Source organism: Taudactylus pleione, unplaced genomic scaffold, assembly GCF_031769625.1.
Source record: "Taudactylus pleione unplaced genomic scaffold, aTauple2 ptg000967l, whole genome shotgun sequence".
Classification (NCBI taxonomy): Eukaryota; Metazoa; Chordata; class Amphibia; order Anura; family Myobatrachidae; genus Taudactylus; species Taudactylus pleione.
The window spans coordinates 9,386,058-9,530,236 of record NW_028285368.1 but is presented as its reverse complement, the minus strand read 5'-3'; the positions used below and the strand labels follow the sequence as shown (position 1 = coordinate 9,530,236).

The following is a 144,179-nucleotide window of genomic DNA, read 5'->3' as shown; positions in this document are numbered from 1 at the left end:
TACTGGCTACTATATCTAGAGCTCCTGGGAGTGTATCTCGATCACTGATGATTCTTGCTGCATGTAGCATTTGTGAATATGATAATGCCTCTTTTAGTGCTTTCGGATGATCGCTACTTGCATCTAATAGAGAATTACGATCTGTGTTTTTATGGAACATAGATGTACTTAATCATCCTTCTTTCAATTGTATTGTAACATCCAGATAATTAATAATCACTTTGTCGCAATTGTATGTAAATTTGATAGGCATAGGTCACTGATTAATTTCCTCAATCATGGCTACGGATAATTCTCTTTCACCCTTCCAAATCAAAAAGAGATCATCGATGTATCGGATGTACCAAACTATGGGCCTGATTGTGACCCGCTCGCGAGCACTGAGCGCTCACAAGCGGGTCGATGGTGCCCAAGTGCACATGCGCATGACGGAGGCAGCTCCATCGTGCGCATGTGCGAGACCCGAATAACGACGGCCAAGCCGTCATTAAGGGTCTCGCACCAAAGGAGGCGTGCTGTCGATGTTGATTGACAGCACGCCCCCTTTGGTGGGCATGCCGGGGGCGTGGCTGCCCAGACGGAGGCGTTCCCATGGGAACGCCTATCGTCTGGGTCCGGCCCCACTGACATCACTAGTGACATCACCTGGGCTTGCAGCAGCGAGACCCTACCACAGGGTCTCGTCGCAAGCCCGATGGTTGCGATGGTCTTGACCATCGCGACCATTTTTTTGGCCACTTGCATAAGATGTGGGTGGTCACCCACAGCTATGCGAGCGGCCAGGAGGCCGCTCCAATAATAGGTAGGACGGCCCTGATTCAGAGCAAGCGCTCTTGTCAGAGCGTCCGGCTCTGAATCAGGCCCTATATGTTCATTGTACTGATCATTATCAGAAAATATATATATTTTTTCAAACATATAAATGTTTGCGTACGCCGGAGCTACGCTAGAGCCCATGGTGCAGCCGCTCTTCTGCCTGTAGTATTTACCATCATACCAGAAATAATTGTTCGTAAGAATAATCTCAAGTAACTGGAGAAAAAGATTTTCATCCAATTCATAGCTGCATCCCGGAGAGTCAGACGGCGTCTGGTTGCTTAGCAACCACATGACGCACGAAGTCCGGGCCACTGAGTGACATCATCGAGAGGTGCCCCGACGTGTACCAGGACCATGATGATCTCCAGGATGGCGTGCTTTCACAGTGGTGGGGATATAAGGTAAGATCTATCTCAGATTCTTTTTCATATACTTATTGTATTTGACAGCCTGAGGACAGGACCCTGCGCAGTCCAGAAACGCTGCTGCCTGTTGTCTGCATGATTTATATATAATATACCTTTTTTGAAATATACTGCAGTGCTGAGCGTGTTGTGTTTGATTCTAAAACACCTACCAGGACATTTATTTTATATAGCACGAGCACGCAGTAAGTTGCACTAGTTGCAGGAGAGTGCCGGATTATCTTGGAAATATATATATATATACAAACTTCGGAAAGATGGCGGCACACGAATAGATACAGGGAGGGGTGTATCTACCCTTTGGCCAGGATGGCCCCTCCAGGGGTGCCGGCCGAGGGAGGGGTGCCATCCTGTGGTGCCACCCGTGGACAATGGGTAGAATCAGGCAGGGACTGCCAAGACTGGAGTCCCTGCACCCAGGCATGCCCATGGCTTCTACCAGGGCAGATGTTTAGGGCCCTGTAGCCACTGGTGATTGCCGTCGGCTGCCTGGTATGAGCAGATAATTAATAAAGATTTTTTTTACACAAGGCGTGCGTGACGGCATTGCTGCTCTCACTGAGGAGTCAGCTGCAGCCACACCATAGCAGGAAGATACGGTAAGTATCTGTGTGGGATGCGGGGTCTGGATGTGGGGGGAGGAATAGAAAGGGGTGCCTGGGAACACAGAAGGGGTTGGCAGGGGACACAGAAAAGAGATGGCTGGGAACACAGAAAGGGGAAGGCTAATGACTGGGGAGACAGAACAGGGATGGTTGGGGACACTGAAAGGGGATGGCTGGAGAGAGAGAAGGGGGAAAGGCTGTGGAGCATTAAGGGGGATGGCTGTGGAGACAGAAGGGAGATGGCTGGGGAGACAGAATGTAATTATTCAGAAAATATGGAGGGAGGAGGGCGTTTGTCCATTATTTTGCCAGGGGCGCACAGACACCCCTGGATACAGACAATAAGTCAGCAGGCACTGCCCTGATGACGATGTATTAAATAGCATCGAAACATTGGAATTACACCTGCTGACTTATTGTCTATATCTATTCGAGTGCTGCCGTCTTTCCAAAGTTTGTATTGGGACTCTCTGCTGGAGTCACCTACGGAGGGCACTGGTGTTTTGTATTTATTCAACGAGTGTGCAGCCCACCAGGTCATATATATATATATATATATACATATATATATAGTGACACAGTCAGGATAGGGGTCCCTCTCCTGGGGTAGATGGACTCCCTCTTTACACACACAGCAGCCGTAGAAACAGGATACAAGTCAGAGGTTCTCATACAAACTGGTCAGTGCCAGCCTTTATTGTGCCAAATGAATATAAACATAAACAAAACATAAGTCCTAGCCCGGCTGGGCACTAGCTACACAGCAGATTCCCTCTCTATAATAATGGTAGGGCCTATTGCCCTCACCATCAACAAAACACATGCACAATACTTACAAGGATTATCACCAAGTGTCTCTGAACAGGCTAGTCTGCCTGCCCTCCCAGGTGTGAGACACTCAGCCACAAACAAACCATGCTTATATTAGCCATTTCCAGCTGCAAGCCCTAATGAGCCTGTTACCAGGCTGAAAGGCACAAAACCTGGAGTGGTCTGTGAATGGAGCCCTCACTCTCCTCACATCCACATCCCCAGGACCCAAACCGGCTTTTCCAAAAACCGATACCCTGGTCTGCTTACAAAACTGACTTCCCCTGTGGGTTTTTAGAACACATAGGCCAAAAACCTATGACAAATGTACCTGCCTTTGACCACTTTACCAGTGCTTCTATCACATATCCCCTCCTTTGTTTCGACCTGTGGGGCGGAACAACCACAACCCCCAAACATTGGACACGTGACAAAGCATCTGCACTGGCCAGCTGGCTTCCTGGCCTGTGTTCTACCGTAAATGTAAAGGTTTGTAATGCCAAGAACCATCTTGTTATTCTCGCATTACTGTCCTTGTTTTCTGACATACACTTCAGAGGGGCATGGTCAGTGATCAATCTGAACTTTCTTCCCACCAAGTAGTACCTGAGAGTCTCTAACACCCACTTTATGGCCAATGCTTCTTTCTCGACCGTAGCATAGTTTCTTTCATGTACATTTAATTTTCGGCTTAAGAAGCAAATCTGGTGTTTGTACAAAATCAGCGGTCATCAGAACTGGTTGGGTACATAACGCTATTTTTAACTCCTGGAAAGCCTTCTCTGCTTCAGGACCCCATTCCACCATGACTTTCTGTTTGCCTTTGGTAAGGTCAGTCAGAGGGACTGCAATGGTGGCAAAATTGAGTATAAACCTCCTATAATACCCAGTGATTCCTAAGAAGGCACTCATCTGCTTTTTATTCAGGGGTCGTGGCCAGTTTTGGACTGCCTCAATCTTATTGAGCTGTGGCTTTATCAAACCTCTGTCAATGGTGTACCCAAGATATTTTACTTCTTCCATCCCCAGACAACACTTTTTTGGTTTGGCTGTCAAACCTGCCTTATAGATGGAGTCCAGCACTGCTTGTTCTCTGGGCAAGTGAGACTGCCAATCAGGACTATGAATGACCACATCATCCAGATGAGCAGCAGCATACTGTCTATGGGGCCTTAGAATCCTATGAAAGGTAGCAGGTGCCCCATGTAGCCTAAAGGGCAACATTTTGTATTGAAACAACCCCTCTGGTGCAGAAAAAGCTGTCTTTTCTTTGGCGTTCTCAGTTAATGGCACTTGCCAATACCCTTTGGTTAAGTCAAGAGTAGTTAAATATCTAGCTGTCCCCAGCCTTTCAATTAGTTCATCCACCCTAGGCATAGGGTAGGCAACGAACTTTGACACACTGTTCAATTTCCAGAAGTCATTGCAGAATCACACCGTCGAGTTTTGGAATGAGCACAATGGGACTTGACCACTCACTATGCAATTCTTCAATTACTCTAACATTTTTTTAATTTTCTTCGACACTGATTCTCTTTGGGTTTCTGGTAACCTATAGGGCTTTAAGTTAACCTTAACCCATGGATCAGTGATTATGTCATGTTTGATGACTGTAGTTTTCCCTGGTAGGTCAGAAAACAGCACCCTTTTCTGATCAGAAATTCCTTAACTTCCTGCTGTTGACTGGCTGACAGGGTTTTTGCCACTGTCACTTAGGTACCATGGGCCCTGGATTTACTGGAGGGGCTTGGATGGCTGACAGTGCTGCTCTATCCTTCCAGGGTTTTATAAGATTTACATGGTATATCTGTTCTGGCTTTCTTTTCCCCGGCTGGTAAACTTTATAATTGACCTGCCCCACTTTTTCTAAGATTTCAAATGGTCCTTGCCATTTAGCCAAAAGTTTACATTGTACTGTGGGAACCAACACCAACACTCTGGGCCGTATTCAGAGGTGCTCGCAAAAAGCGAGCGATCACTCTGTATCAGGGCGGCCGCATGGTTTTTTTTGTTCGGTCTCCTGGCCGCTCGCATAGCTGTGGGTGACCACCCACAGCTTTAGCGAGCGGCCAGATGATGGTCACGATGGTCTTGACCATCAGGCTTGCGATGAGACCCTTGTGGTAGGGTCTCGTCCGTCGCAAGCCCCACTGAGCCCCACTGTGATGTCAGTGGGGACGCCCCCAAATGGCAGGCGTTCCTCCATTTGGCCAGCCACCCCCCCAGCCCACCCATCAAACGGGACAAGCTGTCGATCAACATCGACAGCCGCCCCTTTTGGATGCGAGCGCCGATGCGAGTGATTTCTTGCATGCTCCGGGGCTCGCACATGCGCGATGCCCGGCCATCAACCCGCTTGCGAGCGCATAGCACTTGCAAGCGGTTCTGAATCAGGCCCTCTGTCCCCAGGAGCAAAGTTGAGTAAACGAGCATTGCGATTGTATATCCTCTGCTGTGCCTGTTCCAAGTGCTCTCTTACTATCGGTACCACAGCAGCAATTCATTCTTGCATTTGAGAAACTTGCTCAATAACTTTTATACGGACTGGACTGCCCCTCCCATGTCATTTCGCAATGTCAAGTAACCCCCTTGGATGTCTCCTGTACAACAAATCAAAAGGGGAAAACCTGTGGAGGATTGGGGAACCTCTCTTATGGCCAACAGTAAATAAGGTAACAAGTAATCCCAATCTCTACCATCTTTGTCCACTGCTTTCCTTAGCATATGTTTTAAAGTTTTATTAAATCTCTCCACTAACCCTCCATCAGTCTGGGGATGATACACAGAGGTTCTTAATTGGTCAATTTTAAACAGGCGGCATAACGCCATCATGATTTTTGCCATAAATGGGGTACCTTGGTCAGTCAGGATCTCCTTAGGTATTCCCAACCTGCTAAAGACATGAACTAATTCTCTAGCAATGGTCTTGGTTGACGTATCACTTCCAGGTACCAGGTAGCGTAATCCATGATCACCAGAATATATTGATGGCCCCAAGCAGATTTCATTAATGGCCCAACCAAATCAGAGCTATCCTTTCAAACGGAACCTCAATAATGGGTAACGGTAACAGGGGACTTTTGAAATGTGGCCTTGGAGCATGATACTGACATTCAGGGCAGGATGCACAATAGTCAGATACCTCTTTATGGACCCCGGGCCAAAAAAACCTCTGCACAATTCAATCAGTAGTTTTCTCTACCCCTAGGTGGCCTGCCGTTATATGACCATGGGCCAGATCTAACACTCTTCTTCTGTATTCTTTGGGAACTATTAATTGCTCCATAATATCTTCCCACTTCTTCGTCACCTGATAGAACAAATCCTGACATACTGCCATGTGAGGATATGACAAAGGACTATCGGGGTCTATGGGTTTACCATTAACCACTGTCGAAGCTGGATAATTGGCTGAGACAGAGGGCCTGATTCAGAGCCGGACGCTATTTGCGAAAAAGTTCCGAAAAAGGGGCCGGCTATTTAAATTGAGCGCTCGCTATTTGCGGTCTCTTGATGCCTCTATGTCTGAGCGAACGAATGAAACATGAGCTCGCTATTTTGTAAAGATGCCCCCTGGCCATTCACATCATACGTCATCTCCGCTATTTATTAGATTAATCGAGTACATCAAAAGGCATCTGAACTGCTCGCAGTGCTTGTGGTAGGTTTTACTTACCGCAATCATGCGAGCAGTTCAGGCTAAAAGACAACCAAGTGACGAGATCGATGAAACTCCCTTACTAATTATGCACTCCCATAAAATGCCCATTTTGACCGTTTGGCACGCCTGCGTTCGGATCTCCACTCCCTGTTTTCAAGCACCTTCCCCTGTTACCACCCACAAACGCCTCATTCTGTCACTCAAATTAGCAGGCCCTCGCTGTTTTGCGAGTGCACAATTTCCGACTGCAATGACTGGTTGGTGCATGCGCATTACGACCCATATGCATGCGCGGATGTGTGAACATTGCTCGGAGCGAACGAGCGGCCACTTACGAGCGGCTCTGAATCAGGCCCAGAATCTGTTAAAATTAAAATCTGCATGATGCCATTTTGCGAATGGCAACAAGACACCATTTTGCGAATGGCCGCTCCATGCCATTTTAGCGAATCTCACACAATATCAGTACATACGGCAATGTTATTATTTAACATCGTGCAATTCCCACGCAATAGAACAATGTTAGAAGTCCTCATTATATAAATATATGCATTTGCTAAAACATATAATATGAACAATCCTGCAAAACACGTACCACGGTGTACTCCACAAACACTTAGATGCACAACGCTAACTATCGTCTTTTCTTAATATCCTTTCACTTACACATTGCACACTTACATAAGAAAGGTTCCCTAGCATTAAGGTCAATATTCAAGGTTTTAGTTATTATTAATTATGTAATGAAGCGACTGTATTTAAGATCTCAGGATTAGTACATGATAAGCAGACCGTGTTTGGTGCTATTCTAAACCACTGCTTATTTGCAGACTTCTGGTTCCATCGGCGAGGAAATCGCAACATGCGTCTGCAAATTATGGATCATAGAGAGATTGAGGCATTGAAATGTACTCTGTAATGTAATGTTTATTAGCCAGTTTAGACTTGTTCTTCGGCGGGAAAATGAACACAAAGAGCTGTTGGAGGCTGAACTATTACAATACAAACTGACCTATGAACTGTATCGTAACAGAAGAATCAGGAAGAAGAACCAATGGGATTATACCAACTTTACCTATTGTACTGCCTATGTCTGTAAGAGTACAGAAGCAGGCTCTCTGAATCTGATAGTTAGTCATCATATTCTTTCTTTTGACGGAGGCTTCACCTTTGATGTCGGAAATCTGGATCCAGAGCGCATGCATATTTATACAACTGTACCTAGTGATTGTATAATTTGTTTGCTCTAAATGTATTTAGATCACAGCATGTAACTGTATGCTTTTTGGTGAATAATATCTCTTTGTGTTTTGGAACCACAATCAAAGTCTGGAAAGCAATTATTTCTTGTGCGACTTATAACGCTAAATAGCGACATTTATGGTGTATAGATCATTACGTATTCATAGTTGGGGACTCGTAGAGTGTTATCACGCTGCCAATTTACATGGTAACACACGGTTATCGATCTCTCAGCAAAGGGTGGAGGCGCCATACGCAGGAAAAGAACGCATTGTGCCTTCGAAAACCTGCTACCACTTGATGCTGAGAGACCGCTATCCATTATTGTGTGAGTTCAAGGAGCGCTGATTAGAATCCAGGGACAAGGAAGGAAAAAATTTGTTTTCCTTCTTTGATAAAGGTTAGTGTTAAAAGGGGAAGTTGCACAATAGCATACGCATATTTCCTGTATTGCTGCCATGTGTTCAATGATCATTGTATGTATAGCGTGACTGCTTGTTAAATCCTCTGAATTATACTGCTCTATTAAGGGAAAAAGGTTTTTATTTTCTGTACAGAAAAGGAGTGTATAATTGAAACGTGTGATTGCAAAGTGGAGGCTACTGTCTGTTAAGCCTCAGTGTAAGTGGAGGTTACTGTCTATTAAACCTCAGTATAAACTCTGTAGGTGCCCGACGGGGCAGCACAAACTACTGGGCCAGTGTACAAAGCAGGTACATTGTGGTTTAGGTTATTGAGAAACTAAGGGGTTTCTTGGTACAGCATGCATTATTCGCAAAGTCCATTGATCAGTTAGGTTTCTAGGACAATGCGATTGGACAGATTGTGATCGTGAAGTGGGAATAAAACTGCTGGCAAGGGTAGGGGTTATTGGAACTTCTAGATGCTACCAGTGGGAGTAGGAAGCTAGTGGTGAAGCATGGGTTAAATTTATCACAAGTAAAATAATTGTCTTCCACACAATACCGACATGAAAAAGTTTATCACTGCTTGTGTATTGGATGGAGATAGTCCCATAACTGTTGCAGGTAAACAGCACAATATAACCCACATTGTTACCCAATTGGCTGTATTTTTCCCATTAATTGTTATCTGGAGTAAAATCTTCACGATTAAGCAGAAAGAAAGTGAGTCTGCAGCAGATTATTTTACCAGAGTGCTGCAGACTATTACCCAAAACACAGGTATAGAGGATATAAAAGACAACACCCATCACAGGAAAATGACAATCACAGTGCTTATGGATGGTCTTAAGGACACTCTAAAGGCCAGGGTTCAGACCTCACTTCCTGGGTGGAGGGGAGTTACAGTAGACACACTCAGGGAATCTACAATTAAACATGATAAAAAATCTTGAGGAAGAGAGAAATGCAAAGCGAGAAACTAATGGCTGTTAGTATTCAAGCTCTGGAAGGAATGCAAATAACACCCCAGCACTCTTATCACACTCAGCCACAATATACACATCCCATACAACCTCCAAACCCTTATCCCTATACACAACCACAATCTTTCCTCATTCCCCAATCTACTCAACAACAAACTTTTACAACATGTCAACTTCGAAGGTGTTATAGATGTAACTAGGAGGGCCACATAAGTAAGTTCTCTAAGGCTAGGAAATGGGAAACGCCAAACCAGGGAACACCGACATACCCACAGAAGGGGCAATCACCACAGAAAGGACAATTCCAGCCATCACCTGCTCATGTCGCAGCAGTGAGTGCTTTGCTGGAAGAAGATAGTCAGCTCTAGGGGTCAGGTCACACCTGTAGTCTACAGTCAGTCAGGTTAACTGGGGATGTTAGAGAAGAACCTGTAATGTTAATCAATGTAGCTGGTACTAAACATTCTTTTCTTGTAGACACAGGGGTGACCAGATCAGTGATAAAATCTCTATCTAATTTACAGGTGACCAGCAAAACAGTACTAGCAATGGGTGTAACGGGTAAAGTGCAACATTATCCTTTAACCAAATTTGCAGATGTTACTATCGGTCCATTGCATACCAGGCACGCCTTTCTCCTGGCAGCAGCGGCCCCTACTAACCTACTGGGAAGGGATGTAAAATGGGATGTGTCATTTATTGTACCACTGATGGTATATTTCTAGATATCCCAGAGAGAGTTGCGCACAAGGTGAGGGATATACTGGACACTCCCCAAAGGTTAATTTTTCACTCTACTGTTTCAGATAAAGATCCATCTCAAGTAGAACAAATGTTATCTCAGATACTGGGGTTCCTCTGGACCAAAGATGGACAGGACACTGGATTGATGGCAAACATACCTCCCGTAATGGTGAATCTAAAAAGCGGTAGGCAAGCTCCAAAACTTCCCCATTGCCCGTTAAAATAGGAGGTAGAGATAGGGGTTTATACCATAATTGAGCGATTATTACAACAGGGAATTTTAGTCTGTACAGCGAGTGTAGCCAACAGTTCCATCTTTCCTGTGAAAAAGAGTGGTGGGTGGGGTTATAGGCTGGTACAAGACCTTAGAGGTGTTTATAAGGTAGTAGAAAGCCAATTCCCCATAGTGCCGAATCCAGCTGTCATCATCATGCAGATCCCACCAAATGCAACCCATTTTACTGTCATTGGCCTCTGTTCTGCTTTCTTCTCTGTCCCACTTCATCCTGACTGTTAGTACCTATTTGCATTTACATACAGGGGGTACAATACACATGGACACGATTGCCCCAGGGCTTCAAAGACAGCCCCAGTATCTTCTCCCAGGCCTTACACGACTGTTTACAATCTTTTCAACCTGCCAATGGATCTGTTCTAATACAATATGTGAACGATTTATTGTTGTGATTCGTTTATGTCATGTTTAAATTATACTAAATTTTTATTGCTTTATCTCTCGCAAACAGGACACAAGGTTGCTAAAGACAAACTACAGCCATGCCAGTCCAGTGTTAAATACTTGGGACATTGCCTAACCCAGGGGTTACGACATCTGATCACTGACAGAATCCAGGCTATACAGACCATGACACTGCCGCAGAACCAACAGCAAATCCGTACCTTCTTTGGAATGTGTGGATACTGCAGAATGTGGATCCCAGGCTTTTCTATTTTGGATTTACCATTACGGGACTTAGTCTCTTTCTCAAAGCCCAATCGTGTCGTACACACAGAGGAAACAGAGCAGGCTTTCCTTAACCTTAAGGATAGTCTGACAAGAGCACCTGCATTGGGAATACCTGATTATGAAAAACCTTTTGATTTGTACTGTACGGAAGCTAATGGTTGTGCAGCAGGTGTTCTCACACAAAAACATGATGATGCCAGTAGGCCCGTAGCATACTACAGTGCACAATTGGACACTGTGGCAAGATCACTCCCAACATGTTTAAGAAGTATAGCAGCAACTGTTCTATTGGTCAGTAAGAGTGAGGATGTAGTGTTGGGCCTTGATATGATTGTCTATACACCCCATGCTGTATCTGCTCTGCTAAATTCTGCCCAAACCAGACATGTCTCCTAAGCTAGGTTCACAAAATGGGAACTAGCCTTAATAGCACCTGCAAACATCACCATTAAGCGGTGCAGTACATTAAATCCAGCAACGTATTTACCATATGTGCCTCAGGATGCACAAAGGGTGGAGAGGTGAGTCGCTGGCAGAAGGTAAGTTCTGCACGTATGTTGATGAACATGATTGTATGGAATATCTGAATCAAACCTTTACTGCAAGACCTGACATACGGGATACACCTTTAGAAAATGTAGATATGAAATTTTACATGGATGGGAGTTGTCATAGACAGACTGAAACTGGAGAGTTATGTACAGGTTATGCTGTTGTAAAGAACTAAGGCCCTCATTCAGAGCCACTCGTTAGCGGCAGTACGCTCGTTCCGAGCGATGTTTGCACATCTGCGCATGCGTACGGTTTTTAGTACGCATGCGCGAACTAGTCAGTGCGGCCGAAAATTGTTTGTACGCTATATTGCGAGTGCCTGCTATTTTGAGTGACAGAATGAGGCGTATGTGGGTGGTAACAGGGGAAGGTGCTTGAAAATGGGGAGTGGAGATCCGAACGCAGGCGTGCTTAAAGGTCAAAACGGGCGTTTTATGGGTGTGTATATTTAAAACAGCAGCGTCATTATCCACGTCACTGGGTTATTTTATAGCCAGAACTGCTCGCAAATTTGTGGTAGCAAACACCAACCACAAGAATAGCGAGCAGTTCATACGCTGGTCGATGTACTCGATTAATCTAATAAATAGCGGACATGACGTATGGTGCGAGCGGCCAGGGGGCGTTTTTAACAAATAAACGAGCGTATGTTTTGCTCGTTCGTTCAGACTTAGAGGTGTGAACAGACTGCAATGTGCGTACGGATCATTTGAATAGCCACCCCTTGTTTTTAAACGAACGACCGCAAATAGCGAACGGCTCTGAATGAGGGCCTAAGACTTCATAGAAGCTAAACCTCTTGGTCCACCTCACTCGGCCCAAGTGGTGGAGCTGGTGGCACTAAGAAGAGCATGTAAATTATCAAAAGGCAAATCTGCTAATATCTACACTGACACTAGGTACGCCTTCGGAGTAGTACATGATTTTGGTGCTCTATGGCGTATGAGAAATTTTATGACAGCAGCAGGCACACCAGTCGCACACTCAAAACATATAAAAGGACTACTGACAGCGATCCAATTGCCTAAGGCAGTGGCCATAATTAAGTGTAAAGCCCATACATGTGATAACGATCCGGTGTCACTGGGCAATAAAAGGGCAGATGAAGCTGCCAAATGGGCAGCAGGGTTAAAAGTGAACATGTCAATTAACCAAATGATGTTTCAAACGATTGATATGCAGAAATTAATTGAGATGCAAAATTTGTGTTCCATTCAGGAATAGGCAGTCTGGAGGTCCAAGGGATGTGGGCAAGAGTCCTCTGGACTCTGGAGAGATGGACAAGGTAAGCCAGTGGCTCCCAAGGCGTACCACCCAAGCCTGGCTGAGGCAACACACGGTCTTACTCATCTGGGAAAGCAAGGTATGTGCAAATTGGTGTGAGCATACTGGTGTGCACTAGGTTTTTCTTCCCAAGTGGAAAAGAGAGCAATGTCCTGTTTGACCTGCTTGAGGAAAAACATTGGGAAAACAATCCCTACCGAGCCATCCCACATTCCTCCGACCGATGGACCTTTTCAGGTAATACAAATTGATTTCATCCAATTATCACCCTGCAGGAATCTCAAGTATTAGTGTGCACTGATGTGTTTTCTAATTGGGTTGAGGCATACCCAGCTGCCACTAATACTGCTACGTTTACTGCAAAGAAAATAGTTCAGGAGTTTGTATGCAGATACGGTATCCCTAGAATTATTGAAAGTGATAGGGGTACTCCTCATTTCACAGGTGATGTCTTCCAAAACATGTGTAAGTTGATGGGTATTAATAGTAGACTTCACACCCCCTACCGACCGCAAACCAGTGCCAAGGTGGAGAGGATGAACGGTACTATTAAAAATAAATTAAGTAAGATCATGGCAGAAACTGGACTGGAGTGGCCAGAAGCACTACCACTTGTCCTCCACAGTATCAGGACAACTCCTAGACCCCCTCTCAATCTGTCCCCCTTTGAAATACTGTTTGGTAGACAACCTTATTTGATTTTAAGTCCACAGGAAGATTTGAAAAGTAACAACGAGGTTACTGTAAGGTATCTTATAACAATGAGTAAAGTTAAAGCAGCAACAGCAGAAACTGAAATTGTTGTCAAATGATATGCCTGAAACAAACTGTCATGACGTTAAACCTGGAGAATTTGTTATGATCAGAAATTTCTTGCATTCAGGTTGTTTGACAGATCGGTGGGAAGGTCCATATCAGGTGTTGCTGACAAGTACAACTTTCTTGAAAGTGGCAGAGAGAGATACCTGGGTCCATTCCACTCCCTGTAAGAAGGTCAACCAACCAGTGGAGAGACAAGGCGGAATCGAGGGAGATAACGTAGACCTGTCAATTGCGAGTCTGTTCTGGGAGGGTTAAAGGTTACAGTGAGATACCAGAGCTAAAGAAATTTGTAGATCATTGTTTTCAGCAATGGAGTGGTCTGCTGTGGTTATCCTTGTGTTTTCTCCCAGAGTACTCATTATCCTGGGTTGTTTTGGGATCTCTGGTTTCTGTGATGGAGGACAGAGGAAGGAGAGGGGAGCTGATGGTGATATCGATGGAGTGGAGTTGGGAGAAGGAGCAATACAATCACAAGGGCGGTATCTGACCAAACCCAGTACAGTAATTGTTAAGAGATCTGTTATGTTGGAAACTCGGAGACAGTGTGAAGGTCTATCGTCTGAGGACTATTATATTTGTGAGTTTTGTGGGTCCCTACTTGATTACCTAAGTATAACCAGTATTGGGGTGGGTATCCTTTAGAGGATTATCATACCATGGTGGGCAAAGTTTTAAACCAGACTGACTGTTGGGTGTGCTCTCATGTGCCTCAGGGACAGCATAATGTAGGGTTAGTGCCATTTCCATAAAATGTCTCTGAGGTTATAGAATTACATTTAGATGCTGGATAAAAAAAGACCAAACCACCTCATTTTAAACTCCACCAGTACCAAGTGGATAAATCACTTTTATGTTTGAACATCACCAACTTCAATAAACCAGGAAGTTGGGAGGTGACTGGGAATAATCAGATGATGACCTTCTCACTAAGAGCTGATTATGAGCCTATAAATTTTGAACTGTTACGCACAATTAGGTCATGTGGGAAACACTTCTGGTATCGGTATACACTAAGTGACATCAAATAAATGGTTGGCAGAGTACAAGAAGGGTACTTTGCCAGGGTTATACAGCCACAAACGTGTATTAACCAAATGGGAGAACTTAAGATAGGATAATTTGTTAGGGAAATGTGTTGGATGATCACGATGCATTCTATTCCTTATGTTTTCCCCGATGATGTATATTTTATATGTGGAAGGAAAGGGTATAAGTGGCTCTCCCCGAGTTCTCCCAGAGGTTATGACCCTTACACAAGGTGAAATGCTTGGTGTCATGATTGGTGCTTGTGAGTTACCTGTCTCAGGTGATGATCTGGATTCTCTGGAGGCCGGCTGGACTGGAACCATGGGTGATGTAGATAGCTCTATTTACAAGACTTGTGTAGCAGTGAAAACTGCCTTTGATGATAAATGACAGGAACTGGAGGGACCGGACTGGGACCGGCAGGAAGACTTGTTGAATTGAACTGATGAGCTTGGAACTTGACTCTGGACTGGAACAACCTGATGAGCTTGGAACTTGACTCTGGACTGGAACAACATGGACTGAACTGATGAGCTTGGAACTTGACCCTGGACTGAAACAACGTGGATAGAACTGATGAGCTTGGAACTTGACTCTGGACTGGAACAACGTGGAGTGAACTGATGAGCTTGGAACTTGACTCTGGACTGGAACAATGTGGACTGAACTGATGAGCTTGGAACTTGACTCTGGACTGGAACAACGTGGATAGAACTGATGAGCTTGGAACTTGACTCTGGACTGGAATAATGTGACAATGGCTGAAGCAAAGTCAGGTAATGCTGAGACGAGGGCTAAACAGGGTAATCTCTGGAATTTCTATGACAAAGGCTGGAACTCAGGTGCAGGCTGGATTGGATAATTGGGAATAACAGGTTTCAGGAAGGAATGGGTAGGTTTGGGAATTTTAGGTTCAGGGAGGGAGTAGGTAGGTAAATGGGGCAGGAGTTGATCCACAGCAGGAAGCAAGGCAGGGTGACACGATGCAGGTTTACAGAGTGCCAGGGACCAACCAGGAGTAGGACTAGCAGCAGAGCACAGGCCAGGTATTGCTGTAACAGGACGTCTGGATGCCAGGTATTACTGTAGCAGGTTTTTGGGATGCACCAGGGGTTGCTGTCAGCAGGCTTACTGGATTGCCAGATTTAGCTGTAACAGGTTTTCTGGATTGCACCAGGGGTTGCTGTAGCAGGTTTCAGGGATACACTTGAATGCAGAAACAGCATGAACCATACACCACGGGAAGATGAGATGTTCAGGCCCAGAATGCTATCAGGGGAGGATATATATACCATGGGTCTGGCAGCAATTGGTGGATACGGACAGGTGGTCTGGTAGTAGCATTCTGAGTGGTGGAAGGCACAACATACAGAGGGAGTATTCATCTCTGCAGCTCTGAGAATCAGAACCACACCTGCGATTCCAATCAGGGCTAGGAGTGCTCACAGACAGAGGAGAGGCCAGGTGCAATAATCACTGTGACAGGAATGCATAGAGAAGTCAGAGCAGATCCCCCAAGAGAACTACACACACAGATCCATGGGGCAGCTGACAGGGGTAAGTCTCATGGCAAAAAGGTGACAACTAGACAGGGTTGTGACAGTACCCCCCTCTTTATGGGTGGACTCCGGACACAAAACAAAACTTTCTTCAAACCTCTTCCCAATTCTCAATTTGTTGGTGTACTTAGAGTGCAAAGTCTACAAAGGAGATAGTTCAAGACTTTCGCTGATTCTTCTTTTTGCTGCGAGAACGTTTTGTGCAAACCAACGGACAAGGAATCTCTGGTAACTCCTGTGGAAATATGTGGCTGGGAAGGACAGGATCACAATTTTCTGAGGAACAGTAGCAGAAAGGGGACAAGGAGGTGTGTGCACAAGTCATGTTCTGGCTACAGATGCAAAAGTGCTGCTCTCTTGGGATGCCTGGAATTCGGCACGCTGGCCCTTGAAAACTTGACCTTATTCGGATTTCAGAGGAGTGGAGGACGACTTCTTGGTAGCACAAACAGAGTGCTTGGACAATATTTTGGAACTGAGAACTTCACTAGAATTTTGGTTTACAGGGTAAGGACCAAATTCTTTGACAACAGCTTCACTGAAGGTCTTTATATTTTGAAGCATTGGATCTTTGGAGTTGTAAATAGGGGCAACCCAGTCCCAAGCTTTACCCTGAAAAGATGAGATAATAAACTCTACCATATTAGTAGACTTGACTCCACATGACAAAGAAGAATTCATCATACCGAAGAATTGTTTCAATAAAGCATAGTATTTAGATAAGTCCCCATCAAAATAAATGCATGGTGGCGTATCCGATGAATCCTGTGTTTTCAAGGATTGTGGAGCACTTTCAGGTGCCTGGCAAGAGGAAACTTGAGGATGCTCCGATTGATGAGGTGTCGAAATAACTGAAGCTGACAGATATTCGGAATTTGGACCAATTGATGGAACTGGAAGGAGTCCTGGGGAGCTAGAGACAGTAGCATCAACAATCAAAGCTGAGAACAGGCTACAGAGATTATCATCTTCTGAATCAATATTTGCAGGAGACGCTGAACAGGAATCATGATCAGGTTTTGTAGTACAAGACACTTCTCCCTGATAACAGGAACTTGAAACCCCCTCCTGAGGCATGAGACTTGAGACCCCCTCCTGGGGCGCGAGACTTGAGACCCCCTCTTGGGGCGCGAGACTTGAGACCCCCTCCTGGAGTGCGAGACTTGAGACCCCCTCCTGGGGCGCAAGACGTGAGACCCCCTCCTGGGGCATGAGACTTGAGACCCCCTCCTGGGGCATGAGACTTGAGATGCCCCCTGGGGTGCGAGACTTGAGACCCCCTCCTGGGGCGCGAGACTTGAGACCCCCTCCTGGAGCACGAGACTTGAGACCCCCTCCTGGGGCGCAAGACTTGAGACCCCCACCTGGGGTACGAGACTTGAGACCCCCTCCTGGGGTATGAGACTTGAAGCCCCTTCCTGGGGTACGAGACTTGAAGCCCCTCCTGGGGCTGTTGACTGGAGTCCCCTGCTGGGACAAGCAGAATCCGGGCTGGGACTGGAACGGGCAGAATCCGGGCTGGGACCAGAACGGGCACTGAGACGTTGACACTTGGAACCACTACTGGAGTTGCAAAGGAAACAGTCTTTAATGAAGTGGTCAGAACTCCCACAATAGAGGCAGAGCTGTAAATCTTTGCGCCGCTGGCGTTCGGCCACAGAGAGCTTGGGGCGTGGGTAACTACAATGTCTGACATTACTTGGTTTGGAAGAATCCTTGTTTCTTAGGGATTCCAAGGCAGTGGTTTTAGTCGAGGCAGAGGCAGCTCTAAGAAATTCAGGAATGATCTGAAAAATTTTGCTGAGTAGAGCCTGAAGCTGTTCCAGCAGTCGATGGAAGGTAGTTAGGGGTTCAGGTAAGGTTTGGGTAACATCTAGCCGGTTATTCAGGATTTTCAAAAGCTGTAGCACTTGATGCTGTACGGCATCCTGTGAATCCAAGTGGGTGACCAGGTTATGGAAAGCATCTAGTCCCTTAATAGGTGCTTGATCCACCACCATCATTGGGCCTGAACATTCTGTCATGATTGGTGCTTGTGAGTTACCTGTCTCAGGTGATGAACTGGATTCTCTGGAGGCAGCTGGACCGGAACCATGGGTGATGTAGATAGCTCTATTTACAAGACTTGTGTAACAGTGAAAACTGCCTTTGATGATAAATGACAGGAACTGGAGGGACCGGACTGGGACCGGCAGGAAGACTTGTTGAATTGAAATGATGAGCTTGGAACTTGACTCTAGACTGGAACAATGTGGACTGAACTGATGAGCTTGGAACTTGACTCTGGACTGGAACAACATGGACTGAAATGATGAGCTTGGAACTTGACCCTGGACTGGAACAACGTGTATAGAACTGATGAGCTTGGAACTTGACTCTGGACTGGAACAACATGGACTGAACTGATGAGCTTGGAACTTGACTCTGGACTGGAACAACGTGGATAGAACTGATGAGCTTGGAACTTGACTCTGGACTGGAATAATGTGACAATGGCTGAAGCAAAGTCAGGTAATGCTGAGACGAGGGCTAAACAGGGTAATCTCTGGAATTTCTATGACAAAGGCTGGAACTCAGGTGCAGGCTGGATTGGATAATTGGGAATAACAGGTTTCAGGAAGGAATGGGTAGGTTTGGGAATTTTAGGTTCAGGGAGGGAGTAGGTAGGTAAATGGGGCAGGAGTTGATCCACAGCAGGAAGCAAGGCAGGGTGACACGATGCAGGTTTACAGAGTGCCAGGGACCAACCAGGAGTAGGACTAGCAGCAGAGCACAGGCCAGGTATTGCTGTAACAGGACGTCTGGATGCCAGGTATTACTGTAGCAGGTTTTTGGGATGCACCAGGGGTTGCTGTCAGCAGGCTTACTGGATTGCCAGATTTAGCTGTAACAGGTTTTCTGGATTGCACCAGGGGTTGCTGTAGCAGGTTTCAGGGATACACTTGAATGCAGAAACAGCATGAACCATACACCACGGGAAGATGAGATGTTCAGGCCCAGAATGCTATCAGGGGAGGATATATATACCATGGGTCTGGCAGCAATTGGTGGATACGCACAGGTGGTCTGGTAGTAGCATTCTGAGTGGTGGAAGGCACAACATACAGAGGGAGTATTCATCTCTGCAGCTCTGAGAATCAGAACCACACCTGCGATTCCAATCAGGGCTAGGAGTGCTCACAGACAGAGGAGAGGCCAGGTGCAATAATCACTGTGACAGGAATGCATAGAGAAGTCAGAGCAGATCCCCCAGGAGAACTACACACACAGATCCATGGAGCAGCTGACAGGGGTAAGTCTCATGGCAAAAAGGTGACAACTAGACAGGGTTGTGACAGTACCCCCCTCTTTATGGGTGGACTCCGAACACAAAACAAAACTTTCTTCAAACCTCTTCCCAATTCTCAATTTGTTGGTGTACTTAGAGTGCAAAGTCTACAAAGGAGATAGTTCAAGACTTTCGCCGATTCTTCTTTTTGCTGCGAGAACGTTTTGTGCAAACCAACGGACAAGGAATCTCTGGTAACTCCTGTGGAAATATGTGGCTGGGAAGGACAGGATCAGAATTTTCTGAGGAACAGTAGCAGAAAGGGGACAAGGAGGTGTGTGCACAAGTCATGTTCTGGTTACAGATGCAAAAGTGCTGCTCTCTTGGGATGCCTGGAATTCGGCACGCTGGCCCTTGAAAACTTGACCTTATTCGGATTTCAGAGGAGTGGAGGACGAATTCTTGGTAGCACAAACAGAGTGCTTGGACAATATTTTGGAACTGAGAACTTCACTAGAATTTTGGTTTACAGGGTAAGGACCAAATTCTTTGACAACAGCTTCACTGAAGGTCTTTATATTTTGAAGCATTGGATCTTTGGAGTTGTAAATAGGGGCAACCCAGTCCCAAGCTTTACCCTGAAAAGATGAGATAATAAACTCTACCATATTAGTAGACTTGACTCCACATGGCAAAGAAGAATTCATCATACCGAAGAATTGTTTCAATAAAGCATAGTATTTAGATAAGTCCCCATCAAAATAAATGCATGGTGGCGTTTCCGACGAATCCTGTGTTTTCAAGGATTGTGGAGCACTTTCAGGTGCCTGGCAAGAGGAAACTTGAGGATGCTCCAATTGATGAGGTGTCGAAATAACTGAAGCTGACAGATATTCGGAATTTGGACCAATTGATGGAACTGGAAGGAGTCCTGGGGAGCTAGAGACAGTAGCATCAACAATCAAAGCTGAGAACAGGCTACAGAGATTATCATCTTCTGAATCGATATTTGCAGGAGACGCTGAACAGGAATCATGATCAGGTTTTGTAGTACAAGACACTTCTCCCTGATAACAGGAACTTGAAACCCCCTCCTGAGGCATGAGACTTGAGACCCCCTCCTGGGGCGCGAGACTTGAGACCCCCTCTTGGGGCGCGAGACTTGAGACCCCCTCCTGGAGCGTGAGACTTGAGACCCCCTCCTGGGGTGCGAGACTTGAGCCCCCCTCCTGGGGCGCGAGACGTGAGACCCCCTCCTGGGGCATGAGACTTGAGACCCCCTCCTGGGGCATGAGACTTGAGATGCCCCCTGGGGTGCGAGACTTGAGACCCCCTCCTGGGGCGCGAGACTTGAGACCCCCTCCTGGAGCACGAGACTTGAGACCCCCTCCTGGGGCGCAAGACTTGAGACCCCCACCTGGGGTACGAGACTTGAGACCCCCTCCTGGGGTATGAGACTTGAAGCCCCTTCCTGGGGTACGAGACTTGAAGCCCCTCCTGGGGCTGTTGACTGGAGTCCCCTGCTGGGACAAGCAGAATCCGGGCTGGGATAACAGGAACTTGAAACCCCCTCCTGAGGCATGAGACTTGAGACCCCCTCCTGGGGCGCGAGACTTGAGACCCCCTCTTGGGGCGCGAGACTTGAGACCCCCTCCTGGAGTGCGAGACTTGAGACCCCTCCTGGAGCGTGAGACTTGAGACCCCCTCCTGGGGTGTGAGACTTGAGCCCCCCTCCTGGGGCGCGAGATGTGAGACCCCCTCCTGGGGCATGAGACTTGAGACCCCCTCCTGGGGCATGAGACTTGAGATGCCCCCTGGGGTGCGAGACTTGAGACCCCCTCCTGGGGCGCGAGACTTGAGACCCCCTCCTGGAGCACGAGACTTGAGACCCCCTCCTGGGGCGCAAGACTTGAGACCCCCTCCTGGGGCATGAGACTTGAGACCCCTTCCTTGGGTACGAGACTTGAGACCCCCTCCTGGGGTATGAGACTTGAAGCCCCTTCCTGGGGTACGAGACTTGAAGCCCCTCCTGGGGCTGTTGACTGGAGTCCCCTGCTGGGACAAGCAGAATCCGGGCTGGGACCGGAACGGGCAAAATCCGGGCTGGGACCAGAACGGGCACTGAGACGTTGACACTTGGAACCACTACTGGAGTTGCAAAGGAAACAGTCTTTAATGAAGTGGTCAGAACTCCCACAATAGAGGCAGAGCTGTAAATCTTTGCGCCGCTGGCGTTCGGCCACAGAGAGCTTGGGGCGTGGGTAACTACAATGTCTGACATTACTTGGTTTGGAAGAATCCTTGTTTCTTAGGGATTCCAAGGCAGTGGTTTTAGTCGAGGCAGAGGCAGCTCTAAGAAATTCAGGAATGATCTGAAAAATTTTGCTGAGTAGAGCCTGAAGCTGTTCCAGCAGTCAATGGAAGGTAGTTAGGGGTTCAGGTAAGGTTTGGGTAACATCTAGCCGGTTATTCAGGATTTTCAAAAGCTGTAGCACTTGATGCTGTACGGCATCCTGTGAATCCAAGTGGGTGACCAGGTTATGGAAAGCATCTAGTCCCTTAATAGGTGCTTGATCCACCACCATCATTGGGCCTGAACATTCTGTCATGATTGGTGCTTGTGAGTTACCTGTCTCAGGTGATGAACTGGATTCTCTGGAGGCAGCTGGACTGGAACCATGGGTGATGTAGATAGCTCTATTTACAAGACTTGTGTAACAGTGAAAACTGCCTTTGATGATAAATGACAGGAACTGGAGGGACCGGACTGGGACCGGCAGGAAGACTTGTTGAATTGAAATGATGAGCTTGGAACTTGACTCTAGACTGGAACAATGTGGACTGAACTGATGAGCTTGGAACTTGACTCTGGACTGGAACAACATGGACTGAAATGATGAGCTTGGAACTTGACCCTGGACTGGAACAACGTGTATAGAACTGATGAGCTTGCAACTTGACTCTGGACTGGAACGTGGACTGAACTGATGAGCTTGGAACTTGACTCTGGACTTGAACAGCGTATATAGAACTGATGAGCTTGGAACTTGACTCTGGACTGGAATAATGTGACAATGGCTGAAGGGAAGTCAGGTAATGCTGAGATGAGGGCTAAACAGGGTAATCTGGAATTTCTATGACAAAGGCTGGAACTCAGGGGCAGGCTGGATTGGATAATTGGGAATAACAGGTTTCAGGAAGGAATGGGTAGGTTTGGGAATTTTAGGTTCAGGGAGGGAGTAGGTAGGTAAAATGGGCAGGAGTTGATCCACAGCAGGAAGCAAGGCAGGGTGACACGATGCAGGTTTACAGAGTGCCAGGGACCAACCAGGAGTAGGACTAGCAGCAGAGCACAGGCCAGGTATTAGCTGTAACAGGTTTTCTGGATTGCACCAGGGGTTGCTGTAGCAGGTTTCAGGGATACACTTGAATGCAGAAACAGCATGAACCATACACCACGGGAAGATGAGATGTTCAGGCCCAGAATGCTATCAGGGGAGGATATATATACCATGGGTCTGGCAGCAATTGGTGGATACGGACAGGTGGTCTGGTAGTAGCATTCTGAGTGGTGGAAGGCACAACATACAGAGGGAGTATTCATCTCTGCAGCTCTGAGAATCAGAACCACACCTGCAATTCCAATCAGGGCTAGGAGTACTCACAGACAGAGAAGAGGCCAGGTGCAATAATCACTGTGACAGGAATTCATAGAGAAGTCAGAGCAGATCCCCCAGGAGAACTACACACACAGATCCATGGGGCAGCTGACAGGGGTAAGTCTCAAGGCAAAAAGGTGGCAACTAGACAGGGTTGTGACAGCTTGGTATTCATAAAAACACACCATCACCATATCTTCACACACAGTATGAACATAGAGACAAAAGAAATATGATACCTGGTGATGTACATAAAGCCACACAGTTAATTAGTAAGACAACTGGCTTTCAAGTTTTAGTCGCATTGGATCCCACTAGGATCGCTCGGGGTACACTAGATTTCAGATATATCCAAGATCTTTCTAAATTAAAAGATAATATCACCGAGATGTATGATGACACGTTTAGGTATACAGGTAAGGAGTTACAGGCCTACAAGAAAGAACTGGTGCAACATAGGCTAATGTTAAATTATTTAACAGCTGTCACTGGAGGGTATTGTGTAACTTTGGCCACCCAATTTGGTGTAAAGTGTTGTAAAGTGGTGGGAATTTCGGAAGAGCCATAAAGCTTCAGTGGCTGAAGTAGAGGAAAAGGTAGAAGAATGGGTTGCTTGGTTGAACCCAGAGAAATGGTTCTCCGGTCTAGGAGAGTGGGTCCAGGAAATAGTTGCTAGCATAGGTAAACTCCTGATTCTCATATTGGTTGTCAACATAGTAATTGGCTTATGTGTCAAATATGTTCCTACTGTGTTGAAATGTGGAAAATGTAAAGATAAGGTAAATCGAAGGAATGAAATTATGATGGTGGTCAGTAGTAACAATATGAATACTGAGGTAAATGAAGGACTGCATTATAACCCTGAACTAGAATGTACCTTCAGATGATGTATAATTTTTAGCCATACATGAAAAGTGTTATTAAATGTTATTTTAAACATCCTAAATAATGTAAGTCCCCATCCCCTCCAAGACTTCCTTTATAGGTTAGATGCATCCCCACATCTCTCTCAAGATCAGCGTTGTGCGTATAAGGGTCGTTTTATGTCCCTCCTAGAGACACATTATTGATGGGATAAGAACCACCTTGTGCCATCCCATAATATAACATTAAATAATATGTCATAGTGTAAGCCTAAATTAATTTTAAAATCAGAGTGTGATAGCGTATTGTTTGCTATCAAAGGGTGGACTGTCAAAGCCGGATAATTGGCTGAGACAGAATCTGTTAAAATTAAAATCTGCACGACGCCATTTTGCAAATGGCAACAAGACGCCATTTTGCAAATGGCCGCTCAACGCCATTTTAGCGAATCTCACACAATATCAGTACATACGGCTATGTTATTATTTAGCGTTGTGCGATTCCCACGCAATAGAACAATGTTAGAAGTCCTCATTATATAAATTCATATATTTACTAAAACATATAATATGAACAATCCTGCAAAACACATACCACGGTGTACTCCACAAACACGTAGACGCACAATGCTAACTAACGTCTTTTCTTAATATCCTTACACTTACACACTTACATAACAAAGGTTCCTTAGCTTTAAGTTTAATATTCAAGGTTTTATTTATTATTAATTATTATTAATAATTCGCAGACATGCGTCTGCCAATTATGGATCATAGAGAGATTGAGGCATTGAAATGTACTCTGTAATGTAATGTTTATTACCCAGTTTAGACTTGTTCTTCGGTGGGAAAATGGAAGCAAAGAGCTGTTGGAGGCTAAACTATTACAATACAAACTGACCTATGAACTGTATCGTAACAAAAGAATCAGGAAGAAGAACCAATAGAATTATGCCAACTTGATCTATTGTATTGCCTATCTCTGTAAGGGTACATAAGCAGGCTCTCTGAATCTGATAGTTAGTCATTATATTCTTTCTTTTGATGGAGGCTTCACCTTTGATGCCGGAAATCTGTATCTAAAGCGCATGCGTATGTATTCGACTATACCTAGTGATTGTATAATTTGTTTGCGCTAATTGTATTTAGATCACAGCGTGTAACCATATGCTTTTTGGTGAATAATATCTTTTTGTGTTTTGGATCCACAATCAAAGTCTGGAAAGCAATTATTTCTTGAGCGACTTATAACGTTAAATAGCGACATTTAGGGTGTATAGATCATTACGTATTCATACCACCTTGACATTCTCCCTGGCTTTTACCAGAGTAGGTTCATTCAACTGCTCCACGGCAAAGGCCTCTCTCCTGACCTCAAGATCCTCAATAACCCTCCCCACCTCAATAACCCTCCCCACTTCAGAGGGAGGCACACCACTTGGCGAGCCACCATCACGCTCCGCATTCTCTAGTTTGCCAATCATACTAGAAAAAGGAAACATCTCTGTCTCTACTACTACGTCAGTAACCCTCTCAAACGAGTCAGGGTGATTTACCAAAATCGGCTTTTCCACAACTTCCAGAAGGGAGCAAAGTCGCTCCCCAATATTGCATCATACATTAAGCCCTGTACCAAACCCACAGAGACTATCGCGGAACCACATGGTGTTTCTATGTTCACTTCTGCAGTAACATAATACCCGGTATCCCCATGTATGCAGGTCACACCAACAGTTTTCACCTTACGTTTCAAGGGGTTCACCAGTTCAGCTTTCATAAGTGTAACCAGGCTACCAGAATCTAACAAAGACTCTACTCAGTTGCCTTCTACAGTGAGTATACACATGTGCTTATCTGTCTCAACCTGCCGGTCAGCAGTACAGGCTGGTTGTGCAAAGAAAGACATCCTGCGGTCGACATGAGCAGTATCACATTGCATAGGTTCAGAGGTAAGTGAACATTTAGCCGCAACATGGCCGAAACCACCACATCTGAAAGATTGAATGACATTAATATCTAGTCTTTTACGGGGTAGGAACCTTCCTGGCCTGGCTGGCCCATCTCCAGGTTCCACACCCTCAGTCTTGAGTACATTCCAGTGCTCAGCACCCTTCTCCCCTGGTATAGTCTTACCAGTGTCAATGGGAGTTTGCCGACGCGCCATCGGGGCTCGGTGGGGCACACTCATCAGCTCCTCAGCCGCCACGTACCTCTCCACCAGTTCGACTAGCTGGTCTACGGACTTAGGGTCTGCATGGCTCACCCAGAGATGCAGGTAGTGATCGCAGATACCGGTCCATCACAACTCTTTCCACAATCTGTGGTCCTGTCAGCATCTCGGGCTGCAGCCATTTTGTGGTTAGATGGACGAGGTTATGCATCTGTAACCATGGAGGTTTTTCTATTTGGAACTCCCAGCGGTGGACTCATTGGGCCCGAACAAATGAGGTGACTCCCAAGCAGATTAGGGGCCTGATTCAGAGCCGGACGCAATTAGCGCTCGCTCGTCCAGAAAATAGGGGTGGCTATTCAAATCAACCGTTCGCTCTTTGCGGTCTGTTCACGCCTCTAGTGAACGAGTGAACAAAACTTACGGTCGTTTTTTGGTAAAAAAACGCCCCCTGGCCGCTCGCATCCTACGTCATGTCCGCTATTTATTAGATTAATCGAGTACATTGACCAGCGTATGAACTGCTCGCTATTCTTGTGGTTGGTTTTTGCTACCACAATCTTGCGAGCAGTTCTGGCTATAAAATAACCCAGTGACGTGGTCAATGACGCTGCTGTTTTAATTATGCACACCCATAAAACGCCCGTTTTGACCTTTAAGCACGCCTGCGTTCTGATCTCCACTCCCCGTTTTCAAGCACTTTCCCCTGTTACCACCCACATACGCCTCATTCTGTCACTCAAATTATCAGGCATTCGCTATTTTGCGAGCACATGAATTTCGACCGCACTGACTGGTTCGCGCATGCGTATAACGATCTGTACGCATGCGCAGTTGGGCAAACATCGCTCGGAGCGAACGAGAGGCCGCTTACGAGCGGCTCTGAATCAGGCCCTAGGATCTCCCGTTTTAACTTTGCATAGTCCTTGGCATCATCCAGGCATAAATCATAGTAGGCCTTTTGTGGTTCTTCAGACAGGAATGGTGCCACAAGACTTGCCCACTGCTCTTTAGGCCACTTCTCTCTTTTGGCAGTTCTTTCAAAGGCCGTAAGGTATGCCTCCACATCATCACTCTGGGTCATCTTTTGCAGAAAGTGACTGGCCCGTATGGTGTGAGTGTTAAGGTGCCCACACACATACCGATGTCCTCACGATACGATTTTATGGCCAATTTCCTCATGAACTTTCACAGGAGCTCCCTTGCCATCGTGATCACAATTTTGTAAAAAAGACACCCAATCTGTCTTATGATCTCACGATCTATTGGATCGTAAGCATCGTGAGATTGGCCATAACAAATCGTGAGTTTAAAAAAAAATAAAACAGGCTCTTAACTATTGGTGGGAAATTTAAATAGCCATAACAATGGGAGGGGCTATCTAGGGAGTATAAAAAGCAGGCACCCTTTAAACTCTGTGTACATTCTGCTCTGCTACTAGATGAGGCTAGGTATATTCCTGCTGAATCCTGTACATTGCTACTGTGCTCTTTGTATTTGGCTTGCCTTTTACAAAGTTTATTCTACCTGCAAGTGTGCGCTACCTACCTGCATTCTATCCTGTTCCTGAATTCTGTACTGATGCGTCCCTATCAGTATAGAGTGTTGGTCGCTGAACCTGGGGTCCGGGAGATTAGGAAGAGGGCCCAGTGAAGGACGAGAGCATGCTGGACCAAAGAGTGGCTGCTACAAAGGGATACCCGCTCTCACATGTCCCTGCTGATGGAGATCAAGTAGAACAACCCGGACGACTATCGGAACGACCTGCGCATGGATGACGCCAGCTTCCAAGAATTGCTGCATCTGGTGAACCCCCACATCCAGAGACAGTACACAAGGTGGCGGAGGCAATCCCTGCTGAAGACAGACTGGTGGCTACCCTAAGGTACCTGGCTACAGGAAGGTCACTGGAAGACCTAAAGTTTGGGACACGCATCTCACCTCAGTCCTTGGGCGTCATCATTCCGGAGACCTGCAAAGCCATCGTAAAAGTGCTACAGTACCACTATTGCAAGGTAAGTAAAAAAAAAACACCACACATTGGTTTCTTGTCCAAAGAAAAATTTTTATTTTTATTTTTTACTCAACATAAAGCAAAAAATTGCCTTCTTTTAGTACAATGTGCACTGACCTGCAGGCAACTGAAATTGTGCACTAAACTGTGTGCAATATCCTTTTTTTATAACAATTTTACAAAAGAACATTATCACCAAATTTTATGAATCCCAATAGGTAGCCGGCTGTATATGATAGGGTGGGTCAGACGCCAGTTTGAACAGGCCAATACACACATGGCACAAGTACACATTGTGGCCCTGGCTTCCAGCAATGTCTACTTGTGCCATGTGCGTAGTGACCTTGTCCAAATGGCGTCATCACCACCCTATCCCATGCAGCAAGCACCTATTAGAATTCATAAAATTTGGTGACATTAAAAGCAAGACAAAAAAACAACCAAATTAAATATCACCAAATTTTATGAATCCCAATAGGTAGCTGGCTGTATGTGATAGGGTGGGTCAAATCATAAAATTTGGTGATATTAAAAGCAAGAAAAAATTTACATCTCTGTATATAGGGTTGACTCATCTGCTGCATCCAGCAGAGCATTATACAAGGTGGTGCTGGTGCTTGGTGGGGGAGTAATATTTAACTGGGCAGGGGGGGGGCGGACATACCTATTTGGGGCAGGGGATAATAGCATTGGATCTGCAATGTATGTAGAATTTAAGATATTTTTGCTCTTACAGTGACTCAACAGGTCATAGTTTAACCTTAAAAAATTTCTTTGGATATCTGTATCCAGATTTCTCAATGTGCTGTTCACATGAGCTGTGAAATCATCTATTGCATCTGGGGGGTTCTGCAGCAGACATTCTGCGTTTTGTAAAAAATGGCCCTCACGTTCAGTAAGATTCTCCTTTCTCCCTTATTTTTTTTTACTTTTTTGGGGTTGTTGAGAAGATGAGAGTCCAGGTGGAAGTTGAGTTTCCACTTGTGTGCTATTCTCCGGATCACTGTCACCACCAAGCAGACTGAGGTCCGGTGTGAATGCTAAATCAGGGTCTTGGGTGGGAGTCTATATAGGGAAAAAAGATATAAAAAATATTAGTCATGTTTTAACCCCTTTTTTACTATTTTTACAGTTTCCTAACACCGTGGAGTAGTGGACCAGCATCGCGGAAGATTTTGAACGTTGGAATTTCCCTAACTGCGGAGGAGCCATCGATGGGAAACACATCCGCATCAACCCACCTGCCAACACCGGATCATACTACTACAACTACAAAGGATTCTTCAGCATCGTTCTCATGGCAGTGGTGAATGCCAACTACGAATTTCTGTTTGTGGATGTCGGCAAGAATGGGCGTGCTTCGGATGGTGGATCCTTCAAAAAGACGGCTTTCTACCAGAGACTCGCCAACAAAAACCTCAACCTGCCCTCACTGGACCAGACGGCCTAAATTACGTTTTCGTTGCAGACGAGGCTTTTGCATTACATGAACATGTGATGAAGCCATTTGCACACAGGGGCCTGACCAGAGAGAAAAGGATATACAACTACCGTCTATCCCGGGCACGGCGGATTGTGGAAAATGCGTTTGGAATAATGAGCAACCGCTTCCGCATTTTCCACACCACCATCAATCTACATGTGGAGAAGATAGACTGGGTCGTGATGGGTCGTGATGGCGTGCTGTGTGCTGCACAACTTTCTGCGAAGAAAATCTACTCAACGAGGACCAGTCCCAGCTAGACCAGAAGATATAGGACTCCTGGAGGACATTGAACATTTGACATCTGTGTCTGCACCACCAACTACAACAACATCCACCGTACGTGCCAAAGAAGTGAGGGAGGAGTACATGACCTATTTCAATGGACCAGGCTTTGTACCATGGCAGGAGGACTGTCTGTGAACTACTGACTAAATTGGACATTTGGGATTTAACAACAAAAACATTATGGATTTTGGTTTAAACTGTGTCACTACTTAACAAGACTTCTGCAACCTCCTCATCTCCCTCACGCTCAGACATCGAGATGATTGAATCCCTTTGAGGCTCTTGTTCACTGATGAATGACATCAATTGGTAATACCACAGCGCAGGAGTATATATTTCATCTGTAGCCGCTCCTGATTTTTTGGAGTCATCCACCATCTTTTTTTCTTTGATGTACACTGTCCTGAGATTTTGAATCTTTTGCCGTACAGTTTTCAGGTCTGCATCAGATATGTATTTTTTCGTATACACCAAAAGTTCCTCTAGTGTGGCCAACTTGTGCGACTTATTGTGGTACTTCCGAGAACTGATCTTCCACAGACAGTCTTTCAGACGTTCAGAATCCATGGACATTATCTATGAATAAGAAACAAAAGGACATTTAAATATTTGTGTATATAGTTTTGTTAAATGTACTGTTGTTATATTCACATTTTTTATGTTTTAATATTTTCTTTTTTTACAGGTTTTTAAAGGTTTGTTATGGTATTCTAATCATGTTTTCTTTTACAGGAATGTTATGTGTTTATTGCTTGGTAATATAATGTTTTTCTTTGTTTGACAGTATGGGTTTTCCACCTTTGGGCCTGTCATTGTGGTAGAACTACAGATCCCAGGATGCCCTAAAAACAGTTTCAAAGGTGGGTGGCAGTTCATACTAGGATCTGTAGTTCCACAACAGCTGGAGACCGAAAAGTAGAAGACCCCTAGCTTTAAATAATGTGTGTTTTTAAATGTAATGTATGCTGATTTTTTTGTAAAATACGTGTTTATTTATTTATTTTTTTGATGTATTACACACATTGGTGGGCAGTGGGGGAGCTTAATGCATGACCCAGCCACCGTCCGCCTCAATACGGCGAGCGGTGGCTGAGTCATGCATTTATTACCCGGAGGCACACATTGGTGGGCAGTGGGAGCTTAATGCATGACCCAGCCACCGCCCGCCTCAATACGGTGAGCGGTGGCTGGGTCATGCATTTATTACCTGGGGGCACACATTGGTGGGCAGTGGGAGCTTAATGCATGACCCAGCCACCGCCGCCTCAAAATTTTTTCCAAAACAAGAATTCAGTGTGCAGGCTCCTCAATGTGCGACTGACTTGCTCCATACACGATGCTGCACAAGATGGCGATGGGGCGTGTCCAGGCTTCTGTCAGTCAAATTCCGCATTGTGTGATGAATCGCACGATTCATCATGAGGAAAAAAACCCTCACGATCGGCTTCCATTGTGTTCATGGTTGGCTAATCTGCCCTACAGCACGGCAGATCAGAAGATGCGATATACGACGAGTGGGGACGCACATCGACATCGTGCTCGTGATTATAAACTCACGATTTGTACTTTTTTTTATCATCACGATTCGTCGAAATCGTCCAAATCATGTAAAATGTCGCTATGAGTGTGGGCACCTTTAGTTAGCAGAGCAGGGGAAGCATCTCCAGACCGGACTACAAGCTGTTGTACCACCTCTTTTATGGCCTGGCGGGTTTCCTTGATGGTGACTTGTCATTGCCTCTGGGCTGCCTCCAAGGCCAATAGTTTCACCTGGGTGGATTCCTGCTGAGCCCTGGTAGCTTCTTGCTGAATTTTGTTCATTTCCTGCTGAGCCCTGGTAGCTTCTTGCTGAGCTGCCGTAGCTTGGAACAAGGCTTTAACAATGTCCTCCATTTTGTCCTGGGGTGTAGGTTTGAAGCAGAATCTGACTCCCTAAGCATCTGCAGATGCCACCTCTATGGACTTCAAAGGACACAACTTTATATCCACACTGACAAACTGGTGTCTGTCCCTTTAAATTTTAAACGAAAATTTTTCCTTGCTGCAATGTCAGTGTGTCATTGCCCGCATTTTCCACCAAATGTGACACAGTCTGGATAGGGGTCCCTCTCTTGAGTAGATGGACTCCCTCTTTACACACACAGCATCCGTAGAAACAGGATACAAGTCAGGGGTTCTTGTACAAACTGGTCGGCGCCAGTCTTTATTGTGCCACATGAATATAAACATAAACAAAACATAAGTCCTAGCCCGGCTAGGCACTAGCTACACAGCAGATTCCCTCTCTATAATAATGGTAGGGCATATTGCCCTCACCATCAACAAAACACGTGCACAGTACTTACAAGGATTATCACCAAGTGTCTCTGAACAGGCTAGTCTGCTTGCCCTCCCAGGTGTGAGACACTCAGCCACAAACAAACCATGCTTATATTAGCCATTTCCAGCTGCAAGCCCTAATGAACCTGTTACCAGACTGAAAGGCACAAAACCTGGAGTGGTCTGTGGATGGAGCCCTCTCTCTCCTCACATCCATACCCCCAGGACCCAAACCGGCTTTTCCAAAAACCGATACTCTGGTCTACTTACAAAACAGACTTCCCCATGGGTTTTTTAGAACACATAGGCCAAAAACCTAGGACAAATGTACGTGCCATTGACAACTTTACCAGTGCTTCTATCACAATATAAATATATATATATATATATATATATATATAAGCACAGACAGGACAGCACTATATACAAAGTATGCATACCTCCCAACATGACTCTTTCCAGGTGGGACACAATAGTCTGGTCCTGGACTTCCCTGGTAATTTATGATTGGTGGTGGCTCCAGAGGTGGGGATGCAGCACAGTCCAAAATTCAAATAGGGGAGTTACACCAACTGATAGTGAGTCCCAGCCAGTGATGTTTGGCAGTGTTTGAAATGACAGTTGGTGTGGCTCCCCCAATTTTGAACTGTGCTGCAGCCCCACCTCTTACCAGGGAAGTCCAGGACCAGAGTATTGTGTCCCTCCTGGAGAGTGTGATGTTGGGAGGTATGAGTATGTATCATGCATCATGGTTTGATTACTGATTGCCACACTACTTGTGTGATACTGATGCAGTTAGAATTGGCAGGCTCAAGCTCTTTTTCTTCTTCTTGGCTGCTGCTGCTTGCTGTTCATCGTTGCAGACAGAGGGGACAGGGGGGCTTTAAACAGGCTGCGCACCCTTGAGTGACTCACAGGCTGGAGGCGGAGCCATCAGTGTTGACTGACAGCTCTACAAAGGCTTATTGGGAGGAGTTGCTGCGGCCATCTTTCTTTTGCTTGAGGAAGCAGAAGCTGTTTGCTGCTGCCTGATCGGTAGCAGCAGACAGCCGGCCCAGCGGCTGACAGAGGGAATAGATTAAGATCATATGTTGATTTTATAAAAAAAATAAGTTTGTTTAATTAGTAGAACAAGCCTCTTTAGTAGCTTCTATAGATCCTATTCTTCCATACTTTTTTATATAAGAAAATTACATAGATGTGGCTGGAAGTGTCTAAATCATGGGATCCTGGAGAGAAAGAAATTGTTTAGGTATCACAAAGCACCTAATGATTACACTACTCAACAAAATGTAAAAACTTTTCTCTGGCATATGTGTTTTGGCCTAATTTAGGGATGCTATAATCAGTGGAAAAATCTGATTTTCTATATCACATCACATTTATTAGATACACCAGTGGTTCCCAAACTTTTTCGAAACACGGGCGCCCTATAGAATCAGCATTTTTTCCACAGCACCCCTGGGGCAAAAGTTTCTTATTGTGAAATTCAGATGACATGACATCACACGCACCGACAGAGGAGCCGGGATGCACCCCTTCCCAAAAAAGAGAAGATAACAAGTGCGTGCTGGCTGCGCGGCGCCTGTGGTCTTCACCAGGGACCCTAGCAAGAAGGTATGGACTTGGCTGTGTCCGACATACAGGTTGCAGCCCTCAGAATAGGTTCCCCTATACAGGTGCTGGTGAAACTCTGGATGGAGTGGAGAAGACTTTCAGCGTAGTCAACAGGGCAGGTCAAGACTAAACAGACAAGACGGTACCAGGGAGCAGACGTATGCAGGTCACAGAGGATAGCCAAGGTCAGAACCAGATTACCAAACAGTACCAGGGATCAGACGAAGATGGGTCAGGAACAGAACAAAGCCAAGGTCAGGAACAGATAGCATATATACACAGGAATGCTGGAGTAAGGTAATGGAGCATATACTCTGGTACCAGTCTGTTGCTAGAGACTCCCTCTTATAGGGAGGAACTCAAATCTCGTGTATGTGCAGTCATTGGGTGTCACAGTGCGCTGAACACCGGCTATTACTTACCGGGTCCGGCAGCACTGGAATATTGTTCACGTTTGGCATGTCTGTCCCTTTAAATTTCTCTGCAGGACGGCGCGCTCACTCCTAGCGAAGCCATGGCCGCCTGCACTTGCAGCCGCACAGCAAGGGGAACCAGGAGCGAATGCATCAGCAGCAGGCGCCGGGGACTCCCCGCCCGCTGATATTCCAGTGCTACTGGATCCGGTAATAGCCGGTGTTCAGCCCACTGTGACATCTGCTGACGTCTCTCCCATAGTTCCGAGGAGTGGCCAGCCGGACTGACGCGGGGCTTAAGGTAGTATTGTGGTTTTTTTTCCTGTAAGCGGCTTCACTACAAGGGGCACTACTACAGGGGCATTACAACTGGGGACATTACTACTGAGGGGCACTACTACAGGGGGACTACTTCTGGGGGCACACTAGAGGGGGCATTACTACTGGAAGCATTACTGCTGGGGCACTACTACAGGGGGAATTACTTCTAGAGGCACTACTACAGGGGTCATCACTATGGGGGCACTACCACAGGGAGCTCTACTACAGGGGGTATGACTACTGGGGACACTACTAATGGGGGAACTGCATAAGGGGAACCACTCCTAGGGGCATTACTACTGTGAGCTCTGCATAAGGGGCACTACCACTGTGGGCACTGCCACTACTAGGGGCACTGCATAAGGGGCACCACTACTGGAAGCACTGCTTAAGGGGCACTACCACTACTGGGAGTACTGCATAAGGGGCACCACTACTGGGGGCACTGCATAAGGGGCACTGCCACTACTGGGGGCACTGCATAAGGGGCACTGCCACTATTGGGGGCATTGCATAAGGGGCACTACTGCTGTAGGCATTGTATAAGAGGCACTAATACTGTGGGCAGTATGTGTATTAGGGGCACTACGAACTGTGGGCATTGTGTATAAGAAGCACTACTGTGGGCATTGTGTAAAAGGGGCACTGCTGTGTGTCATAACATGAATAAGGGACACTACTATGTAGTGTAACGTGAATCAGGGGCAGTATGTACGGTGTAATGTGGAAAGATTGCGCGACTGGTGAGTAATATTTCATGGGTGCCTATATGTGTTGTTTTTCCTTATGGGTGTTTATTGTTTGTTTTTTTCATGTGGAGCCCATGGGCCCCATTTTACAATGAGACATAACCCCTTTAGCACTCACTAATGGTGTTATGTCCTCCTTTCAGTATTTAACAAACAGCGCTAAGCTTAGCTTATCACTTTGGCAATGTACTGCTTACGAGCGATACGTTCCCCATTGCGCATACCCCCATTTTGTCTATCTTTAATAGGGGCCCCCACATTTGTTGCCCAGGGGCCCCCACAGACCGAAATCTGACCTTGGCCAGGAATATTTAATGTAGGTGACTCTTCTCTAAAGCTGATTTAATAAATGACCGCTGAACAGGATTGTAATAGAGGAGATGCAATGTATTACTGACAAGCCAATGATTACGTGTAACCTCAGACAACGCGGCTGCATATAATTGCTGTAGCAGCTACAGTGCAGAGCTGTGTGTGAGGGGTAACAGCAGCCTGTGAGTGACGGCATGTAACCCCGGGGGACCGGGCTGTACAGGCGCATTATCTGGGGGATGGGTAGTCAGGACTAACTTTTCCAGTTCTTGCAAATATAAAACGCTGTTTGTTGTCACGAATTATCATACTCTGTAATGCAATTTAACATTATATATAGTTAATTAGCAGTGATGAAACAGTCCAATCCAATATATGACATGTATCAAGACCCTAATATAAATGTGAATGCATATTTGTAACGCCGGTGACAGCACTAGTGGGGGCAGCCATGTAGTATGTACTACGGATTAGGGGTACTGGAGATTATGATAAGCAAATGAGCCAGCAATGAGACAGGACACACCCGGAGCACCGCTGCTGTTGCCAGGACATTCACGTAAACCAGTACTCAGTCACTTACTGCACACACACCACACTGTGTAGTGCAGACAGTACACCCCGTGCGGCGACGCCACCCCCTGCCACTGATGTAATGGGGCCCGGCTGACAGTTTCATGCAAATCCATCGGGTGCTGCAGCCTCCTCCGCCAGGAGTCCCGCCCACCTGCCTACCACGTTAGGGGCAGGGCTTTGCTGAGGGGCGTGGTAATCGTACAGTCATGGTGGGTGTGTACGCAGCAGAGGCGAGCGCAGGAGTGCTCGGGACGACGGTGCTGGGGCTTACTGAGCGAGCCGGACATGGAGTGGGCGTGGCGTGTGCAGTGGGCGGGGTCACGTGTGTGGCAGAGAAGGGTGGTTGTGCTGGAGCGCTGCTCTCTGTCTCGCGCCGGTGTCAGTTATCTCTCTTCTCGCGCAGAACAGCAGTCGGAGTCCCGAGCAGATACACAGGCCGGTCACTGAGAGCCCCCCCAGCGCTGCCCTCTGTCGTGTCCATGTCGTGCCGGGTGACCGGTTGCTGCTGACACTGGTCACTGGCTGCCCGCACTGCCGCCTCACCGCTACACAGGAGAAGGAGCTATCCGGCGTGTTGTTCCCCTGGCTATGGCTGTCCTGGATCTTGCCCTACAGGGTCTCGCCATCTTCGGTGTCATTCTTTTCTTCGTACTGTGGTTCATGCATTTCCTCTCCATCATCTACACGTAAGTCTGCGGGCACTAGTACTGTGTGTGTGTCTGTGTGTGTGTATATCTGGGGTCACACCTCCTGGTATTCCCTCTCTCTGTCACCCCATCCCCCGGGGGTATCAGCTTGCAGCACTCCCCTCACATGTCATCTCCTCTCCGCATCTCCCTCTCATCATCCCCCCCCGAGTCCCGGGTGTACCTATGTACATACACGTCTATCGTGATTTCACGCCTGCTGGTGTCACACATACACGGCAGGGCTTCTAATATGCTCATGAGCCACAGCAGCCTGGCGTCACTGGGCGATTTCCACCTATACCAGAGACAGGGCCTGGGGCTTCTATGTGAGGAGGTAGGGGGTCTGGGGTGCCTGGGAAAGAAGCCATCCTGACACACACATGTTATATGCACTTCCACACCTTACATCTTCTTTTTGTGTGTATTTTTACATGTGTACATAAGCATAGTCCTGTGATTACTATCTCTACACACCCCACAGTATCTTACAACGATTATGTATTTAGGGGAAACATATATTTTAGTGTATGTGTGTGTATGTGTATATATATATATATATATATATATATATATATATATATATATATATATATATATTGGCATGCTTTTCTTTAGAATGGAATAGGCTGCTCACAGAAAGAGGAAGGAAAACTCTGTGTCGCTGTCATGCTTCTATTGATATATTTAAAGGGTCTTCTCCGTCAATTTTTAGATAGGAGAATCTAGGCCTCTTTCCCCCAGTTCCGTATTTCCATTCATTAGTACTGTAAGTTCTTAAATGCACATTGTTCTTTATGAAATGGTTTGTTACTAAATGGAAAAGTCTATTTGTAGAGTAGATGACCTTACATCCCACTAATTGTTCTATATGTTGTCTGAACACCTAGATGCATGTTCATTTCTCTTCATTTTGTAATTTTGCTGATGCTTTCTTGAGTTAGCATAAAAATCTCACCTTTCAGTCTGTATTTCATATCATGTTTATCCTAGTTGATATGCAAGGGACTCCAATACTGCACCAATTGCAATGTCACTTTGTGTGATCTTACATACTCCCCTTTTCTTTTTTTTTTTTTTTTGTAATTCAAAGTCGCCACTTTAGCTCCTTCAAACATTTCCTCACAATGAAATCATCCTGAGGTGGGTGTTACATTTTTTTTTTCTGGCCATATACATCTGCAACATACTATAGAGAGTTTTTCATTCATATTATTATTATTATTATTATTATTATTATTATTATTATTATTATTATTAAGGGCAATGCACTGTACCAATTTATGTAGATGGTCGCTTTTGTGACTAGTCCTATAAGTATTGGTGTGATGACACTGGTTTGGATGACCCAACCAGGAATATGTTTGTCCACAGGAAACGAAGCATTAGAATGACTGCACATGTGTGGCTTGGGCTAAACAGCTGACTATCCCAGTTTCTGCTAATTATCTCCATCCTTGACAATGTGCACTATTAACTTTTGCTCTTTACACAGCCTGAATAAGTAGTTGCTAGTGCAATAAGATAATTAAACTTTGCTATTTCAACAGATCATGTACTAAGATGTTAGAATTTTTTTTTGTGTGTGGTAGTAGTCTTAGGGGCATATGTATCAAAGCTTGATGTGAGATAAAATTGTGAGATGTAGATCACCAACCAGTCAGCTTCTAACTTACATTTTGCAGGCTGTGTTTAATAAATGATAGTTGGTGATATATATTTCACAATTTTATCTCACATCAAGCTTTGATACATATGCCCCTTAATATGTAGTATGTATTTTTTAAATATTTTGCTCCACCATTTAAAGTGGCCTGTTCTGCGCTGGGTAAAAAAATATAGTATGCTGACAAAATAACAAAGCATTCAATGGGCTCGATTCTATTCTGCGCGATGTGAATAGCTTCGGGAATCAGCTCCTGGAGCTATTCAATACACTGCGCAGCTAACCCCGACTAAGGATTTCTTCTCGCACCCCTCCGGGGATGCGAGTGGAAATCCGACAAAAGTCCCGGCGCGAGGCTGTTTTCTGCCATTAGTGGCGGGAAAACAGCATCGCTCCAGGAAGTTAGGTCAGGGAATGCCCGCTCTCGCGCCTAAACACCCTGTTTAAGTCGCGAGAACGAGCCTTCCCCGACCTAACATCGCGATGGATTGAATAGCTCCGGGAGCTATCGTGGTCAATTGAATTGACCCCAATGAGTTTACACACAAGTATTGTGTTCATTTGTACAGTTGGCTCAACAGGGTTGCTAAACTTATCTTCGCTGTGACCTTGTCACACCTTCTGCCAGTCATTGCCTATTTGGTTAAGTCCTGGAAGTCTGCCATTCATTTGATACAACTAAAAATCGGGCATATAATGACAAGTTTTTGCAAACACTGGAGCTCGCACAAAAAACATTTAGTGCATCTGTTAATTTCTGTAGAACTTGTGCTTTGTAGTAAAGTAGGTTACACTTCAGCTGAAAAGTTCCCAGTGTGATCTGCAAAGGCGACACTTACTCCTCCATTGTGTAATAATTCTTCACATGGTTTTTCATCCAGGCATTAGAAATATGTTGCCTGCCCACTACAAGAACGAAATATGTAGTGAAATCATTGTTAGGCAGCATACACACTGCATTGCATTTATAACTGGAGCATGTATCTGCATGTGACAACTAAAATTGTACCACATGACACAGTATATATTATTTTTGTCTTTATGTGCATTTTATTTGCGCCGTTCGACAGAGCCCTTTATGAAAACTTGTGCCATTTCATTTCTTTGACATGGACCAACACAATTGAAAACCTCTCAAGGACACAGGTTCTCAAACTCTGTCCTCAGTACCCCACACAGTGCATGTTTTCCAGGTCTCTTCACAGAATCAAAAGAGAAATAAATATTACTACCTGTGGATCTTTTAAAATGTCAGTGAGTAATGGATACACCTGTGCACCTGCTGGGTGACCTGGAAAACATGACCTGTGTGGGGTCCTGAGGACCGAGTTTGAGAACCTCTGCTCCCAGGAGTACTTTCTAAGCGCAACGACATGCAGTTAAAATGTTATATTTGTGTTTGCAACACATGTGGACACAGGTTGGAGCGGTTATATGGACACATGACCATCTTAATTTGTGTGGCAATGGTGGTTGGGGTAAAGGCCCCCATACATCAGCAATTGATTGTGGCAATTCTGCGTCTTTGCAGATGATTGTGTATAAAAATCTGCAATGTATGGGCTTCACAGATTGCAACCAAAAACTGATTGGAATTGTTAAATCAGATTGTTCAACATGTTGGATTTCACAGATGGATTGGGGCTGTAAATTGCTAGTGTATGGCCATGATCAGCAGATTTGCAGACCATTACTAGTAAAATGATGGGCCTTTCAAGATTGACAGATCTGTGTTTGCTGCAATCGATCTGCAAATCACTGAAAAAGATCTTAAATGTATGGGTGCAGATTGCTAGATTGGGAAATCCTAAAATCGGGCAATAAATCTTCAAATTGTTCAATTGTGGTTTTCAGATTGCTGATGTATGGGGGCCTTTAGGATTCACAGTTCTTTGGCTACTAATCTAATTAATAGAGAAGTCTCTAGTGGAATAATTAGCTTTTACACTGCCATGGAGTATGCATATTAAATAACTACTATTTTGGCAAATTGGCATTTCTTCATCTAATCCAGGGTCGGGGAATTTCTTTACCTTTTTACCCAAAATATATTTAGATATGCCGACGTTACCCCCCTTGATTTGAAAGGAAGGAAATCATATAGTAGTGCCCCCATAGTTATGCCCCTGTAGTAGTGCCCCCATAGTTATGCCCCTGTAGTGCCGCTTGTACAAAAAAAAAACCCTAAGAAAACACTTACCTTAATCCCCGCTCCTGCATCCGCCACCGTCCTGTCCGCCCGGCTGCTCCTCGGAACTATGGGAAATTCAGAAGAGAACTCCAGCCTTCGGCTAACGTGGCGCTGCAGGGAAGGAGCCGGGAGCCCGCTGGTAATAGCATATCAGCGGGCGTCCGGCTTAGGTCCTCCCTGCGGCACAGCCTGGCATGCATATGAATCATTCTATATAATAGAATGAGTCATATGCATACCCGGCTGTCCGTCCATTACCCCCAGGAATTTAATTTTTACCCCATGTGGGGTAATTTACCCCTGTTCCCTGACCACTGATCTAATCGGTGGTTCATTTCAAAAGCAACTGTTTGTAAACAGATTTTGTGATCCACATGATTATTAAAATATATAAAGTTGTACATCATACCAATAAGTGACCTCTTAACAGCTGGAGCTTAATTATCCTTGCAATTTCCTCATTTATATGTACATAATTCCAAAGTTCACTTAACATTCTGTACCTTCAATTTTGTTTCCTTTTCTTTCAACATGTGATTTTTGTTTTTAACTCGCCAATTTCTTTTGTCTTCCTGCTTTGAGTACAATATTAGAAAGGTAATCAGCCATTGGTTCTCAGCTGCAGTCATCTGGGATTCTCAGCGTAGCAGATTTTAGTCATTTTCTAGTCCGTATTTGCTGACTGCCATCTATTCTTAATCCTTTACAATGCCTTTAAAACCTGCACTGTTACAGGTCCTTGGTTTTCCCTTGGTATCAGTTGTCTGATTAATCAGCATCTTGCATGCAACGATGCACATGAGTTTGAGTATGCAAAATGGAATACTCATTGCTGACTCTCATAAGTAAGCATGGGAAGTATATTTTTGACTTGACGAGTTGTTGTTCTTTAGCCAGACAAATATGCAGTTCAAGTTGGTCACTGAGTGAAGTAATGGTGTGTGCACACATTGCGATTGAAAAGAACGATTTGAGCGATAACTATATAGTTATTGTTACCGTTCTTTCAAATTGTTCTTTTAAATGCTCCCTACCAACGTACAGTTGACCAGCGATGCATGGCCACGTATGGACGATAGCGATATTGTCCATCGGCCGGCATGCCGGTCAACTTGCTCCATTTCGAGCAAGTTACTATAGGGACCCGCGATCGACTATCGCGGCTCGCTATAGTCGTCCGTAAATTGGTGGTGTGCTGGATGATCGCTATTGATCATCCAGCATACCAGGGAGGGTGCTTAACGGTCTACCAGCGATATCGTATCGTTGGCAGATCGCTACGTGTGTACGCACCATTACTCTTCTATGTGCTTAGCATTGACAAAAGTTATCCTTTTTGTGTTTAAAGCAATATTAGGATTTATTTTCAGTGGATTACTGTATAACATGTGAAAAATACTGGGCAACATGTCTGATATAGGCCTTTCTCTTAAAAATAAAAAAAATAAAAATCTCAAGACCAATCTAGGGGTTTCAATGTAGCACGATGTTAAATAGCCCCTGGAAGGAGTTCCCGGAGCTATTAAATTGACCGCGCTATTAAGTCCGACTAAAGGATTTCTTCTTGCACTTTCCTGAGGTGCAAGCAGAAATCCATCTGCAATGCTGTTTTCTGTCTTAGCGCGGCGCTAACAGCCTCGCGGCGGCTGGTTAGCGTAACTAAACACCCAGCTTTAGGTGTGAGAGTTAGCGCAACTAAATACTTAGGTTTGGTACCTGGCATTCTCTGGCTTAAGTGGTTTTAGTCAGACTTAACAGTGTGGTGAATTGACTAGCTCCAGGTACTCCTTCCCAGTGCTATTAACATCACGCTGAATTCAATTGCCCCTAATGACAGTATAGTAAGTCATCTTCAGAAGTCCATGTTCGTATATGTGAACGATGACATTAATCATAACCTTGATTTTATTCAGAACTTTACAGTTTTTATGCACTCGTGTGTTTTTATATTTTCTTGCATGTTGCCCTTGTCCAGTCAAGCTTTATTATTATCCTTTATTTATATGGCGCCACAAGTGTTCCGCAGCGCCTTACATAGTACATAGAACTAATAGGTGAACAAGAAACAAGTAACTTACAGTACATTACAGTGCAGGACAAGGATACCACTTATATACATTGCTGAAATAGTGATTAAAGCACTCACAATAAGCTGCCGGGAGTTGGCAGTCCCGTGTTAGGTGCCCTAATGAGGAGTAGAGAGTAGAAGAAAATGTAAAGAGAGGGAAGAGGTCCCTGCTCGTGAGAGCTTACATTCTATATTGCAGTTTTATGTCTAAACTGTGTTGGGAAACAGTCACTGACTTTTAGATAAGATCTCAAGAAGTAGTTACAGGGATTTAATCGGAGTTCTCCAGTTAATATCTTGCATTGACTTTCAATTTGAGTGCTGTTGACTTCTGGACCACCTTTTTCACTGTATGATGTTAAGGCCCCCATACATCAGAGATTGATTGATTGCAGCAATCGTGCAATTTGCAATCGATTGTGTATAAAAATCTTTCCCTTTTTCAATCGATTGCACTATTGCTGCAATCAATCTCTGATGTATGGCGGCCTTTAATCGAATAAAAAATTAAAAGCGATGAATGATCGTAGAAACTAATTTTATGACAAATCAGAGTGTTTTTTTTTTTAAATTCTGATTCTATGTAGAACTTTCGCATGAAGAGTATTTTTGTTATGGCAAAAGAAGCGTCTGAAAAGTAAAAATGTGGTGACTTTGCTGGTCCTCGTGACTTATCTATTGAACTTTTGTGAAGCAAATTAGATAACGTGTGAAGAACAGCTACTTAAGAAGATTCCAAGCATAAGTCCACATGCCTTTCATAGAAGGAAACATTTGCTCTAAAATGGCCTTCCACTGACAGAAGCTGCCTAAATTGCCTGAAAATGTTCTGAGATTCCCTGTTCATTTACATATTACATTTGTTTCTTTAATAGCTTTATACAGGTTGAGTCTCCCATATCCAAATATTCCGAAATACAGATTTTTTTTGACATGACTGAGATAATGAAACCTTTGATTTTGATTGTTCAATGTACACAAACTTTGTCTAAGGCACACACTTATTAAAAATATTGTATAAAATTACCTTCAGACTGTGTGTATAGGGTGTATAAGAAACAAATTAATTTAATTTCTGTATTCAAACTTTGTTCGAACCACAAAATTATTGCATATATTGTATAAAATTACCTGCAAGCTGTGTATATAACAAAATGCATTCTGTGTGTATATTTGGGTCCCAAGATATGTCATTTTGGTATGCAAATATTAAAAAATACGGAATATTCCGTTACCCCTGGTCCTAAACATTTTGGATATGGGAGACTCAACCTGTATGTGGTACAAAATAATGTAGGATTCATAGCCACTCAATGAAATCTAGGAGCTAACATAAGTAGCTTTTGCTATTTGGCCTTCTGGGGGTTGTCCAGCACTGAGCCTTATAGCTATTATCAGAAGCAGGGCCGGACTGGCCATCTGGCACTTCTGGCATATGCCAGAAGGGCCGATGGCCATATGGGCCGGTCTGGCAGCCGCTGTCCACAGGACCGCCCGAGCAGCACCGCCTCCCTCCCGGCAGATACATACACTCACTGTCCTCTGCTGCTCCGCCTCCTTCCTGAAGAGCTCCTCCTAGTTCCCGACGCTGTCCTAGGGTCTCAGCGCAGCTGCCCAAATGCCTGCTCCACTGCCTGTGTTCTGTGCGTTTGACGTCACCCGCACGGAGAGAGGAGCCGGGAAGCGCACTGAGTATAAGGTGTTAAGGTACATGCGTGCTTCCTTCTGCCAATGCCTTTGTTCTTTTCATTTTATATTTCACACTATCAGCCTGCTCTCATGCTGGTGGGTGGGGCGGGGTGGGGTAGAGAGAGCATTGTTATATAAAATTCAGTGTCAGTAACCACCTGGGTTATGGGGGTGGAGGGGGGAGGACTTGTGGGACACACTAACTGGAAAATATATATCAATATGATATTATAATCTAAAAGTGCAGGTTATATATATGAGATCGGGCCTTGTCTGGGACAATCGGGGAGGGGAGGGGCACTGATATATAATGCTGGCTGAGGGGTGTAATATTAGGTATTATAATTGATGGGGGACTTGCTAGGCTGCTACAATCAGGGAGGGGGGAGGCACTGATATATAATGCAGACACACTAACGGTTGTAATAATAAGTATTATAACAGTGCCTTCTCCTTTTTCCCTCACTGATTGTAGCAGCCCATCAGGTCCTCATCCCTTATAATACCCATTATTACATCCCTTAGATAGTGACTATATTCATTTTAAATGCAGTGATCGCAAAATATGCGCTATATCGCGTATATACGAGGTACAGGCAGTTGGGGACTTGGTTTTTAAAACAGAACGGGTCCTGCAGGACGCACTGTGTGTGCTGTGTCCGCAGCAGCCAAACACCGCCAGCAGCGTCTCCCCAACCAATCACTGCCGGCAGCGATTGGTTTAGGAGATGCTGCCGGCAGTGTTTGGTTGCCGCGGACACAGCACACACACACACACACACTGCGTCCTGCAGACCAGCTCTCTCAGCCAATCGCCACTGGTAGCATCTCATCCATCACTGCCATCGACCGTACCACCGCCTTCCCTCCCTGCCCGCCCTCGTACTTCGGCACTACCAGTTCCTCCTTGGCTTCAGCAGCGCCGCCTATTCTCCACCCCAGCACCCCTGTCCCAGCTTATAATAAAGTGCTATTACCCGTTAAAAATTTAGTTTTCTCATAGAGCACAAAATTCCTATTCAAAGAGCATCACAATTGTGTCTAGGAAGTGCCAACCAAAGCAACAGGTAATGCCACAGCTACTATCTATCCTTACCCCCTCCCTACCACCAGCACTGCGTGTCCCTCACCCCCTCCTTGCACCCAGTACTGTCCTAGCTGCTATCTTCCTTTGCCCCACCCTACTCCCAGCACTGCCTGCCCCTAGCTCACTCCTTGACCCCCAGTATTGTCACAACTGCTGTCTTCACTTAGCTCTCTACCCATGGTACTGCCTGCCCTTTCTCCCTTCTATCCACAGCTCTACCCCAACTTCCCCCTGCCTATAGCCACAGCTCATCCTAACTGTCTACTCCAACTGCTACCTGCCCTCACCTCCCATAATATATGATGGGACCCAGAAACTGTGGGGTAGAACCCCAATTTTTAAAAGCGAGGGGTCCTTGGGACCCACAAAGTTTTTCACTCAGCGCGATCACTGTAGTGTCAGTAACGTTTAAAGCTTTAAAACGAGTATAAGGAGGAAAAATTACAGATAATGTAAAGTTAGGTACACACCAGAAATATATATATGCAGATGGTGGTTGCTCATACACACTGAACAACCATCACTGCAGTCTCGCTGGCCGGGGTTCGCGTCAATACCCCATTCCCGTCGGCCTCTGCAGTAAGTGTACGGACAGTCAGCTGACCGCCCGTACACACAGCATGATGAGCAGATATATCTGCTATCGGCTATGCTGCACAGCCGACTGAATATGTTTGTGACCAACGTCGGTCACAGACATATGGTCTGTACATATTGGCCAACGTACACACTATATATCTCAGCCAGTCAATTGTTCCCTCCACCTGACAAAGCCATACCTGGATGGAATGCATATACTGTATATGATACATGAGCATTCTGAAATCTTCATTTTCTTTGCATTGTGCATACAATTATGTACATTACTGCAACTACAGTAATTTCACAGAACACACTGATCTGACTATGTCCAATTAACTGGAAAAACAAAGCTGGGGGCTAGCCATCATGTGTCTAGGTATACACACCAGACTAAACTACAGTACACTTATGTACGCCCCCTCCGTGTGATATCACACGAGAACGGGGCCACACCACCGGTGATGACAGCAATGCCCAGAGCATCCTGAGGATGCTCTGAGGATCTGTAAGGGCACCGATGAGACAATCTGAAGCGTCCAAAGGACGCTCCAGGTGGCACTGCTGCATAAATTCTGGCTGCAGGGTGCCATTCTAGGCACCCTGCTAGCCAGATGAGGCTAACAGAAAAAAGCTCTGAGGGCCACACCAAATGATTCCACTGGCCTTATTCGGCCCCTGGGCCTGAGGTTTCCCATCCCTGCTGTAGTTGAACATAGATTGAAAATTGTGTGGCATAATGTGTAAGGGGCATTACTACTGTGTGTGGCATAATGAGTAAAGGATTTTACTACTGTGTGGCATAATGAATAAGGGGCATTACTGTGTGTGGCATAATGAATAAAGGGCATTACTGCGTGTGGCATAAAGTGTTATAAGGGGCGCTACTGCTGCATGGCATAATGTGTTATAAGGGGCACTACTACTGCGTGGCATAGTATGTTATACGGCATTACTACTGCATGGCATAATGTGTTATAAGGCACTACGGTGTGGTGTAACGTGAATAAGGGGCACTACTTTGTAATGGGAATTGGTATGAAATACTGATGGATGGGATGAAATCCCGACGGGAATGGTGAATAATGTTCCCCTGTCCTATTTACCCCCTAACCCTCCTTTCCTGCACTTTCATACTAACCTTCCCTATCCCTCACCTTAACCCTCCTGGTAAGTGCCTAAACCTTACCCTCCCTCTTAGCGTCTAACCCTAACTTCCCCCCGGTAGTGCCTGAACCTAACCCCCCTTGACTAGAGCCTAACCGTAATGTCTCGCCTCCCGCAGCCTAACCCTAAGTCCTCCCCGCAGTTGATACTCACCTTTCCCCGGTCTCCTTACGATCGGGTTGCCATCTGCCAGGATTTTGATGTCAGCATCCCCAGTCATGTCTGGATTCCGCTGTCGGTGTTCTCTTGGTGATTGGGATTCCAGTGCCGGTGTTCCAACAGATGGCATCCCGGTTGTTGGGATCTTAACCGCATCCCTTGTAATGTGACTAAGGTTGAATTGGCAATACCAAAGTGTGGTCACGCCTCTACCAGATAAGACTGTGTCTTTGGCGCACGCTTTCTCTACTTTACAATGTGTAGAGGAACACAGGGGACCAAAATGGTTGTTAAGGCTCTGCTTTGGTGGGACGGATGTGTCCTCATCTGTGTTCAGTGCCCTGTCCATAAAATTTCCTACAGTGAATACTATCTAATCCTCTACAACCGCTAAGCAAGGGCTTGGTCATTTGGAAAATGTCTTCCCTTTTCTTTGTGTGTGACCTACAGCAATGAAGTGTCAGCTTTTCCTCACAGAACCAACCAAATACCAAATGTCTGACTGTGGCACATGTTTGAATCCCCTGCAGGATGAGCTCTATTGTGTGTATTTTAATTCAGAGAATGATGTTCACTTGTATGGTGTTCTGATATTAATTATATTTGTATGAGCATAAGAAGTAGGAGGAGTCAGGAATAGTAAGGGGAGGAGTCTACGCTTGGGGCCAGATGCTGATGCGGGGTGGGCCTGTGTGCTTTAAATGCCAGGGCCTTTTTTTAGTCCCAGTCCGGCCCTGATCAGAAGGCATCTCTAAATGAAAGATTAAACTTTTATTATATCAAAAATGCATTACATTTTTATAAATATTACTGATTTTGTTGATGCCGGGGTCTACGATTTATTTAGACCCATGTATAGTTTTGTATACAAGTAGAGGAAAATAATTACATCTAGTCGAAAAGTGCTTTGAACTAGACTACATACTATTGTGTGTGTAAAGTTGGTGGCCGTTATGAGAAATCATTACGCTTTGTACTAGATGGCCGAGACAGAAACTAGGACCTTTAAACGTCTCAATCAGGATTAGGGGAAAGAACAGTGTACTGTTTGTTTGTTTTCCTTTTTATTTTTTTTAAACCTTGTTGCTATTATTTCTATTTTTGTTCTGTCTAATAACCCCATTTCAATCTAATTGGTCTACGAATCAGAACCAATGACCCCTATGGTACATGTGCTGCAATTGATGTGTGTCGATCTATATATATTATGTGTGTTCCAGTCAAAAGTTTGAACACACCTTCTCATTCAATAGTTTGATTATTTAAATTATTTTCAATTAGATTAATACTGAAGACATCAAAACTATGAAAGAACACATATGGAATTATGTTGTAAACAAAAAAGTGTTAAACAAATCAAAATATGTTTTATATTTTAGATTCCTCAAAGTAGCCCCCTTTTACTTTGATGACAGCTTTGCACACTCTTGGCATTCTCTCAATCAGCTTCATGAGGTAGACTCCTGGAATGGTTTTGAATTAACAGGTGTGCCTTGTCAAGAGTCAATCTGTGGAATTACTTGCCTTCTTAATGTGTTTGAGACAATCAGTTGTGTTGTGCAGAGGTAGGGTTAGTACACAGTGGACACCACTATTTGACTACTGTTGTAATCCATATTATAGCACCAACCACTCAACTCAGTAAAGAGAAGCTACAGTCTATCATTACTTTTAAGACATGAAGGTAAGTCAATATGGAAGATAAAAAAAAACAACAAATTATATATATATATATATATCTCCCTTTTCTCTTTTGTTTAGGCATTACAGCATATTTAATACAGCAATGTTTTTGGCAGCTATGTGCCCTTTGTCAAGCTACATTATTACTACCTTCTTTTGGAGTGCCCATCTCCTGTCTATATATATATATAGGGCTCGACAAATCTCTTGGGCCAGGTCTCCATGGTAACCAAGATTATAGTGCTGGCAACTAAATTTTATTAGAGCCAGGTACTCTTCTGTCCGAAACTTAAAACTGCTACAGGAAGGGGAGATGGAGACCAGGGGTGGGGTTTTGACTGTCATTGGGGTAGATGTATGAAGCCCAGAAACGGTATCAGCGCACGTTAAGTGCACTGATACCGTTTCTCCCCGATGTATGATCGGGGGTCTGGTCAGTAAATGACAGGGGCGCTATGCGCCCCTGTCATTATCGGCGCTGCTATCTACAAGATGGCAGCGCCGACAGCCTGGGCTATGTACGAACGGTCAGATCGTCTGACCGTTCGGCCGGCTGTGTAGCTGTCGTTATCGACAGCTACAGCCTGGCGTTAGCTATACCCACAGCAGGGACAGCGCTGTCCCTGCTGTGGCGGCTACCGGCTCCAGGGCTGCACGCGGGGATCTCGCGATACTTGCGAGATCCCGCACATGCTCATTGGAGTCGGCCGGGCCTGACACACATCGCATCAGCACTAGGCTGATGCGATGTGGTCTGTAGCAGGTAGCGCCGGAGGGGGGAGTTAACGCTCCTCCTCTCCGGCCGGTGAGATGTTCACACATCTCACCGGTAGTGCTTCCTGCTTCGCCTCGGTAAAGAGGCGAAGCAGGAAGCGTTATAGCGGCACTTAACGTGCCACTATAATACATCTACCCCATTGTGTGTACAGCTCCATAGTCCTCTACCACCAGCTTTACTGCTGCCTGTATGTGCCAGGGCTCTATAGTCCCCTTCCCACAGCTATGCTACTGCCTGCATGATCCCAAGGCTCTGCCCGCACTGAGGATGCCTTTTCCCGCAACCATAGTGGAGGTGATGTGGGAGGCTCTGAACTCTGGATGAAGAGCAGTGTCAGGAGGAGAGGCAGAGACCACTACTACAGCATGGAGGATGTGGATTCCGGCTAGGGCAGCTGAGTGCTGCTTAACTCAAGCAGTGGAAATGGCTTGCTGCTGCTGGGGACAAGTGAAGTGACTATGGGTGGTGAGCAGGAAAGCTGCAGAGGGCTCACATGAGTTTGTTGGGAATGCCACTGTTTTATAACAGCAGCTAGAGATACAGGAGGCTGCAAAACTATTTTTACAACGTGCTGGATAGACCCTCGCACTCAACTTTTGTCTACCACATATTCATGTGCGTAAATATCAATTTCTGGTGACTTATCGCTGTGTGGGTTCCCGCGTCTGGTTTGTTATTTTTGACCACCTCGTGTAGTGAGACGCTCACAGTCCACCTATGGTGCTCTGCTGAAAGCGGTTGGTTCTTAGAAGGTTTGGTCAATCTCCCTGTATACCTCTTCCTTGGGTCAGGTATATAGTGCTCTATATCCTACCAAGCCTCTGGGGGTTTGGCTAGTGGATTCTGTGTGTGTGTGTGTGTGTGTGTGTGTGTGTGTGTGTGTACACACACTGTGATAAGAAGAATGTGTTGGGCAGAAGCACAAGAGTGAGACTGCCATTATTTGTGCAGCTACAGCTGAATGCATTTCCATCTTGGTAATGCTTGTTTAATTGTTTCTTTTTGCTGATGTGCACTGTTGTTTTTTTTCCCCATGAAGACTCAAAGCAATTTTAGCTCTTGTCATGGGACTAGCATTCATTGGCATTGTGAGTTTCCTTTAATAGAGTTTCTGATAATGCTAGAATATATTCATTGTTTTCCCTCTGGTTCATTTTGTCAAATAGAATTTGTCATTGAATGTTTTGTAAACTGAAATCGAAATTCTAAAGTAATGTTCTAAAGATGCACAGTTTTTAAGGTATTTTACAGGGTTTTTTTTTTTATTTCAATTAATCCATAAATTTATGAATAGACAACAAGCCCCCATACATCTGCCAGCGGATTGAGCGATCCTGCGATCTGATCGGAAATGCCGATCCGCCGGTCGGAAATGCAGACTGGTGGCCATCGATGTACTGTGATCCGTCACAGGATCTGTGAAACCCACCATGTTAAATTTCACAGATCACACATTTTGATCGTGAGCGGTAAAATCTGTGAAATCCAACATCGCGGCAATTCGTCGCAGATGTATGGATGCCAAATGGGGCTAATTCAATTAAGTGTGATGTTGAATAGCACTGGGAATGAGTTCAATTGGCCACGCTGTTAAATACCCGTGATTAGAGGATTTCTGTTTGCACCCTCCTGAGTTGTGAGCAGAAATCCGACTAAACTAGTGCCGGAGAATGCAGATTACTGTGACTAAACACCCGGCATTTTAGGCCCCGTAACCTGCATCTTCTGACATAAGTGCAGGGCGCGATGTAATCGCATTCCCAGCGCTATTAAACACCCCATTTCATTGAAATGACCCTACAGAATCTTGTAATGGCTTGCCAATGTAAACACCTGTCACACCCAGTGACAGAGATGGTCCTATTATATCTGGCATGTGAACAAAAATTTCAGAAATTAACTTTTTTTTTTTTGTGTGTTAATGTGACCTGCCATCAACTTGACATTGTGCCAGTTACATAAATATTACTTTCTTTGCTTGGTAATCTACATAAGAATCTTCTCATATTTTAATAGTCTCCACACTGACATCCCAGGAGACACCACATTCTAGATGTAAGTCTGACACAGACTTAAGCATTGCAGTCCTTGTTCTTACAAAGTTCTGCTGAGGTACTGTTCCAGAGGGTACTCTCCCAGATATGTTTGTTTACTGAGATAATGTAACGCCCTGTAATCAATTTCAGCTACTCCAAGCCTTAAATATCCAATTACTTGCATTTACTAGTTTGTTATTTAAGGCTATTTGCAGTGCTTGTAAATGTGTCTGACACTGTAATGGTGCATACACACGATCAGATTTTTTCTTCAGATATGGACGATAACGATTTAAAAATCGTTCAGTCGTTCATATCTGAAGGAAAATCGTTCATATCTGACATGCCTGAACGATGGACGATCAACGATGCGCGTTCCCGTTTGTCAGATAACGATATCTGACATCTGATGGGTTTGCAGTCAGACTTGGACGATTCCATTCATTTTAATGCAGTCAAAAATCGTTCAATCGTTCAAATCGTTCAAAACTTTGGTCAAATCGTCCAAATCGTTCAAATCGTTTAATCGTTCAGTCGTTCATCTGACAAATCTGACAAGTCTGACAAATCTGACCGTGTGTACGCTCCATAACACTCGCCTGCTTGCATTTTTTTGCTTTACTGTTGCTTACTACAGATGTTCCCAAACTTCGCCATTACATCCAGGTTTTAAGGATGTCCATGCTTGAGCCCAGATGGTAAATCAAATTGACTGAGGTGCTAATTAAGTCACCTGTCCTCAAGCATGACTAACCTTAAAACCTGGACTGGTGTGACAGAGTTTGGGAACCTGGCTTACTACATTCAATGTGAACAAGCTTGATATATTGTAGTCAATGGAACGACCTGTTTAACACATGTATATATGCTAATTAACAACCACATGTTTAACAACTTTGCATTTGACATTTAGTTTAACTTATGTTTATAAATGCATATTAAATTCCAGTGGATACCTGCCCTAATGCCGTTTAAAATTTGAATTAAATAATATGGTATCACTTTTTTTTTTTTTACCCATGTTCTATTCTCCTTTTACTTTTCAAACTGCATAATACATTTCTTATTTGGGTACTGTAATAACATTCCTTAGAGATATGATTGTGATAACATTGGATTTGCCAAAGCTATCTGGAGCAAGGAGTGAATACAATACTGAAATGTGCTACATATTCTGCACAAGTCAATTGTACAATTTATCGAGTTCCCTTTCAACAGACCTTATGGGGCTGATGCTTGGAATGGCACAAAGTTATAATATTGTGTAATAACTGGGCAGCGGCACACCTAATCCGTGTTCATTAAGTGCCTGTCATTGGGGCCCCAATTGACTTGCTGCATGATTTCCATTCAGGAATACTACCTGGACGTTTTAAACAGCTTTGATATTTTATAAGGTCTTTTAATTGTTAATAGTCATTAATGGAATAAGGGAGGCACTCTGCAAAGCTGTATCTTCACTATGTATTTTATACTTTAACATTTGTAAAGAGTCTCCCATGCCGCTGTGTAGGTAGGTCTGCTCATGCTAATGTTCTGTAGTCTCTCCTGGTACAAACATTTTCTTCACATACCTTTCTTGATCAGACTATTTTCTTGTTCGTTTTACACAAGACTAAGGTAATTATAATATTTGGTTATCATGAATCCCTGTAAAGTATTGTGCATGTCCACGGAAAATGCTAATGATGTAAGCTTACCATATTTGCTGATTACCCACATTAGTTCTTGAGATGTGCTCAAAATATGGTTGCTATGGGGAGGTAGTAGGAATCCCGATGTACGGGATGCTGACTGTCAAAGTACCAGAGCTGGAATCCCGACAGCGTCGGTATCCCGACTGCCGGCATCCCGTAGGTAAGTATCTGGGGTTAGGGGGAGGGTTAGGGTTAGGCACTAAGGGAGGAGGTTTAGGGGGAGGTTAGGTTCAGGCATCGGGGAGGGAGGGGTAAGGGTTAGCGTTGGGGTGCTTACCTGATGGTGTCGGGATTCTGACTGTCAGGATGCCGCTGTTGGTATTCTGATCGGCGGCATCCCGATCGCCGGGATCCCATACCTAACCTGTTGCTATGTTGTGAACATTTCCTTGTTAATTACTTTAGCAGTGCAGCCCATTTGCTATCCTGTGAGCGTATGAAAGCAAATTAATGTTTTTGGAGTTGTACCAGAGTTTTTTATGGACATCACTTATCGTGCCTTGACTTAGAAAATGTTCACATGATCATCATAGTACATTTAAGAACTTTTAGTTCACTTCCACTTCAGCTGGGGCCATTCCGTGTCAAATCAACACACTTTTTGTTAACATTTTACCTCTCCAGCTCAGTTTTTGTTCATATTTGGTGTGTGTGTGTATATAGATAGATGGATATAGATAGAAAAATACAAAATGTTATTTAAATATCTCAAGCAGTTTTCAAACATCTGTCAAAAACACACAACCAGCATATTTTCAAATCGCCGTAGCAGCTCTCCTAATTAAGCTAGAGAGGTGGGAGTGGTGTCATTTTACTGTGTTTTTATGCACTTTCCGAAGATATGATATATACAGGTTTTGTGAGGAAAAACTTTTTTCTAAATTCAAACTGAAATTTTTGATCATGATCTCAAAAAATGTGCCGACAAAGTTTCAAACATTTCTGGAAATAGTCTATACTAATGTTAAATGTTTAAAATTTTAAAGTGGGAGGATAATAGGTTCATAGTTAAAAATAATTTTAAAGCAAGGTAGTTTATTCAAAAAAGCCGGGTGTATTACATGTAGTAATAGGTATAATAGATTTGATGGCTTCATTAGTTTAATAGTTTTTGAAAACTTTACATATATTTAGGAAACTGCATGATATATTTAAATAATATTTTGCATTTTACTTAGACTACATATATACTCTCCATATACCAAATTTGATCAAAATCTGAGCTGGAGAGGTAAAATCCGTGTGTTGATTTGACACGGAATGACCTGCTGTTTAAAGAGGAACTATAAAGTCTAATACCTTTCTATATGTCTTATACCTTGTTTTGTGTCTTAATCTAGTGGTTTCTCAAGTCTGCTTATATATCCCCTTACTTATGTCTCTCACCCCTGACATCACTTTTTCGTGGGTGAGTATGCAACTACTGTATAGTGTTCATTCTAGGGTTGTGCAGGCTAGCATAGGTTCAAATTTGCACAGCAAGTTCGTATTTTTCCCTCCAAAAATTGGGTCTCAGAAAGAGGAAAAACGTAATCTTTCATGGACAAACATCATCTTCCATGGACTTTTGTCAAGGAATGATGATGATTGTCCATGAAAGATGATGATGTTTTGCCTCTTTCTGAGACACGATTTTTGGAGGGAAAAATCAGAAATCTGCGTGCAAATTCGAACCTATCCGAGCCTGCACATCCCTAGTTCATTCTAGACCCCTGCACCTGTCATAACCCGTGCAGTTCCTCTTTCCGGCCTGGGGTGTCGTTCTCTGGTCTGGTGTTTTTAGCTGATGTAAGAAACTGCTGAGATACAGACCAGAGTGTGCTAGAAGCAAAAGCAGAGGGCGACACCCCAGGTAGGAAAGACGAACTGCCCAGGTTTTGACATGTGCAGGGTGCTAAAATGAACACTCAATAGCTATTAAATATGGAACCAAAAATAGAAAAATCCCCAACAGGCCTAGACCATATTTGTAGTAGTGTTCCAATAAGCAAAAGGTGAGGATTTCCAGGCAGTTCCACCTCAGTCTCTATATTAACCAATTAATTTAGTGTTTTATCTAACTGGCTGCTTTGCTTTCTGTGCTCTTTGCTGCAGACATAAGGAAGATTATTTATTATTTGTTGTCATAATCCTTATGTATTTCATTTTCACTGCAGGAGGCTACACCTTAACAAGAAGGCATCTGACAAGCAGCCTTACAGCAAGCTTCCTGGAGTTTCGCTGCTTAAACCACTGAAGGGGGTCGACCCTAATCTCATCAACAATTTAGAAACTTTCTTTGAATTGGATTATCCAAAAGTATGTACACACTACGTTTTCTCAGAATGGGAGAATTGGTTCCCTTTTTTTTTTTTTTTTTTTTTTTTTATTTAACCTTGTTTGCGGAGCTTCAGTTCCTTAATAATGAGTGAATGTGAGGATAGATAACTCTAACAAAAGTTTTATTATTTTATGGTGCATATGATTACCATCAGAGTTATTTTTATACATGTTTTATACAAATATTGTGACTAATGATATTTTCGCGCAACAAATGTACGTGAGGTCATATAGCAAATATAAATAGCTAGTGTGCCCTTTTCAGTCTCTCTTGATTGGCAGTTTGTAAAGTACACCATGATGTGTAAGTCGTTGAGGATGTTTTTTGTGCATTGCAATAACCTAGTGATAACACTTACTACAAAATGTTCTGTTATGGAGGAACTGAAATTTAAATTAGTTTTAGTAAGGTGTGTTATCTCCACAATGAATTAAACCAAATCTCAATGTGAGGGGTATTTATCAAAGCTTAGAGAGACTGAGAAAGTACCAACCAATCAGCTCCTAACTAAATGACAGGAGTTGGTTGGTACCTCATCTCTCTCAATTTTATCTCTCTCCAAGCTTTGATGCATACCCCTACATCTCTTTCTGAATTGTGCTCCTAATACAATGTTACATTTATTTATTAAGTTTCTTATATAGCGCAGCATATTCCGTTGCGCTTTACAATTGGAAACATTTATAGAACAAAACAGGGTAATAACAGACAGACATAGAGGTAAGAGGGCCCTGCTTACAATCTGTAGGGAAATAGGCATTGATACACAAGGATAGGTGCTATATATTGCAATTTGATCCAGCCAGAATGCAGAGTTTCTTGGTTGGCTGCATGATCCAGTCACACAGGAATGTCGGCCAAATGTCAGGAGTATGTGAAAGAAAGAGGTTATGTGTGGACTGTGAGAGGGGATGCAATAAGACATGGAAGCTATGAAGGTTATGTGGTCGGTTCTGGAATCTGATGAGCTTGTCTGAAGAGGTGAGTTTTCAGGGAACGCTTGAAGGATTGAAGACTAGAAGTAAGTCTTATTGTGTGTGGTAAGGCATTCCATAGAGTGGGTGCAGCCCGAAGAAAGTCCTGTAATCGTAAATGGGGAGCAAGTAATGCGTGGGAATATGAGACACAGATCTCGTGCTGAGTGGAGAAGTTGGGTTGGGGTCGGGTTGGGAGATATTTTAAGATGAGTGAAAAGATGTATGTTGGTGTAATTTGGTTAATGGCCTTATGTGTAAGTAACAGTATTTTGTATTGAATACGGTTATATAAATGGAGACTATTGAAGTAAAAGGTTGCTTATGGTTTGTCAGACTTGTAATCTGCCATTTGTTTCAGTGAGGTTGCTGATAAAGATCTCCTTCATTGCTATATTTATTTCCCTTAAGCATACTCTCCCCAGTTTGGTAAGTGAAATTCGCTAGGGTTTCCTTTGCAGCTTATTGTATAAGTCTTCTAAAATAATCACCCTGGATGATTGTTGGTTGCATTTAGTCAGCAGAGTGCAGTAGCATAAGGGGTGAGGAGGAATTATGTCCCAACAGCAGGTCTGATGAATGTGAATTTTCAATGTAAAAACAAAACCCATGAATGGAGATCCCCTTTAAACAAAACACTGCTTGCTGTGCAAACCATTTATGTATTCTTTGGCTAAGTTAAATATGCTAGCCACACCTTAGGTTAACAACACTGCTTCTGTTCCAAGAGACCAGAGTTGAAAACAAACAATAAAAGACTGCCTCCAGCTATTTTTTTTAAGAAAATAGTCAATATATAGCAATGTAAAGGAAAAATTAATAGAACTAAATCCTAAACCAATTTGTGTATTATGAAACATTGGCGTCAATCCAATTAGGTGCGAATTGCGAGTGGCTATTTTCTCTTCGAATTTGCATAGTGAATTCATTTCGCAATCTAAATAGCAACTCGCACTGAACTAGTCAGACTGAAGTCGCATTTTTCCATTCACACCTCCCTGAGGGTGAGATGGAAAGGAAGTTTTTATTTTAAGATTAAAATGTCGGGAAACTACGCTGAACCCCTTGAATTCTCCAATCCAGTTAAAAATGCCTATTTGCGGTACTCGCAGTGGAGGTTTGCGAATTGACTCCCAAATGAGATGTCAGAAGTGCACGAAAAAGTCTATTTGTCTGTCGTATTGAAAAACTAAAGCCCAGTATGTGTCATCTAAAATTGTGATAATGAGTGTGTGTATCCTGTCTTGAGTAAGTTTAATTCCAGAAGAAACACACACTTTGGAAGAAGGTCCATACTGTTCACACAAATGCCACGTAAGAGCTTCCATGCACTCAATATTGATTGTAAACTGAATGCATTAACTCATTTACATCCTGGCATAAGTAAAGTGACTGGGATGACTTTCTCAATGTCTGCTCAATAATGTCCTGTCTCTGGATCAGAGTGTATTGGTGATGCAGTTTTCATGTATATTTTTAAGTGCTTAGATGGGAGTGTTTTTTTTTTTTTATGGAAGTTTTATAACTCCATTGCTGCTACTTTTCACAATTGATGGCTCAACACTGGATACATCTCAGGAGCCGGGTTAACAGTACACCTCAAAATACTGCTGAACCTCTAACCTTTGAGAGTCATTTTTGTTGCTGTCCAGATTTAAATTTTCCCGGACTCCTTTCAAACTTTTTGCTGGCTTCAGGAGTCCTACATTATTTTCTCTTCCCCTGTGCTAGTTCTTGAAGTGTTTTTTTGCCAATAAGCAAGTTTAAAGTTCAATTTTAAAGTTGTGAATTTGAAGAAAATGAGTGGAAAATAGAGGCTATGCATAGGATAAAAAGTCTACATTTTTAAATATACAAGCACTGCAGATGTCACATTATTGGGCATTATTACTTTGTTTTGTGATCAAGAAGATAGTCTTGCGCAATTCCATCAACTACAGTTTTGACATGATTTAAGTATTTAGGCCAGTGCTTCCCAAACTTTTTAGAACAACGGTGCCCCTGAGTATCAGCATTTTTTCCATGGCACCCCATGGCCAAAAGTTTCTTATTGAGAAATTTAGCAAATATGTTCAGTTAAGTAAATTTGAGCTTACCTGTCATTCTTAGGCTTAGTTATGTGGTGGTGGACAGGGTTGTGCTCTGGTTGTCCACATATCTTATGATTGGCGCTTCTAGCACTGGTTTTCCTATCACATTGACCATAACTATTTTTATTTTGGTTCTGGACCACCAACCTGAGGCTCCCTTGCAAGTACCCCGAGGCCCCCAGTTTGGGAACCACTGATTTAGGCTATGTAGCAATAGCCAGATGCAGTAGATTTCACTGACATTTCCTGCAAAAGGATAATTTAGTGCTTTGGTAGCAACCAGCAACTTTTGTATATGACCATCTAGTGTTCACTCTAGCTCCGGTGGTAGGCAGGGCGTCCGGAGCTAGAGAGGGCAACTTTGTGCGCGCGCCCGAAAAGGGGGTGCGGCCATAGAAAGGGTGTGTGTCTATAAGACGCTTCCCCTTATTCGTCATACTTGGAGGCGTGCCCGGCACTTGCGGACACACCGGGCAGCCCCCAAGCGCTGCAGACAGGGAGAATATTCTCCGGCGGTGACCGGGTCACCACACACTTCTCCACCCACGGGACACTGCGTCCCGCGGGTGAAGACGGCACCCGCAGGCTGTGAGGGCTGGGCGCTTTTTGCCCTCCTTCTGGAGGGCAGGGTGCTTTTTGCCCTCCAGAAGGAGGGCAGGGCGCCGCGCCCCGCTAAATCAGCCTAGCGGGAACGCTAACCATCCATGTATTTTAAGTGTAGATGTATTTCTGATTCCACGTGCGTACTCTTTCACACACCTCCTGCCAGACTGTTTTAAATAGCTGGCATCCTCAGCCGTTGCCATGCTCTACTGCTAAGCAGCTAATTATCTCTTGCTAACCCATAATCATTTGCAAAAGACATGGAGGATGCCAATGATGAAGATATTGCCTATTACCACCTTATTAAAAATCGCAATCTATATTTGTAACAGTAAATATTTGTAGGTAGTTTTAGTTCATTCTCTGAATCTCCCCTTATTGTTTAGAAAAACTGGAACTGTCGCCGTAACTGGGCTGTTTACACATTTATTTATTTTGTTTCTTTTTGTAAACTTTCTGATCAGTAAGAAAGTGGCATGACTGTCCTTAAGCAATATTTTTGTTAAAATGTATTTTTCAGTTTAACCTTGTTGAAGTGTAATTTAAACTCAGTTTACTGAATACAAAGGGCTTTATTTAGGAAGGGCTTCTTGGCAGTTTGCAGGTAAAAATGTAAAACTGCACCCGCAGTCAGTATACAGTCCGGCGTGCTTTACACTGACTGGGTGCCGTTTTAAATTTTCACCTGCAACCCATTGAGCTTCGTAAATCCCCAAGGCTGAGGGTAGCACAGAAAGTGATTCTGATTATTTTAGATCTCCATCCCATAATTTCCCTTACATGATGTGTGATATAAGGCTTATTTACCCTTCCCTGGGAATTTTAACGTCTGTGGCTCATAGTGACGATAGGCTTGCATCTGCTTGTGGGGATTTCTTTAATATGAAATGATCCTTTGAAAAAACAAACGATTAATGAACAACACCATAAAAATTGAGCATGGTTTGTTTCTGATCTGTCAAGTGTTTTCTCAAAAACCAATATGCAATGAACATCTATTTTACCTATTTAATTTGGATGTATATTCTAAGATATGAACGTGATCAATGCTAATATGTATTCTATAATCTGTGCAGTAATGACCCTACACCACAGGTTGGTAAACTGTGTCCTCTTTCACAAAAGTAGTGTATATGTGAATATTAGAAATAAGTAATCAACGTCTAAGCAAGCTTGTCCATGTGTTATTTTAACAAGAATGGGGAAGTTTTTCTATGCACCAGTTGATCTCTTGTGACACAAGACTGTGATACCTGTTTATCCAGCTTTTTGAGTTAACCAGTTTAACGAGAGCTTTAAATACAAGTTCAGGAAGTTGTTACTGTTAAGGGTTCAGAAACTAATCGAAATAAGGATGAGCTCACCAATTTAGCAGTTTAGGCCTTAAAACATACTAGAGCTGGATTAAGGAGTTACCTTGACATCACCTATAATTTTCACACCTCATTGTCATATACGGTATTAATAGACTACATGAAGGGTGGATAATATGAAGATTATATGATGGTACATTCACATTTATAGCATTGATGTTTTGCTGCTGGTCCTAAAAGATCTCTATATGCACTAGAGCAGGGATGGCAAAGAGACAAAAAATATCTGTGGTCAAGTTAAAGAGACGAAGGTGTGCACGCAAAAAATTAAGCGTGGCTTAGCTGTCACAAGGCCACGCCCCATTTTTGTGCGTACGCCTTTGGTATGGCATTCGCAGGAGCATGACCTTCTCACACCCCTGTTTTTTGTCACACTGGGGGCAAGCCCAGCACATTGAAAATACACAATTTACATAAACTTCGCAATATATTTTTTTCACTGTTGAAGTGAAAGAAAAATCCAGAGCAATATAGAAAATTTTGAAATAGCCATGTTCACATAACATACACAGAAACAAGCCAGATCCACATAAAATACATTTATAATACACATCCACATAAAATACATATTGAAATCCAGAACCACATAAAATACATTGAGCCTGTGCCCATTATGCTGTGCCCCCTGTAGTTGTGCCCATTATGTTGTGCCCATTAAGCAATGCCCCCTGCAGTTGTGCCCATTAAGCAATGCCCCCTGCAGTTGTGGCCCTTTAAGCAATGCCCCCTGTAGTTGTGGCCCTTCTGCAATGCCCCCAGTAGTTGTGGCCCTTCTGCAATGCCCCCTGTAGCTGTGCCCATTAAGCAATAGCCCCATTAATTGTCCCCCTTCGGCAATGCTCCCTGTAGTAGTGTCCACTAAGGTAGTGCCCCCAGTACTAGCTCCCCCTCCCTGCCCACAACCCTATGAAGAAACTTACCTGTCTTCGTGCTGGCACCGCTCCACGCCGTCGGGGCTCCCGTGTCCCACCGTTACTGCTGCTGTTGCTTCCGCTGACTGCTGGATCCAGCAGGCGTGCGGGCTCCTCACATCGCAGGTGACATCACCCGCGCACTGCATTACTGGGATCGGTGGCCTCTGAAGCGATCAGAGGCTTCTTTAGTCTCTGATCGTTAGAGAGACCAGCGTTGTCAGTACTAGTGGGGGTCTGCCGAGCTGGGAGCCGCATCGGAAACTCCAGAGCCAAATGTGGCTCGAGAGTAGCGAGTTGGCCACACCTGCACTAGAGCGCTTTGTTCAAAAGTTCGAGGACCAGGTTCACTTTGACAGTACACTTTGATCTCTTTTGCATGTTTAACCTTGGTCTTGACAAATTTTTCTAAAACCTAGGAGCCAGGATGAAAGTGTAGGAGCCAGACTCCCCCCTTCCCCTGGGGCTCCATTACTGAGCACCTATGCCCCTGACAACCAACCCTCATAGCCACACCACTAACTGGGTACCCTAAGTAAACCACCCTCCCACAGCCACTCTACTGAGCAGCTAACCCACCTTTCCAGGCAACCAACCCCCCAGAAAGACCACCACTCCGCAGCCAAAAAACCGCGGGCAAGCAAAGCCGCCGCCGGCAGTGGCCGAACCAGAGAGTGGTGGACCCAGATGCAAGAATATGCTTTGGGCACCCCTCTGCAGCGCCCCCAGTAGTGGTTCCCCCCCCACCCTCTGCGGTGCCTCCAGTAGTGGTTCTCCCCCCCCCCCCCTCTGCAGTGCCTCCAGTAGTGGTTCCCCCCTCCCCCTCTGCAGTGCCTCCAGTAGTGGTTCCCCCCCTCCCCCTCTGCAGTGCCTCCAGTAGTGGTTCCCCCCTCCCCCTCTGCAGTGCCTCCAGTAGTGGTTCCCCCCTCCCCCTCTGCAGTGCCTCCAGTAGTGGTTCCCCCCTCCCCCTCTGCAGTGCCTCCAGTAGTGGTTCCCCCCTCCCCCTCTGCAGTGCCTCCAGTAGTGGTTCCCCCCTCCCCCTCTGCAGTGCCTCCAGTAGTGGTTCCCCCCTCCCCCTCTGCAGTGCCTCCAGTAGTGGTTCCCCCCTCCCCCTCTGCAGTGCCTCCAGTAGTGGTTCCCCCCTCCCCCTCTGCAGTGCCTCCAGTAGTGGTTCCCCCCTCCCCCTCTGCAGTGCCTCCAGTAGTGGTTCCCCCCTCCCCCTCTGCAGTGCCTCCAGTAGTGGTTCCCCCCTCCCCCTCTGCAGTGCCTCCAGTAGTGGTTCCCCCCTCCCCCTCTGCAGTGCCTCCAGTAGTGGTTCCCCCCTCCCCCTCTGCAGTGCCTCCAGTAGTGGTTCCCCCCTCCCCCTCTGCAGTGCCTCCAGTAGTGGTTCCCCCCTCCCCCTCTGCAGTGCCTCCAGTAGTGGTTCCCCCCTCCCCCTCTGCAGTGCCTCCAGTAGTGGTTCCCCCCTCCCCCTCTGCAGTGCCTCCAGTAGTGGTTCCCCCCTCCCCCTCTGCAGTGCCTCCAGTAGTGGTTCCCCCCTCCCCCTCTGCAGTGCCTCCAGTAGTGGTTCCCCCCTCCCCCTCTGCAGTGCCTCCAGTAGTAGTCTCCACTATGCATTTCCACTAGTAGCGGCCTCACCCTGTACAGTGCCCCCAGTAGCGGCCACCCCCACCTATGCAGTGCCCTCACAGTTTCCCTAGTAATGGCCACCCTCCCTATGCAGTGCCCCTTTAAAAAAAATAAGAAAAACGCAACTTACCTGATCCACTCTCCTGCCGACGACAGCCGCTGTCCGCTCCTCCTTTCCCACTCTGCGCTATGGGAGAGACGTTATAACGTCTCTTCCCATCACCTGCTGGGGAGGGGGAGCCGGAAGGTGGAGCGTGAGCTCCAAGCTGGCTCACTCCGTGAACGACGCAGCAGCCAGTGAGTCTGTCTGACTCTCATCGGCTGCTATAACAAACATACAGCAACCGCTGGCGGCTGTGTGTTTGTTACTCTGCAGTGTGGACCGTGCTCGAGGTCTGCACTACATGGCCCGGGGGTTGGTGAAAATCTGGTCGCCAGGCAGCCAAATCTGGTCGCCATGGCGACCTGGCCCCCGGGTTTTGTCGAGCCCTGATTTAACCTATTATAAGGAGCTACCATAGATTAATTTTAAATTCCCTGTGATTCTTTAGAAAGCATCACAGGGACGCATGTCATGACTTCATTTGTGTACATATAACATACTGGCTTATTCTGTAAGGTATAACAGAATGTAAAAGAGAATCCCGCACCAGGCTATCTGTAATATATTCCTTAGTAGAATAGGGGCAATCTATCTGCTATCCATATGGAATTAAATGTGTAATTAAACCATAGGTGCTTGTTATCTCTAGGTGCTACCCATTGATTCAAAACTAGCTATATATCATATCAAGAAGGAAAAAAAAGGAATCAATTTAAACTCCAGGTGCACTCAAAACCCCTGTTTTTAAAAATTATAAATTTTATTAGATATGCTTTCAAAAATTATTAATTTATGATGCTCTGGCTGATAAGTATACCAAAAAAGAGGCTATGTATTGCCTCTTACAATTGTCAATCTTAATGAAATGCTAGCTATTGCTCACAACTACACATATTTTAGGGAATATTATGTAATGGAGTACTAATGTGTAGTTGTGAGCAATAGCTAGCATTTCATTAAGATTGACAATTGTATGAGGCAATACATAGCCTCTTTTTTGGTATACTTATCAGCCAGAGCATCATAAATTAATAATTTTTTAAAGCATATCTAATAAAATTTATAATTTTTAAAAACAGGGGTTTTGAGTGCACCTGGAGTTTAAATTGATTCCTTTTTCTTCTTTCTTGATATGATTATTCTGTAAGGTGGCTGATCTAGTTGTTGGGCACAGCTGTCAAGTCAGCCAGATCTGTCATAATTGGCTATATACGCTACCTAAATATACTTTATGTAACCGACTGGCTTTCTGCTGTTTCCAGTACAGGTATTACCTAAAGCTGAACATGTCCAAAAAGTTTACTTTGATATTGAAGCCGTTTCTTCACCTATAGTCAGCACTTATTGAAATATTACTGTCTACAACACAACAGTTTTTAAGGGCTCTATTTACTACAATCTGCATTGGGGATGTAGTGTGATATTACCGACTGAATTTGCTTTGTGAATTCAGGCAATATCACAGGTATTTACTAAAAATCCCTTGCTCTGTCCCTGCGAATCATCTCCGCCACCTTGTCACTGTTTTTTTTAGAAAAAAACGTGATAAATACCCCCTCATGCGCAGACCGGCCACTGCTGCTACCCCTCCCCGGCACTAAGCTCCGCCCCTCCGCAAATCGCGGACTCCCGCGACCCCTTCCTCCCTTAATTGCACTTACCAGCATGATCCGGTGATGTCCTCCATGGCTCCGGTCAGCTGACATCCCATACTGCACTGGGACCCGGTCACCTGATGACTGGGCCGCAGTGCACTATGGGAGACCAGCTGACCGGAGGGAGGCCATCACAAGAGCCCTGGACTCGGGTAAGTAAATTTTTTTTTTTGCAATGTATCAGCGTGTGGTCTACACCCCATTGTTTCCAGTACCACTAAATACTGCCCACATATATTGCAGAATCCAGTTTCGATTACTCGTCCATACTCTATCAACAGCACATCTCCTTCATACATCTCATACCTCATCTCCGCATACTATCCCTCCTGCTTTCTGAGATCTGCCTCTATCGCCCCCTATCACTCCCGGGTTGCGTATGAGACCCCAGCGGTCGGGATGTCGCTGGTCAGAATACAGACAGCGGCATCCCGACAGTCAGAATCTTGACACCCATAAGGAACTAAGGTATGACTAACCCCCCACCTAGTGCCTAAACCTGACCTTCCCTAATGCATAATCCCGCACCCTAACCCTCCCCCTAACGCCCGATACTTACCTTTCGTGGTGCCAGCGTTTGGGATTCTGGTGCCGGGCTCCCACCTGTCTGCATCATGCACGGTGGGATGCTGACTACATCCCCTCACTCCCACATACAAGAATTCTCCAGTGTTGCTACCCAGCAGTGCAGATCCTTACCATCTCTAAGCGCAAGGCTGCAATTGTTTAAACACTCTCTCTATACTTGACACCCTCTATACTGTCACATTATTCACATTCTCTTCTTGTTGCATTCTGCTCTTTATCCCACAGGATTGTAATCTCTCATCAAAAGGACCCTCCTTATCCTTTTTCATATTTTTTATTTTTTTTAACTTGTATTTCTGTTATGCATGCTCTTGTTTTACCTACTGTCTGAGCAATCCTAATGCGCCCTAAAAAACTGACTACAATAATGCATATACAGCGTGTAACATGAGTATTGAACACATCAATATTTTTCTCAGTAAATATATTTGTAATGGGGCTATTGTAATGAAATTTTCTCCAAACGTTGATGTGTTCAATTCTTATTTTACCTGCTGTATGACTGAGCTCCAATGGTGGAATTCAATAATTTTTCATGCCTGATCCCCCATCTAAAGTGACAGGAGATCATGGGGGAATATTCAACTGTTTTGTGTGTCCACATGCCACGTAAAGCGGATAAATCCATCTTAAGTTAGCTCACACAAATAACAGATTGGGCACCCAAAACCAGGACATTTCACCTATTTCGGCTCGCCACCTCAGGTGGGTTCGAGCAGAATTCATGCCATCATGCCCATTGGCAGGGACAGTTAAATAACTGCTGTCAGGTGCCCAATTCTGCTACAGAGGTGAAAACCATTTAATACCCCCATATTTTTATTCCGATGACCTCCTACAGTCATATGCAGCCCGTGTTAAGAAGTGCTGATGTATAACATTTTGTCATTAAATTCCACTGTTGTCTCATGGTTGACATTTGGTAGAAGATGCCTGGTTGCTATTTATTAGTAGAGATGTCATGGTACAAGTTCCATTTTACGTACAGTGATATGTAATAGTTTATAACTGATCATTATGGTAGTTAATTGTAGATCATTGACTCAAGTTTCAAAACTTATCTTGTTAGGTTATTATAGATCATTTACTCTTTACTTGCATAGCTCTCTGTGCTGTTGGAGTGGAAGACTGTTTAGGAGAATTACAATAAATTTGAGGATCAATCAGATTATAAAACATAGAGGTCGATCCTATTAGGTGCGAGGGAGGCGACTTGACGTTGCAACGTCGTGAAAATAACGACAGGCCGATGGCACTGCAACTTAAACCACACCCCCCTCCCCCGGTGGCCTAGTTTCCCCCTTAACTCGGCGGATTTTTTTGTATGCAACCTTATGGGGCTGCAATCAAAAATCAGCAAGTCCAAAAATCAGCAAGGTACTGTAAGTGCGGCATATAGTTGCACTTGCTCACTCCACGAGCTGACTTGTGGAGGTGTTGTCTTAAGGAGCATACAGTAACAAGCCTCTCCTAACACTCCCCAATGCGTATAATCTGACCTGACTAGTTTAAAAAGTGTGATTTTATATAATTGTATAATGTGTGTGTGTGTAATAAATAAATATATATATATATATATATATATATATGCACTGTTTTCCAAGAAGATTACACTAAAGTAATCAGAAATACACTCTATACATTGTTAATGTGCTAAATTACTATACTAGCTGGTTTTAAAGGAATATCTATATAGGTGAATAGAGGTCCATTTCTAGCAACCATCACTCCAGTGTTCTAATGATACATTTTGTTTGCTAAGCGCGTTAGAAGACTAATGGATGATTAGAAAACTCCTGAAAACCCTTGTGCAATTATGGTAGCACAGCTGCTCGTTAAAGAAGCTATAAAACTGGCTGCCTTCCTTTCAGCTAGTTGAGTATCTGGAGCATCACACTTTTTGGTTCGATTATAATCTCCAAATGGCCAGAAAAAGAGAACATTCATGTGAAACTCGACAGTCTATTCTTGTTCTTAGAAATGATGGCTATTCCATGTGAGAAATTTCCAAGAAACTGAACATTTCCTACAATGGTGTGTACTACTCCCTTCAGAGAACAGCAAAAACAGCCTCTAACCAAAGTAGAAAGAGATGTGGGAGGCCCCGGTGCACAACTGTGCAAGAAGAAGTACATTAGAGTCTCTAGTTTGAGAAATAGACATCTCACAAGTCCTCAACTGGCAGCTTCATTAAATGGTACCCGCAAAATGCCAGTGTCAACATCTACAGTGAAGAGGCAACTCCGGGATGCTGGCCTTCTAGGCAGAGTGGCAAAGAAAAAGCCCTATCTGAGACTGGCCAATAAAAGGAAAAGATTTAAAGATTAATATGGGCAAAAGAACACAGACAATTGGACAGAGGAAGATTGGAAAAAGTGTTATGGACAGACGAATCGAAGTTTGAGGTGTTTGGATCTTACAGAAGAACATTTGTGAGACGCAGAACAAGTGAAAAGATGCTGGAAGAGTGCCTGACTACATCTGTCAAGCATGGTGGAGGTAATGTGATAGTCTGGGGCTGCTCTTGTCCTGGTAGAGTGGGAGATTTGTACAAGGTAAAAGGGATTTTGAATAAGGAAGGCTATCACTCCATTTTGCAACGCCATGCCATACCCTGTGGACAGCGCTTGATTGGAGCCAATTTCCTCCTCCAACAGGACAATGACCCAAATTATGCAAGAACTATTTAGGGAAGAAGCAGGCAGCTGGTATTCTGTCTGTAATGGAGTGGCCAGCACAATCACCAGATCTCAACCCCATTGAGCTGTTGTGGGAGCAGCTTGACCGTATGGTACGCAAGAAGTGCCCATCAAGCCAATCCAACTTGTGGGAGGTGCTTCAGGAAGCGTGGGGGGAAATTTCTTCAGATTACCTCAACAAATTGACAGCTAGAATGCCAAAGGTCTGCAATGCTGTAATTGCTGCAAAAGGAGCATTCTTTGATGAAAGCAAAGTTTGAAGGACAAAATTATTATTTCAAATAAAAATCATTATTTCTAACCTTGCCAATGTCTTGACTATATGTTCTATTCATTTTGCGCCTCATTTGATAAATAAGTCAGTTTTCATGTAAAATACGAAATTGTCTGGATGACCCCAAACTTTTGTATGTATAGATAGATACGAAAAAGTGGTATAAGGCGCTGGGGTTCACTAATCACTTAATGTTTATCTAGCCAAAATAAGGCTACTCCTCAGTCCCAGACAGTCCTGTATATCCAAAATGTAAGGCACTTCCCCTAGTTCAAGGGGGGCAGCTATTGTCCAAACAACCATAGTCCCGACAGTTCAAATAGGTCTCTAAAAAAGATGAAACAGTGCCTCCTAATGCAATAACGACAATAAGAATTTTTCCACCACCAATCAATCACCCTTGAGGTGCGAGGTGTACCTATTACAGTGGTAAAAACCACGATCTTGATCGCAATTGGAAGTCTCTTCCCAAAAAGAAGGCTCTCCTTCAATAATATTCACATGGGATATGATCATCCACAGTCGTATGCAGATGTTTCCATACCATCAGATTATATGGCCCAAATGAGGAAAATAAGCATCATAGAGTGATATAATTTTAAAACAACATTTATTACACACAAAACCAAGTAAAATGCCTGTACATTCAAAAATAAAGTAATTTCAGCTTATCTGGAGGGGAACTTTTCCCAGAACCCACGGAGTTTCCAATATCTCCAGGATAGAGTTATGCTGGCCGTACACTTGCACGACCAGCAGACGATACGATTCACCCCGGAGCTACCTGCAGTCCCGGCGGTACGATTTGGTGTTTTTCTTTACACACGATCTGTCCTATGATCGATCGTGTGCCTCACGCACTCATCTGGAAAATGTCATTGAAATTACCTGAATGGACGCACAATGCATCGCATGCACTAAATTTATCGTACAATCTGCACACGATACGATGAACAATATGGGATGCACATCTGCTCATATGATCCGATTTAGGAGCTGCGGGAGCGCTCATTGGATTGTATCCTACTAAAAAAATACACTATTTTCACAAGATCCATCAATACAACTCATTGAGAATCGTCCAATCGGCCCGACATCGTGCTGGTGTATTACCAGCATAACACACCTCAATGTGTTTCATCCTTGTGCTGTTTGCTGGACTTCATCAGGAGGAGATAGATAATATTATATCTCCAGAACAGGTTCGCACTCACAGCTCCATCCTAGGCAACATTTGGGGTGCTCCCCCCCTTGGAACCAGGTTGGTCCAAGATAACAGTCAAATGTAGATAAAGGGGCACTCACCAGAGTAAAAGGCAACAGTAGATTTTAATGCTTGTATTTCAATAAACAATTTGTCAGTGTTTCTGTCAAACATGACCCTTTTTTCAAGTCCTTCAGCAATAGCTAAATCAGCATATATCCAAGGAACAGCATCATAAATCTCCTTACCTGAGTGCCCTTAAATAGCGAGCAAGCCCCACATGTCACAAACCAGCGTGTACCTAGACCGGAAGTAGGGTGCGCTCCACCACTTGGAACGCATCTTGGCAAAAACCGGAAGTGCGCGTGTGTTTAGTCACGTGCAGATCACCGGGCAAGCCCAGTAGTCATGGCAACAGTTAGCACAATACACAGCGCTTAGCCTCGGGAGAACCTTATCAGCGTCTCCAAGGTGACCAATCACGCAGTGTGTAGCCCGCTTCAGTCAGTAGGAAGCCTCCCACTGTGATCAAAAAGCGGGCATCGTATAAAGTTTTAGCACCCTAATTGTAGCAGCCAATATGACTAAACTAAGCGCTAGTGTAACATTAGTGACCACACACTATCAAGCGGGACCCAGGTACCCAAAATATCTAAAGTTAAAACAGTACTATATTGCCCATTACATTTATATGAAATGTAAAAAAGGTCATGTTTGACCGAAATGTTGACAAATTGTTTTTGGAATACAAGCTTTAAAATCTACTGTTGTCTAGTAATTACTCTGGTGAGTGACCCCTTTATCTACATTTGACACACAAGAAATTATGTTGTACAAATAAAAAAACAAAAAAAAGCAAAAACATATTTTGATTTAACACTTTTTTTTTTTTTTTTTTGTTTACAACATAATTCCATGATAGTTTTGATGTTTTTATTATTAATCTACTATTTTGAAAATGTAAATAAACAAAAAGCATTGAATGAGAAAGTGTGTCCAAACTTTTGACTGGTACTGTATTTATTATAAAAAAATAAGACCCTTGTGCCATATGAATTGAAATTGAACCAATAAGAATGCTGGGTTGCGTGCAATTTGAAACCACTAACCTGCCGGTGTGAACAAAAATCTTTTTTTTTCTTTTTTTGTCGGGATTTGGTTGTAGATCTCTATAAACCCTAAATTTATACAAACCTTTGACCAAAACACAATACATTTCTGTAAAGATGGATACCACTTGCTACAGATATACTCGTGCTAATGACCTGGCCTGGATTAGGACAAAACCCAGTGTCTTTGGCCATCCATGATTTTACTACACATTTGTTTTTTGCATGTTTCTTCTGTGTATATTATGTACTGTATGTACATATTATACAGTATTATTGTTCTACAGGAGTAACACAAATTTGATCTACTGTAGGACAGAAATAATTTATATCCAGGACTTGGATGTTCTAAAACAATATTCATTATTATTTTTATCTTCTTGCAGTTTGAAATCCTTCTATGTGTGCAGGATGTAGATGACCCTGCTGTGGATGTATGTAAAAAGTTGCTTGGCAAATACCCCAATGTGGATGCCAATTTATTTATAGGTAAGTTGTCTTGGGAATTTGTATATATTTTTTTTTTTTCTAATATGATTCCCACATCCCTGTTATACCTGAAGTTTTATTGAGCAGAGTTTTCCTAGCTAACAAACATGTATTTTAAACTATATATACAATGCCTTGTGCCCTGCCAATTTTCATCTCCATGAATGAATGAATAAGAACTGGGGCCACATGTTAAGCTCGGCACATCATAAACTGGATAAGAAGAATTGGAGGGTATATTTAAATATTAAGCAAAAGCCACCGCTTTCTGGTCGATTTTTAAATGAGCAATAATTTTAAATGCAAAAACCAGGAGTGTTTTGCATTTAATATTATTGTACGTTTAGATGCCATAGCAAGGAAAAGCTGCTGCTTAGTGTGAGTGTGAGTGTGAGTGTGTGTGTGTGTATGTATGTATGTAAAAAAAAAAAATATATATATATATTAATATTATACAGAAAAGAAATATGCCCGCGCTCGGTTTTGCCCATATCATACATGATACCAGCTGCATGGCAATATTAATACCATAAATGTATACAAAACAGAAAAACTTTTGCTATCGGCGCTAACAATAATATACTACAAATCTATATGTGTGTGCAGCAAATAAAACAAAGGGGATTTTGTCATGATTTGATCAAAGCATTTAAGCCTGCAGCCCAGCATCAAGGGACCCCATTTTTCTGCAGGTCCCTAACACTAGCATATATGCCCAGCACATCATTACATTGCAGTTACATGTTCCCACCTCCTAGATACAGAGGGACACATATATAGATTTGTAGTATATTATTATATTATGTAGTATATTATTATTATATTCTATATCCCTTGTTTTTAATGTTTCCCCAAAGCACCCAATTTCTGCATCACGTGAACTCCTATACAGCGCAGTAACGTCACCCAGCTCCAGCACTGTCTGCATTGCAAGAAAGAGTTGTGCTATCCCTGCTTACTTCAAAACCATTATAGTGTCTGGCTGCCCATTACTGCTCAGTAACATGTATTTTGTGAGTTTTTCATAGTTATCTAGGTGCTTCAAATTGCAAGACTATTCATACAGTGTAATATAACCCTTCACTCAGCCATGTAGAAAGTACATAGTCTGAGCTGTGGAATGCAAAACTTCCCTATCACCAGTAATCTTTATTTTTATAGCTATATAGGTCATTTACCTAACCCCTCCTAATAATACCCATCATCCATTGTTTTCATGTACGTATATTAAGGTGTTTGAGATGGATAATAACATTGTTTATCTCATTACAATGGCACCCATCAAGGGGGGAGATATATTAGGCAGTAAGTGAATAGTCAGTTCTTGAAGTGGATGTTTTGGAAGCAGGAAAAGTGGGTAATCTTAAGGATCTTAGTGACTCTGACAAGGGCCAAATTGTGATGGCTTGATGACTGGGACAGAGCATCTCCAAAACAACAATTCATGTGGGGTGTTCCAGGTATGCTGTAGCACAAATTGCTGAAAAAGTTCATGCTGACTATGGGGCTGATTCAGCATTGCAAATATGTGCAATGCTGAACGCAGATTCCTGACTATTGGGAACCTGTGTGTGTGTGCAGGACCCGTTCTGCGAATGTGCTGAACAGGTCCTGCGTGATCGCATGCGGCCCCTTCTATGCCTTTGCCTGATTGACAGGCAGAGGCGTTTAAGTGGCGGGGACGGCCTGTTTTCTTGGAGAGGCAAGGCCAGGGGCTACGTCCTCGAAAGCCGGCCAGCCTGAGTAAGCTGAGGCTTACTCAGCTCACCGGCGCCTGCCACCAACCACCATTGCGACTGATGGTTGAGATGGTGATCCCAGCCTGTGACCTCGGTCGTATTGCTGGGATCGCAAATGCAGCAAGGGGTGTCCTACACCTCCTTCTGCATTTCCATATTAGTGTTCATTTTAGGAATTTTGTAGGGCATGGCGCTGATCGTCTAGGAGGGCACATCTGCGCACGTCGAAGGTGTAGTGTTAGTGCCGAATATATGATAACTGTATACCAAGATTTCCTTATCTATCTTTCAAAGATCACATATTTTGGCGTTGTCTTTGCTAGTTTAACTCCATGGAGAGTGGACAAGTGTCTTGGTGCTTTTCTAAGGAAATTATGAAAACCTCTGTTATAAATAAAAAATGTATACCTGTATATTTGGCTACTATACTTGCGTACAGAAATTTCTGCTTCTCACAAGTGTTTTTTATACTGGTATTGACTACACTATTCCCAGCAGGTTATGCTGATGAAGGGAAAACTGCTTTGACTTTCAAGATGCATCACACAGCACTATTTGCATTCACAGGGAAGCTGGCACGCGAGCAAAACATAACAGGCCTGCCTGCAAGACTCACGTTAGCAGCTGAGCATTGACAAAACTATCTAACCTTAATCAGGCAGCCTCTTTCCTGCCAGCAATAAATATTTATTAGTGCACTCTACACAGTCCTTATGCTCTAGTGTTATTCCTGAAAAAAATTGAGGGACAAATTTCTTCTTTTATAATTGCTACACGGCCACTCACTCACTTATAGAGGGATATTCAATATGAAAGGTTAACTTCCCTGGTGAAGTTAACGTTTCATATCAGAGGTTTTTTTCTGCGTAAAGGTATGGTGCGCGCTCCCGCTTATCCCCATATTCAAAATAAAATTAACGAAAACGGGAAACTCTGAAATTGGATTTGCGTAAAGTTACGAATTTTTCCTTAAAATAATTGTAAGACCCCCCTAAAGTTGTAAAAACATGGGGGATCACTATAGGTACCCCCGTTTTAGCCTTTAATTGAAAGTCTGGGATTTAAATAGCTGCAGCAGGTGTTTTTTTTTTCCCCGACATTGAAGAAGTGATGCAGAAGAGCACTTAGGTTATTTTTTTTGTTTTTTTAAGTGGTCCCATCAAATTTGGGGTACATGAAAATGGGTACTAGCGCATTTTGGTGTCCCTAAAGGAATTTTTTTTAAATTCTGCATTTGTGCACCTGCCGCTATAATTCTATTCTAGAAAACATCTGCCGCATACTTGCAGAATAGCCCTGAACCTATTTCCCTATTGTTTAACAATTTTTTCCCATTTTTTTTTTTTTTTTGCACCCCAATTTTTAAATTACTTTTTTGGGGTGTCCCTATTTTTTTTTTAAACTTTTTTTGACACAGTACTTTTTTAAATGTCAATCTCAGGGGTGCAGGCTATTTTTGTTAAGCCTGCACCCCTAAACCCCAATTCTGCACTTTTTTTCGACACCTATTCAATGGTGAAAAGTTATCACCGTTTTTTATCAAAGACTTTTCAAAACTGCGATAAGTCTTTGAAATTTAATACGGTGTAAAACTAAAACAAGTGATATTAACGCAAAAACGTTAAAAAGTGTGATATTAACGCAAAAAACAATGTTATCGCACTCATATTGAATACCCCTGTTAGTGTGCTGAACACATTTTATATGCCATATAATGTAATCTTTTTATTTTTGCGACACCTGAGATTAGTGAAAATAAGCAACCGCACTTATAGTTTCTTTATCTGCTCTGCCTTATGAAGTCCTGTTGGAGTACAATTATACCTAATACATTTGACTACTTGCTTGGGACGGGACTTGTATGTTATGTCGACATGTAAAATGACAATGTCAACGTGTTCATTATGTTGACATTTTACATTTCGACAGCAGACATTTTTTGACTGTTAAACCCCAAACCAAAACCTAAACCTAAATATACTATGGACATTCTGTCTGTTTTCATGTAAAATGTAGAAATTTTGATCATGCAAACATTTGTGGATGTCAATATTTGACATGTCAACGCTGACCGGATACCCTTGGGACTGACTGATAACCCCCTATGACTGCTATAATTAGCAATTCGGATCCCTAATCTTTGTGTGTGGAGAGGGAAAGACAGTATGTAGACAAAAGTTATTGGACACTGACAGCAAATAGATCAACAAGATTTTATTGATGTCAGTACTTTGTAGGTCCACCACGTGCAGTGATTACTGCAGACAACCTTCTTGACAAACTGTCCAAAAGTTCCTGGACAACAGCAGGTGAGATGTTTTGCCAATCCGCCTTAATTACAGTGACCAACTGTGACACTGAAGAAGGTTGAGTCGGCCTAGAATGCACCCATCGCTCCAATTTGTTCTAGATGTTCTCAGTGGGGTTAAGATCTGGACTCTGAGCTGGCCAGTCCATTCGGGTTACCGAATTTTCTATATACCAGTCCAGCGTCTCCTTGGAAACATGACAGGTGGCATTGTTGTCCAGATAAAAGCATTTGTTCCGTAAAACTGCGAGTGCATGGGCCTCCATACAAAGTGTTTATTTTCGAAACTGCCAAATTAGTGGGCATTTGGAACTAGTGTGCAATGGCATGCTTTTGGCTTACGCGGGGGTGTCCAATAAATCTTTGTCTGCATAATGTAGATAACATTATTTGCATCCTCCTCTAAATAATTCTGTATTAAGCTTCTTGTAAAATGTAAAAAAAAAATCTATTTCTTTTTTTGGTACTTTTAGGTGGTAAAAAGGTTGGCATTAACCCAAAGATAAATAACCTAATGCCTGGATATGAGCTTGCCAAGTATGATCTTATTTGGATTTGTGATAGTGGAATCAAAGGTATGTTGGTAAAAGAACAAATTCTGTGATCTTAACTGTACTAATTTTTTTTTCTTTAATAATTCTTTCGCAGTGCCTCCAATATGGCAGCTTGTACGTCTGCCATTCTGTTTTATATTGATTTTTACATGAGCTCTAGGTATAAAATATTTTCAGTGATCTTTCTGCTTTTAATTCAATTGTTTGAAGAAAAAAAAAAAAAACATTTTCATCCCAGGGTACATCTCAATTGGAGATGATCAGAATTGCTTCAGTAACTGTCATCATTATTTATTTTAATCTTTCTGTTCTTATATTGACCATAGAGTCCCTGTAGAACTGATTCTGGCTCTGCTGTGCTCTGAGGCCAGTGGGACTTGATAAGATCTGTTTATCCTTCCATATCCTCCTAGTGCATAATGTGTTCTGCTTATTTTATCTTCTCTGTAGACAATACATACTTACAGTGACGAAACTGCTACTTTTCACTGTTACATATGTGGCTAGTCTTTTTGTTTCTGTACAGCGTCTTAAGGTGGCTATGCTTAATAAATCAGTTGATTGTAATAAAGATTGGATTTAGTTTTCCAGATATAATGCCTGATTTTATTATAATGGTACGACATATACAGTGCATCCGGAAAGTAGTCACAAAGCTTCTTTTTTTCCACATGTTGTGTTAAAGCCTCATTCCAAAATGGAATAAATTAATTTTTGTCCTCAAAATTCTACACACAATACCCCATAATGACAATGTGTAAAGTTTTTTTTTTTTTTTTAGATTTTTGCAAATTTAATAAAAATAAAAAATAAAATAAAAAATCACATGTACATAAGTATTCACAACCTTTACTCAATACTTTGTTGATGCACCTTTGGCAGCAATTACAGCCTCAACTCTTTTTGAATATGATGCCACAAGCTTGGCACACCTATCTTTGGGCAGTTTCGCCCATTGCTCTTTGCAGCACCTCTCAAGCTACATCAGGTTGGATGGGAAGCGTCGGTGCACAGCCATTTTATTACCAGTTATTTATATAGCGCACATATATTCCGCAGCGCTTTACAGAGAGTATCTTACCATTCACATCAGTCTCTGCCCCAGTGTAGCTTACACTCTATATTCCCTATCACATGCGCACACACATACACATACTATGGTCAATTTTTGTTGGGAGCCAATTAACCTACCAGTATATTTTTGGAGTGTGGGAGGAAACCAACGCAAGCACAGGGAGAATATACAAACTCCACACATGGTGGGAATCGAACCCATGACTTCAGTGCTGTGAGGCAGTAACGCTAACCATTACACCGTCTGTGCTGCTCTATTTTCAGCTCTCTCAAGAGATGTTCAATTGGATTCAAGTCTGGGCTCTGGCTGCGCCACTCAAGGACATTCACAAAGTTGTCCTGAAGCCACTCCTTTAATATCTTGGCTGTGTGCTTAGTGTCATTGTCCTGCTGAAAGATGAACAGTCGCCCCAGTCAAGGTCAAGAGCGCTCTGGAACAGGTTTTCATCCAGGATGTCTCTGTACATTGCTGCATTCGTCTTTCCCTCTATACTGACGAGTCTCCCAGTTCCTGCCGCTGAAAAAAATCCCCACAGCATGATGCTGCCACCACCATGCTTCACTGTAGGAATGGTATTGGCTTGGTGACGAGCGGTGCCTGGTTTCCTCCAAACATAATGCCTGGCATTCACACCAAAGAGTTCAATCTATGTCTCTCATGGTCTGAGAGTCCTTCAGGTGCAATTTGGCAAACTCCAGGTGGGCTGCCATGTGCCTTTTACTAAGAAGTGGCTTCCGTCTGGCTACTCTACCATAAAGGCCTGATTGGTGGATTGCTGCAGAGATGGTTGTCCTTCTGGAAGGTTCTCCTCTCTCCACAGAGGAATGCTGTAGCTCTGACAGAGTGACCATCGGGTTCTTGGTCACCTCCCTGACTTAGGCCCTTCTCCCGAGATTGCTCAGTTTAGAAGGCCGGCCAACTCTAGGAAGAGTCCTGGTGGTTCCGAACTATCCATTTACGGATGATTGAGGCCACTGTGCTCATTGGAACCTTCAAAGCAGCAAATATTTTTCTGTACCCTTCCCCAGATTTGTGCCTCGAGACTATCCTGTCTCGGAGGTCTACAGACAATTTCTTGTATTTCATGCTTGGTTTGTGCTCTGACATGCACTGTCAAGTGTGGGACCTTATATAGACAGGTGTATGCCTTCGAAATCATGTCCAATCAACTGAATTTACCACAGGTGGACTCCAATTAAGCTCTAGGAACATCTCAAGGATGATCAGTGGAAAAAGGATGCACCTGAGCTCAATTTTGAGCTTCATGGTAAAGGCCATGACTACTTATGTACATGTGATTTCTTAGTGTGTTTTTTTTTTTTTTTTCTTCTTATTAAATTGGCAAAAATCTCAACTTTTTACACTGTCATTATGGGGTATTGTGTGTAGAATTTTGAGGACAAAAATAAATTTTTTCAATTTTGTAATAATGTTGTAACATAACAAAATGTGGAAAAAGTGAAGGGTTGTGACTACTTTCCGGATGCACTGTACATAGCAAAGTGTACATGGTTTTCAACCCTTTCACTTGGTGTGCTAGATTTACTAAGCAGTGGGTTTGACCCTGAAATTTAAGATGGCAACATTATTTAATCCAGGCATGTTTTGCATTTTGATATTATTGCCGTTTAAAATTTCAGGGTCAAGCCTGCCTCTTAGCAAATCTAACCTGATGTAATTGTTGTGAACCATTATCTTTTTGAGTTGCCTATGAAACTAGTGTGCCTATTATTTTGCTACTTCTCCAAATCACACCAGTGTCTCTTTCCAGAAATGCATATGCATTTATAATAGTGGAGAGCCAGTCTATATATTTCATTAAAAATAGAAAAATTGTTTTTTGCAAATAATTATTTAATTCTTGGGTGACTTTACTGTTCTTTTATGTTTTGTTTTTTGTTTTTTTCCGCTTAGATTTTGCATTAAAAGTATATGTATAACATGCAAGGGGTTGGGTACGTTAGGATACCGACACCTGTCGGTAAGTATCCTACTCCTAACCCTCCGTCCCTGCACCCTAACACTAACCCTCCCCCTAAGCCCAAAATTACCTCTGGGATTCTGACTGGTATTGGGATTCTGGCGCTGGCATTGTGAGCGCCTGCATCCCGGCTGTCGGCATTTCAACTACCTCCCCATGCAAGAATGTTCTAAGTATCAAGTGAACATCTGTACAAAACACGGTGCACTTGTTTCCTTTAGAAACTAGACTTTTGACATTAGGACAGTGGTTCCCAAACTGTGCACCGTGGCACCCTAGGGTGCCTCAGGACACTTGCAGGGGTGCCTCAGGTTGGTGGTCCAGCCCCAAATCAAATATTTTTGTAATGTAATTATGTGGACAAACAGAAGCGCAAACCTGTCCACCACTAAATAACTGACAGATAAGCACAATTTACTTCACTTTACTAAACATTTTCTGAATTTCTCAATATTAAACTTTTGGCTTACGGGAGCCGTGAAACACTGCTAATACACTAGGGGGCCGTGATTTAGAAAAGTTTGCATTAGGGGACACTTATTTCTTAATTGACCAGTGACTGTTCAAACCCAAGTGTGATCGGCTAATGAGGAAAAGAAGGAAATGGTTTACCATTTATACCTGTTAGTTATTGAGAATCTATTTGTGTGTACGGTTATTTGAATGCTTCCGGTCTAGTGAATTCTCATGAGAGCATGTCTAGTATTTGTGCTTCTGAAATCTGCATCCTGTTTGACAGTTTTGGGGATTTTTATCTTCTAAATGTTCCTGTTTTTATACTATTTGGGAAGTTTTTGTTTTTCTTGAAATTAATTGTTGCTAAACCCTCAAACAACTCATTATGAATTTTGAGTTTTCAGAAACCTTTTTGTATATAAAATGATTTGTTTTTTAAATTGTATTGACTGCTTAGTTTCTTTAGACAATCTAATTTATTCTATTTTAGTATAGCTTTCTGCAGCATTCTTGTTTCCAAACATGTAGAACTAATGACCAAAATAGGAACCTTTCCATTCATCTACTTTTTATTGATACCATGACCTACCTTACATTTTTCAATTATGTAATTATGTTAATGCAATGCTGTGTTTAAGGGAAAAGAAGTTAAAAACCTTAGAATTATAGAACTTGGTAGATACTAGCTTTCAGTGCTTATTGGATTTGACCTCCCCTCCCTTACCAAAATGTTGCTTAGAATGTGGGTCGGTTCCCCGTTCTGCCGGACGGTGATTGGCGATTTGTCGGGGATCAGCAAAATATAACAATCCCTGACTTGCCAATTCTGATTTATTTTTATTTTTTTGTTGGAATCGACGAATCGAGATTGTTGGATTTTCCAGATCCCCTGACCCAGACGTCAGTAGAATGTGAATTGCTCCAATAGCTGCCTAATGTATGGGCCCCATTAGTCCCCTGCTCAAGTCGTATCTAACCACTGATGTATATTAAAATGTGTCAAAAGTTAAAATGGTAGCTTCTTGAGGGAAATGGGTATTGGCCAAAATAAGAGGACTTTTAACCCTATTTAGACCTAAAACAGTGTGGTAAATGCTTTCAGAAATGTACTATTGGCAGCTTGGCTGAAATCTGACACTGGCTTCATACAGGTTTTAAAAAATAAAAAAGTAAAGAAATGTTTGGTAGTTGCTTGTTAATAGTGTTATAACTTTCATTTGAGAGGCCACAGGAAGCCGCCTAGGCTATCTTACTGCATTCAGTAGCAGTAAATGGAAGCTGTAAAAAAAGCGTATTCTGTTTACATCCATTGATATGTGGTATATAACATTAATGACAGTGGGTATGAGCCCCATTTGTATGCAGACTGCAAACTGACTGACCATTTGGCAACCAAGTATCGGGTTAAATTAAATCCTGTACATTGAACATGATTTCATTTTTTTCCCACTGTTCTGCATGTACATTTTGTAGCTCACCTAACTAGAGCTGTTACTTTTCTACAGTGAAACCTGATACGCTCACAGATATGGCCAATCAAATGACAGAGAAGGTTGGCTTGGTGCATGGGCTTCCTTATGTGGCAGACAGACAGGGGTTTGCTGCGACCCTAGAGCAGGTAAGCTGCCCTCTGAAGGTGACATTTCATTGTCTAATATTTCCCTGGTGAGGAAAAACAAGTGATGTGAGGTAGTTGGCATGTGGGTGTGCATTATGCTCATTCACTGTATTAAACATTCTATAAATTAATTGTGTGCAGTACATAAGTACAGTTACAACAATGTAAAAATATCTGCCATAAACATGTAATTAGAAATCATGAATATGTATGCGGCTTTGCTATGTTTATAATTAGGACAATGCAATTAATAACCCCTAAAAAGCATGCCGTTTTAAACAACATTGTCTATAAATGGTGTGTTGTCTTTGTTGAAATATGTTTTGGCCAATTTTTAATGGATAACATTTTGTACAAAAGTATCACATTTCTTTGTAGTCATCTCTGCAGCTTATCTCACTACATTCTCAATTCTCCTTGTCACTGGCTTACAACTGTATCTGTATTTTTTTCTGTTTTATTACAATAAATGTAAATTGTGCTTCTGCAGTTATTCATAAGGAAAAGTTACCAGTTTACTACTGGCACGTTCTTGCTGATTTGTCCCTTTTTTGCTGAAGTGTTGTATAGCACTTTTGCTAAGTGCGGAATAACCGCTGTGCCAGGCTTTTGTAAGGAGACGGTGGACTGATCATTTATTAATTTGATATTGCAAAAGGAACCCAAATAATTTTCTTTTCTTTTATTGTTTTTATGGCACAGGTATACTTTGGGACTTCCCACCCAAGGTCCTACATTTCTGCCAACGTTACTGGGTTTAAATGTGTCACAGGGATGTCATGTCTGATGAGGAAAGAGATCCTGGATCAGGCTGGAGGACTTATTGCATTTGCACAGTACATCGCTGAAGATTATTTTATGGCAAAGGCAATAGCAGATCGGTAAGTTATGAACACTGGCTGTGCCATTTCTTACATTTCCATTATTCTATTTATTCATGAGGCTATCAGAATAGATCACTTATATGAAATATTTTATCGATATCGTCAGGTTCTGCAGCTACGGGGATGATGGAGGGCGCCGGCACTGAACAATATTGTGAATGATATCGTTCAGTGTGGGTGCTCACTGCCGGGGAAACATTAGACGATATCGCTCATGGAGCATATAGTCTAGTGGTTACGCGGCTGAAGTCTGCAAGCTTTTTTGTGTTCACGTACTAATTTTTTATTTTTTTTTAAATCCTTTAGCAGTATTAAAATTTTAATTAATGTAATTTAACGATTACTAGTTTGGCTCCAAGAAATAGTCTGCCATTAACGCCTTCACTGCTAAGGATGAGTGGGACTCTTCCTAAGCACTTCAGGGATTCAAATTCTGGGGGGAAACTTACTCAAAAGTGTTGTCACCCCCTCCCTTACAATTGCTGTCACTCAGCATAATGATATCATGTGCTTTATATCCCTCATCCTGGCACCCACCAACCCAAAGGATGTGGTGATCATTTATAATCACCGGAGAATACAGGTGCACTACAGAAATCACTATGAAATCCAGGGATGTGGATATATATCTCCCACCTGGGTTTTAATAACTCAGGGACACCGTTTTCTTCAGGGTCCACAGGATCTACCTTGGGGTAAGTAGTTGGAGAGATCCATTGCACTACAGCTTTAAAGCTCCCAGCATGCACTGGTCCTCCTCCCTATATACCTCGCCTCCAGCCACAGGCATTCAGTTTTTTTGTTTGGTGCGCGGCAAGTATCCAGACGCACCTGTTTACCTTAGTTTTTTTGCACTTCTGAGTTGAGCGGTACTAAGCGCCGAATAGGATGCAGGTACTGTGACTCCATCTACTTCTGCCTTTGCCGAAACACCAGTACCGCTATATGCCCAGGGGATTTCGGCGGGTCTCAAAGAGGCTTAGCTGTCGTCGCTGGGATCCGGACTGCAATCGGATTCACAGAGATGGCAGGTAAGCGATTGCTCGTGAGGGGAATCGTGCGCAACGCAGTCCAGGACTCCGGTGTATGAGACGCTACAGAGCCGGCTGCGGGTGAAGACCTCGTGTAACGTGTACTCACTAAGGCGGCCGGTGCCATATTGTCTGTCGCCGAGGATGGGTAGTAGAGGCACCAGAGCGCACTAGTTAGCGTCTACTACTGTGAGATGAGCGTACCCGTGCCGTCAAAATTGCAGCTGGGGGGAAATAGGCACTCCCCCCGGCAGCTCCTCCCCCGACCCAGACGCAACTTCCGGTTATGGATTTTCGCCTCTGGGTTGCTGCTTATGACCACCTCGTGTGTGAGACGCTCGCAGTTGTTTGTACTGCTGCAGGCTGGTGTCTCAGAGGTCTGGTCTGTCTCCCAGTATACCTCTCCTCTGGGTCTGGTATATAGCGCTCTATATCCTGCCAATACCTCGGTGGGGCTGGTCAGTTGATTCATAGTCAATTTACAATAGCAATGTTTGTATTTATGCATTGTATGTAACTTTCATACTAGCTGCTGTGTATATATACTGTCTCTTGTTTTCAAACTGTCTGTTATATCTATCACTGTGTTTCTCCTCATCCCTCTGAAAAGGTGGGTGGGGTTTTCATATGTAAAATGGGTCACATTGCATTTATACTGTACACCTTTACCCTCAGACATGACAAATGTGTGATCGGTATAAGGTGAGAAGGGTGAGCCTCCGGTGCTCATGTCATGTAAATCCTGTTTTGCAGGCCTGTCTGAACAGGATTTTGTGCAAGATGGATTGTGTAGTGCCTGTTGTAAACAGCCACCTTTAATATTTGGTACACATGCACCTACACAAGAGCCATCTTGAGTGGCGTCTTGGACGGAGGTTTTGTTGCGAGGTCGCAGCGTCGCATGCTCCTACCACGATTTTGCCTCTTACTGTGGGATATCCACATCAGTTGCTTCCTTCTATCTACATGTCCCCTATGAATCCCTGTTGGTTTGATTCTTCTGCTCACTCTAGTTAGTATGCTGCCGTCTATAGCTCCTCAGCAGGCGAATAGACCAGTGGCAGTAAAGAAGCAGGGGCATAAGAGAGGTTCTCTTCAGACATCAGGATTCTGACCCAACCTCCTCATCACACTCTGATACTCAGAGTTTTGGGTCTTACTCAGTGGAAGAGGACCATCAATCTTCTGTGGATGTCCTCTCTCTGGCGAGAGCGGTTAGATCTGTCCTCAGGATAGAGGAAGAGGAGGCGCCGCCGAAATCTAGGACTCCGGTCTTTAGGCATTAGAAGGTGGCTAGAGATTATTTTCCTCAGTCTGAGCAACTGACGAGTCTCATATCTGAAGCATGGTCTACTCCAAGTAAGCATTTCCATACTACAAGGAATTTAACCTCTCGATATCCATTTGCTGAGGGTGAATGTAGTAAATGGGAAGTTCCTCCATCAGTAGATGCTCATGTGACTAGATTGATCGAGAGCTCTGTTACTGCAGCATCCTCTTTGAAGGAGGTTACAGATAACTATTTAAAATCAGTGTTTTCGTTAGCTGGCCTGGTAATAGCTCCAGATATGGGTGTAGTATGGGTAGCCAAGGCTATGGAAGAATGGACAAAGTCTCTGGAGGATAGCATGCCTAATGCTACCAGAGAAAAAAAAAAATATATATTTATATTTATATTTTCTCTGGTAGCATTAGGCGTGTGTGTGTGTATGAATGAAGCGGTCATTGACACAGGTATCTTAACTTCTAGGGTATCGGCAGCTTCAGTTGCAGCTCAAAGAACCTTTTGGCTAAAAATCTGGAAAGCGGATACAGGTTCCAAGAAAGCCCTGGAATCCTTGCCTATTGTGGGGAGGGCACTTTTTGGACCAGAGCTGGATGACAGTGTCTTCTCTGATGACATTTAAATCTGCGGGGTTGCCTTCTACGACTACCCCTAAGTATAGGCAGTCGTCATCTCGGTCCTTTCGCCCACAGAGTAGGGCAAAGGGACAGCCTTCCTCTAGACAGGATAATTCCCACAGGAGACGGCAGACCAAGAAATCCTAGTCAACCATGACAGATGCCTGGGTTCGAGGGGTCTTCTCTCAAGGTTACGCCATTATGTTCCTGAGGCATCCCTCTCAAAGGTTTGTGGGTAAAACCCTGCCTTTAGACCCGGTCAGGTCCTCTGCCTTTCGGGAGTCTTTTGGGCCCTCCTGAGGTCAGGAGTCATAATCCCTTTTCCTGTGATGCAACAGGGATGTGGTTGTTATTCAAATTTTGTTTTTGATTCAGAAACCTTACGGTCAATTATGCTGGCAATGGAGCCTGGAGATTTTATGGTTTCCCTGGACATACAGGATGCATATCTGCATGTTCTGATTGCACGATCCCCACCAAAGATTTCTAAGATTGGTGGTAGATCAGCAACATTACCAATTTCAGGCTCTACACTTCAAGCTGCCACAGCCCCTCGGGTATTTACCAATATAATGGCAGTGATGACTACTCATCTCGGACGACAAGGGGTCAGGATACTGCCATATTTGGACGACCTCCTGATATTGGCACAATCGCAGGAGTTGGTACAATGTCATCTTCAGATGACCATTGTCTGCTTACAAGAGCATGGCTAGATAATAAATTGGAAAAAGTCCTCTTTCTCAAACTCACCGGATAGTTCACTTGGGGGTGCTGCTGGACTCTGGGCCAGAGGATTCTCCTACCAGAGGACAATATTGCAGTCTCATGTGCGTAGTCTACTCTGCAAACAAAGTGTCAGTTCACCTGGCAATGCAGGTGCTGGACTCCATGGTGTTCACATTCGATATGGTGGCATATGCCCAGTTCCACTCCAGGTCCCTGCAGCAATGGATTCTGTCTCGTTGGGATGGTCAGTATCATCGGATAAAGTCTTGGATGATCCGCAGCTCGCCAGAGGTTCGGCTCTCCCTCGCTTGGTGGCTGGAGACAACTCATTTAGACAAGGGTCGTCCGTTATGGGTCCCAGATTGGGTACTCCTCACCACGGATGCAAGTCTGCGAGAATGGGGAGCGGTGACAGGGCTTCACACCTTTCAGGGAAGGTGGACAACTCAGGAAAGTCACCTACCGATAAATATCTTGGAGCTTCGTACAGAGCGCTCAGTCTGGCGCAGGACCTTCTTCACGGCAGGCCTGTCCAAATTCGGTCTGACAACGTTACCACAGTGGCCTACATCAACCATTAGGGAGGCACACGAAGTCTGGCAGCCATGAGGGAAATGGCGAACATTCTGCTGTGGGCAGAATGCCATCTTCCAGCAATATTCGTCCCAGGAGTCTTCAACTGGGAAGCGAACTTCATACATCATCAGGACATACACGCCGGAGAATGGGCTCTCATCCGGACATCTTTCAACTCCTGGTGGACAGGTGGGGACTACCAGACGTAGATCTCATTGCGGCATACCACAACACCCCCAGGTACGGCTGCTGAACTAGGGACCCCTCAGCAGCCTACGTGGATGCTCTGGCGGTGAGGTGGAACTCCAGGTTGGCATACCTGCTTCCTCCGATATCCCTCCTCCCAAGAGTCGTCACAGTTCAATCAGGAAGGCGGCAGGTTAATACTAATAGCTCTTGCCTGGCCCAGGAGGCATTGGTTCACCGATCTGTCATGTCTATCCATAGACAAGCCACTGCCTCTACGAACAGATTTGCTAGTCCAGGGTCCCTGCCTATATCCGGATTTACCTTGGCTGGCTTTGACGGCGTGGCTATTGAGATTTCAGTCTTAAAGGCCAAAGGTTTCTCTGGTTCTCTGATTCAGACGATGATCAGGGCAAGGAAGCCTGATTAAGCCTGCATCTATCACAGGATTTGGTATTCATATTTTGTGTGTTCCCAAACAAAATATGACCCTAAGTTTTTCAAGGTATCAAAAGTACTTGCTTTTCTGCAGGCTGGGTTAGACTTGGGTCTCCGCCTGGTTACCTTGAGGGTTCAGGTTTCTGTTTTGTCAGTTTTGTTCCAGTTTGTCCCTCCGGTAGCACCATGGGATTTATCCTTGGTTCTCAGGGCACTGCAAGCTTCCCCCTTTGAACCCTTGGATAGGGTGGATTTAAGATGGTTGACAGCAAAGACACTTTTTCTCCTCACTACCTCCTCAGCTCGTAGAGTTTCTGACTTGGCAGCACTGTCATGTCGCTCTCCATATTTGATTTTTCATCAAAATAGAGCTGTCCTTCGTACTAAGGCGGGTTACCATCCGACGGTAGTATCCCGTTTCTATATGAATGAGGAAATTGTAGTCCTGGCTTTTCAGTCTTCAAACCTGTCTACAGGTGAGGCTTCCCTGGATGTGGTTCGAGCACTTCGTATCTACGTGGATCGTACCAGCTCCATCAGGAAATCAGATTCGCTCTGTTTGTTATATGGGTTTCACAAACGAAGCTGGCCAGCAAACAGACTTTGGCTCGCTGGCTGGGTACGACTTGCTCAAGTCTATATACAGGCTGATCTCCTTCTTCCTAACAAAGTGACAGCACATTCTACTCGGTCTGTTGGACTGTCGTGGGTGGTTAGACATGGTGCCTCGGCTGAACAGTTGTGCAAGGCAGCCACTTGGTTTTCCGTCCATACTTTTATCTAATTCTATGCATTTTATACTTTTGCCTCCCAGAATGCTTCATTTGGGCAGCGGATTCTCCTCTCTGGTCAGGAGCGTCCCCACCCTTAAGGGAACTGTTTTAGGATGTCCCCAAGGTTAGATCCTGTGGAACCTGAAGAAGAAATTAAGAGTTGTGGTATAACATACCTTAACTTTTTCCTCAAAGTCCATAGGGACCACAGGGCACCCATCCGGACGCACCTGGTCTCAGTTGGGAACTGTTCTTTGGTTTTTGTATCATCGATTCCCTCTTCGTATTTGGAGAGTTTCTTGGGTACATTGTACTTCCTTCTCCACTTTCCGTCTCTTGCCGTTAGGCTTGTTTACAAACTGAATGCCTGTGGCTGGAGGCGGGCTATATAGGGAGGAGGCCCAGTGCATGCTTGGAGCTTTAAAGCTGTAGCTGTTTGGTGCAATGGATTACTTCAACTACATACCCCAAGGTAGATCCTGTGGACCCTATGGACCTAGAAGAAAGTTAACTAAGGTATCTTATACCATAACTCTTATTATTTGAAGGAAGATAGTCCCCTCTTTCAACTTTATGTGGCCTCTTAGTGGTTATATTTTGTTGATCACCTGTGATCACCAGAGTATATCAACCTGCACTGCGCAGTTACTAGTAGACCTGGCTGATGGGTGAGGGCACTTAACATGTACTATATCCCCCATCCTAGCACCTGCACACTTGGGGGCTCTCTCTCATTTGTAAAGAGGAGTTCTCTCTTTCTAACAAGGTGCCCTCTTGGTAGTTATTTTCTGATGATCACCAGACCGTAACCCTATGTTATCGAAAGTGTCAATAAATGGGACTCCTCAATGATGTGGTAGGTTGTATATTTTTTAAAATGGTGTGCCTTGTTGAGCTACCATATTATTATTTTATGTGTTTCATTCAAACAAGTTAATGCATATTTTTCATATTTCATATTTTTTTTTTTTTTTTAATCTTAAAGTGCCCATTTAAAAAATCTGTGTGTAGAATCCAACTTTTTTTTGCAGTTTTGGAAATTTGTATTAATGCCGAATCCAAAATCCCAAAGTATTTCTTGTGGTTTCAAAGAAAAAATTCACCCATTTGCATTAAGTAAATTTTCTTGAAATTAAAACCTCTTTTGGGCTATTATATTCCTTGCCTTGTGAAGATAAACAAGTATAATAATGCTTTCTTCTAAAGGAAAAAAAAACTATTAATTTGTTTGGCTACTGCATAAATAATTATGGATATTGCTGTTTAGAATGTGACCAGCCCAAAAAGTGAATGAGGTTAAATCTCCAGTGACTGCTGTAGTAGATTTATCTACTTGATGTTGTACAGTGTGCTCTCTGACATGCCATACCGCAGTATTTGTGTAATCTCTTTTGTTATGCTCAGAGACCCTTTTTTTGTGCTCCCTCCACTTGGGAAGGCCATAGAAAACACTATGTAGTATGCCAATGTGGAGTCCCTGAGCGAGTCAACCCACTATTTGCATTTAATTTATTTACTTTGTATGCTTGCATAATGCACTAGACCCTTTCTAAGCCACTAATAAACCAAAATGTGACTGGTTATCTCTTATAGAACATGTTTGCAAATGTTATCAGTACATGTTTATAGAATTCATTTTTCCCTGTTTTGTAGGGGTTGGAAATTTTCTATGGCTACTCAAGTCGCGATGCAAAACTCTGGATGTTACTCCATATCTCAGTTTCAGTCCAGGATGATTAGGTAATTCTGCCTGCTTTCAAAGTACTTTACATGCTGAAAATGTCAGAATTTAGTTTATGTATATTACAGGTGCTTGTGTTCCTGTTTCCTAGAAGCTATTTAAGCCTGGAGGTACTTTGAGACCAAATAGAGATGTGCCATTCCATATTTAGTTGTAATTGTATTTTTTGATTTGTCAAATTTTTATTGTATTATGTTGTGTTGTTTTTTTAGATATGCATACTCTGTAATATTTTCTGGATTCTATCATGATTAGTTTAAGGTTTTTAACATGATTTAGAGGGAGATGTTTCAAATCTTTCATAGAGCTAAAGTGGAGAACTTGTAGGCAATCGGCTTTTGTAATTTATCTAGCACAGTATTTGAAATGAGTTATGCTGGGTACACACTGGCAGATATATTGGCCGATCAATTGATCGACCAATATATCGTGTTTGCGTCGGCCAGTGTGTAACAGCTATATGTCTGTGAACAACGTCGTTCGCAGACATATCACGTTGGCTGTGCTGCACAGCCGATGCCCAAAATATCTATTCATCGTGCTGCGTGTACGTTAGGGTCATTAAAATAAATAAAATCATAGCCATTCCTTATTGAAATAAAGATTTTTTTTTTTTTTTCTATTTTGTAGATTATACATTGTTGCTACAAGCACCACAACCATTAAAGAAATTGAATGTACAATGCATACCTTCTATGGCTGTAAAATTCTCCAACATTTCTATGTAAGCAGGGATGACTCAAGGATGTTTTGTGTTTTAATACCTTGCAGATGGGCTAAGCTGAGAATCAATATGTTGCCTGCCACTATAGTGTGTGAACCCATCTCTGAATGTTTTGTTGCCAGTTTAATAATCGGCTGGGCCGCACATCACATCTTTCGTTGGGATATCATGGTGTTCTTTATGTGTCACTGCTTGGCATGGTTTATATTTGATTACATTCAACTTCGAGGTGTGCAGGTAGGTTTTCTCCATGGTGCTGAAATTATTATATATTTTTTATTTATTATTAAATTTATCCATGCTGGGGTTCAAATCAACAACAAATCAACCACAAAAAAAAATTAAATAGTAAGATATCCTACTAAAATAAACCATATTACAGTATAATTGAGAATAAAAAAATGCCAGCTTGTTGAATAAGAATGGATTTAAAAACTAGATTTACAGGCATACTTTGAATTTACTCTGAATAATGAGCAGAATTCTCCGTCAATCACAGTGCAGCAATATTACGCCAATTTGTGTTGTCGGGTGTACACTATTTGTGATTATGTTCTAGTTAAAGACATTATAAATGTAACTTTTTATTAAATACACGTCTGTTCCCTCCTGCTGTACAGGATTTCAGGAAGACCTCACAGCAGCAGGGAACCATCTTAAACTGCACAGTCAAGCAAGCAAGTGCACACTTGGCTGAGCCATGTTTGGGAGCCCACATTATTCCTGTCTTTAGTACAGTCAAGTGGCATAATGAATGCTGCACCGCTGGAGTCATGTAGTATTTAATAACTACTAACTTAACATACTGCATTTAGCAAACAGCTGTTATTATACATTGCAAGACTCTTCTGGTCTAAAGCGCAAAAGGGACAGGTATTACAATACTGGTTAGCCTACCAAGCATTCACACGCTTGGGTTTCGTCGGTAGGTCCCAATTGCAGTGAGGTAAAAGGTTTTCTTCTTCGGGGTCCATGGGGTCCACAGCCATTACGTTGGGGTATGAATCCCGGTCACCAAACAGTTAATACAAATGAGCTCTCTGCTCCCAGGATGCATCGGGTTTCCTCCTCATATACCCCACCTCCTGCCTCAGGTAGCCAGTTCTTCCTGTTTGGTGTGTTCACCACATAGACAGTGGTACTGCTGACGAGTACAAAAAAAAAAAAAGAGGGTTTTACTCTCTATCTCAGCGGGTGATCTGAGCTGTCCTGAAAGCAGCCTCGCGCCTGATTGGAGGCGCACCGGCCACGCGCTGCAACTACCTCCTCCGACGCCGCACCGCCAGCCTCGGCAGGTCCTTGGCAGGGGATTCGGCAGGGGCTTTCTGGCCCTGGACCGCAACCGGATCAAGGGGATGGCAGGTAAGCAGGTGGTCGCGGTGGCCGCTGATGCCGGGACCACGTGGTGGTCCGGCCTCCGGCGGTGAGACTGGCCGGAGGCGCGCTGCAGTCAGGAGGCATACGGCTTGTTCTCCTAGCCTCGACCGCCGGGATTTGATGTTCTTGACCAGCCGGGGCTTGTGGCGGCGGCCAGGTCAGTTTACCGGGCAGGTCCAAGCAAGCAGCATAGGGGAGGTACGCTTCCCCGGCGGCCCCTCCCCCAATCCACACGCTAGTTCAGTCCTCTGGCACAATTGATTGTGGATTGTTCCTCCCAGCCTCCATATAGGGCAGCCAGAGTGTATGTCAGTTGCTCTCTGAACGCTGCTCCTATAAGAGGGACGCTGGGCAGTCTCCCTGTATACCTTGCCTACTGCTGGTCTAGGTTTTTACAGGGCTCTATCCTACCTAAGCTGAGGCTGATTGTGGTAGTGAGAGCTTATATGCATATGGCTCGCAGAGTATTTATGCATGACATGTGATTGTTGTTTATGGATACTGTTTCTTCTGTAAAAACTAATTCCTGTATACTGTCACTGTCTCTCCCCTTCCCTTGCTACAGGTGTGTGGGTTGAGAGTAGAAAGCAGCACATATACGCTCAGAACCAGTGGCATAGTGTTATGTCTAAGGAGTCTGAGGGTCAGGTGGCGGGAGCCCTGTTGCTGATATACTGTGTAGCCTGCAAGGCAGGTTTGTCCCCACAGGACTTTCTACAAAATGGGCTTTGAGGGAACTGTTTCAGACAGCCACCACACCAATTAAGTTTGCCTGTTTCAGGCCCTGAGCCTCCTTGGGCATCATTTTCTCAGGTTATGGCTCAGGTGGTGGGGAGGCTGGCTGCCCGGTACCACCGGTTTGGGGTTTACCTCAGCAGATGCATCCTATGCCCATGATGTGGCCGCCTTGGATGGACGCTGGTAAGGTTATGGCATCATCCTTGGGGGTTTTTCAGCCTCAGGCTGTCAAGCCAAAGCTGCCTAAATTTAGGCGACATGTACCGCCTTACATGGGTGAGTACTCGAGGACTTTTCGCAGGAGTCTAGCTCTGAGGAGGGTGATGATCATTTCCCAGTAGCCAATGTCCCTTTTCTGATAAGGGCTGTAAAATCGGTGTTAAATATCGAGGAAGGGTATCTTCCGCTTAGGAAAGCCCCCCTGTTCAAGCGTCAAAAAGTGGATAAGGCAGAATTCCCAAAGTCTGAACATTTATCAGAACTTATGGAGGAAGCCTGGGTCCGTCCGATAAGATAAGCCATTCTTCTAAAAGAATGGCGCTTCTATATCCTTTTCCAGCAGAGTACTGTGCCAAGTGGGAGAATCCACCATCAGTTGATGCGCATGTGGCACAGCTGATTAAACATACCACTTTGCTAATCCCAGCAGTTTCGCTGAAGGAAACCAAGGATAGGAGACTGGAGTCTTGTCTCAAATCAATTTTTTCGCTGGCAGGAACGGCCACCCGCCCAGCTATGGCCACTGCCTGGGTAGCAAGAGCTATTGAGGAGTGGGCCAAAACTCTTAACGGAGTCTTTACCAGATGCCTCTAAGGAGCAACTGGATATGATCTCCTTTATTAGAGAAGGGGCCTCTTATTTGGGTGATGCCGCCTAGGATGCCGGGATCCTTTCCTCTAAAGTTTCAGCTGAGTCCGTGGTGGCACGTAGGATCCTCTGGTTGAAGGATTGGAGGGCAAATGTCGGGTCCAAAAAGGCCCTAGAATTCCTTCCATTCACAGGAGGGTGTACTCTTTGGTCCACAACTGGACAAAATTGTATCATCCATGGCAGCTACAAAGACGGCAGGTTTACCATCAGCAACCTCGTCTAAATTGAGGAGGGCGTCCTTTCGGGGGTTTCGGCCGCAGGGCAAGGCCAAAGGTCAGCCCTCAGTGAGATTTCCACCAAGAAAGGCAGGACCCAGGAAGCCCTGGCAGAACAAACGTCCGGGATCTAGGGTCCAGGATAAACCAGTGGCCTGATGGGACGGGCCTCCCCCTGGGGGATCCCAGGGTGGGGGGCCGACTGCTTCGGTTCTCAGAGCCCTGGCACCTCACGACGGAGGATGCCTGGGTTCGGGGAGTTTCCCGAGGGTACGCCCTGAAGTTTTGGAGGACTCCTCCTCAAAGGTTTTTTTGTGTAAACCCACAGGTGGGTTCAGAAAGAGCTTTGGCCCTTCAGAAGGCTATTCTTGCCTTACTAGCATCAGAAGTAGTGATTCCGGTGCCAGAGAACCAGTTCCGAGAGGGGTTTTACTCCAATCTGTTCTTGGTTCTGAAACCGAATGGGTCATACCGGCCTATTCTAAATCTGAGAGAGCTCAACAAATTTGTTCGAGCCCCCGGGTTCAGGATGGAAACATTGCGATCGATTGTGTTGGCAATGGAACAGGGGGACTATATGGTGTCCCTAGACATACAAGATGCCTACCTTCACATCCCAATCACACAGGCTCATCAAAAATGTCTTCGTTTTGCGGTAGGGGAGGAACATTTTCAGTTCCAGGCCCTGCCGTTTGGCCTGTCCACAGCCCCTCGGTTATTCACCAAGGTGATGGCAGTGATGATGGCATGCCTCAGGCGCCAAGGCGTCAGGATTTTGCCTTACTTGGACGACCTCCTGTTGCTGGGGCAGTCCCCACAGCAGTTACAGGATCATTTGAGGCTGACAGTATCATGTCTATACAGTCATGGCTGGATCATAAACTGGCAAAAGTAGTCACCCTGTCCGGTACAACAGATGTGTCATTTGGGAGCGAGATTGGATTCCGTGGTGCAAAGAATATATCTGCCGGAGGAGAAGATCCTTGCTCTACAATCACGAATACGCAGGTTGCTTCGCAACAGGCAAATATCCGTTCTAGTAGCCATGCAGGTCCTGGGGTCGATGGTGGCCACCTTCAGGATGGTGGAATACGCTCAATTCCACTCCAGACCACTGCAGCAATTCATTCTGTCTCGCTGGAACAAGGATCATCGCACGATCAGGTCCCAGCTGCTGCATCTCTCTCCAGAGGTACGGTTGTCCCTGACCTGGTGGTTGCAGACAAAGCATCTCAGGCAGCGTCGCCCCTTTTGGGTGTCGGATTGGACATTAGTCAAAACTGACGCCAGTCTTCAAGGTTGGGGGGCGATGACTGTGTCACACACTTTCCAAGGAAAGTGGTCAGTGACGGAAAGTCGGCTACCGATAAATATCCTGGAACGAAGAGCTATATTCAAAGCTTTAGTGCAGGCTCAGGAAATCTTAAAGGGCAGATCGGTGCAGATACAGTCGGACAATCGCACCGCGGTCGCCTACCTAAATCATCAAGGGGGCACAAGGAGTCGGGCCGCCTTGGCAGAGGTATCAAGAATCCTAGTATGGGCAGAGACTCATTGCCCATGATATTTGCCGTTTACATTCCAGGAATCCTGAATTGGGAGGCCGATTTTCTCATTCGGCAAGAGATAAATGCAGAGGAATGGGCCCTACATCCACAGGTTTTTCAGAACCTTGTGGACAGGTGGGGTCTACCAGAAATAGATCTGATGGCATCAAGAAGGAACAACAAGGTTCCCAGGTACGGATCCTGGACAAGAGATCCGAGAGCAGAGTTTGTAGATGCACTGACAGTAAAGTGGCGTTACAAGCTGGGTATATCTGTTTCCCCCGTTTGCTCTTTCTGACCACTCTGGGCAGAAGATCAAACAAGAGGGCAGCACCGTCATATTAATAGCTCCGGCGTGGCCGAGACGGCACTGGTTCACAGATCTACGGTCTCTCTCCATGGACACTCCATGGCCTCTGCCATTGAGACCGGATCTGTTGCTACAGGGTCCCTGCTGGTACCTGGATCTTCATCGGGTATCTTTGACGGCGTGGCTCTTGAGGCCTCCGTCTTGAGGGAAAAGGGGTTTTCCGAGTCAGTTATACGGACGATGCTGAAGGCACGGAAGCCATCCTCAGCCCGTATATATTATAGGGTTTGGCATACTTTCAGTGGTGTGAACTGAAAGGGTATGATCCACATAAATTCCTGATATCCACAGTGCTGGAGTTTCTTCAAATCGGTCTGGAAAAAGGGCTACGCCTGGCCTCTTTAAGGGTACAGGTGTCAGCTCTTTTTGTCTGGTTCCAACATAAACTTGCTCTGAGACCGGATATAAAGACCTTTTTTCAGGGGGTGTTGAGGATTCAGCCTCCCTTCGTTTTCCCGGTTGTTCCGTGGGACTTGACTCTAGTTCTGAAGGTTTTACAGGCTCCTCCGTTCGAGCCTTTAATTTCAATAGACATCAAGTGGCTAACAGCAAAGACTGTATTCCTCCTTGCTATGGCATCTGCACGTAGAGTGTCGGATTTAGCTGCGCTTTCCTTCCGGGAGCCGTTCTTGATAATTCATCAAGATAGAGCAGTATTAAGTACTACGGGAGGTTACCTTCCGAGAGTGGTGTCTAAATTTCATATTAATGAAGAAATAGTAGTTCCAGCATTTCAGGGCACAAGTCTCTCACAAGGTGAGGCTTCCCTGGATGTGGCCGGGGGTTGAAAATTTATGTTAAACGCACGAGCAAATGGAGGAAGTCCGATTCACTTTTTGTGCTTTATGGTTGTCATAAGCGTGGCTGGCCAGCCAATAAACAGACAATGGCCAGGTGGTTTCGCATGGCAATTTCATTGGCTTATACACAGGCTGGTATGCTTGTGCCGGATTCAGTGACTGCACATTCTACTAGGGCGGTAGGTCCATCATGGGCGGCCCGCCGGGGTGTTTCTGCTGAACAATTATGTAAAGCAGCCACATGGTCTTCCTTCCATACCTTTGTCAAATGTTATGCCTTTGACACTTTTGCCTCTCAGGATGCATCCTTCTCTTCCGAGAGTCAGGAGCGTCCCCGCCTGTAGGGTTAGTGCTTTGGGATATCCCCAACGTAATGGCTGTGGACCCCATGGACCCGAAGAAGAAAATAAGAGTTATGGTATAACATACCTTTGTTAACTCTTTTTTTTTTTTTTCTACGAGGACCATGGGGTCCACAGGACACCCACCCAGACGTACCTGTAGTTCTGGGGGAGGTTTTCCGTAGTTTCTTCTCTTGAGAGTCTGGACTTGTAAGTATGGGTCTTTTCTTTCTTACCCTTTGTTTGTCTCTGCCTGCTTGAGCTTGGTAACGAACTGGCTACCTGAGGCAGGAGGTGGGGTTTATGAGGAGGAAACCTGGTGCATCCTGGGAGCAGAGAGCTCGTTTGTATTAACTGTTTGGTGACTGGGATTCATACCCCAACGTAATGGCTGTGGACCCCATGGACCTCGAAGAAAAAGAGTTAACAAAGGTATGTTATACCATAACTCTTATTTTTCCAGCACTACACAGTAAAGCCTACAACTGAAGCCTAGAGGAAAAGGGATCCATTTAAAATGGAGGGATTCAATTTACTGGTCCTTATTAAGCAGATTGATACCCAGACATTGATCTAGAGAATAATCTGTTTGATTTTTTTTGTATTGAGTCCCATAAATAAATTGAATACATTAAAAAAACAATATATATTTTTTTGTCTTCCTTATTTTATTTTTTTCTCTTTGACTTTCAGGGTGGACCTCTTCCTTTTTCAAAACTGGACTATGCAGTTGCCTGGTTCATCCGAGAATCTATGACAATATATATCTTTCTATCTGCCCTCTGGGATCCCACAATCAGCTGGAGGACAGGTCGATATAGATTGCGATGTGGGGGCACAGCAGAAGAAATCTTAGATGTATAGCTTTGGACTTAATGACTGTATATAAAAGAAAGCAAAAAAGAAAAAAAAAGTATTATAAATTATGTTTATACGAATGCTTTTAAAGAAAAAAAAAACTACCTTTTGAATAGTTTTTACATGTATGTTTTGCTATTGATCTTTAATTTATTTTGCATGGCACTTGCAACTGTGAAGACAAAATACGTTTGTATTATGTTCTATATAGGGGCAATATATTGTCTTTTTTGGTGTGAAAAGGAGATAATCTGAAGTTCTAAGTGCTCTGCAGTAAGTTGCATAGAAGGCAGACACCTGCTGGTGCTTTCTATCCTAGTTCGAACAAAAAACGTTGACATTGGTTGTAGTCTCACTTTTTGAAGAGAAACAAATAATTTCTTTGGCAATGCATCTTCGCACTGACATGTGTATAGTGGGGGTGGAAAACTCCATACTCATTTATTAAATGAATGACTCCTCTGGATGTTTTAATATTTGTTTGGCTACCTCATTCCAAGGCGGCAGAGTAAATATAATCATCAGTAGGTCACAATAATATGGGAATATTAATATATTGCATCAGCAAAGAGAGAACTTTTTTAAAGCGTTCCGGTTGGTTATACAATGGAGGCAGCCATTTTGTGTGCTGAATCAGAATTTGTGTGGAAGCAGCATACCAACTAACTACATACCAGTGATGGCACTTCATGATCAGTGATATCACAAGTTCCTTGTAAGTTGATTCTCATTAATACTGACCCCTCTTACTAAAAAGCTGTAGCAGACAGATCACCTTTAATCTGGATTTTATATTGTTGAAGGGATGGGTTATCTTCCTACCTGTTGCTGCAATGAACCAAAAGTAGACTGTTTGATTGCTCCTTATGGCTAGCCATGCTCTTAAAGATCATTGCTAACGTGTCCTATTTGGGACCTTCTGTAATCACAATGCTGTAATTAGCCTTAGCCTCCAAACTTCCTCCTGGTGAGGTGTGTTTTTTTTTGTTTTTGTTTTTTTATCCCCCGGCTTGAAAGTTTTTTTTTTTTTTTTTATACTTTTGTTTTGCCTGTTTCTCTTTATACGCATAATAAAATGCAGTTTAGAAAGCAATTCACACATTTAACTATTTTCTTACTCCACATAAAATTGCTAAAAGTTGTCATTTTTGTGACATGTATTTAGTACCTTTTTAATGCATGTATAATATTCAAAATAAGAGAATCACCGTAAATATTGTAAATATATATTTAACTGTATACAGAGTTAAAAGAAAAAAGGAAAGACATTTGTTGCAACTGAAGAGCTGTACACAGTCTTAATTTATTAGCTATCAAACATGTCTACTGTTTGGTTGTATGCTTTATGCAGTTGAAGCAAGTTGTACTTAAACCAGTTTGTTTCTCATTTGTTTTTGTTCTTTTCTATTGTTATATAACAACTTTAAAGAAAATATTGTGCAAGTTGTAAATGCATGCTGTATATTATTCCTGCAATTCTAACTGTTCGTAATTGTTACCAATCCTCAAGTCTAGTTTCCTGTGAAGCTCTGGTGAACTGGGCTTACTTTGGTTATGTACATGCACACTGAAGAAGTGAACAGGATATGCATAAGCCTTTAATTAGTGTATATGTATTTGTCTGGTTTTGTCACCCCATCTCACTATGTGGTATTGCCGCACTGTGGCTAGTGTAATGGACTCTTTCATGCTAACTCATGCTAAGTACAGCATATGCCAGAGAATTTAATCTGTTTATGAAAGCAATAATTATCATTATCTGGGCACTTTTATTTACCTTACTGAGCCTATATATCCATATATTGCCCAAATGTTCATACTTACAAAAACTATTCTCTGGCCAAAACCATTCTAGCCAGCTTAATATTTTGCCTTATGACATCATGATTTTTGGTTGGAAGGGCATCTGTTCTGAACAGGTGGGGTGAGGCTTTTGTTGCATGTTCACATTCTTTACATGAATCGGGGCAAAAATCCCCTGAGGAAATGGCACATTACAAGCCAGTCTAGTTGTGACCCACATGAGCTGTCCATGAGTTGCTTTTTTTAATTTTGTTACATATTTTTGTATTTTTTATTTTGTTTTGTGGATTCTGTGGAGTTTGGTTAATGCCATTTGTTACGCTGCTATCCCCAGCATACGCAGTGCTATCTGGAAGCTTATCCGTGTACGCAGTGTATATATAAAATACAGGCTGAACAGACATTTTTATGATATCTAGGTATGACAATGACGTTTTGCACTTCTTGTACATCTGCTTATGAAGGATGAGTGCAGCTTCCCAGAAGGAAACACTTGAAGTTTTTTTTTTTTGTATTGAAACATTGACATTAGCACTCCTGAGGGCATCACAAGCAGAATGTTTGAATTCCAAATACTGTGTTAATTTAAAGTGGTCTTAAAGTAGATGCAAATAAGGAAATGTGTAGAATATTTTCAGTGTTTATTTAAAATCATTGTTTCTTGTTCTTTGTTCAAAAAATGAAATAAATTCAAAGTTTGAACATCTGGTATTGCTATTTTGTTATCACCAAGTTCATGGATTACTAATAAATGACTACAGACATTTCTCCAGTAATGTAATATTTGTCTGCTCTTTGGATGTATCACGAACAATAGTACTGGAGCTAATACCACAGGAACATTTTGGTTTCAGATGGTTCCATTAAAGGAAATGGGCAGTTTCCTGTAACTAAGATGTTATCATGCATGCTTTCAGAATAAATATTTTTCACACAATGTAAGTTAACTCCTTGAATAACATATATATATATATATATATATATATATATATATATATATATATATTTATATATAATATATATATATTTATTTATTTTATGGCTGGGTACGCACTAGATGATGTGTGCCCAGCCGATGTTAGGGCGGATGCGGAAGTGATAGTCATTAAAGGGTTAAATAATTTACTGGTGGCCTTCAAGTCCCAGCAAGGCTACCTCAGCATGGTGGCACTTGTCAAACCACAAGTGCCAGTATGCCTGGACATTAAGGACCTCTTGCACCTGTAGCCCACATGTAAAAAAAAAATTTTTTATTACAGTGCACACACATACACACCATATGTTGTAGTCCTTTACTAAATAACCCCCGCCCCCAACATCCCTCTTTCTCTAAATTTATTACTTACAAAATGATGTGATCAGGTCCTCTTAGTTCCATGTAGCATCCACAACAAACTTGCTCTTTGCAGATCTCTGTTGTGAGTGACAAGGATACTCCTGGTCACTCTCCATAGAAATAATTGGGGACATGCTGATTGGCTGAGACTGGGAGTTCCCATGCTCCCAGCCAATCAGCCAGTCTCCATTAATTTCTATGGGGAAGTCTCCCTGTCCCTCACGATGGGTAGGCTGACTCCACCCCACCTAAACAGAATGCTTCAAAAGACATGTTTAGTACAACAACTGACTAGTTAACCGGACTTGGGGCTCAGTGTCCCTCACACAATCTTAGAAAGTTGAGTGGCTAAGCATTGTTGCAACAAGTAGCTTAAATACAATAGACAAATAAATAATCCATGCTAGTAGCATTTACTAAATATTGATATTTATTTGAAATTACCTCAATTATCCTGCTTGAAAATCTTACTACTGTGGATGTCGTATTTGAGCACATTTTATGAATGTGTTCACTATGTTTTGTCGACATTCACAATATTAACACCAGAACACTAATATTGAATACCCAAACACTAAAATTTCTATTTTTGATATGCTGGATGTCAACATTTTAGACATTTACATTCCACATTATGATGTTGACCGTTTGACTGTCAACATTCTCACTACATCCTTTGAGTAACCACAAATGATAATGGAAGTTGTAGTCCATCATAAGTTACATACAGCATCACCAGCAACCTAAATACCTAAAGTTACAGTGGGTGACTGGTGCCATTAACAAAGAGTACTGAGGTCCTATAATAGAAACCCCAAAAAATCTATTTGTTTAGAAATGCTGCAACCTCATTAATATAAATACAAATTGTAGTTATTGCTGTTGTATTTTGTTGGCACCTGTTTTAGTAGATTGTCCAAAGCGAAATCGTCTCTTCTGGAATTTTTGATGAAGGATAACTTTTTTTTTTTTTTTTTTTTTCCTTTTTAATAAATGAAATGCTAATTTAAAAAGTAAGTATTGTTTGCTCAGGTTGTCTCTCTTTTAGTCAATTTTGTTTTGAAGAACTGAAACAATTAAGTGTGAAAAAAAAATAGAAGAAACCAGGAAGAAAGCAAAACTTTTTCAGGCTGCTGCATATGTAGAATGTGACTTGGGTTTTCTGGTCTTCTGAAGTAGCACTGGCTTATGTAGTGTGTATTACTGTATTAAGTGAAGGGTGCAGCACTGCCAAATACTTGCGTGAGTTGGAGCAATGTTAAAGTGTAGAACTTTTGGTGAACTCTTTGAAAACACAAGGTGATTCACACTTTAAATATATTCATTAAGCAGGGAAAGTAATGAATCAAAAGAGTAACCTACATTCGTAAAATAACTTCCGCTGATATAATCTTGGGTATATTTAGACTATTAATGACAATTGAATGTTTAATTGTCAAACTGTCACACATACAGATTGTGGAGTGATGAATTAAAATGCATAATTATGCATCTCATTATGCTCCAGTAAATATTAGGTACGGACTATAAGGTGAACAATATAGATGTTTGTATTCACATAATATAGGCCAAAATGGCACTAGCCATCTTTGTTTCATATTGCCTATATCCAGGTTACTAGGCAGCCTATGGACAAGGCCAAAACTCCTTGGCACTTGAATAGGAATCTTAAACATTCATGAATGTCTTAGTGGTGTATACTGTGTATATATACACCACTGAAGCATTGATGGTTTGGTATGGACTGCCTCGTGCTACTTGCTCCTGAATGTTAGAGAATGTAGGAAAGCTGACTTAGCCTAAAGAATGCACTATGCCAGGCATTTTTTTTCCCCACTGGATAGACCTCCGTTTCATGAACTACATGTACTACTTTGTACATGTAAAAAATACATGCATGTCCAATGTGTTTTCTGTTAAGCAGTGCGTATAGAAAGTGTTTTATGTGGTCACTTTTTTTCCTCTTTCACAATTTAATTTAGTTTCGTACGATCGAAATGCAAAATGCTGTCAACAAAACCTTTTAGCTTCCACTGTAGATTTACAGTTCATCGCAGAACCATTGTATATGAGGATTTTTATTATAATCGACAATTTATTCTGTGGTGTGCTTTGTTTGCGGTAGATTTTGGAATACAAGGCCAAATTCAATTGCTGAATTATGTAAAAGTTTGAGCAAGAATTTAGTAGAACCGTTTGAATGCTTTCCTTATGCTCCACTCTATACTTGCTTATGTTTGTGATGTAAAACAGATTATCTGCTCAAAAGTGACAAATCCTCACAAAATTTTCCACCATTCAAAAAGAAAATGCAATGTTATTTTTAGCTTGTGTATCATAACATGTGATTGTTGGGCTATTATTTGCACACCCAGTTTTGAAGCTATGCTGTATAATTTTAATTTGAGATAAATATTATATACTAGCGACACGCCCTGGTTTCACATGGGAGCAATTTCAGCTCGCCACAGCCCCTTGCATCTCATAACAACCTATGCCATGTCGTCACAGGTCCCTGCTTCTTACCACAGCCCCTTCAGCAGGAGGATCATGGATGAGAGATTTGTATTGCAGCTACCAGGGTACCTTTTCATATTTCTGCAGCATCTATACGCACCCCTACCTGGTTGCCGAACATGGCGATGAATAATGTTTTCTTTGCACAATGTACCATGTATGTCCTGGGCTTCCTGTTGAGCTTCCTCGCTGTGGTGCCCCTGTCAGAGAACAGTACTGACTTCCATGGGAGGTGCCTCTTGTTCACTGAGCGTGTGCGGCTGAGCAGGAACATCATGCTGGAGAGGGATCACTTTTGCAGTAGCGGAGTGGTGGTCAGTGTCTTTCTGCAGGTTCAGCGTAGGGATTGACATTTTTGTTTCTGATTTGTAGTTTATCATCCATCTGGGGGATGCCTTACATCTGGGTTTTGTATAGAGGTTGGTGGAGTCTGACACTAGCTAATTGAAAACTGGCTCCCACTTCCTATATAACACCCTCCTCTTCCACTGTAAGCTCAGTCTTGTTTTTAGTGCCTTTGGAGCAAGGCACTAGCTAGATAGCTCCTAGCTTTTAGTTAGGTTTTATATCTTTATTTTAATGTTTTGGATTTGGGTGCTTGGTTCCTAGAGACAGGTGACTAGCACCAACGGAGTGTAGCTATATCGATTAGGTTTGTGTGAACCTGTATCCCACTCTAAAGATGACCCCTGAAAGAGTCGCCAAACTACCATGTCCCTGGGTCTCTCTCCATTCCAGACATGAATCTGAGGGGCCCGCAGGCAAAAAGGTAAGATTTATTACAAAGTGTAAAAATCTTGTTGCCAATATACAGCTTCCTGGCACGCTGTTTTTGAGCAGATTGGCCGGGGCTTGTAATTGCTCACAGTTCCTATAGAGTCAGCTTGTCTCACACCTTCATGGGCTGTTCAGCACAACACAACACGACTTCAATCTTCAGTTACAGAAGCAGCAATAAGGAGAGAGGGGCTTTGCTGGTTCGAGGACACCGCTGCACGTGCAGGTGCACAGTGGTGATGTCATCAGGTGGGGCTGCAAGAAGTTTCCAGGCCGAAGACTGAGACAGGTGGGCGGAATCTATAGAGCACTTTGGTGCAAAAAGCTTGAAACAGGTGATGTCGTTGAGAACGCTGGAGGCTTTATCAACACACTTTAAGGTACTTGTGTAGTAGGTACTCATTGCAGCGAGAACCCAAGTGTCCTACGCTCACTATTATTATCAATCATGGTAATGTCTAAATCCCCTTCACGGAGAGGACCCTGGCGTCATCAGCCAGTGTCCAGCGTCATTCCCTACCATCCAAGTGGGCATAGAGGGGGAATATAACCGCCTGGTGAGCCACCATCACTCAGGTTCGCCAACCATGCTAGAAAAAGGGAACATCAGACTCCCCCTTCTACTGCATCAGTAACCCTCTCAAATGGGTCGGGGTTGTTTACTTCTTGAACAAATCGGCTTTCCCACAGCTTCCGGAAGTGGGCAAAGTCTCTCCCCAATATCGCATCATACATTAAGCCATGTACCAAACCCACAGAGACCATTGTGGAACCACATGGTGTCTCGATGTTCACTTCTACAGTAATATAATACCTAGTATCCCCATGTATGCAGGTCACACCAACAGTTTTCCCCTTACGCTTCAAGGGGTTCACCAGTTCAGCTTTCATAAGTGTAACGTGGCTACCAGAATCTAACAGAGCCTCTACTCTGTTGCCCTCTACAGTGAGTACACACGTGCTTATCTGTCTCAGCCTGCCGGTCAGCAGTACAGGCTGGCTGCACAAGAAAGATCCTGCAGTTAATGTGAGCAGTATCACATTGCGTAGGTTCAGAGGTAAGTGAACAATTAGCTGCAATATGGCCAGAAACCACCACATCGGAAACAGTGAATCACATTATAACCTAGTCTTTTACGGGGTAGGAACCTTCCTGGCCTGGCATGCCTGTCTCCAGGTTCCTCACCCTCAGTCTTGGGTACATTCCATCTCCCAGCACCCTTCTCCCCTGGAACAGTCTTACCAGTCTTGATGGGAGTTTGCCGGTGCGTCATTGGGGCTCGGTGGGGCAGACTCAACAGCTCCTCAGCTGCTACGTACCTCTCCACCAGTTCGACTAACTGGTCTGCGGATTTAGGGTCTGCATGGCTCACCCAGTTGCGCAGAGATGCAGGTAGCGTTCGTAGATACTAGTCCATCACAACTCTTTCCACAATCTGTGGTCCTGTTAGTGTCTCGGGCTGCAGCCATTTTGTGGTAAGATGGACGAGCTCATGCATCTGTGAGCGTAGAGGCTTTTCCATTTAGAACTCCCAGCGGTGGACACGTTGGGCGTGAACGAATAGGGTGACTCCTAAATGAGTTGTTATCTCGTTTCAATTTCTCATAGTCTTTGGCATCAGCTAGGCCCAAGTCGTAGTAGGCCTTTTGTGGCTCTCCAGACAGGAAAGGTGCCACCAGACTTGCCCATTGTTCCTTGGGCCAACTCTCTCTCTCTGCTGTTCTCTCAAATGTGGTGAAATACGCTTCCACATCATTGCCCGAAGTCATCTTCTGTAGGAAGTGACTGGCGCGTATGGAGCGAGCGGTGGTGGGAGGACCAGTGGTAGCATCACCAGACAAGGCTACTAGGTGTTGTACCATCTCCTTTAAGGCCTGGCTGTTTCCTCAATGGTTACCTGTTGCTGCCTCTGGGCCACCTCCAAGGCCAACTGTTGCACCTGGGTGGATTCCTACTGAACTCTGGTAGCTTCCTGCTGAGCCGCCGTAGCTTGGAGCAAGGCTTTTACAACATCCTCCATGCTGCTTTTAGGTGTGGGCTGGAAGCAAAATCTGGCTTCTCTAAGCATCTGCGGGTGCCACCTCCATGGACTTCTACGTGTTATCCACCACAAAAAATGGGTGTCTGTCACTTTAAATTTTAAACGTAGAAATTTTTTCCTGGTTGTAACTTCAGTGTGTGTGCCTGCATTCTCCACCAAATGTGACACAGTTGGGATAGGCGTCCCTCTCCGGGGGTAGATGGACTCCCTCTTTATACACAGCAGCCGTAGAAACAGGAGACAAGTCTGGGAATCTTGTACAAACTGGTCGGCGCCAGACTTTATTGTGCCACACACAAGTTTAAACGGAAGCATAAACATAAATCCTACCCCGGCTGGGCACTAACTACACAGCAGATTCCATTGCTATAACAATGGTAGGGCCTATTGCCCTCACCATCAACAAAACATGTGCACAGTACTTACAGGGTTTTAACCAAGTGTCTCTGAACAGGGTAGACTGCCTGCTCCCCCAGGTATGAGACACTTAGCCACAAACAAACCCAGCTTAAGTCAGCCAGTTCCAGGTGGAAGCCCTAATGAGGCTGCTACCAAGCTGAAAGGCCCAAGACCTGGAGTGGCCTGTGGATTGAGCTCTCCCTCTCCTCACATCCACACCCCCAGGACCCATTTCAGCTTTTCACAGAAGCCGAGATTACTAGTCTGCTTTCATATCAGACTTCTCCTGGGGGTTTTCAAAGATATAAGACAGGAATCTGGGACAAATATGAAAGCCACTCCATACTTCTCCAGTGCTTCTATAACTAATATATATATATATATATATATATATATATATATATATATATATATATATATATATATATAATTTTCATAGTTACTGCACTGTTGTCACTGATAGGCTGTTACAGGGGGGTCTGTGTGACATATTTTAACGTAAATAGAAATAATATGGGTGCACCTTTTAATGTTTTGAACTGCTTCCTTATAAATAATAGGAAGTGAACAATATAGGTAATAGGGAATTGCTGTGTGTTTAATGTGAATGTATAATAGTATGTTGAAAAAGTTATTGAAAGAATATGTGATATATTTCATGCATATAAAAAGATGAGAGAAATTGGGTAATGTGTGAAATGGCGGTCATCAAAAATACAATCTGAAAAAAAAAAAAAAATATATATATATATATAAATTTTTTTTTTTTAAAGTCCATACAGGGACGAAACTAGTTCTAGCCTGCATCTATTCACAAGCACCAAGCCACTGGCAGGTCTAAAAAGCACACTAAGTGCTAAACAGATTGCCCGAGCAGTGCGAACACTCTTTGTATGCCACCTCATCCATCACGCCGAAGATTGAGCTCACACTACATAGCAGCTTGTCTATACAAGATACAAGTGCCGGGGAGAGAGCTGAAGCAGCGGCAGAAGTACCAGCTATACTACTAACAGTCTCCTGAGGCATTGCACTACAGCAGCAGGAATCTCACCACCCCGCAAAAAGAGCTATAACATTATATACCTATGGTACATTTCCTAGGAATGAAATTGCCAGTTTTTTCACTTGTTTTTTAACTTTTTATTTATTTTTTTGCCTCCACTACAGAACATTCAGTGATGCCTGATTGGGCTATAGCTATGGCGGACGCTATAGGTGAATTATGTCACTTTCAGGAACATTATGATACCCTGTGCTCAAGCTCCTCCTTTGGCTGATCCCTCAGTAGAGCCCAGATGGGCCCAAAATATGGGACGATGTCTCGCTTAGGTGGCGAAGTCTCTAAATAAAATGGCACCGTCTGCAGGGGCTGCAGCCGTTAAAAAGCAGTCACATTCCTCTATAGATTTTCCTAGAGAAGAGGCTTCAGCTACAGCTTCACAGGTAGAAGGGGTATTGGATTATGACTGGGAGGAGACCTCAAACTGGGAGGGTGACTCCCAGTCAGATTCAGGAGTTTCTATGTTGATACGATCAGGGAAACTGCAGTTACAGGAGGCAGCTATGCCAGAGACTAGTGCAGTTCTTTAACTGCACTAGTTGATGCTCCTATTGGTAGGTTGGTCAGGAATATGGTTATTCCCACAACTCATGCTGGGTACACACGGAACGATCATCAGCAATAACTATATCTCAGAACGATCTTCCTTTAAAAATTCTGGTGTGCTGGATGAACGATATTGTTCATCCACACACCCAAAAACCATCAACGATCGCGGATACGTATGGAGACATAACTATATCGTCCAGGTTGGCCTGCATGCATGGATGATGGTCGTTATCGTCCAGCGGGAGCGCGCATCGTTGGTCGTTCATTGCATACACATGGAACGATATCGTTATCGTTCATATCGTTAAGATATATAGTTCCGTGTGCATGCACCTTTAGTCTGTCTTTAGTCTGTCTTAGGTATCTCTCGCAGGCAATTTCTGCTCTCTCCGACTCCAGAGTAATTATTCCGGTTCCAGTACTACAGGAAGGCCTGGGGTACTACTCCAATCTTTTACTAGTAGACAAACCAGACTGGTCATTCCGAACCATTCTCAATATCAGGGGGTTAAATGCTTATCTTCGCTTGGAGAAATTCAAGATGGAGTCAATAAGGTCAGTCATTTGTTCCATGGAGGAAGAAGATTTTCTGGCTTCCATAGATATCAAGGATGCATATCTCCATATTCCTATATGGAATAAGGATACTGAATTTAAACCTATACGCTCCTGCCTATACCTTCTAAAATTGACGCCATTTGCGTACGCAGTTATACAGTAAAATAAAAGCCTTCAGACCTTGAAAATGTGTTTCCAAAGCACAAGGTATATTATTCAACAATAAACAGTAGGTTACACGCTGTGATCTAAAGACTATTTAGCACAAAGAAATTATACAGACCCAAGGTACAGTTATACATGCGCACTGGGACCTGTTACCGGCATCCATAAGAAACCTCCATCAACAGCATCAGCATGAAGACTCCAGTTTGGGGTCAGAACACACACATATACACCCTTACAGGGATAAGCAATACAATAGAAAAGTTTGGCATGGGTTCATTGGTTCCCAGTGTGGGTGCATCTGTTACAAGATATTTAACAGGTTGATTCAAATGGACAAAGGTCAGCCTCCGACAGCCTATTGTCTCCTCTATCCCCCCTGCATGCAAATCTAAGCTGTTCATTTTACAAAGTACATTTTGGTGTTTTAACTCTCTACTGTTCATAAGTTGAGAATGCAGGTTGCATTCTCTCATGCTTCTCACCGATGATACCGGAAAGCTGTTGAGAGAGAGTCTATCAGTACAACACCAAACACTGTTTGCTTATCATGTACTAAACCTTAGATACCAAATAATCTTTTATTTCACAACATTAGCAATAAATGAATAAACCCTGGATATTACACTTTGAAGCTATGGAACCTTTTACGTGAGTGTGCAGTGTGTAAGTATTATGGGTTTGGGAAAAGACGCCAGTTAACTTGTGGCAGATGCGTATGCATGAAGCTAATAAACAGCGTTCACAAGCAGGATATCATGCATTCGCTAATGTGCATTATGTTAACAGCGCAACTGTGCATAATGTGCGGTGTTTATGCATGTGAGTCTATGATGAATTTAATATATATATATATCATCCCTTAACTAACATTTTTAAACTGCAATGCAATGTGTTATGGGCAGTAAGCTTCACTCTCAAACAGGGTGGAGACCCCTCTGTGGATTGATGGTGCCATCCTGTCTGACAGTGAGTTTAAAAGTTTTCTTCTGCCTAATTAGGATACCTGTGTCAGTTCTTTTCAAGCAGATTTCTTATCATTGTTCATTCAGTCAAATTCAAGTGTCTAGGCCATATTACAATTGCCACAGCCATACCTGTCCACATGTGGGGTCTCTCCATTTACATGCAAAAACATCCACAGTTCCTGGTGTATTGTCTTTTCTAATTACTTTTCTCAGGAAGCTGTTTTTCTAGTTGTTTTGGTATTTTTCTATGCAAGGTTGTCCCCAGAATGGGATTGTCATGGCTTCTAAAAGGATTACCAAAAACATTGCCATCTGTACTTAGCTCATGAGTTGTAACTTAAAATGGCTCTTGGAGATCGGTCGCAAAATGGCGTCTTGCAGATTCTGATTGTAAACAGATTCTGCCTCGGCCAATCATCCGGCTTCGACAGTCCACCCTTTGATAGCAAACAACATGCTATCATACTCTGTTCTGAATCTGTTTAGTCATGCATGAGAATATACTGTTTAATGTTCTATTTGGTATGACACGGTTTGGTCATTTAGACAATGCATCTCCAGGAGGGTAAAACAACCCTTATACCCCATCTGCGGATCCTCAAGGAACCATTGGCAGGATGTGGGAATTCATCTCGCCTATAAAGGAAGTTTGGAAAAGGGGGGATTGGGACTGCATTATCGAAGATGACTTAAAATAACATAAATTATATATTTATGCACAACCACACAAATTCAGTTTACATTGTCGTACAGTACACTCTAACTCAGGATTGTAATGCAGTTCTTCCTTTACCTCAATATTCATATTGTCACTACTGCCCACCATCATAATTTTGTTCTTGCGGTTTACCTTATTTTTACATTTTGCACACTTCAACACGGTAGGAACACACTTGACACACATACTGGTTGTCATCATAGTAATTGGCATAAGGATCAGGAGTTTACCTATGCTTGCAATCATTTCCTGGACTCATTCTCCTAGACCTGACAACCATTTCACTGGGTTCAACCATGAAATCCATTCCTCTACCTTCTCCTCTACATCAGCCACTGAAGCATTATGGTTCTTCCGAAATTCCCATTTTAGCTGCAGAATTTCATCCATCTTCCGGTCTATCACCTCCTTGGGGTCACTGGTGTTATTAGTAATATATGTGCAGCACTTTACTCCAAACTGGGTGGCCAATGTTACACAATACCCTCCCCGTGACAGCTGTTAAATTATTCAGCACTAGTCTGTGTTGCACCAGTTCTTTCTTGTATGCTTGCAATTCCCTACCTGTATACCTGAATGTGTCATCATACATCTCTGTGATATTATCTATCAATTTAGCAAGATCTTGGATATATCTAAAATTTAGTGTACCCCGAGCGATCCTGGTGTGATCCAATGTGACAAAAACTTGAAAGCCAGTTGTCTCACTAACTGAGTGGCTTTATGCACATCACCAGGTATCATATTTCTTTTGCCTCTGTGTTCATACTGCATGTGAAGATATGGTGCTGGTGTGTTTTTATGAATACCAAGCATTTCACCATGTGTAAGGGTCATAATTTCTGGAAGTATTCTTCCCAAATAACATAAGAATTACGGTACTAAGATTGGCCAGACACTCCCCTGATTTGGCATAGTACTCCTCTCGACTCCACTTCATTGATATCACTATCAGCTCCCCTTTCTGTCCTCTGTCCTCCATCACAGAAACTGGATATCCCCAAACAGACCATCATGACAGAAACTCTGGAAAAAAGAACTAGGATGACCACAGCAGACCACTCCATTGCTGGAAGCACTGATCTACACATTTCTTTAGCTCAGGTATCTCACCGCACCTTTTAACCCTCCAGGAACAGGCTAGCAATCGACAGGTTCACGTTATCCACCTAGACTCCGCCCTGTATCTCCACCGGTTGGTTGGCCTTTCTACAGTGAGTGGAATGGACCCAGGTATCTTTCTCTGCCACCTTCAGCAACACCCGATACGGACCTTCCCACCGATCTACCGGACAACCTGAGCATAAGAAATTTTGGATCATAACAAATTCTCCAGATTTGACATCATGACCGTTTGCTTCTGGCATATCAGGTGACAACAATTTCAGTTTCTGCTGCTGTTTTAACTGCTTACTCATTGATATAAGATACTTTACAGTTACCTCATTGTTACCTTTCGAATCTTTCTGCGGACTCATAATCAAATGAGGTTGTCTACCAAACAGTATTTCAAAGGGGGATAGATAAAAAAAAAAAGACGGTCTGGGGTGATCTTGATATTATTAATACCCACCAACTTACACATGTTTGTTTTTAAAGACATCACCTGTGAAATGAGTATCCCTATACTCTAGGGATACCGAATCTGCATACAATCTTCTGTACAATTAAACCCTGTTATTAATAGCTACTTCTCTAGGTAGTGTCTCAGCCCCTGGGTTTGGACAGTTTCCCAAGTACTTGACCTTAGCCTGCCATGGCTGCAATTTTCCTTAGCAACTTTGTGTCGTGTGTGAGAGATGAAGCACAACAGTTTCGTATCATTTAAACATGGTATAAATGAAAAAGGGCATAACAATAAATTGTCCACATATTGTATCAGAGCACAGATCCATTGGCAGGTTGAAAAGATTGTAAACAGTCATATAAGGCCTGGGAGAAAATACTGGGGTTGTCTATGAACCCATGGGACACCCATGTCCATGTGTAGTGTACACCTCCCCCCTATGTGGAAGCAAAAAGATACTGACAGTCAGGCTGTTAGGACACGGAAGAAAGCAGAACAGAGATTTTGTATCAGTTTCATCAATTACCATTACCGGTTTTTCCCTAGTACTTCCCGTCAACTTGTCTATCTGTAGACCACAGGTATGACCCGACTCCTAGCGTTGGCTCCCACTCTCCAATAAAGCATTAGCGGCCACAATTGGAGCTGGTGCCTGTTGGAGGTTTCCTGTATTCTGTGTATATCCCTTACGAGGATATACAGGTACTGTCTGGTTTGGGAGTCCTACATTCTTCACTTTGCAGTACTTACTTAGGTGTCCCACTTGGTTGCAGTTAAAACATTTTTGTGAGCGGGGTGGATGAAAGGATTGTTGTGGGGGTTGAGCAGGAGGGAAAGATGGTGGGTATGGGTAAGGATATTGAGGGAAAGGATATTGTGGAAGATATGGGGTTTGTGGGTAGTATGGGACCTGTGGCTGTGTTGAATAAGTGGGGTAGGGCTGTGTTCGTAGTGTTGTGGGATTAGTGAGGACGTGTAACTGTTCAGGTGCAGGTGTGTCTGCTGGCTGTGATGTTACCATCATTCCTTCTAGAGCTTGAATACTGACAGCCATTAGTTTCTCGCTCTGGGTCTCTCTCTTTTTAGAGATGTTTTTGTCATGTTCAATTGCAGATTCTATGAGGGTGTCTATTGTGACTCCCCTCCAGCCAGGCTGTGAGGTCGGAACCCGGGTCTTTAGGTTCTCTTTTAGAGCATCCATGAGTACAGTGACAATCATTCCCCTGTGGTGAGTGCTATCTTTAATATCTTCTAACCCAGTGTACTGGGTGATAGCCTGCAGAGCCCGGTCACAATAATCTTCTACAGATTTACTCTCTTTTTTATGGTGAAGATTTTGTTCCAGTTAACCACTACTGGAAAATATACACCCAATTGAGTTATAATACAGGAAATGTTACCTTGGTTTACTTCATCTGTTAAGGGAACGTCACCATCCAATACACAATCCGTGATAAATTTTGTCACGTCGGTATTGCGTGGTAGACAGGCCCTTAACACCACTCGACAATCTTTATTGTTTGGCTCATGAGAACTACCCAAATTTCTCAAAAGTCTTTGACATTTGGCTAATTCCTTTTTGGGTCGGGGAAATCATTCATTATGGAATTTAGCTCCGCTCTTGTCCAAGGACAATGCATTATTACTTCCCTTGTGGGTTCGCATCCGCATTCCCATTCGGAACAGTTATTGTCCGGATGGGATGCAGACTGGCCGCATTGCTACTTTTGACCTTATTACCTGGCTGGAGGTTTGAAATGGCAGACGTGACAATAGGCTCATCATCCACAACATAAACATTTTCCTTATGGTTACTTAAGAGAGGGTACAAATTACTTGTTAAATTTTTATGGGTTTTTTCAATAACTGTACCTGCACCCCCATCCACATAAGGTGGCAGTGGTGTGCGTGAACCACTGGCAATACTTTCCACAACGCTACCTTGCTTCACATGCGCTCTATTTCGCGGCTCGCACGCATTGTAATCTAGCGCTGCAGGTGTACTTTCTGGTAATGCGTTCGCAATGCTAGTTTGCGTTGCTTGCACATTTTTAAACCATGCATCCCCTTCATGCTGCCACAATTTTAAACATTTGTTATGTTTTACCTTTTTCTTTCGAGAACACATCAGGCTGATGTGATCTCTGACATTATTCAATACATCTTTATCAAAACTACCAATTCTGGGAAACTGCCTAACACTCTTCATCGTTATCTTAAACCATACGTCACAATACCTTATTGCATAAGCACCGTACTTAGTATGCATAATACGATGGGCCAATCCAAGCGGTGCTTCCATTAGCAGCACATCATTGTCTAACATCTCTATTGTTTGCGTGGCTCCCATCTTGGGACAACTAAGTTTTTCAATAAAGATTTAAACTGGTGAAAGACAGTCAAGATACTTTCACTTACCTGCGGACGCCTTGGAAAAAGGGTGTATCCATGAACCCTATGGAAGACCTCTAGATGTCTCCACTCACCTATGGAAGAAAGGCCGCTTCCACGCAGCAATCCCTTTTTGAGTACTTTCCAACTGCAAGGGGACAGTTGATTTCGTCCACTCTCTCACCAGTTCACAATCGTAGTTTATCCCAAAACTATGCGGTTCAATTATAGTGCTCAAATAAGCCTAACAGATCACACACACTGATTACTGAATACTATAATCACACTGGGAGCCGAACCCTAACAAAAATAACCCATACACCTGCCTTGTGTGGTAAGCTGCTACCGAGTTAGTAGGCCAACTCCTGCGCCCAGCACTTAAGGGTCCTACGATACCCTTAACATTTAGGTCCCGTGTTACACCCTAAACAAATACTCACAGTTCCACACTTTTTTCCTGCGCAGGAAAATACACGTTAACCCAGTTATTGGTGACAGTTCATAATGTAAACTCAACGGCTTTGTTTAAACATGTGGCAGCACAACCGGAAATACGTATACGCTATTGTGCGACTAGTAGCATACACAATAATGCGACTACTACACAACCGTATGACTTGCCCTTAGCTGCATATGCAAAAGTGCGTCTGCTGCGTGCGCAAAAATGCAACTAGGCCGCGTACGCAATACTGCAGTACGCAATACCCCATCAAAATCTGTCCAGTGGTTCAAGAGGTTAGGCCAAACGAACAGGCAGACCCCTTAAATGGGGACTATTTATAGATAGAGAGACAGAGAGATAGAGAGAGATTAATTTCTATATGTATATATCTTTGACACTGAGGACCTCATTCAGAGGCGGTCGTTGCGGCCGCTTGGTCGTACGCCTAACTATCGAGAATCTCTTTAAAAAGCAATTGTACGGCCGGCCGATCGCAACCAAAGTGACACCCATACATGAACAAAGCACCTCCTCTAGCTAACAAGTGATAGCAGCTAACGATCGAGTCGAACGTTGTCAGTCGTTGGCTGTTGCTGTATGTTAATTTTCTTCTGATGGTTGTGGCTGCTTGATGCACACATGTCATGTTTCCATGCGCTATCGATCAGCTTGTTGCTATCTACTTATCAATAATGTAATTAGTGTTCTAAATTGTTTTTTTTGTTTCTTAATCCCTTTCAATTGGTGTAAAAACTTTATTGTTCAAATGTCATTCAGGTCCTGCTGATGTCTTTCTGCTAGTGCGTTTTTTGAACTAAAATGTTTTAAACTTGTTTTTTTGGGTAATAATGTTTTGTTGTTGTGAAATGCTTGAGAAACTTAACATTATGAATGTTTGTGTAATTTTGCATATTTAAATTTGCATTCTCACATAAAGGGCTTTAGCCAATCCGAGTTGCTATTATGAATGTTGTTTTTTGGTCACATGAATAATGCTTTTGACCAATAGAAATCATTTTTTTATAATTGTTTTTTTTTTTAGCCAATCATTTTTCTTGTTAGCCATTTATAATTGTTGTTTACTGTAAAACCTGCCATTGCCATCATGAGAGCCGCAGCATTTACATGTGCGGAGCTGATGGTGCTGGTGGAAGTAATGGACAGGCGCCTGGGCCATCTTGATCCCCCTATTCGGAATATCCTCAAAAGGCAGGCTTAAGCAGTGGTCCGGCGCCGGCTGCGTTCGCTCAGATTTTGGCGCAATATCGCACAACTTGAGAGCAGGTGGTCGGACCTCCGTCGGGGTTCGCCACAGATATTGCTAAGTCTGCGGGCGCAAATACGCCGGAGTAAGTATGCATTTGCGGTTTTATGTTTTTGTGTAGCTTTTTTTACAGTTTTGTAAAAAAAAAAAAAAAAACTAGTGTATGTTGTACCTATTGTTCAGTTTGAGGTAAATACATTTTTTTTTTTTTTGGTTTTCTAAATTTGTTTTTTTTGGGGGTTATTGCTTAACTAAAATTTGGACTTGTCATTTTTTGATTCTTAGGACAGCAGTGTAGACGGAGCAGGAGACGTCATCGTGGATGCAATATGGCCCAAAATTCCTCTCCTAACCCCTCCCCGCCCCCATACTCCCAAAGTAACCCTCCTTCCCTGGGCCACAATTCCGAAAGTGGCCCTCCCTCCCCTGCCCACTCATCCCCAAATTCCCCTCCTCACCCAGGCTCTTTGGGGAACATCACTCCACCAGAAGAGTTCATGGCCCACCCATCCTGATGGAGGAAGAGCCATCTTCTTGGCAACGTATTTATGGTATTTTTTACTTTCTTTTTTTGTGTTTTGAAATGTCTTCATATTTACAGCATGTTTGTGTCTACTTGTACATGTTTTTTTTTAATATTCCAAATTTTTTGAATTTTTAATTTTTACAAAAAATGAAGGCCTCGTTGCGTGTTGCGTGATTTTTCCCTTTTAAACATTTTTGGTTGTCTATTTTCAGTTACATTTATTGTTAAAAACTGTCTAGATTGTTGACTTTAAGGTGACTTAGCCATTATCCCTTTTTACAAAATTATCCCCCAATTTTTTTTTTTGGAGTAAATTACATTTAAAAATAACATAATCTGTTCAACATTAATCCCTGTGGACTCTTCTATATAGTAGTCTGTCCTTTGTTCCGTTCAATGTTTACAGTCCATATAATTGTTTAATTTAAAAATTTCTAAGCCTCTAGAAAAATTTTTTTGTCTATGTGGATTTTTTCAAAGTTTTTTTTCAATTAGGCAAAACAAATACAATTTAAATTTTAATTTGTTTTTTTTTTTGGTTGTTGAAAAAAACACATTTAGACATTATCAATAAATATCTGCCATTTAATTTTGGATTTTCTAGGCCTCAAAATTTTTAAGAATAAAAAAAATAATTTTATGGGGTATACATCAACTTCATTCTGTCCCACACACTTTGTAGGTCCCAAGTTAAACTGAAATTGAGCAATGTTTGTGCCACATATTTTGACCAATTATTAAAAGTTACACTTTTCTACTCTACAGATCCACTGATGCTTTTCTCATTTTTACAGGAGGAGCTGCAAAATCTACACAAAATATTAGACAATGCGCAAAACAGCATTGGAGATATCATACAGGCCTTGGACCTTGCCGGAGTTTGATTTGTTTAAAATTTAATGTTACTTTACAAATAAATGTCTTAAAATTTACATAATTTGTCCTCCTTTTTTTAAGGATAAACCTGTGTAATCCAGGCGTATAAATGGGTTTTGCCCTTAATGTTTTCATAATATTGTTTATTATTTTGGCCAATTTAAATTCAAAAGATTTGATATGTATTTTTGTCCTCCCAAAAATGTTGGTGCTTTTTCCCAAAAAACATACTTGATAGAACATTGTTAGGCATACACAATAATATATCCTTGAAAAATTATAACATTGTACACCCAAAATTCAACGCACAAAGATATGGACATTCAGGTACTAATTTTTTAAAAACTTGTTTAATGTTTTTTTTTATGCATTTATTTAAAAAAAATAAAATTATAAAAAAAAAAAATGTAACCGAAAAGACAATATGGTACAAAAAAAAAAAAAAACATGACAGGAATATGCAGAATGTGTTCAGGTTAGTATTGGCTTATTAAAACATTTAGAATTTCTCATTGTTCGAACAATAAAACAGTTTGTTGTGTTAAAACAACCAAAAAACAAGATCACGAGGTAACATTAAACAACAAACACAAGGTGTACACAATGTAAATCATTTTTCCAAACAAAATTAAGACCTGTTCAAAAAGGCCTAACACATGGTTGTTCAAGCCAGGAAAAGGGTTGTCGTTTATCCAAGCATAGTCAAGGGCATTCACAATGTGGTATTTTGTTTATTTTGTTGTTGTCACTGTGGTAGGGTATAGGGATAAAAAAAAAAATAGTAACATGTTGATTGCTTAAAACTACAAAAAAAGAAAAGTGAAAAATACTGACGAATATGAATTTTTATTATTATTATTTGTTTCAACATAATTTTAGCAATACATACCTAAAATAACGTGCCACAACATCATTTCATATGGCCCCCCCCGGACAGTCTCACACCACCTATCTCCTGGGGGCCATCCTCAGGCAAGGCATCCTCTGGCTGCATGGGTACTCGACTCCTTATTGCAATGTAAAATTTCCCACACTGGACCACAATGCGAGTGCAACAGAGTGGTGGAGACATCTGAACCGGCCCTTTAAAAGGCCAATACAGCACTCCACCACCTGCCTGGTGGCAGTAAACACGACATTAAATTGAGTTTGTGGCCCTGTTGTGGGTGTCAAATAAGGAGTCGGCAGCCAGGGCATGCAAGGATATCCACTGTCGCCTGTTGGAAATGAGACACCATAAGTTTTTTGAAGGAAAAAACATTTTAAACAAAAAAAACACTAGTATCATACTGTATTTTGGCTTACCAAGTAGTCACACATCACCAGCTTGCAGTCTTGCTAATTTGGGCCAAATCGCTGAATACTGTATGATGTATACATCATGTGAGCAGCCTGGAAACTTTGCATCCAGGGAGAGGATCTGGAGAAAGGCATCACATAGCACCATCACATTCATTGAATGGAAATGTTTACGGTTCCTAAATATGTTTTCATTGTGTGCTGGTGGCTGAAGTGCTATGTGAGTGCTATCCACCACCCCTATGATGTGTGGAAAGCCTGCAATGTCCATAAACTTCTGCTTAAACACAACATGGGCTTCCGTATCCAAAGGCATAATAATAAATTATGCTAGATGATTAAGAAATGCATCTAGCACACGCCTCAGGATCCTGGAGAAGGATGGCTGGGAGAGGCCGCCCACCAGACCCACAGTGGTCTTGAAGGACCCTGAGGCACAGAAATGTAACACTGCCAACAACTGTGTTAGTGGTGGGATTGCTGTAGGAATGTGAATCTGACTTTCTAGATCATTCTTTATTATTGAAAGAGTGTCTAGGATAATTGTTGGAGGGAGGCAGTAAGTGGTTAACACCACATCATCAGGCATTCCATAAAGGGTGAAACGTGTTCTAAATATCTTGGGCCTTGCACACCTCCTATGCCGAGGAGGCCGAGGTAGGTTTGGGTGTGGCAACATGGCTATGACGAGCCGGCCCACGTCGCTCTGAAATGTTGTTTTTGGAAATTTAGTGGTGCTGATCTTGAAACTTCAAAATAAAATTCAAAATACTTAGCTTAGTTATAATGTAGTATATTCTTACAGGGTTTGGCAGTTCCCATGTTCTGGAACACCTACATGTGTTTTTTGGGTTACAAATAAAACATTTAAAATTTGAGGATAATAATTATTTTAAAGGAAGTAGAAGTAAAACACAACTAGATTACTTGTTTTTATGTGCTAACAAATCAATTTCAACCCCCCCCCCCAAAAAATATATAAAAAAAAAAAACCTGAGTCACATACACTTACCTAGAACTACTAAAGAGTGGGCAGGAAAACTCGTGAAGAAATTTGAAAAAAGAAAATCAATTAAAAAAAAGGAACCTAAAATTAAAAACATTTTAAATAAAAAGCTAATAACCAAAAACATTACCAAACCAGATAAAAAAAATATAATAAAAAAAACCATGAGTCACATACACTTACCTAGAACCACTAACGAGTGGGCAGGAAAACTCCTAAAGAAATTTGAAAAAATAAAATCAATTAAAAAAAAATATAACAATTTTTTTTTTTTTTTTTTTAAACATGTCATGCACACAGTGGAATGATGTTAGCAGGAGTCAGGTACACTTACCGGAGTCTGAATCCAACGATGTGTTCTACAATACTCCTCTTCACTTCAAACAACCCAAGCAGCAAAACCACAAAATACTACCAAACGACAACCAGCAAAAACTAACCACCAACAACACACAAGTAAGGGATCATTTGGCTTGGCCTTAAATAAGGCCAGAAATTACCCATTGATTAATTAATGCAGTACAGGTATGCTTTCTGCATAGGGAAATGTGACTCCAAAAACAACCAATCCATGGATGCGCTTACATCTCCACCAACCCCCCGCAGTGATTAATTAATGTAGTACAAGTAAGCTTTCTGTGTAGGGAAACATGGATCCAAAAACAACCAATCCATGGATACACTCACATCTCCACCAACCCCCGCAGTGATTAATTAATGCAGTACAGGTATGCTTTCTGTGTAGGGAAACGTGGATCCAAAAACAACCAATCCATGGATGCGCTCGCATGTATAAATAGTGCTCACAAACACAATACTCTTCATGCTTTAACACACTCAGGAAAAATGACTACCAAGGAGCATGCTAACCAAAGCACACCACACACAAGTAAGTTTGTTAATCAATGTTTGCAATTGTCACTTTAACAGTTTATAATAAATAAACATGCATCCTAAAAAATTAATAATAATTACATTTTGTGGGGGCAGTGAATCCAGAAAACCCTACAGAGGAGGAGGCTAGGCCAAGCCATCAAAGGGTGCGTAGGCCGCCATTTTCCCGGGCAGAGATGGAGACATTGGTGACAATGACTATGGAAAATCTAGTCCATGCACCTAGAAATATGGGGGCTGGAACAAAAGACAGGATTTGGGAAGAGATAACCAGGGCTGTCAATGCTGTTGGGGCAACAGATAGATCCGTTAAAGTGGTGAAAAAAAGGTAAGGATTTTATATTGTGAGTGTTGCGAAATAAAAATTATTAAAAAAACCATGGAATAACCATGAGAAATTATCTTTACACATTGTCAGATGGATGGACTTCAAGTATAATTTGAAGAAGAAGTTACGGAGTAGGGTGGACCATGCTGCGGGGACAGGTGGTGGTCCCATCCCGGAGGAGCTCAGCTTGACGCATTTGGAGGCGTTGGCTGAGGGATGTGTGGCGGAAGAGGAGATAGTCGGCGTGTCCACTATGGACACTGTCATGGCCGACCTTCTAGGTCGGTCGAAGCTGATAATTTATGTACGCCCCTAAATGCCCTGAAAACGGTGAGGAACATCTGCGTTTTCAGATCACCACCCCCGTCACCACACACAAACGGCCTTTCATGTCAATCAACTCTCGGAAGCCGTACGATAGACAGCATTTGTGATCATTAGAGCTCGTACGCACATGCGCACAACTAACCGTACGCATGCGTGGTTTGGAAACCATCGGAAACGTACGACCGAGTGGCCGCAACGACCGCCTCTGAATGAGGTCCTGAATGCTTTAAATGTGCTTAGTAAATGAAGTATGTGATAAACTTGTAGATACAATACAAGCCCAAATGTTTTGTATTATTCTTTGTATAAGGCAGGACTTGTTTGGTTAGTAAAGCTTATTTGGCCCACAAGGTCCCTGACATGCCAGCAATTTGTCACCTGAGTGAAGTCTTTATCACAGTCTTTGCATACTTCTGCATGTAAATATTCCTAATAATAAAGCCTGGTTCAGGAAGAAATGTACTAATTTCTCTGTAGACACAGCAAACATGCAAACTTTTTTTTTTTTTATAGCTGCTATCAACTACAGATAATCTGAATGTCAAATGTGGTCCTTCAAAGATAGTGCTGTTACCATGAGACTCCCTCCTGCAGCCAGCTGTAATAATCAGTTTCTACAGTCCTCCTTATTCAGGAATATTCCAAATAGGATATACTGTACAGTGCATATTATCTAATTTGTTCAAATGTGTTAATGAACAATTCCACCCAAAACACAAATTCCTCAAGGTCACCCTGAGCGTTTCACCAATCGACTACTGTACTGCTTTCACGTGATGCTGCTTGCCTGATTTATACAGGTGGTATTGTTCAAGCCAATCCCCCTTGAACTATCCATTCATCTAAATGGCATGTTCATGGAGGAGCCTTGACAACCCAAATGTGTGTTTGGAAAAGGCCTACCTTAGTTGAGAGTGTTGTAGCTCTGTACAAATGGAGCCATCTGGAATACGTATTGGTTCAGGGTTGCACCAGACTGAAAGTAGATTAAACCATATATTATAAAAAACAGAATCAGCAGTAAAGAGGTCACAATAAAATATGGCTGAATTGACATCACAAATTATTGGGTTAGTAACAAATACAAACATGATTATTAAAACATCCACAGAATAATTGCAACCACTGTGACGTTAACGCAGGGGCATTTTAAGAGAGCAGGGGGGCCCGTGTGCAGCCTCTGGGGCCCCTCCTCTCTGACAGTGCACTGAGCACTATAGATTCTGGCTTCATGCCAGAATCTACTGCACATGCGCCTACCTTCCTGGGGACATCTTTTCTGCGCATGCGCAGATCACTGGGGAAATGGCCGCTGCCGCCATTTTCCCAGTGAGTTTTTGTTGCAGAGCAGCACATCGGAATCTGTGGAGAGGTAAGCATATTATTAACTATGAGTGCAGGGAGTGCGGTGTAGGCCGCACACCTTGCACCCATTATAAAGACGCATTAACGAACATAAGAACTAGTGTTATTTTTGTGTTCAACAGACAAAAAATCTTATTTAATTGAAGCTCTCTATTCCCTCAAAAGAACAGTATAGTCACATTTCTGAAGAACTGTATAATCCTAGTTCCAGTTTGACTCAACAATAGATATTAGTAACTTTAATTCATGCAAGCGTGGACACCATCAACGTACTCTGCGGCTTTCCCTCCAGGGTGCCCCCTCCTCTTTTTACAAAAATGTCCCTACATCATTCCCTATGTTTTATGTCTGTCTATTCTCCTGTCTTATGTTTCCTCACAATTTATCATATTTCAAAGGCCTGATTATCCCACCCAGTGTAACCTAAGTAGTGTGCCCAAGATGGCTCCTTCACCTGGTACTTATGGGGATGGGATGAACAGTCTATGGATCAAATAATGCTAAGGGTAAACTGTATTTTGCAGGTTCTGTATATTGCCTAAGATGGCTGATTATTCTGTGAGCATCGTCTTTCTTGCTCTTGGTACTTCATATTTTATATTTCAGCTTTAGCATTCACCCTCCGCAATGAAATGCCTCCTTTTGTAATATGGCTTCTTTAGGCTGGGTACACATTAGGCGATATATTGTAAAATGTCTTTTTGAGGCAACCTGGAATGACACATCTTTCACATGGCGTAGTGTGTACACTCAGTCGCGCGTTCATGTGCATTGTTCATCGCATCTTTACATCTGATGCACGTGAAGATGTGGTGCACATCGTGCAGTGTGTATGCTCAACCGGAAGACTACAAGGTATATTGGTCCAATCTTTCCTCTGAAGACATCACCTGAACCTCCAGTGCTCTACACACTGATTGCATAGTGTGCACAGGAGAAAAAATCAATTGCATACAATCCTTTGACATGATACATTGTGCCGTCGTTCAGAAGATTGCATAGTATATACGCTCTATATCGTGTTCTGGGATGAAGGGAAACTGGAACCACCATCACGTCTTTTGTACGTCGTTCTGATCTATACCCTTACTTGCATATGTAAAGTGATTTGAGTCTTTTCAACAGAGGCACTATATAAATAATTATTATTCTAACTATGTCAGGGCACTCACAAAGCCCAAATTTCAAATAGCTGAATATAAATTTTAAAGAAAATTATTCATTTTCATTTTTTTTTTTTATATTTTTATGTTTCTTTCAATTTTTTTTATTGCTGTCCAGCCAGCTCAAGCGTGACCTATTTGCAGAGACTGGCCTAGCGATTTAGTACATTTATCCTTACTGCTTAGGGCTGGTACAGTATCTCTCAGCTGCTCCAGTGATCATTTTTTTTTTAGTAAAGTGAAGCGAGACTCCCTGGATAAAGGGGACGATTTATGTAGGCTCTTGTACCACTTAAGTAGTGGGCGCAACTCAGTATCTCGCTTAGGGGCCCATGGAGTCTTAATCAGGCTCAGGGCACAGATATCTTTGCACATGGAATTGGTAGCTAAGGATATTCAGAACAATATAACCACATTAGTGTCAACCACAGGCATTCTAAACAAATGGACACAAAGGTAGCAATAGCATTGGTGCTATGGCAACTGCTTTCACTGCATGTACAGACTTATTAGAGGAGAGACTTAGCAACAATCACAGCTGATAGTCCTGGCCCCATTAACTTGGAGGCTGTTGGCATTATGCCTTCTCCCAATTTTGTTTTACTTTTATCTAAGTTGTAGCTACTTTGATTAAAATGTTGATTCTAAACTTTCACATTGATACATTTTTGTGACCTAATTAACTCCTTTGCTGCTGAAGGTTTTCTCACTCCTGCACTGAGCCCATTTTTTTATGTTTGCACTCATCATATTTCAACCCAAGTATCAATTACTTCTTTTTTTATGCAGTGCCCACACAAAGTATACCTTTCTGTTTTTCCTAAAGTCTACATTTTCAGAAAATAATATTCTTTCAGCACGTGAAAAAAATGGTCAAAAAGGTGTTTTTACGAGACCTATTGAGAAAGTAAGCTGAAAGCAAGTGTGTGTAGTGTGACAAGAACACTGGACTGGTTTTTGAGGCAGGTACTGTATGTTTGTCCCAGGTTTATGACCTACATGTTTTAAAAACCTAAATAGAAATAATAGCGCACCTTTAATGTTTTGAGCTGCTTCCTTACTAGGGATGAGCGTGTTCGGATTTCTGAAATCCGAACCCCCCCCGATCTGAGTCGTATCAGAGTCAGGCTCGACTTTTCCCACCTGACTCAGATCTGAAATCGAGGCAAAACGTCATCATCCCGCCTTCCAGATCTCACGGGTTATGGATTCTATAAGAGGTCCCCGCGTCGGCGCCATTTCTCACTCCGGCTGTGGACAGTGAAGAGGGAGGGTGGGAGCTAGGGCTGGCTGGGCTGTGTTGTGCTGCTGTCATAGGGGCTGGCTGGACTGTGTTGTGCAGTGTCCCATAAAGGCTGTAGTCCTAGAGGGGTGCTGTAGTATTGTCCAGGGGGTGATCTGTGCATCAGGGGTGCTCCCCCAAAGTGCACTCCAAAAAAAATTTTTTTTTTGTGTTTGTGAATTGTGTGCACAGTAGCCGCACGTGCATCAACAAAGTAACGCCAAGTGTGCGCCTGTGTCATAAGTAAAGGGCCAGCTGGCTCGTCTGTTAAAGGGTGGTGTAACCCCCAAAGTGCACTCCAAACAAAATAGAAAAATATTTTCTGTGTTTGTGAATTCTGTGCACTGTGGCTGTACGTGCATCAACAAAGGAGCAGCGCCAAGCGTGCGCTTGTGTCCCATAATTAAAGGGCCGGCTGGCTTGTCCGTTAAGGGGTGCTGTAACCCCCAAAGTGCACTCCAGAAAAAATAAAAATATATATTTTTTGTGAATTGTGTGCACAGTAGCCGCACGTGCATCAACAAAGTAGCATCAAGTGTGCGCCTGTGTCATAAGTGAAGGGCCGGCTGGCTTGACCGTTAAAGGGTACTGTAACCCCCAAAGTGCACTCCATACAAAATAAAAAATGATTTTCTGAGTTTGTGAATTGTGTGCACTGTGGCTGCACATGCATCAACAAAGGAGCAGCGCCAAGCGTGCGCCTGTGTCATAAGTAAAGGGCCGGTTGGCTATAGGGTGCTGTAACCCCCAAAGTGCACTCCAAAAAATATTAATTTTTTTCTGTGTTTGTGAATTGTGTGCACTGTACGTGCATCCTCAAAGCAGCAGCGCCAAGCATGCGCCTGTCTGTTAAAGGTTGGTGTAACCCAAAAAGTACACTCCAACAAAAATACAACATTTTATTCTGTTTGTGAATTGTCTGCACTGTACGTGCATCCTCAAAGCAGCAGCGCCAAGTGTGCACCTGTCTGTTAAAGGGTGGTGTAATCCTCAAAGTGCGCTCCACAAAAAATAAAAAATTCTTCTTTTTTTTTTCTGTCTATTTGAATTGTGTGCACTGTAGCTGCACGTGCATCAACAAAGGAGCAGTGCCAAGCGTGCGCCTGTGTCCCATAAGTAAAGAGCCGGCTGGCACATTTCTTAAAGAGTGGTGTAACCCACAAAGTGCACTAGTCTCCAACAAAAATAAAAAATTATTTTCTGTGTTTGTGTGCGCCTTAGCCGCACATGTATATATCAATATAACATAAATGGAGGACCAAACTTTCTCCGATAAAAATAAAAAAGAACCACTTCCTCCTAGTGCTGAAGCTGCTGCCACTAGTCATGACATAGACAATAATATGCCATCAACGTCGTCTGCCAAGGCCGATGCCCAATGTCATAGTAGAGGGCATATACAATCCCAAATGACAAAGTTCAGGAAAATGACCTTAAAAAAACATGCCATTTACGACACGGAGTGGCAAGGAACGGCTAAGGTCTTTCCCTATGTTCATGACTATTGGTTCAGCTTCACAGGACGATGGAAGCACTCCTCCCGCTAAATAAATCAAACGAGTTAAGCTCGCAAAAGCACAGCGAAGAACTGTGCGTTCTAAGAAGATATCACAAATCCCCAAGGAGAGTCCAAGTGTGGTGGCGGTTGCGATGCCTGACCTTCCCAGCACTGGACGGGAAGAGGTGGCTCTTTCCACCATTTGCACACCCTCAGCAAGTGCTGAAAGGAGCACCCACAGTCCACTTGCTGATATGCAAATTGAAGATGTCACTGTTGAAGTACAACAGGATGAGGATACTGGTGTAGCTGGCGCTGAGGAGGAAGTTGGCGAGGAGGATTCTGATGGTGATGTGGCTTGTTTAAATCAGGCTCCGGGGGAGACAGTTGTTGTCTGTGGGATGAAAAAGCCCATCATGGTCATCCCTGGGCAGAAGACCAAACATTCCACCTCTTTGGTCTGGCAATATTTCTATCCAAATCCGGACAACAACTGTCTTGCCATATGTACCATATGTAAAGGTGAAATAAGTAGGGGTAGGGACGTTAACCATCTAGGAACAGCGTCCCTTATACGTCACCTGCAGCGTGTTCATAAAAAGTTACTGTCAAGTTCAGAAACTTTGGCTAAGACCGTAAGCAGTCCAGGGACACCTAAATCCCTGTTATGTTCTGGGTTATTTGTGGACCCGGGGTGGTAGCAGGAGTGATCACAGAAGCGGGTTTGAATAAAAAACTAGGTTTTTTAATAAGTGCTTGAGTAGACATAAAATATGTCAGTAAATAAAAGTCCAGGAATATATAAATGTGCACAAGAGTTCTGTGGTGGGAGTAATGGGTTAATGTCCAAGTAGAAACAATTAGAGCTGTCCAGGTGTGCAGATAGTGAGACTGAAAATAATCAATCAGGTATGCAGGTAGTGATGCAGGAAATAATAAGCCAGGTATGCAGGTACTGAACTAAGGCAAATGAGCAGGATGTCAGCAGGCTCAGGCACTCAGATATGGGCAAGGGTGATGGAGGAAGCGGGGTAGTCCAGCGGAAGCTAGGAGCTGACAGGCAGACTGGCAGGCAGCGAATTCACAGGAACAGGATCAGCACAGAGAACTCCCTCTCAGCTAGGCTGAGATACACGTTGCACTGGCAAAGAAGGAAGGCACTGACCCTTCCTAAATACCCCATGCCGTGCTGTTACTGGCCGGAGGGAACATGTGACTCACCAGGATTGGCCAGCCGCATCACATTGCCAGAAGGCAAGATGGCGGCACCCATGCCAAATGGAACGGAGACGCCGCCAGGCCTTACCAGCGCAGAGTGACAACAGGCCCGCACAACAACGCGCACAGCCAAAGCCCCCACCAGACACCAGCTCCGCCACCAGACAGCCCGCGCCACAACGTCCCCACAGGTAATACTCGCCTAGCGCCATGCTGAAATACCCTGGCCGTGACAATCCCTTTGTCCTGTTGTATCCAAGTGCCTGCAAACCACACCGTAAACTCCCTCCTCATCAATTTCCTCCTTAGTCAGGATCGGAAGTAGTCCTGCAGGCCATGTCACTGGCATGACTGACTCTCCTATCCGGGATTCCTCTGGAGGATCCTGCATTGCTAAGCCTACTGCTGCCGCTGCTGCTGTTTCTGCTGGGAGTCGTTCATCATCCCAGAGAGGAAGTAGGAATACCATACTTTTACTAAACAATTGACCCTCCAACAGTCCTTAGCGAGGAGGATGAAGTACGACAGCAGTCATCCTGAAGCAAAATGTGTAACTGAGGCCTTGACTGCTATGTTGGTGTTAGATGTGTGTCCGGTATCCACCATTAGTGCAGTGGGATTTAGACAATTGATGGAGGTAGTGTGTCCTCGGTTCCAAATCCCGTCTAGATTCCACTTCACTAGGCAGGTGATACCGAGACTGTACAGAAACGTCAGAAAAAGTGTCCTCAGTGTCCTGAAAAATGCAGTTGTACCCAATGTCCACTTAACCACGGACATGTGGACAAGTGGAACAGGGCAGACTAAGGACTATATGACTGTGACAGCCCACTAGGTAGATGTATCACCTTACGCAGCAACAAAAGCAGCGTCACTAGTAGCAGCATCTCAGAAACGCCAGCTCGTTCCAAGGCAGGCTACGCTGTGTATCACTGGTTTCAGTAAGAGGCACACCGCCGACAACCTCTTAGAGAAAATGAGGGAAATCATTGCCCGGTGGCTTACCCCACTTAGACTCTCCTGGGGATTTGTGATATCTGACAACACCACCAATATTGTGCGGGAATTAAATCTGGGCAAATTCCAGCACATCCCATGTTTTGCTCACAAAATAAATTTGGTGGTGCAGAATTTTCTGAAAAGCGACAGGGGCGTGCAGGAGATGCTTTGGGTTGCCTGAAAAATTTCTGGCCACTTTCGCCTTTCAGCGACTGCGTGCCGAAGACTGGAGCACCAGCAAACACTCTTGAACCTGCCCCGCCATCACCTGAAGCAAGAGGTTGTGACGCGGTGGAACTCAACCCTCTATATGCTTCAGAGGATGGAGGAGCAGCAAAAGGCCATTCAAGCCTATACATCCACCTATGACATAGGCAAAGGAGGGGGTATGCACCTGACTCAAGCGCAGTGGAGAATGATCTCCGTGTTGTGCAAGGTTCTCCAGCCTTCGAACTTGCCACACGTGAAGTCAGTTCAGACACTGCCAGCTTGAGTCAGGTCATTCCCCTCATCAGGCTTTTGCAGAAGCAGCTGGAGAAAGTGAAGGAGGAGCTAAGATGGAGCGATTCTGCTCGGCATGTGGGACTTGTGGATGAAGCCCTTCATTCGCTTTGCCAGGATTCCAGGGTGGTCAATCTGTTGAAATCAGACCACTACATTTTGGCCAGCGTGCTCAATCCTAGGTTTAAAGCCTATGTGGTGTCTCTCTTTCCAGCCGACACAAGCCTGCAGAGGTGCAAAGACCTGCTGGTGAAAACACTGTCAGCTGAAGCGGAACATGACATGTCAACAGCTCCTTCTTCATTTTCTCCCGCAACTGGGGCTGCTAGGAAAAAACTTAGGTATCCTAAGCAACCTGCTGGCGGTGATGCAGGGCAGGCAGGACCAAGTTTGGACATCTGGTCCAGACTGAAGGACCTGGCAACAATTTCTGACATGTCTACCGTCACTGCATATGATACTGTCACCATTGACAGAATTGTGGAGGATTACATCGGTGACAGCATCCAAGTAGGCATGTCAGACAGTCCGTACCTGTACTGGCAGGAAAAAGAGGCAATTTGGAGGCCCCTGTACAAACTGGCTCTAATTTAACTGAGTTGCCCCCCCTCCAGTGTGTACTCCGAAAGAGTGTTTAGTGCAGCCGGGAACCTTGTCAGCGAAAGGTGTAGGAGGTTGCTTCCACAAAATGTGGAGAAGATGATGTTCATAAAAATGAATTATCAACTCTTCCAGGGAGACCAGCTTCCAGAACGTACAGAGGGACCTGTGGTGGTGGATTCCAGTGGGGACAAATTAATACTCTGAGGATGAGGATGTACACAACACTGAAGAGGGTGAGGAATCGGTGAATGAGGAGGATGAGGACGACATCTTGCCTCTGTAGAGCCAGTTTGTGCATGGACAGATTAATTGCCAGCTTGTTTTGTGGGGGCCCAAACGAACCAATCATTTCAGCCACAGTCGTGTGGCAGACCCTGGCGCTGAAATGATTGGTTTGTTAAAGTGTGCATGTCCTGTTTATACAACATAAGGGTGGGTGGAAGGGCCCAAGGACAATTCCATCTTGCACCTCTTTTTTTTCTTTGCATTATGTACTGTTTGGGGCCTAGTTTTTCAAACTGCCATCCTGTCTGCCACTGCAGTGTCACTCCTAGATGGGCCACGTGTTTGTGCCGCCCACTCGTCTCGCTTAGCATAGTCATCCAGCTACCTCGGTGCAACCTTTTGGACATAAAAACACTATTGTGAGGAGTGAGGTGTTCAGAATAGACTGGAAATGAGTGGAAATTAAGGTTTTTGAGGTTAATAATAGCATAGGAGCAGAAAAACCCACAAATTCTGTGATTTTAGCTGTTTTTATGCTTTTTTTTTTCAAAAAAATACAGATCCAAAACACAAAACCCAAACCACGGAATGGTGGTTTTGGCAAAACCAATCCAGATCTAAAAAACTAAGAAAGATCCAGATCCAAAACTAAAACACGAAAAGTGGCCGGTGCACACCCCTATTCCTTACTATAAAACAAGTTTAAAAACCGGCAATTTGATTCCTAGGAATTGTACTATAGCTTTTCAAGGAAAAAGTCCATACAGGGACAAAAATAGTTGGAGCCTACATCTATTCACAAGCACCAAGCCACCGGCATGTTTGAAAAGCACAGTGCTAAGCGCTAAACATATCACCTGAGCAGTGTGAATACTCTTTGTATACCACCTCATACATCGCGCCGAAGATGGAGCGCACACTACATAGCAGCTGGTCTATTTAAGACACAAGTGCCGGGACTCTCTACTGTCACTCGCCGAGGATTGTACAGGTCTCTTCCGTAGGAGTAAGTTTTAGTTATTGGTAGGGGTGAGCGGGTTCAGATTTCTGAAATCCGAACCCCCCCGAGCCCCCCCGATCCGAGTCCGATCCGAGTCAGGCTCGACTTTTCCCGCCTGACTCGGATCTGAAATCGAGGCAAAACGTCATCTTCCCGCCTTCCGAGTCTCGCGGGTTTTGGATCCTATATAAGGTACACACGTCGGCGCCATTTTCTCACTCGGCTGTGGACAGTGAAGAGGGAGGGTGGGAGTTAGGGCTGTGTAGTGTAGTGTAGTGTAGTGCTGCTGTTGTCCACTACTTCAAAGTCCATAGGGGCTGGCTGTGTTGTGCTGTGCTGCTGTTGTTAATAGGGGCTGTGTCCACTACTTCAAAGTCCATAGGGGCTGGCTGGACTGTGTTGTGCAGTCAGTTCTCCATAGGGGCTGTGTCCACTCCAAAGTCCTGTGCAGTGTCCCAGTCCTAAAGGAGTGCTGTAGTGTTGTCCAGGGGGTGCTCTGTCCATCAGGGGTGCTCCCCCCAAGTGCTAAAAAAATAATATATTTTCTGTGTTTGTGAATTGTGTGCGCAGTAGCCGCACGTGCATCAACAAAGTAGTGCCAAGCGTGCGCCTGTGTCATAAGTAAAGGGCCGGCTGGCTTGACCGTTAAGGGTGCTGTAACCCCCGAAAGTACACTCCAGTCCAAACCAAAAAAAAAATTATTTTCTGTGTTTGTGAATTGTGTGCGCAGTAGCCGCACGTGCATCAACAAAGTAGTGCCAAGCGTGCGCCTGTGTCATAAGTAAAGGGCCGGCTGGCTTGACCGTTAAGGGTGCTGTAACCCCCGAAAGTACACTCCAGTCCAAACCAAAAAAAAAATTATTTTCTGTGTTTGTGAATTGTGTGCGCAGTAGCCGCACGTGCATCAACAAAGTAGTGCCAAGCGTGCGCCTGTGTCATAAGTAAAGGGCCGGCTGGCTTGACCGTTAAGGGTGCTGTAACCCCCGAAAGTACACTCCAGTCCAAACCAAAAAAAATATTATTTTCTGTGTTTGTGAATTGTGTGCGCAGTAGTCGCACGTGCATCAACAAAGTAGTGCCAAGCGTGCGCCTGTGTCATAAGTAAAGGGCCGGCTGGCTTGACCGTTAAGGGTGCTGTAACCCCCGAAAGTACACTCCAGTCCAAACCAAAAAAAAAAATATTTTCTGTGTTTGTGAATTGTGTGCGCAGTAGCCGCACGTGCATCAACAAAGTAGTGCCAAGCGTGCGCCTGTGTCATAAGTAAAGGGCCGGCTGGCTTGACCGTTAAGGGTGCTGTAACCCCCGAAAGTACACTCCAGTCCAAACCAAAAAAAATATTATTTTCTGTGTTTGTGAATTGTGTGCGCAGTAGTCGCACGTGCATCAACAAAGTAGTGCCAAGCGTGCGCCTGTGTCATAAGTAAAGGGCCGGCTGGCTTGACCGTTAAAGGGTGCTGTAACCCCCAAGTACACTCCAGTCCAAACCAAAAAAAAAATTATTTTCTGTGTTTGTGAATTGTGTGCGCAGTAGCCGCACGTGCATCAACAAAGTAGTGCCAAGCGTGCGCCTGTGTCATAAGTAAAGGGCCGGCTGGCTTGACCGTTAAGGGTGCTGTAACCCCCGAAAGTACACTCCAGTCCAAACCAAAAAAAAAATTATTTTCTGTGTTTGTGAATTGTGTGCGCAGTAGCCGCACGTGCATCAACAAAGTAGTGCCAAGCGTGCGCCTGTGTCATAAGTAAAGGGCCGGCTGGCTTGACCGTTAAAGGGTGCTGTAACCCCCGAAAGTACACTCCAGTCCTAACCAAAAAAAAATTATTTTCTGTGTTTGTGAATTGTGTGCGCAGTAGCCGCACGTGCATCAACAAAGTAGTGCCAAGAGTGCGCCTGTGTCATAAGTAAAGGGCCGGCTGGCTTGACCGTTAAGGGTGCTGTAACCCCCGAAAGTACACTCCAGTCCAAACCAAAAAAAAAATTATTTTCTGTGTTTGTGAATTGTGTGCGCAGTAGCCGCACGTGCATCAACAAAGTAGTGCCAAGCGTGCGCCTGTGTCATAAGTAAAGGGCCGGCTGGCTTGACCGTTAAGGGTGCTGTAACCCCCGAAAGTACACTCCAGTCCAAACCAAAAAAAAATTATTTTCTGTGTTTGTGAATTGTGTGCGCAGTAGCCGCACGTGCATCAACAAAGTAGTGCCAAGCGTGCGCCTGTGTCATAAGTAAAGGGCCGGCTGGCTTGACCGTTAAGGGTGCTGTAACCCCCGAAAGTACACTCCAGTCCAAACCAAAAAAAATATTATTTTCTGTGTTTGTGAATTGTGTGCGCAGTAGTCGCACGTGCATCAACAAAGTAGTGCCAAGCGTGCGCCTGTGTCATAAGTAAAGGGCCGGCTGGCTTGACCGTTAAAGGGTGCTGTAACCCCCAAGTACACTCCAGTCCAAACCAAAAAAAAAATTATTTTCTGTGTTTGTGAATTGTGTGCGCAGTAGCCGCACGTGCATCAACAAAGTAGTGCCAAGCGTGCGCCTGTGTCATAAGTAAAGGGCCAGCTGGCTTGACCGTTAAGGGTGCTGTAACCCCCGAAAGTACACTCCAGTCCAAACCAAAAAAAAAATTATTTTCTGTGTTTGTGAATTGTGTGCGCAGTAGCCGCACGTGCATCAACAAAGTAGTGCCAAGCGTGCGCCTGTGTCATAAGTAAAGGGCCGGCTGGCTTGACCGTTAAAGGGTGCTGTAACCCCCGAAAGTACACTCCAGTCCTAACCAAAAAAAAATTATTTTCTGTGTTTGTGAATTGTGTGCGCAGTAGCCGCACGTGCATCAACAAAGTAGTGCCAAGCGTGCGCCTGTGTCATAAGTAAAGGGCCGGCTGGCTTGACCGTTAAAGGGTGCTGTAACCCCCGAAAGTACACTCCAGTCCTAACCAAAAAAAAATTATTTTCTGTGTTTGTGAATTGTGTGCGCAGTAGCCGCACGTGCATCAACAAAGTAGTGCCAAGAGTGCGCCTGTGTCATAAGTAAAGGGCCGGCTGGCTTGACCGTTAAGGGTGCTGTAACCCCCGAAAGTACACTCCAGTCCAAACCAAAAAAAAAATTATTTTCTGTGTTTGTGAATTGTGTGCGCAGTAGCCACACGTGCATCAACAAAGTAGTGCCAAGCGTGCGCCTGTGTCATAAGTAAAGGGCCGGCTGGCTTGACCGTTAAGGGTGCTGTAACCCCCGAAAGTACACTCCAGTCCAAACCAAAAAAAAATTATTTTCTGTGTTTGTGAATTGTGTGCGCAGTAGCCGCACGTGCATCAACAAAGTAGTGCCAAGCGTGCGCCTGTGTCATAAGTAAAGGGCCGGCTGGCTTGACCGTTAAGGGTGCTGTAACCCCCGAAAGTACACTCCAGTCCAAACCAAAAAAAATATTATTTTCTGTGTTTGTGAATTGTGTGCGCAGTAGTCGCACGTGCATCAACAAAGTAGTGCCAAGCGTGCGCCTGTGTCATAAGTAAAGGGCCGGCTGGCTTGACCGTTAAAGGGTGCTGTAACCCCCAAGTACACTCCAGTCCAAACCAAAAAAAAAATTATTTTCTGTGTTTGTGAATTGTGTGCGCAGTAGCCGCACGTGCATCAACAAAGTAGTGCCAAGCGTGCGCCTGTGTCATAAGTAAAGGGCCGGCTGGCTTGACCGTTAAAGGGTGCTGTAACCCCCGAAAGTACACTCCAGGCCAAACCAAAAAAAAATTATTTTCTGTGTTTGTGAATTGTGTGCGCAGTAGCCGCACGTGCATCAACAAAGTAGTGCCAAGAGTGCGCCTGTGTCATAAGTAAAGGGCCGGCTGGCTTGACCGTTAAAGGGTGCTGTAACCCACAAAGTACACTCCAGTCCAAACCAAAAAAAAAATTATTTTCTGTGTTTAGCCGCACGTATATATCAAATCGATATAACATAAATGGAGGACCAAACTTTCTCCGATAAAAATAAAATAGAGAAAGATCAAGAACCACTTCCTCCTAGTGCTGAAGCTGCTGCCACTAGTCATGACATAGACGATAACATGCCATCAACGTCGTCTGCCAAGGCCGATGCCCAATGTCATAGTAGAGGGCACATACAATCCCAAATGGCAAAGTTCAGGAAAATGACCTTGAAAAAGACATTTAAATCAGCTGAAGAGAAACGTAAACTTGCCAATATGCCATTTACGACACGGAGTGGCAAGGAACGGCTAAGGTCGATCCCTAGTATGTTCATGACTAGTGGTTCAGCTTCACATGACGATGGAAGCCCTCCTCCCACTAAAAAAATCAAAAGAGTTAAGCTGGCAAAAGCACAGCGAAGAACTGTGCTTTCTAAGAATATATCACAAATCCCCAAGGAGAGTCCAAGTGTGGTGGTGGTTGCGATGCCTGACCTTCCCAGCACTGGACGGGAAGAGGTGGCTCTTTCCACCATTTGCATGCCCCCTGCAAGTGCTGAAAGGAGCACCCACAGTCCACTTGCTGATATGCAAATTGAAGATGTCACTGTTGAAGTACAACAGGATGAGGATACTGGTGTAGCTGGCGCTGAGGAGGAAGTTGGCGAGGAGGATTCTTATGGTGATGTGGTTTGTTTAAATCAGGCTCCGGGGGAGACAGTTGTTGTCCGTGGGATGAAAAAGCCCATCACGGTCATGCCTGGGCAGAAGACCAAACATTCCACCTCTTTGGTCTGGCAATATTTCTATCCAAATCCGGACAACAACTGTCTTGCCATATGTACCATATGTAAAGGTGAAATAAGTAGGGGTAGGGACGTCAACCACCTAGGAACATCCTCCCTTATACGGCACCTGCAGCGCGTTCATAAAAAGTTACTGTCAAGTTCAGAAACTTTGGCTAAGACCGTAAGCAGTCCAGGGACACCTAAATCCCGTTGTCCTGTTGTATCCAAGCGCCTGCAAACCACACCGTCAACTCCCTCCTCGTCAATTTCCTCCTTAGTCAGGATCGGAAGTAGTCCTGCAGGCCATGTCACTGGCATGACTGACTCTCCTATCCGGGATTCCTCTGGAGGATCCTGCATTGCTACGCCTACTGCTGCCGCTGCTGCTGTTGCTGCTGCTGGGAGTCGTTCATCATCCCAGAGAGGAAGTAGGAACACCACTACTTTTACTAAACAATTGACCCTCCAACAGTCCTTAGCGAGGAGGATGAAGTACGACAGCAGTCATCCTGAAGCAAAACGTATAACTGAGGCCTTGACTGCTATGTTGGTGTTAGACGTGCGTCCGGTATCCGCCATTAGTGCAGTGGGATTTAGACAATTGATGGAGGTAGTGTGTCCCCGGTTCCAAATACCGTCTAGATTCCACTTCACTAGGCAGGCGATACCGAGACTGTACAGAAACGTCAGAAAAAGTGTCCTCAGTGTCCTGAAAAATGCCGTTGTACACAATGTCCACTTAACCACGGACATGTGGACAAGTGGAACAGGGCAGACTAAGGACTATATGACTGTGACAGCCCACTGGGTAGATGTATCACCTTACGCAGCAACAGCAGCAGCGTCACCAGTAGCAGCATCTCAGAAACGCCAGCTCGTTACAAGGCAGGCTACGCTGTGTATCACCGGTTTCAGTAAGAGGCACACCGCCGACAACCTCTTAGAGAAACTGAGGGAAATCATCGCCCAGTGGCTTACCCCACTTAGACTCTCCTGGGGATTTGTGATATCTGACAACGCCACCAATATTGTGCGGGCATTACATCTGGGCAAATTCCAGCACGTCCCATGTTTTGCTCACACAATAAACTTGGTGGTGCAGAATTTTCTGAAAAGCGACAGGGGCGTGCAGGAGACGCTTTGGGTGGCCCGAAAAATTTCTGGCCACTTTCGCCATTCAGCGACTGCGTGCCGAAGACTGGAGCGCCAGCAAACACTCTTGAACCTGCCCCGCCATCACCTGAAGCAAGAGGTTGTGACACGGTGGAACTCAACCCTCTATATGCTTCAGAGGATGGAGGAGCAGCAAAAGGCCATACAAGCCTATACATCCACCTATGACATAGGCAAAGGAGGGGGTATGCACCTGACTCAAGCGCAGTGGAGAATGATTTCCGTGTTGTGCAAGGTTCTCCAGCCCTTCGAACTTGCCACACGTGAAGTCAGTTCAGACACTGCCAGCTTGAGTCAGGTCATTCCCCTCATCAGGCTTTTGCAGAAGCAGCTGGAGAAAGTGAAGGAGGAGCTAAGACGGAGCGATTCCGCTCGGCATGTGGGACTTGTGGATGAAGCCCTTCATTCGCTTTGCCAGGATTCCAGGGTGGTCAATCTGTTGAAATCAGACCACTACATTTTGGCCACCGTGCTCGATCCTAGGTTTAAAGCCTATGTGGTGTCTCTCTTTCCGGCCGACACAAGCCTGCAGAGGTGCAAAGACCTGCTGGTGAACACACTGTCAGCTGAAGCGGAACGTGACACGTCAACAGCTCCTTCTTCATTTTCTCCTGCAACTGGGGCTGCCAGGAAAAAACTTAGGTATCCTAAGCAACCCGCTGGCGGTGATGCAGGACAGGCAGGACCAAGTTTGGACATCTGGTCCGGACTGAAGGACCTGGCAACAATTTCTGACATGTCTACTGTCACTGCATATGATACTGTCACCATTGACAGAATGGTGGAGGATTACATCGGTGACAGCATCCAAGTAGGCATGGCAGACAGTCCATACCTGTACTGGCAGGAAAAAGAGGCAATTTGGAGGCCCCTGTACAAACTGGCTCTATTTTACCTGAGTTGCCCCCCCTCCAGTGTGTACTCCGAAAGAGTGTTTAGTGCAGCCGGGAACCTTGTCAGCGAAAGGCGTAGGAGGTTGCTTCCACAGAATGTGGAGAAGATGATGTTCATCAAAATGAATTATCAGCTCTTCCAGGGAGACCAGCCTCCAGAAGGTACAGAGGGACCTGTGGTGGTGGATTCAAGTGGGGACGAGTTAATACTTTGTGAGGATGAGGATGTACACACTGAAGAGGGTGAGGAATCGGTGGATGAGGAGGATGAGGATGACATCTTGCCTCCATAGAGCCAGTTTGTGCAGGGACACATTAATTGCCAGCTTGTTTTGTGGGGGCCCAAACGAACCAATCATTTCAGCCACAGTTGTGTGGCAGACCCTGGCGCTGAAATGATTGGTTTGTTAAAGTGTGCATGTCCTGTTTATACAACATAAGGGTGGGTGGGAGGGCCCAAGGACAATTCCATCTTGCACCTCTTTTTTTTCTTTGCATTATGTACAGTTTGGGGCCTAGTTTTTCAAACTGCCATCCTGTCTGCCACTGCAGTTTCACGCCTAGATGGGTCACGTGTTTGTGCCGCCCACTCGTGTCGCTTAGCATAGTCATCCAGCTACCTCGGTGCAACGTTTTGGACATAAAAACACTATTGTGAGGTGTGAGGTGTTCAGAATAGACTGGAAATGAGTGGAAATTAAGGTTATTGAGGTTAATAATAGCATAGGAGCAGAAAAACCTACAAATTCTGTGATTTTAGCTGTTTTTATGCTTTTTTAAAAAAAAATACAGATCCAAAACACAAAACCCAGAACCCAAAACACGGAAGGGTGGTTTTGGCAAAACCAATCCAGATCCAAAACACGAAGAAAGATCCAGATCCAAAACCAAAACACAAAACACGAAAAGTGGCCGGTGCACACCCCTAGTTATTGGGCAGAGAGGTGAAGTAGATCTGATTCCCTAACACAGTAAATCTCGACTTACACTTTTGCCAATGAATAGGTTTTGAACAATACACACAAGTAAATTAACACTGTACAATGTAAAAGTTTATTAGACAGGAACTCCGGAACTGGAGCTATAAATTAAAAAATTCATATTTGGAAAAATTAACAATAACAGTACATATCGTTTCAATATTTTAACCTTCAACTAAATTGTTAACTTTCTCTTATTGAAGATAACAATGAATATCTTTAGCCTAATCTATTATTAAAGTCTAAACTTTAGTGCGGACTAAATTAGTTTCCCCTTAAAGTCTACAATTCTTGGCCGAGTCACTGTCAGTGGTGCACATTAAATGTAATGAAAAGTTTGTTGGAATAAAGAGTTTTTATTTAAATTATAGCTTCCTGACAGATTATAATGTGAGTAGCAACCCTGACCTCAGCTGACCTCTCTATGTCCTTCCAAAGAATTTAATGGTGATTAACTGTATCTAACCTTCGATCTCCTGAAGTTGGTCTTTTAACAGTTACTCTCTATAATAGGCTGTATGGATAGTCTCGGAAGAAGAAATATATTTATTATGCTTACATGGTGTGGTCAGCTGTTATCTGTGCTGCATTGTAAAATAGTTCTCTTCTGCAAAAAAGTGGGTGCACAGTGTCGTCTGTCCTCCAACTAATGAGAAGCTCATTAAACTCAATACGAAGGATATCCTGGCTTCGTTCAATGACTACTATCTATTAAAGCGTTTTGTGAACTGCAAGACTTCTATTGTGCGAAATAGGAGATTAAATTATAAAAGTGTCTCTGTCACTATAGAACTTTAGCTTGCTTTTCCTTAAATAACTAATCTCCAGTCTCTGTTAATCGCCGCTTTAGTCAGTTGGGAGTGTATGAACTAGTCAATGCTGCAGAATGAAGGTAGGGGGAAAATCCTCAAATAGTACTCACAGTGAAAAGTTTCTCCTCTCTCTTTCCTCTGTCAGCGATTCAGGCCATTAGCAGTGACAGCTCCTGCTGTCACTCACAGGAAGACAGGAACCTCCCCCTTTGCCTGTGCCTGAGGCCAGGTTCTGCCTCCCCTCACCGAGCCACTCCTCTCGGTCTACCCCTGTCACTGGTCCACAGCTGTGGCTTCAACTGGCTCTGCCTCCGGCTGCTTATCATCAATAGGAGGTGGGTTTCTAGGTTGGGCTCCGCCTTACAGATGACCACTGGTGCTCCGTTCACAGCTCCCAAAACTCTCCAGAGGCTCCGTCCGAGATCCCCACTTCAGCGGCGCTTCTCACCACCGCTCTTTACCAACCGATTTCCCCCAATGGTAAGTCCCAACTGTCCGGTGCTGCAGTACCGGGATCTTTACTGATGGGGACGCGGGACGCTGTGTAGCCAGGTGCGTGGTGTTCCAGCACTTTCCTCTACTTCAGTGCCCACTGACACCAATGCATTTTAATGCCAGAGCTGCATATATCTAATTCCCCACACTGAATTTAATGGGGTATACATGTCCCTGTGGGGATGTACTAAACCCAACACCCAGTCCTCTGGTGGGGTATCACAATACTACTAACAGAGGCGAGACGGCATCTATTAGGGTAAGGTAGGGATAGTCTCCTGAGGCATTGCACTACAGCAGCAGGAATCTCACCATCCCGCAAAAAGAGCTATAACTTTATATACCTATGGTACATTTACAGCAGGAATCTCACCGGAATGTGTACAGTATGTAATGCTAGTTGTCGGGATGCCTCCTGTCACAATACCGTCAGCAGCATTCCAATGGTTGGTATCCCAACAGGGGTCGTGTAAGTATACTTGCCCTCCCCCTAATCCTCCCTTATTGTAGCCTAACCCTAACCCTCCTCGCACCCTAACCCTAACATTCCCCCTTAGTGCCTAACCCTAGCCACCCCAGTGATGCCTGACCGTAACCCTCCCCCCTAGGGGTGCCTAACCCACCCCCCAAAACCTGTATTTAGATGCCTATCTTAAATCCCTTGTCGGGATTCTATCGTCGGGATTGAGACCGGCAGCCTCATAACTACATCCCATCTCACCACCCTGCAAAAAGAGCATTAACGTATACCTAAAATATGATTGTGATCAGCAAATTGGGAATTTTTAACATGAAGAATTTCACAGATTCCCCAATGGATGGGTGATCATCGATGGCTGCTGATTGGCATTTTCGACCTGCGGTTCCGGTCGAATCGAGGAAATGGTCGGCAGATGTATGCTGCCCTTTAGAGTAAGCTGGTTAGTACTTACACTTGTGTGAGTATGTGAAAAAGCTGGCAGTCTCTCACTGCCTGGGGAAATGGAATGCAGCCTCTGTGAGAAAGCCTGCTACTTGGTACAAGTGAGATACAGTATACTTGCTGAAACTTAGTGGTTTTGTAGCTGACAGAAAACATTAATGATGGTTAGTGCTGGACAGGTAAGGTGTTTACTTTGAAGTTTTATTTTATTAAATACAAGGACAGTTGTACCCGAAACCTTGGACTTGTGTGATCTCTCAGCTGCTAGTCACTATCGCCTAACCCAGGAAATGATACCTGTCCCCCTAATAATGTTACAGTATGTATGTGCTTTGTTGTGTAGTGAGGAAGGGGGCCATGTTTTAAGCTGCTTCTTTGTTTAGCTTTTTGCCATTTTTGCAGAGACAGATGGTATAGGGGCCCCTAAACCAGTATCTTGCCTAGGGCCCTGTGAGGTCTTTTTCTGGCTGCGGGGGTGATCTAGCAGAAAATGTGCCTAAAACGTCTAGCGCTACCTTACCAGACCTGCACACTGCTTATCCCATAGCTCCACTGCTACTAGGTTGGGAACACCCCCAAAAGTGCCATGTTGCATGTACAGTGAGCATTCGCCCACTCTAGCAGGCATTGCTCCTGCATACTTTTTCTTCAAATAGCTTTCAAACCATACAATACCTGCTGTATCATAAATAACTGCAACTCAAACAGCATATTTTCCATTAGTTCCGCATAGTACACCCATTATACTCCTCTAGGAAACATAGCCTCACCATGAAATCGTGCTGCACAGTTTTGATAAGTGTTACAAAATGGTATGGCCTCAGTAAAATGTTTCTGGAATGTGGAAATGATCTATTCCTAGATCTGTTTCTGACGGACGGTATCACCACACACTACTGTGGCTGAATGCACTTTATTACCAGCATCAATGTACTGTGCAGCTAGCTTGTGATGTCAGCACTACCGTAATTGCCCGATATGTGTGGAAATCGGTATCGTGGCAATGCCTGGCACCACTTTTCACAGGATTTAATTCCCCCTTAGAAGCTAGAAGTCATAATAGCCCATGCTGCACAGGGTGATATTAGGTGAAATCTGCTGCTGCTGCTCTCATGAGGAGACTTGGTGACATCTCTGAATTTGCATGAACTGGATGTCATTGTTTTATAATGCTACAGACAGGGGTAGATCTAGACTTTTCTTTTAGGGGGGGTGGATTAAGAATTAACCCTGATTCCTCCCCTCTCTACGTATTACTGCTCCCACTTCCAGTCCTGGTTTCTCCAATTGAATGTGCTGAGACCTACAGGCACATCAATCAATTAAATATGTGCCCACAGGCATACAGGCCACCGCTGCATCTTTTCTGATGTCACAGCAAAATTCAGCCAGAACATGGGTAAATGACGTAGTAACTGTTTGCAGCTGCTATATGGCTTCCACAAGTTATTATAGGGGCTTACATTTAATTTTTTTTAAATACCCCTCCCCAAATTATTACTTTGACAAGGTCCCTTTGCTGGGACTGCTGCACTGTCTGTATTCAACCAGTATTCCTCAAATACTAGTTTTGTGCCCCAAATTGAGACATCCAGGAAGCTGGCCATCATCTCACAGCAACCATGTCAGACCATGGGCGTTTCTAGTAGGGATGTGCGCCGGACCATTTTTGCCGGATTTGGATTTGGTTGTAATTCGTCGTCCGGCTTTGGATTGGATTTGCCAAACTGCGGTGACTGGCTTTGGATTTGGATTTGGATTTTTTTTTACAAAAATTTACAAAAAAAAGCTAAAATCGCATAAATTGGTCCTTTTTTTCTTCTTAGTGTATCATTAACCTCAATAACATTAATTTCCAGTCCTTTATAGTCAACCCACCCCACAGCTTATAATATTGTTTTCAACATTATTGGGCAAAGGTTGCAGTGAGCTGACTGGTTACTAAGCGACAAAGCAGCGGCACAGACACCACAATTTAAAGCACATCTATGAAACATTGCCACACAGCAGTGGCAGAAATGAAAAGTAGTGGGGTACGGCCATCAGAATCATAGTACTTGTTACATAGTGGGCTACGGCCCAAGGAGTCACAGTGCACAATCTTATTCACATTACACCGCACATAGGCCCTGATTCACATTACACCATAAAGTAGTGTCTCTTATTTATGTTACGACACACAGCAGTGCCCCTTTTACACAATGCCCACAGTAGTGACCCTTTTACACAATGCCCACAGTAGTGACCTTTTTACACAATGCCCACAGTAGTAGTGCCATTTATACAATGCCCCCAGCAGTGGTGTCCCTTACACAATGGCCCCAGTAGTGGTGCCCCCTATGCAGTCCCCTTAGTAGTAGGGGCCCCTATGCAGTGCCCCCAGTAGTATGCCCCCCATTAGCAGTGCCCCAATTAGCAGGCCCCCAGTAGTAGTGCCCCCATTAGCAGGCCCCCAGTAGTAGTGCCCCCATTAGCATGCCCCAAGTAGTATGCCCCTCAGTAGCAGTGCCCCCAGTAGTAGTGCCCCCAGTAGTAGTGCCCCCATTAAAATGCCCCCAGTAGTAGTGCACTCATTAACATGCCCCCAGTAGTGGTATGCCCCCCCTTAGTAGGCCCCCAGTAGTAGTATGCCCCCCTTAGCAGGCCCCCAGTAGTAGTAGTGCCCCCATTAGCAGGCCCCCAGTAGTAATATGCCCCCCCTTAGCAGGCCTCCAGTAGTAATATGCCCCCCACTTAGCAGGCCCCCAGTAGTAACATGCCCCCCTTACCAGGCCCCCAGTATTAATATGCCCCCCATTAGCAGGCCCCCAGTAGTAATATGGCCCCCCTTAGCAGGCCCCCAGTAGTAATATGCCCCCCTTAGCAGGCCCCCAGTAGTAATATGACGCCCCTTGGCAAGCCCCCAGTAGTAATATGCCCCCCCTTGGCAGGCCCCCAGTAGTAATATGCCCCCCCTTGGCAGGCCCCCTGTAGTAATATGCCCCCCCCTTGGCAGGCCCCCAGTAGTAATATGCCCCCCTTAGCAGGCCCCCAGTTGTAACATGCCCCCCACTAGCAGGCCCCAGTAGTAGTAGTGCCCCCACATAGCAGGCCCCCAGTAGTAGTATACCCCCATTAGCAGGCCCTCACTTAGCAGGCCCCCAGTAGTAATATGCCCCCCACTAGCAGGCCCCCAGTAGCAGTATGCCCCCCAGTAATGCCCCTTACATGCAGGCATTAAAAAAAAAAAAAGAAAACTTACCTGA

General features: G+C 43.8%; 1 protein-coding gene across 1 annotated transcript; it reads left to right on the top strand.

Annotated features, from left to right (window-relative positions):
- The first annotated feature begins 36,219 nt into the window (after nt 1–36,219).
- Nucleotides 36,220–99,798, top strand: UGCG (UDP-glucose ceramide glucosyltransferase). The gene is made up of 9 exons (XM_088460080.1): nt 36,220–36,641; nt 55,598–55,739; nt 71,360–71,462; nt 75,983–76,084; nt 81,081–81,193; nt 81,896–82,074; nt 89,366–89,452; nt 90,225–90,414; nt 97,129–99,798. Exons 1-9 carry the CDS (start codon nt 36,544–36,546, stop codon nt 97,297–97,299), a joined length of 1,185 nt encoding a protein of 394 aa, XP_088316206.1. The 5' UTR covers nt 36,220–36,543; the 3' UTR covers nt 97,300–99,798.
- The last annotated feature ends 44,381 nt before the right edge of the window (nt 99,799–144,179 follow it).

Excerpts from the sequence above, each read along its gene's own strand:
- UGCG (XM_088460080.1), top strand. The coding sequence starts at position 36,544 with ATGGCTGTCCTGGATCTTGCCCTACAGGGTCTCGCCATCTTCGGTGTC. Across the intron at positions 71,463-75,982 it reads GGATGCCAATTTATTTATAG|GTGGTAAAAAGGTTGGCATT; the intron begins GTAAGTTGTCTT and ends TGGTACTTTTAG. Across the intron at positions 82,075-89,365 it reads GCAAAGGCAATAGCAGATCG|GGGTTGGAAATTTTCTATGG; the intron begins GTAAGTTATGAA and ends CCTGTTTTGTAG.